Source organism: Lactuca serriola, chromosome 3 (assembly GCF_051521515.1).
Source record: "Lactuca serriola cultivar US96UC23 chromosome 3, Lser_US96UC23_V15, whole genome shotgun sequence".
Taxonomy (NCBI): domain Eukaryota; kingdom Viridiplantae; phylum Streptophyta; class Magnoliopsida; order Asterales; family Asteraceae; genus Lactuca; species Lactuca serriola.
The window spans coordinates 180673837-180818015 of NC_136410.1; positions in this window are offsets into that span (position 1 = coordinate 180673837).

The window sequence follows — 144179 nt, forward strand, 5'->3', positions numbered from 1 at the left end:
ACATAAAGTATATCTCGATTTTTAGGGGCTTATGACTAGATCCAACATCATAATCACACAAAAACACACATATAAGCATAGAAATCATACAAGGCATTCAAATAATGATAGATCTACACATTTGCTTGTATCCCCCCCCCCCACAAAACTTATAAAAACCAAAAATAAGGGGGTATGAATCTCACCTTAGGGTGTGGTTTCGGTTTTTGGAGAAAAGATGGAGAAAATGAAGTGATTTTTGGCCTTACCACCCTTTGATGAAGATTTCGACCTCTAGGATGCAAGATCATAAGAGTGAATGAATTTAGAAGAGATTTTAATGAAGTGGAGGGAGTTAGATCATAAGTTAAACATTAACTTACCTTAGATGATGAATTTCTTTATGATGATCCTTAGGCTTCAAGCCAAATTTTCGAGATTTTTGAATGGAGAGAGGGGATGATTTCTTGAGTAATTTAGAGAGAGTTTTTGAGGTGTGTGTGTGTGGGTTACTCTTGGCCGAAACAAGAAGGGAGAGGGAGAGAGAGAAGAAGAGACCTTGAGGTGATGTTTGCATGGAAGAATGAGATTGTATGGATGTTTGGAGTGTAAAACATGGATATCCCCAATGTAAAAGTGAGGTGTCATGGTAATAGTCAACTTCTTCCTCTTGGGCTTGCCTTTGGGCCGAAATTTGGAAAGAAAAGAGAGTATTGGGCTTTAATGCCCCTAAGCCCAATATTAAAGTTAGGTTGGATGATTTTTGGTCCAACTAAAATATAATATGATTTTTACACTTTGTTGGGCTAGTTTGAGTTAATTATGATTCATAATATTTAATTTATTTCATTCTAGGCCCAATATGGCCCAAACTGTTGAAATGAATGAATGTGGGTCCAATTAGAGCCTGTTTAAAGGTTCTAATCCCATGATAGTCAAATTGGAGGCTTATTGGCCCAATGGGTCCAATAAGGAAGTCCTAGTCCAAAATGGACCTAAACAAGATCTTCTAGGGTTTCCAATTGCTTATTGACTATTTGTAACACTTGTATGGTGCACTTGTTTGAAATTTAGATGTCATGGAGTAAGCATCATACGTGCTCCTTGAGTTTTTGATTTCTACATTTAACTTGGGTGTATAGATTACATGACACAAAATTTGTAGTTATGACAGGTCGACACACTCGGTTCATCATATCCATGAACACCACAGGCGCGTTTGTTAATCAGAATGGCATCACTACAAATTCGTAGTGTCCATAGTGAGTTCTGAATGCCGTCTTGGTGATATCTTCTTCTTGAACTCGCAATTGATGGTAACCTGACCTCAAGTCGATTTTTGAAAAGTAGCTTGCTCCCTGAAGTTGGTCGAAAAGGTAGTCGATCCGGGATAGGGGATATCGATTATTGATGGTAAGTTTGTTTAACTCCTTATAATTGATGCACATGCGAAAGGATCCATCTTTCTTTTTCACAAATAGAACTGGTGCTCCCCAGGGTGAAAAGCTCGGTCTGATGAATCCTTTGCTTAATAGCTCGCTCAATTGGCTAGACAACTCTTGCATTTCTGCCGGTGCAAGGCGGTATGGTGCTTTGCTACGGGGGTAGCACCGGGAACCAAGTCGATTGGGAATTCGACTTGTTGTGCGAGCGGTACACCTGGCAGATCTTCTGGGAATACGTCAGGGAAGTTGCACACTTCCGAAATGTCTTTGATGTCCTTTACCCCTTGATTCTTATCTACGACGTGGGCTAAGAAGGCATGGTATTCCTTTCAGAGATACTTTTGAGCCTTGACGCAAGAAATGATTTGTAGGTTTATACTGGGTTTATCGCCGTAGACGAGAAGAGTTTCGTCATTTGGCAGATTGAGGCAGACGGCCCTTTCGTAACATAAAATGTCGGCACAATTAGGACTTAACCAATCCATACCAATAATGATGTCGAAACTTTTTATTGTGACTGGAATTAGATTGATTTTGAATGAATGGTTGTCTAGAGTGAGAGTACACCCTATGTAAATATCATTAGCGCGCTCAACCTTTCCGTTTGCCATTTCTACGACGTATGAATCTTTTAATGACTGGGGATTTTGCTTAAGTAAATGTTTGAATTGGTGGCTCACGAAACTCCTTTCTGCCCCACAATCGAAAAGTACGCATGCATAAGAGTTATTGAGGAGGAACGTACCGGTAACCACCGTGGGGTCTTTGACTGCTTCTCCATGTCCTAAAGTTAGGACTCTTCCTATACCCCCAGCATTGGCGTTTCGTGCTTTTGGGAAGTTTCTTTTGTAGTGCCCTATCTCTCCGCAACCATAACAGGTTTTGCTTGCTCCGGTGTTGGTGACGGTGGTGGCTTGAGTGGTGTTTTGGGTCGACGCTTTACAGAATCGTGTAGTGTGCCCCTTCTTTTTGCAGTTATTGCAGTGTAATTCCCGACAAGCATTGTTGTGGTAGAAGCCACATTTGTCGCACCTAGGGAGTCTCCCGGCATATTGCTTCCGTGGGGCCGGAGTGGACGGAGTAGTAGCAGCATGAATGGTGACAGTTTTCTGTTTCTTGGCGGATTCTGGTGCCAACTATTTCTTTTTGTTACTCCAGAACTTTCTTTTATTGTTACTTCCTTTTGTTTGACCGGGGGTGGTGATCACGGTACCATGGCTGGCCCTATGGTCCATAAGTTGTTGTGCCAATTCCTTGGCACTCTCAAAGGTAGTGGGTTCCGAGGCCAATACACTATCATGAATCTGGGATGATAGCCCACAAAGGTATGGTTCTACCTTTTTCTCCTCTGGAGTGACCATTGCGGGACAGAGGAGTGCTAGGTCATTGAATCGGGCGATATAAGCTTCGAGATCCGTCCCCAACATCTTGAGGTTCCAGAGTTCCTCTTCCAGTTTTTGCACCTCGCCTCTTGGGCAATATTCCTTCAGCATTAAATCTTTTAAATCTTCCCAGCTTATAGAGTTAGCCACTGCAGGAGTAAGCGACCTAACTCTGTCGTTCCACCAAGTGAGAGCTCTTCTGATGAAAGTGAATGTCGCGTACTTCACTTTGCTCGCTTCGGGGCAAGCACAAATTTCGAAGACTGCTTCGGTTCTCTCGAACCATTGCATTAGTGCGATGACACCCCGCTTCCATTGAAAGAATCGGGTTTTCCATTTGTGAAGTCCTTGTAAGTGCATTCTTTTGTGCGCCCCGAACTATCACGCTGATTAGAGGGTGTAGCACTAGATCCAGAACCACCATTGCCATTAGTGTCGATTTGTGACATAGTTGCCACCACAGCTGCTGTTACTATAGCCTGGAATATTGTTGGGTCAAATTGTGGTGGCAGCGGCGGAGGAGGTGGTGCTGCGCTACTGGAAGGTCTTGGTCTTTTCCTTGGTGGCATAGTTCTGTCATTATTTTAAAATGACAAGTCGGTAAGACTTCAATAGTAATAACGAGTCGAGTGTTACTGGTTTTATTTCAATTGTATTATATCCCGAGTTTATTACTTTAGCAGGTAGTTCATCAAAAAGTTTATGTGATTAAACTTATGAATTAAATAGTGTTGACCCAAGCAGAGTCATGTGTTTGGTTCATGTCAACATCCAAGGAAGTAAAATACATGCCAAATTCATTTATAACTTGTTAGTACATATTGTTTTGAGAAAATTTGACCTCACAAGGGTCTACATTACATCATAGTAAAACATAAAGTTTTGGCAGTACAAAAGCCCCTTTTTTTGACTAGTGTGAACACTTAGTCGTGGGGTCAACCTATTCGCAATAAAGAGTAGCACCAACGCATACTCGAAATCCTAGATTTATAACAAAACATGAGTAGTGCGAACACTACTCGCGACGGGTGGCATCTGGTCCATGGTGGCCCTGAGATGAGGTCGAGGCTCCCTGAAGCTCCGCAACCCGGCGCTCGGCCGCGATCACTCTCTCCTCGAGAGCTGAATGCCTCTCCTGGTACTCCCTTACCTCCGCTCGAGCCGTGGTAAGGTCCTCGATGAGTTGGTCGAAGTCCCTCTCAAAATCCCTGGTGCATGCATCGGTGGCTGCCGTGAAAGCGTTGAGATTTCGAACCTGGTCTGCCATTTCCCTACTCTGGTTCCCCAAGTTCTTGATATGTTGGACCATGACGGGGAGGGCTCTATCAGCCGTCCCCCCGTGGCTAAGGTCATAGTAACCTCGTTGGTCACCATATGGTGACCGTTGGCGTTGTTGCCGGCTCCACCTCTCGATCGTGGTTGCCCAACGGGGCTCAGGCCCGTTGTAGCCAAAGCGGTTCGCAGGCACCCTGGCGATGTAAGGAGGGTTGAAGACTTCCTCCTCTAGTTCTTCTTCACTTTCGTCCTCATCCATGTCTACCTCATCATCTTCCTCTTCTTCTTCTTCGTCTACCTCCTCTTCTTCTTCTTCGGGTTCCTGTTCGGGATCCTCTTTGGGGTCCTCTTCAATCTGCTCTTCAAGCTCTTCTTCAATCCAACCGCCATTTCCCTGATTTGGAAAGTATGGGTCTCCTGGTAAGTGGAATCCTGCCATGTCATCTACACGAGAATAGGGGTGTAAGAAGCAGGTAACGGTTAATAATAATACCATTGCGCTATAGCAATATACAAATAGTCCTATAGTATTTTAAATGTTTACATTTGGTTCTTAGAGCATTCTTTGTAGGGTGAAGTTAGGTTATTAGATTTGTTGCTCCCGATGACTATCCCCCGGTATGAGTAAGTCACTTCTCGGACAAATATAGTTGATCAGGCTATATCCTTCCCAGAACTGATTACTCGTACCAAGGAATACTCGTAGCGTTCAACTCCTCTTCTTTTACTTTATGTTCTTCTAGTTATCACACTACGCGAGTATGTAATGCATGTAGGTATACTTTTAAACGAGAAAAACTATTTATTTTCTAAAAGTGTAACCCGATAAAGTGTTTTAAAATCAGAGACTTTTAGTCCCAAATGTGTTTATAGTTTGTATATCCTATGTTGTTTGATATACTTAATTCACTACAAACCGTGCTCTAATACCAATCTGTCACACCCCCAAACCAAGGATGGCGGAAACGTCTGGGGGTGGAGGACTTCATGTATAGTATCATAACAACAATGGCAATAGTGATGAATGTAAACACAAATCAACATATATATAATTGCAATTGTTACATCATTGTAGGAATTATATGTTTCAAAATCAATTACAATATGTTGACAAAATATGAAATGTTTGATGCCTTAATGTCCCATCCTTAAAATGCACTTGATTTCCTGTTTAGTGATTTCTTGAGAATACAAGTTGTTTGAAAAAGTGTCAACACAAAGGTTGGTGAGTTCATAAGAGATTTGGTTAGAGAAGTAAACCGTTCTCCTTGTAAAAGCGATAGAGTATGTATCCAGAAAATCCAATATTTTCTTTAATATGTATATGTAGTCCTGAATCCCAGGACCGAGAAATAACAAGTATTTGCCATACTTAAAGATATAAAATTGGTTTTAAATCAGCATAAAATCCTTTTTGATTTGAAGGAAAGTCCCGTAACAAATGATGTGTAGTCTTAAATACCAAGACCGAAAGTGTACAGTAATATCCGTACTTATTGATATAAAAAGTGATTTTAAATCGACATAAAACCCCTTTTGATTTATAAAAAGTCCTGTAAACTTTATGTATTGTTAGCTCCCTATGTGAGTCGCTATAACCATACTATGACTAGAGGTAACCTGCACAACGTCTTTCAGACGCCCTGATCCTATGACTCTTGTCACCCGCAGACCTGCCGGTCCGGCTGTAGCTAGCAGCGAGGTGTGGGATGTCAACCCCAATATATATCTATACACAATTATCATGCTCTCCCTACAAGAGATTTTGGTTACAACTTACAGGAATTTGGATCCCGTACACGGACGTACAGGGAGAGAATGTCTCACAACCTGAGTTAACAAGTTTACGTGTAGTGTGCGTGAGTGTAGAACCTTTTTGTATAAATGTAGCCTTTTTGTATGAGTGTGTTATGTGATGTATCATAAACTATACCTATTATAGTTTATCAAAACAAGGGTAAAAGTGGTAATGTACATAAACTATACTTAACATACTTTATTCAAATGTTTGTATGTAATAGATGTACGTTGATTATAACAAATTGTTATTTCTATGCATTGTCTAGAAAAATCCATTTGTTAACTAATGTATGTCTACATACTAAGACAAAATGTCATCTATTTGTAAGAACATATTTTCACATAAAGATATACACCTTGCTCAACATGTTCCAAGGTGAAATGAAATTGATAGCATTTTTCTGTTGTTAACATTTTGATTTGTTGTTCTTAGAAACTTTATAGAAAAATCATCAAAGTTCCAAATCAGAATCCAAAACTTCTGAGAGTTTGGAAAATGAGTCTAGTTTCTCCATAATTTTTCTCATGATTTTTAATGTCCTCTAACTTGTGTGAACAAGTCCATTATCACTGACTGGTCCGGATTGATGTTTGAAATGATAGGCAGTTTTGTAAAAATCACCATAAACTGTAGAAAACTCGTATGGAGATGTGAAAGTAGTCATTTTAAAGGTAAGAACTTGAAATATTTGAACCTAATACAGTTTTAAAAACTAAAATGTTTAAGTTGTCCAAAACAGTCCGTGAATGGAGTCCAACTTTTCTGATGAAGGCTGTTAGAAAAGTTTAGTTATGTTCTTGGTGTTTTAACTTGTATTCCCCCCCCCCCCCCCTAAAAACTTGAGAAAAACATGAAAATGTAGGGGTATGAACTCACCTTGAGTGATTTCAGTAGATGATTATTGAAGAATGAAAGTGTTCAACTCAAGAACAGTTGAAGATGCCTTGAAGATTTTCGAGAATCTAACATTAAAGTGATGGAGTTTGTATAAGCAATCTATGATTGGAGTAGAATGAAGTGTAATAATCTCATGGAGGATGTTAATACTTACCAAAGGTAGAAGAAAAGATTGGAGAATGGCCTTGTATCCCGAATTTTAGAGAGAGAAAATTAGAGAAAATGAAGTTTGATCTTGATGGAAGAATGAGAGAAAATGAGAGAAGTTAGGAGAGAGGATGGATGTTCCTGCCTTATGGACGTGGGGAGGACTGGTAAATGAGTGGAAAGGACATTGAAGTGACCTAGGTAAGGTGGGGAGGTGTGGCTGGTCATAGAGTGGGTTTGGGGGTGGTTGCTTGTGTCATAAGGTAAGGCAAAGTCAACACTCAACCTTTGTACATCACCCACTCATTTCTTGGATAATATTTATATTAAAAACGTGATTAATCAATATTTAGGGGCCTTATACGTTAAAATAAAGTTTTAGGTGAAAATCCCGCGTTAAACGATGAAAAACGAAGCTAAAATGAAGTCGTAGTCGAAAACCGGGAAAAACTTAGTTTTCTGCGAGGCTTCTCGGTCCTGGCCGAGATTCGGTCCTCCTGATGCTAGGCCCGAACGCGAAATGGAGCGAAAGCAGCAAGGAGCGAAATGGAGCGAAGGTGACTTCGGCCTGAAGGCTTCGGGTTCGGTTCCTTATGCGAGGTTCGGTCCGAAGGGGAGGGTTCGGTTCCCTATGCGAGGTTCGGGCCCGAGAGGACTTTCGGTTCAGCAGCATTCGGGTTCGGTCCAAGAGGGTTCGGTCCCTAAGAGGACTTTCGGCGCTAGGAGGGGTTTCGGCTCCTTAAGAGGGATTTCGGCTCCTTAAGGCTGTTTTTCGCGTAGACTTCCATTTTCGAGCAGTTTTTGACTAAATTAAGGGTCGGGATGTCCCGAGTGATTTTAGAGAGATTTGGGAGAGATTTGACATTCTTGGAGAGATTTGACATTCTTGGAGAGATTTGGGAGAGATTTGACATTCTTGTAGAGATTTCATATACAGAGAGAGATTTAGGAGAGATTTGACATTCTTGGAGAGATTTGGGAGAGATTTGACATTCTTGGAGAGAGTTGGCAGATATTTGACATTCTTGGAGAGATTTCACATACAGAGAGAGATTTGGGAGAGATTTGACATTCTTGGAGAGATTTGACCTTCTTGGAGAGATTTCACATACGGAGAGAGATTTGGGAGAGACAGAGTGAATACGATTGAGAGAGGTTTCGTTTGTGACATTTTTGAGTGTCCGGCTTCGCAATGCAAGTTCTGTAAACCTCATTAAGCCATGTTTTAGGATCTTACACACTCAAGATGAGTATGCAACATTGTTTTATCGGTTTGGTTCATTGTTTAGCACTAAGGCTAAGGAAAATTAAACACACGAATTTTCCAAGTGATATTTTCTCATTAAAATAGTGAGTTATACCGTAATTACATAACACAAACCCTAATATACAAGGATTAATTGAGTTGACCGGTTTGACTCGATGACTTTGTTCGACTTTGACTTGACCCGAAATTGACTATTGTCACAAAGGTCAACTGAAGTCAACTCTAGTCAACGGTCAAACTTTGACCAGACTCGGCGAGTCCAAGCGTGTCCTATGGATCCTTCTAAAGCCTCACTCGACTCGGCGTGTGAACCTTCCACTCGACGGGTTACCACTGGTCATGAATCGCAGGGCAACCCGATCCGACTCGCCGAGTTCCCTTATGGACTCGGCGAGTTTCCTCCATAGAAACACTCATTTGACCTTCTAAGGTCAGATCTGTTTCTCTGACCTATAGGTATGGCCATCTAGCACCCAAAAGTCACGTAAAGGTCTGAACTTGAGGCTCGTGCATGGGTCTATTTTTCTCTATACATCATTATGACTCCATTGAAGCTTCATAGCTTCAAAACTCCAAGGTTACTCCTTCATGGACGCCTACTTTCAGGTTCTCTGGACCTCACAAGGTCCAGATCTACAAAATAACTCGAAAAAGGGTTTGGATGCACCCAAAACCCCATCAATAAGGTGATACAAGCCCTAACTTAACCACCAAAGGAAATCTACTCTTACACAAGGGAGACAAGAGCTTTTACCAGATCTGATGCTTGAAATGAGGATGAAACTGATCCACCAACCCTCCTCTGAGATCCTTGCAACACCCTTGACCTTCTTCTCAAAGAAACGACTTCCAATTATCCTATCTTTCCTCTTTAGCTCACAAATAGCTCTAGGGTTTCTCTCAAGGGACAAGGACACTGATGAGAAGGGGCCAAGGAGGATATAAGTGCCTTTAAATAGGCCTAGGCCCGAGAGAATTAGGGTTTCTATTAACAACGCTAAGTCGGTGAGTCAGCTTGCCGACTCGTCGAGTCCATTGATTTTTCACGTTACCAAGTCGCGATCCTACTCGACGAGTTCAGGCGCCAACTCGTCGAGTTACTCCTCATAACTTCGAAAATAAGTACTCATTTTATCATACCTAGAAATCCGGATGTTACAACTCTCCCCACTTAAATTAGATTTCGCCCTCGAAATCGCTCCTCCACATACAGATCGAATCCAATAACCAAATGGCACCATTGATAGGATCTCATGCCACACAGCTTCCATCCTATCTGGACACCTGGATCCCAACATGGATTCCCAATTCCGGAGGAAACCAACGCTTCAGATTCTCTCCAGACATAATCCAACAATCGGCTACTGATCCCTCATACCAAACATAGCAACCATCCTAATCACGACCCATGAAACGGAAGGGCTCACGTCCTAGCAGGGCACATCCACTGAACTGCTATTGGAACCCAACCGAACAAAGAATTCTCAACTCTCTGCCCTCAAACCCAAAAGAATAATCGTACTCGCTCTGAAGTATCCTCAGACATCTAAAAATCATAAGCCTCAGCTCCATTCCTCGTATCCTTTTGTTAACACTGACTACCAGGTCTGATCTCGACCCAACAGTTGAACCTCCAGGGTCATCCATTTCATTATCCCAACCGTCTCCATGCTTTCCTTCTTACTATAACCACATTGGCCCAATGTAACACACAAGTAACGAAGTTCGCTTAACCCTAAGCGAATGCTACGTTCCCAACTAAAGACCAACTCAACCCATACCTATGTCATTTGTTACTCATAGTTCTATGCAACTTGCGATACCTCCCGTACCCGAGTACTGACCCATATAGGTCTAAGACATCGGATGACAAACAATACTCCTCAACATGGAACCCAACTCAGAATCAAGAATCTCATCTCGCCTATCCATCGCACCACTAGAGCCAAACTCGAACTCGAGAGTTTGGTCCGACCCAGAGTTGGAACCATTCGTCCCAACGAAGCACTCAACTCATAACTCATTTTCTGAAACCCATGCGTACCTCACTTATCCCATTCTTTCGGATTGCGATGACCACACCTTACTCAAAACATAATGATTCCCTATCATTGAGAAGACCCCGATCTCGCCCCTGGTCGGACCACCAGGTTCCCAAAAACACATAAATTAGGGCCACCCTATGCCTAAAACTCTTCTGCGCCATGCTCTGATCAAAGAGTACTTATCATAACAACTTCTCGCTGACTAGTGTGTACTACGTCTTCCCGTAGCATCACAACAACCTCTCACTGACTGGTGAGTACTACGGCTTCCCGCAGTATCACCACAACCTCTCACTGACTAGTGAGTGCTACGGCTTCCCGCAGTATCACCACAACCTCTCACTGACTGGTGAGTACTACGGCTTCCTGTAGTATCACCACACCTCTGACTATTGAGTAATACGGCTTCCCGTAGCATCACAACAATCCTCTAACTAGTTAGTACTATGACTTTTCGTAGCATCACAACAACCCTCTGACTAGTGAGTACTATGACTTTTCGTAGCATCACAACAACCCTCTGACTAGTGAGTACTATGGCATCCCGTAGCATCACAACAACCTCTAACTAGTGAGTACTACGGCTTCCCATAGCATCACAACAACCTCTGACTAGTGAGTACTACAACTTCCTGTAGCATCACAACAACCTCTGACTATTGAGTAATACGGCTTCCCGCAGCATCACAACAATCCTCTGACTAGCGAGTACTTCGGCTTCCCGTAGCATCATAACAACCTCTGACTAATGAGTACTACGGCTTCCCGTAGCATCACAACAACCTCTGACTAGTGAGTACTACGGCTTCCCGTAGCATCACAACAACCTCTAACTAATGAGTACCATGGCTTCCCATAGCATCACAACAACCTCTGACTAGTGAGTACTGCGGCTTCCCGTAGCATCACAACAACCTCTGACTAGTGAGTACTACAACTTCCCGTAGCATCGCAACAACCTCTTATTGACTCACATTCCGCGGATCAATCATAGATAGGTGGATGCACTTACCCAAATTATGCATCACTATATCTGGTGCCAGTCACCATAACAAGACACCCTTCCCTGCTGTAATCCATATTCTTGGACAATCTTGTTGGATAAGGTGTCTAAGTCCATAACTATTTCTGGTATGTACTTGACCCGACCCGGCATGGTCCATTTGGGTTGCATGGCACCATGCAATTGGATAGACTAAATGAGAGAAATAACACTTGTGGATTATTAATATATTATAAGTTCTAATATATTAATAATATTATTTAATTAGTTTGATCAAGAATTGATTTAGTGATCAAAAGATAACTAATTAAATATATGGATTGATTATGTAAATCGTCCATAACTTGTATAGTGGGCTACGAGGCTCCATGGATTATCAAGTTGGGTTCCACCCATACGATGCTCCATGGGAGTTACAAACCCATGGGTCATGGAAATGAAGAGTCATGACACATTAGGGTTTACCTGGTGTAACCCTAGATGTGTCAACACTATATAAGGAACGCATTCTCCACCAAAATCGGCTACACATACACATATGAACAAGTGAGGGCTAGGCCGATTTTTGCAAGTGTAAGATTCTTTCAAAGTTTACTCCTTTGCATTTGGTGTTATGTGAAGCATTTGAGGCATCACACTTGGGGTGCAAGGATTAAAAGGTTTCAAGGATCATAAGCAACAAGAAGGTAAGTTATTCTATCTTCCATTCAAGTTAAAAATTGTTCCCCATGTATGCTAGATAGGAATATAACCTTGGAATTTAACTTTCCATGATAATTAGACAAACATAGATCCAATGTTATTAGGGTTGCATGTACACTTAGGAGGTGTTAGAATGCTAAAAACCCATCAATGGTATCAGAGACTAGGCTTGTTTGTTTGTTATTTGTGCAAAATTGTTGAAAAAAATTCGATTTTATGCTGTCTGCCTGCTGAACTCGCCGAGTCCATGGGGGGACACGCCGAGTTCATGTGTAAATTTATCCTACTCGCCGAGTAGGTTCGTGCACTCGACGAGTAGGAGCCTCAGAATTAAGATTTTCGACTTTTGTTGCTGGAAATGGACTAGAAACATTACCCTAAACTGTTTTGGTACTTGAAAATTTGATTTAGATGGTTTAATGTTTATGCAAATCTATTTTCAATGGCAGTTATCAAAATTACAAGTTTTTAAGTGTAATTTTTGATTCTTGAAAGTGTTCATGTTCATGTTCTTGAACTTATGAAGATTAGATGATCATAGGAATTGCTTGTAACCTTCATGGTAGTTTAATTCATGATCATAATGTGTTTTAATGGAGCCCATAACTTGTCCTCAAGTTATGGAAAATCAAAAGTCACACTTTTATTAAAGCCATTAAAAGAACACAAGAGTTATAAAAATGAAGAGTCTTCATTTTTATTACTCAATTAACTCATAAGTTATAAGAAATGAAAAGTTTTGAAAGTCTACAAAACTTGCCATCAAGTTTTGGAACAAGTAAAGTTTTGATTAAAACTTTAGTTCCAACCCCTAAAATTTTAAAAGTTAAAATTCAACCCTTATACTTTATAATATTATAAGTTAATATTATATATATATATATATATATATATATATATATATATATACATATACATATATATATATATATATATGTATGTATAAGATCAAGTCGTCTTACCGCTAGTATGCTTCATTCACAAAGCCGGTCTATAAAGGGGGTATAAGGTTGTTGCCTATAAAATGGCAACTTAATGGGTGTCCACTCTCACCCACCGTTTCCTTGATCGGTAGAGGGTGGTTAGCCGAACGGGTAAGACAAGGACTTATAAATTCTCATTAAAAGTATGATGAATATTATAAAGTAACTAAATGGTTTTATTAAACTCCGAATCTTAGTTACTTTAGAAAAATGTGAATAAGGTGCAAATCCATGAAATTACACTTTACACTTTGTTTATGTCGTTGGTGGATCGTGTGTGGTTAACCGACACACTAACTTGGACTTAACAAGGTAGGTAAAGGGTGACTTAAGGTTTATCATAGTATTGGTGGAGCGTGTGTGGTTTACCAGAACATCGATTGAGTGATAAACTTTAAGGGTACCAAGTGATTTGCATGGTTACTTCACACCTCGTTTTGTGATCCTCGGTATCCCAGTCACAAAACTTGGAGGGCACACTCGAGATTGAAACATGCCTTTGAAAAGTTCATTGAATCTCAAAAGAATATAGGAATTTCTAAGAACCAATCAAAAACCTAATATTTAATATTTCGTTTTTCATGGTGGGAATTGGTGAATTGCCATTGACCTACCTTTCAAATATATTATAGCTTGGATTATGGCATACCTCTTCTAAGTTATAATATATTGTGATTGGATCCTAGCCTTAATATTACATTTGGGTGTTTTATTAAGGACTCTCTTAATATCTAAACTAATCTTGTCCTCTTCCTTCAGATGTCTTCAAACAATGCTGCTTCTGGCTCTAATCCTAATGGCTCCTTTACCCTTATGAACTTGTGTGGGAAAGTCACTTTTGATGGATCCAACTTCAATGAATGGATCAGAAACATCAGGATGATTACCCGCTACGAGGACAAAGAATATGTCCTTGATAAGGAGCTTAAGGAAATTAATGAGACCACTGTAACTCCCAAGGAGATCGCTGACTTCCAGGCACATGAAAGGGATGCTACCAAAGTGGAATGCATCATGTTAGCCACCATGACAGCGGAACTCCAAAAGTCCTATGAGGACTTCTACCCTTTTGAAATGCACCAAGATCTGATGGAAAGATACCATCAAATTGCATGACAAGAGAGGTATGAAATCATCTGCTCCATGATAACAACCATGATGAAGGATGGAGAGTCTGTCACGAGCCACATGCAGAAAATGCAAAGGCCTGTGGATTGGTTACTGAAGCTTAATGTGAACTTCCCCGAGGAGCTTGTAATAGATATCATTTGAACTCCTTACCATCGTGCTATGATCAATTCCGCATGACATATCACATGAATAAGGAAGAGGTCACACTCAGCAAACTTCAGGGACTTCTCAAGACCGCAGAAATAGGTCTTAAAGGGAAGTCGGTTGTTAACACTCCTACCCCCGGTTTTGGCAATCGGGAAAATTCGAGGAAAGAAGAGAAAGAGCTCTTCGAAGGGTACCAAGGCTAGGACCCTTGATGGCTCTTCTTCAAGTGGAACCAAGAAAGGTTTCGTCACTCCTTCTTCTGACCCAAAAGAGGCTGAATGCTTCTATTTCCATGAAAAGTCATATTGGAAGCGGAACTACCCAAAGTACCAGCAAGATGTGAAGGATGGGAAAGTTAAACCCAACCATGCAGTTATTTACAATATCTTATCTAATAACTCACCCCATTCTAACTCTTGGGTCCTTGATACCGGTTGTGGTATTCATATATGTTCTGATTTGTAGGGACTAAGAAGAAGTGAGAATGTGCAGCAAGGAAGAATAATCCTTATCATGGGGAATAGGAAAGCTCTACCTGTCACCAAGATTGGAGTTTATACTTTATCACTAAGTAGTGGGTTTAGTTTAGATTTGAATAAATGTTGTTACTCGCCAGAACTGGAAAGAAACATTATTTCGTTTCATGCATTGTATAAACAAGGTTTTACCTTTTCATTTGATAATGAAGTTGGTTCGATTAATGCTTTCTTTAATAATGTTCTTTATTTTAAAGCATTACCTTGTGATGGTGTGTATGAAATTGTATTTGTAGTTGATAACCTAGGAAATAATGTGGTGTGTATTGACTCTGTTAATGATAATAACTTGGATAAAGCATCAGTATGGCATTCTCGTCTTGGACATATAAGCAAGAAACGCATAGGCCAACTCCAAAAGGATGGAGTCTTGGAGTCATTTGACCTAAAGTCAGATGATAGTTGCGAATCATGCTTACATGGAAAAATGACAAAGTCACCCTTCACAAGTTCTTGTGAGAGGGGTGAATGTTTGTTGGATCTTGTACACACGGATGTGTGTGGGCCCTTCAAACATGCCACAAGGGATGCTAATCATTATTATTTGACTTTTACTGATGATTACACTAGATATGGATATGTGTACTTAATCAAGCATAAGTTAGAGACTTTCGAAAGGTTTAAAGAGTTTAAACAGGAAGTCGAGAATCAATTGGGCAGGAACATTAAGATGCTTCGATCCGATCGAGGTGGTGAGTATCTTAGTTCAGAGTTCCTCGACTATCTTAGGGAATGTGGGATTGTCTCACAATTGACACCTCCCAGGACACCGCAATTGAATGGTGTGGCTGAGAGGCATAATCGAACCTTGTTGAACATGGTTCGTTCCATGATGAGTCAATCTTTGCAACCAATCTCATTTTAGGGGTACTCCTTAGAGACTGCCACCCATATGCTTCATCTGGTCCACACAAAGAAAGTTGCCAAAACTCCTCATGAGATGTGGACTGGTAAAGTAACCAAACCAGACCACATCAAGATTTGGGGTTGCGAGGCTTTCGTGAGACGTGAGACTCATGATACGCTCGAACCTCGAAGCGAGAGGTGTATTTTCATCGGCTACCCACAACAATCCTTTGGTTACCTCTTCTACAGACCTAGTGAAAATGTGGTATTTATAGCTAGGAGGGCGTTCTTTCGAGAGAGAGAGAGAGTTATTAAGCCAAGGAAATAGTGGGAGGCAAGTTGAACTCGAAGAAATTCAAGAGTCAAGCAGTGAAAGAACTTCAAACCTTAGCACTCAACTTGAGGAGGAAACTCCTGTTGAGCCAACTGACAATTCTGTACCTCTGAGGAGTTCCACAAGGGTTAGGAATGCACCTGAGCATTACTATGGATTCCATATTACTGCGGAAGGTGATACACTTATGAGTGATGAGACACTGATAGGTCTAGATGAACCTAACAGTTACGCGGAAGCCATGGCAGGCCCTGAGTCAGCCAAGTGGAAAGAGGCAATGGACAGCGAGATACAGTCCATGTATGACAATCAAGTTTGGAACTTGGTTGAGAATGTTCCGTGTCGTAAGACTGTAGGATGCAAATGGATCTTCAAGAAGAAGACCGACATGGATGGTAATATACACACTTAGAAGGCATGACTGGTTGCAAAGGGTTTCTCACAAACTCCGGGAGTTGATTATGATGAGACCTTTTCTCCGGTGGCCAAGATTAAGTCTATTAGGGTTCTGTTAGCCATAGCCGCATTTCATGACTATGAAATATAGCATATAGATGTCAAAACTGCTTTCCTTAATGGAAAGTTGGCTGAGGATGTTTACATGAGTCAGCCAGAGGGTTTTGTCAATACAGAGTACCCTAATAGAGTGTGTAAGCTTGAGAAATCCATTTATGGATTAAAGCAAGCACCTCGCAGATGGAATCTTTGCTTTGATGAGAAAGTCAAAGAATTTGGCTTTTCTAGGAGTGAAAATGAATCTTGTGTATATATCAAGGCTAGTGGGAGTAGAGTTATCTTTTTGGTATTGTATGTGGACGACATAATACTCATAGGAAATGACATCCCAACTCCGCAGGAAGTTAAGTCCTGGCTTGGGAAGTGTTTCTCTATGAAGGACCTAGGAGAAGCTGCCTATATTCTAGGGATAAGGATCTTGAGAGACAGGAGTAAAAGACTAATTGGACTTAGTCAGAGTACCTACTTGGATAAGGTGCTGAAGAGATTCAGCATGCAGGACTCCAAGAAGGAGAGTTACCCATCCAGAGTAATGCCAGATTGAGTAAGACACAAAGCCCTAGTACTGAGGCTGAGATAGCAGAAATGACTTGAATACCTTATGCTTCGGTTGTAGGATCGATCATGTATGCTATGACGTGTACTCGACCTAATGTAGCCTTTTCCTTGAGCATGGTTAGCAGGTATCAGGGGAACCTTGGCAAGGCACACTGGACTGCGGTAAAAAAATATCCTTAAGTACCTACAGAGGACTAAGGACTGGGTTCTTACCCTCGGTGGGAGTGATGACTTGAGAGTTGTAGGGTATAGTGATGCTAGCTTTCAGACTGATAGGGATTATTTCTTCTCTCAGTCGGGATGGGTCTCTACCCTAAACGGAGGAGCAATTTCTTGGAAGAGTTCCCAACAAGAGACAGTGGTTGATTCAACTTGTGAATCAGAGCATACAGCAGCTAGCAAGGCAGAAAAGGAGGCGATATGGCTGAAGAACTTCATTGGAGACCATAGAGTTGTACCAGCTATTAAGGAGCCACTGGAAATTTTCTGTGATAGTGAAACTGTTGTTGCCTTAGCCAAGGAACCCAGGGATCACGGGAGATCCAGACACATCGATAGAAAATACCATTTCATCAGACATCGAATAGAAGAAGGACTCCTCATGGCAAAGAGGGTATCATCGGATGAGGATCCAGCAGATCCCCTCACGAAGGGACTGACTCGGGTTAAGCATCTCCAGCATGCTCGAAGCATCGGGCTGAAGGATGATATTAGATTTAGTAGTTAGATAACCTTGAAATTTGTAAGGTGTAATTGACATTAGATGATGAATAAAAGGTGTTTTACTTATGAGTAAAGTGTTGCTATCTCTTGTCGATCGTTTACTATATTTCTTTTGCATGTTTTGACTTCCAGAATAATTATGTTTGGTATATCATATTATTCGACCCTCCACAGTCGGTCATATGTCGGAAGTAGGTATGAATCAAGACTGTCATGAGTGGTTGCAGAGGTCTAAGGTGTTGGACATGGCTACAACAATCATGGGTGCTCATAAGTTCTGAGCATTGGACTCAACCCACGCTCACTGGAATCACTTCATGGAATTTATCTCGAGTGATCATAAGTAGGTAATATCCTATAAGTCTTCAAACCTAGAGATATGATTTGTTACTTATGAGTTGGTTATGCATTGATTGTACGAAAACGCATTGGTAACTCGATGTTATAAAACGTGCTCTTGTGTATAATTTAATGAGTGGTAGAACAAACATATGAGTCAAATTTTATTTGTCCCTTCTTGGATTAGAAGCTGATATCTGGGCCCCTCGATGATTTTTTTTGACCTATGTACTGGGCCCGGTCAGAACTAAGTTGATGTGTTCAATTAAGTTCTTTGTTAAACAAATCGGAAATCGGGAAACAAACTGCTGGACAATAAGTAAGACATTGTTCCATGTATTTGTCCGGCTGATATCTAGAACAGAGGATTATATGATCACTTATCTTAAATGGCGTATCATCATCTTCTCAGTTCCAAGAAACCTTGAAAGAGCTAAGATTGTTGATCGGTTCCTGAAGTCATACATGCAGTTACAGTTATTAGACTTATCCAAGTGGGAGACTGTTGGATAAGGTGTCTAAGTCCATAACTATTTATGGTATGTACTTGACCCGACCCGGCATGGTCCATTTGGGTTGCATGGCACCATGCAATTGGATAGACTAAGTGAGAGAAATAACACTTGTGGATTATTAATATATTATAAGTTCTAATATATTAATAATATCATTTAATTATTTTTATCAATAATTAATTTAGAATTAATTAAGTGATCAAAAGATAACTAATTAAATATATGGGTTGATTATGTAAATCGTCCATAACTTGTATAGTGGGCTAAGAGGCTCCATGGATTATCAAGTTGGGTTCCACCCATAGGATGCTCCATGGATGCTCCATGGGAGTTACAAACCCATGGTTCATTAAAATGAAGAGTCATGACACATTAGGATTTACATGGTGTAACCCTAGATGTGTCAACACTATATAAGGAACCCATTCTCCACCAAAATCGGCTACACATACACTTATGAACAAGTGAGGGCTAGGCTGATTTTTGCAAGTTTACGATTCTTTCAAAGTTTACTCCTTTGCATTTGGTGTTGTGTGAAGCATTTGAGGCATCACACTTGGGGTGGTAGGATTACAAGGTTTCAAGGATCATAAGCAACAACAAGGTAAGTTACTCTATCTTCCATTCATGTTAAAAATTGTTGCCCATGTATGCTAGATAGGAATATAACCTTGGAATTCAACTTTGCATGATAATTAGACAAACATAGATCCAAGGTTATTAGGGTTGCATGTACACTTAGGAAGTGTTAGAATGCTCAAAACCCATCAAATCTCACTTGTTGTCATTAACCAAAAGGGCTCCCACTGGAATTATCGATGCTTGACCCACCACTTTCCGTCTCCACTCAAGACTCAAAATTATCTGAAATCCAATGCATTAAATTCGGATACCTCGATACACCACATAGAACCTCACGACGTCTCGTCTCATCCACTGATCTTCCTGTTCCACAACCTGAAATTGGTCGTCTAATCAACTTTTGCCCTTCCCAAGCTGAATAACAGCCCCATCATTGAACCAAAATTTCTCAACCGCCGAACTCACCCTACGAGCCAACCATCTCAAATTCACCATTATGACCTCGAAGAATTCCCGTTCACCCCAAGGTCTCCGACCAATGGCCACTTGCTGTGGAGGCACTCATCCTTTTCAAACATAACACATGCAGTATCTCGCTCTGCACCTCGTCTCAATCACCAATAATCCTTGGCTTATGAATTCGCACCACGCGGTCTCTATATCCAGATCTCAAACCATTGTCGATCGAATCTCTGATCCCCTCAATAAAATACCCGGTTCTCCCCCACTTACGGTTCGAACCATCCCCAATCGACGCACCAGGAATCTATCCCACAGACTATTTCCACCAATAACATCGCACCTACTCTTGGAAGGTGCTACGCAACGCTCGATGATCTCCCGACAGAGATCGAGCAACTCCAAATGCCCCAAAAATCAGATGAAATCCTCAGAACTTCCCACCATGACTGCCTCTAGTCATTTATAATCTCACACCATTCCATCATCGGACCTCCCAATTGTCTAGTATTAACCCTGACTCATAGTCTGGAAGTAATGATCTACCGTACTCCTCATCATCGACTCCTCAACCAACGTTCCATCACGTCACTTATCATAAGAGCAGAAACCATATTTCCACTCTTAATACCCATCAAAGACAATAAGGGCCACCGCCCTGATATACTCCTCTTGATCGTCCGACACTGCAGCTAACACATGCCCTACTATACTCAATTAGGGTGTATCCTAGTCCTTGACCATCTCAGCCCCCAATGACAACCTGTTCAAGCTATATCTTTACCTCGCGGCAGACCTACTGCCATATACTCTAGTTGAATATCACCATCCGTGCGATCCCACATGGCTCATCCCCAAACACGAAAATCGAAATTTCAACACCTCTTATTTCTCCCACAGGAAATAGAAATAGCACTACTCGAATCATAGAAAGTGACCTCTCCACTATCGGCCGGTCGCCCAGCCCAGACCGTATTTGCCCATAACGCACCATCCCTACTCATCCCTGAGTCTTGCGACTCCAACTGGCATGTCACCCACAATCCCTCAGAGCTCACTCGATTTCCCCTTTCAAGGGATGCTCCACTAAAAATTGTTCATCATGGACTTCTGGCCCCATACTCATTCACCTCTGATCTAAGTCTAGACATCCCCACGGAATAACCGGTAAAAACCAGAAACACTAACCGCCACATGTCATGATACTTAAACCGTGTTGCCACCTCTCGATCTTCTATGAATCATGGTACCTGTACCATGTTATCTCCTTTTATTCTACTACGAATCATGGTACTCGAACCATGTTCCCTCTTCTCAATTCACCTCACATCATGGAACTCGAACCATGACATCACCTCTCGACCTACTACAACTCATGGTACTGGAACCATGACGTCACTTCTCAATCTGCTACTTATCATGGTACTCGAACCATGACATCACTTCTCAATCCGCTACTTATCATGGTACTCGAACCATGTTATCACTTCTCAATCCGCTACTTATCATGGTACTCGATCCATGACATCACTTCTCAGTCTGCTACTAATCATGGTACTCGAACCATGACATCACTTCTCAATCTGTTACTTATCATGGTACTCGAACCATGACATAGCTTCTCAATCCGCTACTTATCATGGTAGTCGAACCATGATATCACTTCTCAATCCGCTACTTTAGAATCCTCCGGATTAGCCTTCCGGATCGTCGCAGTCATCTCGTCATGAATCATACGGTGAATCTCATCATTGCTAACATTCTTGCTCTTCGGTGTGTGGTGTACCAACCATGATGTCTCCCAACATAAAAGAAATCAGAGACTCGCTCGAGTACACTTGCACTCGATTGCTCAGCCCTAATTTTTCCTTAGCATCCCAAGGATTCTTACTTGGACTGCTCACTGATCTGGTGCTTCCAGTAGTACGGGCCCTATACTACCTTCCACATCGCATCAGTATTCATTCCATGTCCTCCTCCTAGGATCCCAGATCACAAGTACTCTACATCTCGCTAAGCATAGGCTACCCTTTGGTAGACTTCTCATAAGCTCCTTACTGCTACCCACTCACTCTCGAAGCATCTCATAACAACAGTAATCTCCTAGGCTAAGGCATCACAAATCAGGCCACTCCATTCCTAATACGAATACCTAGCCTACTCTAGCATGCACAACATATCATATCATATCTCATAACACATAATGTAAGGGTATTTTGGGAAATCATTGTTCGGGTGCTGGCTGATCGTACACACTGATTCTTTCCACTTTCCTCAAATTCCTTTACTTTTTAGAAAAATTGTTTCTTTTATGAAAAACATTTCGCAAATCCTTAGTTTGAGTTCAAATACACCCGAAGGTGCATCCGAATCCCTCAAACCAAGGCTCTAATACCAACTTGTAATAACGTGAATTTCCAAAACAATTTTTCATTTTTAATCATAATAAATTTCATAAGAACAATTTCAAAACCCATTGTATCACATATTATCTCAATAAACAACCTCAGAATCTCAAGACATTCCTATGTCGTTAGCTTTGACATCCTCAAATACTCCTTACATGAGTGTGGTCTCGTGTTGGATACTAGTTGACGAATTGCCATTGTATATTATTGAATTGGAAAGAAACATTTATTGCCTCTTACATCCTACTTCATATAAAAATATGAAAATTAATTCTTCACGTCATCAACAATGTGCACATCATCAACAATGTGCTGGAATAATTTTTTTCCTCATATGGAACCGTCGTGTAAATTTGTCAGTGTAGACTGCATCATCATCAATGTAGTCATTAAAAGATGGATACCATCCTCACGATTTCATCGTAATGAAGAATTTCTTGTTTTTGAACGCGAACTTTCAGATTTATTTTCTAGTAGATAAGCGAGTGTTGTTAGCATAATGTCCCTGATACATGTCAATTCCCACAACACTAGCGTGACCAACAAAGTGGATCTGATGAAGACATTTTTGGTTTGTGTGTGTGTGTGTGTGTCTATATATATATATATATATATATAGAGAGAGAGAGAGAGAGAGAATATAAGGTATTTGGTATTTGTTTTTTTTTGTTTGAAATGTGAATTATATTTATGTATTTATAATAGAGAATTAATAATAATAATAATAATAATAATAATAATAATAATAATAATAATAAATTGTAGTATAGCAACAGTCAGAAACAAAGGTGTTACGGAATCTTCAGGCATATTACTTTCACCGCATTACCGCACACCAGACGGTGTAGTGTTCACAACACTATCACGATGACACGTCTCCTGTAACAACGTGAATTTCCAAAACAATTTTTCATTTTTAATCATAATAAATTTCAAAAGAACAATTTTAAAACCCATTGTATCACATATTATCTCAATAAACAACCCCAGAATCTCAAGTACATAAATCTTCATCAATGTGTACAAATCATGTCGGCGCTTTCCCGTGATCCTCGCTAGTACCTGAAACACATATCACATAACACAGTAAGCATACATGCTTAGTGAGTTCCCCAAAATACCACATACAACACATACGCCACTGAAGGCCATAGCTCTATGGGACCTTCCGGCCCATGTGTCTCAGGGGACTTCTGTCCCAACTCTGGTAGACCTTCCGGTCCATACACTGTTGACCTTCCGATCCATAACATGATGACCTTCTGGTCCAAATACATACTACTCATAACACATCATAACACATATATATCGCATATCACCTATAAACATATATGACATACTCTTCATAGCACATAGGACCTTCCGGTCACACATAATTACCACTCTAGGTAACGTATAATGAGACGACTCAACTCGTATAAAGTCGGATAAACTCTCGTGCTTGAATATCCCGACCTAGCCTCCTCCTATCAGCAGGATAACATCTCTAATCAAAATCCTCTCATGTTCTCATTTCTAATAATGGGTAGAAGACCATTCTACCCCTCTCTGACCTCTCTTGAATCATCTTGACCAAAACCCCAAGGTCAACTGAAGTCAACTCTAGTCAACGGTCAAACTTTGACCAGACTCGTCAAGTGCACATGGGTGACTCAGCGAGTCCAAGCGTGTCCTCTGGATCCTTCTAAAGCCTCACTCTACTCGTCGTGTGAACCTTCCACTCGACGGGTTACCACTGGTCGTGAATCGCGGGGCAACCCGATCCAACTCGTCAAGTTCCCTTATGGACTCGGCGAGTTTCCTCCATGGCAACACTCATTCGACCTTCTAAGGTCAGATCTGTTTCTCTAACTTATACATCTGGCCTTCTAGCACCCAAAAGTCATGTAAAGGTCTGAACTTGAGGCTCATGCATGGTGTATTTTGCTCTATACATCATTATGGCTCCATTAAAGCTTCGTAGCTTCAAAGCTCCAAGGTTACTCCTTCATGGCCGCCTACTTTCAGGTTCTCTGGACCTCACAAGGTCCAGATCTACAAAATAACTTGAAAAAGGGTTTGGATGCACCCAAAACCGCATCAATAAGGTGATACAAGCCCTAACTTAACCACTAAAGGAAATCTACTCAAACACAAGGGAGACAAGAGCTTGTACCAGATCTGAAGCTTGAAATGAGGATGAAACTAATCCACCAACCCTCCTCTGAGATCCTTGCAACACCCTTGACCTTCTTCACAAAGAAATGACCTCAAATTAGCCTCTCTCTCCTCTTTAGCTCACAAATAGCTCTAGAGTTCTCTCAAGGGACGAAGACACTGATGGGAAAGGGCCAAGGAGGCTATAAGTGCCTTTAAATAGGCCCAGACCCAAGAGAATTAGGATTTATGTTAACAACGCTGACTTGGCGAGTCAGCTTGCTGACTCGTCGAGTCCATTCATTTTCCACGTCACCAAGCCGCGATCCTACTCGACGAGTTAAGGCGCCAACTGGTCGAGTTACTCCTCATAACGTCGAAAATAAATACTCATTTTATCATACCTGGAAATCCGGATGTTACATCACCCCACCTTGGTGTGTGGTTATCCCACTATGATCGGTGTAAAGGACAGAGTCGTGGTGGTATTTATTGGGAAGGGGTTGACGCATGTGACCGCATCACGTAAGCTTTTACAGACAACCTAAATAATAATTTTTTCATTTATTTTTTTGAATTATTTATTTTGCAACCAAACAAAATTAGAACACGTGTATGCCATTTCATAGATAGTACATTTTTCGTTTGACTAATCCCATATATGAGACATATTTCATCGTGTTACAAGGGGACCATGGTCCCTTACATTATTGTGCCCCTTTAACCTTCTATAATCATACGACCACCTTAAATTAGAGACATGAGAGAGATCACCGGTCTCAAACACCATCGACATTCTCCACATTAAATAAATACAGTTTTATTTATTTATTTATTAGTATTACTATTTTATTTTATTTTGTATTTTCACATTTTGTATACTAGTTAGGTAAAAGTAACAAACATTCATATATACGCATAATACATATCATCGTTTGATGTGGCACTAGTCATTAGATGTTAGATTCATATAATGTGTATATAGACAAACTATATGGTCCCCTTCAGTCGAATAAGACGTGAGTTCATAACTTTCATATAGGAAAAAGACAACTTTCAAAGCAGCTAGCTGGCTACCCTCAAGGCTAAAACTCAACCAAATCTATTATAACTTCGTTTTGATGGAAAATTGTATACGATTATTATTAACTAGTTTATAACCCGTGGGAACCACGACTATAAAATTAATCAAACTTTTATAGTAAAAACTCAAAATTATTAATAAGTTATTTTAAATAAATTATTAATTTAAGAGATATTTTTATTAGTTATGTGAAATTATAATCATTGATTCAAATAAATATATAAAATTAATTTTTAATATATATTAGATATTTTTTATTTGTGAATTAATGAAAACAGTAATTTAAAATTTAAAAATTAAAATAGAATCACATTAATAAGGAGGACTAATAAATTTAAAATGGAAAACTAATAAATTGACAAGTGACAACACATTAATTAAAATGTCTAATATGATGACACATGACAAAGAGTTACTCTTTTATTAGTATAAAGATATAAGGATATGAGCATTGCTAATTAATTTTAATGAAAATCGGCAATTTGGCATAATTCTTTACTACTCGTTCCCATTGAACCCGCCGAACACACTGAACCCACTACCACATCAGCTTTTGTTTTTGATTTTTCTTCATCTTTCCGAACCCACAACACATGAAAATCCTATCTTTTTCAACCCACTCAATTAAAACAAATACTAAACAACTAAGATACAAGTCTTAAAACATATGGTACAAGAGAAAATGAGAGAGAGAAAGAGGATGTAGTGGGTTCGTGAAACCAATTAAACAACCCGCCAAAGAGGGAGTGGTACCGGCGGTAACTCTATTGCTAATTAAGATTTTACCTTGATTATTTTGTATATTTTTTTAATTAAGTGGGTTGAGTGGGTTAAGAAAGATAGGATTTCCGTGTGTTGTGGGTTCGAAAAGATGAAGAAAAATCAAAGAGAAAAGCTGATGTGGCAGAGGGTTCATTGGGTTCGGTGGGTTCAATGGGAACGACTCCCTCCTCCCTAATATGTATAACCGAATTATGTTTTATCACTAACATGTCAAACTAACGAAATAAAAAATAGTTTAAAAGAAGAGGCTTAAATGAATAAAGTCGTCAAAGAGGAATTTTTATTACAAACAACCTCTTAATATCTTACAAATATTAAAAGTTTTTATTTATTTTTTTTTTTTTTGCCATCGTGTTTATATGGAAACATAAGTCCAAATTTATGTTTCAGAGTTCCACCCAAACTCGCAATCACATTAGCCAAGCAACATAAACAAGTGGCACATATCAAAAGCATGGTTGAGTAGGATCTCAACTGAGTCATCAAAATGGTCCATACTCTTCAGGAATCAAAATATCTACCTACTACTTTTTTGATTTTTTCTAGATGATATAAGACAATTTTAATATTTTATTTCGCAGTATAATTTATATTTATTGAGTCAATTGCGGATTTGATCCCTTTGGCAAATTGCCATAATTTCAGTCTAACTTTCAAAATATATAGCATGTGCAGTCTCCACCGTTTCATTTTCTTACAATTTTGGTCTAAATGTATAACGCTAAATTTAGCCGTTAAGTTATACTCCCCTCCCTAGCCTAATGTAACCTTCTTTGGTTTTGTGCACCAATCATCTTCACCGACGAGACCACCAAACGACCTTCGATTATCTTTAATTGCTTAAGTTTTATTTCATGTTAATAATATATGAACGAAACGATATGTGTGTTTTTGTGATCTCCAAAATATTGTTGAATTATTTTGAATGGAAAATACGTAACTTTATAAAAAAAAATGACCACAAGATTCTGACGAATACAAGGTAATTATCTACTCTAATAAATAAATGTTTTTTTTATCATATGTTACACTTTCATTCTATTTGTTAAATGTCATTTTTTGATTATTTTGAATTAATCTTTTTCTACATATCATTTTATGAGTTTTTCTATTTTATTAAATTCTATATAATATTTTAATGTACTAATTGGAATAAATGTAGTAATAATTATAAATAGATATCAATTTCAATAATTAACTTATATTTTAATTTCAAAATTTTCAAATTGAAGCTCGTTAGTTTCTTTTGTTTATATATATCTCACTCATTGTATGATGATAATTAAATGGATTTGGAGTTAAAAACAAATAAATAACTAAATAAATAAATAACGATTTTTATTTATTTAAATTTAAAAGATAAAAACATTTTAGTTATAATAATTCATTATTTTTTTATTATTTTCATATAAATTCAAAGTTCTCAAATATTTAGATATTTATATTTATTATTATTTTTTTTAAATTAACCAATATAATACATTAGTCTCACAACTAATTACATAAAAATAAGCAAAAGTACAATCCAAATCTATCAACGAATAAATAATAGAACCAATTGGGTCCAACAATGAGTAAAAAAAAGTAATAAACAAACAACACCATGATATTGTGTAAGGAAGTGTAGAAATTGGGAGACTCGAAACAAAAAGCCATGCAAAACTACAAACTTTTCAAATATTCAACACACATGTGTATTTATTTTATCATGTGTCATAGACTAAGTTTGGTCAAATAAATAACAGAAGTAGTGTAGCCATATTTTTAGCTTTTAGTTGTATTCTTTTATGTATAAATATCTCATGTACTCTATTGAAAAAATGGCAATCAATACAATACACAATTCAGTACTTACCTATGTGTTTATATGGTATCAAAGCACCTCTAATTTCTTCTTCTCCACTGATCCTCTATAGATAACAACTCTCTTCTCCTTGGCCTTGATACAAACACACATTCTCTCAACTTTCATATTATATCGATAAGCATAAAGCTTAATTATCACAATTACTCCTTATGGAGGTCCACTATTCTATTTGCCCTTATCGGTTTTGACCTTACTGACGTTGTTCTCTCTCCCAACCCAGTTTTTGAAATAGTTTTTGTCACCAATGATGAAGGCATTGTGAAAATCGATCCCAATTAAGTATCAAGTATGGAAAAAGCGTTACAACTTTGTTCTTCTCTGGCTAAAGTCCATGCTTTCGGAAATGGCTCTTGCAATTATTGCTAGGGCTTCATCATCTTAACAGGCCTGGTCCATAACTAACAAGAATTTTCAGGTCCAAACAAGGCTCGTCGTATGTCGATGAAAGATGATATTCAATCCATTACAAAGGGCTCATCATTTATGCTCGAGTATGTCTAGCGCAAACGAGATATTGTAGATTCTCTCGCTAAGAACTTATTGGATATAGTGTCTAAGTCCATAACTATATTTGGTATGTACTTGACCCGACCCGGCATGGTCCATTTGGGTTGCACTTCACCCGAACAATTTATGGATAATCTTTTGAGAATAGTACAAGTTATGATTTATTAATATATTATAAGTTCTAATATATTAATATAAGATCATATTATTTAATTAGTATTGATCTATAACTAATCCAGGATTAATTTAGAGATCAAAGTTATTACTAATTAAATATGGACTTCTATATTTATATAGTGTGGGCTAATGCGTATTTGGAATGGGCTAGGCTTGCATGGAAAGTCCATGGATACTCCATGGAGCTTTAACCCATGGATCTCATGGAAATGAAGAGACATGGGTATTAGGGTTTACATGGATGTAACCCTAATCCACCACACTATATAAAGGAGACTTTGGTTCTTGAAATAATACTAGTTGAGGTGAGTAAAGCAAGAGGGCCGATTTCAAGATAGTAGTGACTATTCTCTCAAAGTTCCAAGTTTGTGGTGATTTGTGATTTCCATTTGAGGCATCCACACTATTGGTGTCAGGCTCTAAAACTCCAAGCAATCAACTAGTACTACAAGGTAAGTATTTCTACTAGCTTTATTTGATTCATGTTCCCCATGCCATGCTAGTTAGGATATGAACCTTGGAAAAATAATTATTTGCATGTATCTTAGACAAACATAGATCCAAGGTTTATTAGGGTTGCATGTACAATTAGGAAGTGTTAGAATGCTCAAAATCCATCAGTGGTATTAGAGCCTAGGCTTGTTTGTTTGATACTTGATGCACAATATTGGAAAAAGTCAAAGAACTTGTTGTCTGCCTGATGAACTCGTCGAGTCCATGGGGGTACTCGCCAAGTTCATGTGTATCTTCAACCTACTCGCCGAGTAGGTTCATGCACTCGGCGAGTAGGAGCCACAGAGTGCAGATTTTCGACTTTTGCTGCTGGAAATGGACTAGAAACATTACCCTAAACTATTTTGGTGTTATAAAACTTGTTTTAGATGGTGTAATGTTTGTTCTAATCCATTTACAATGGCTAATATCAATTTTTCATGATTATATGTGTTCATATGGTCTTGAAACTTTGATATGGATACTCATGTTCTTGATCTTATGGAGTTAGATGATCATAGGAATTACTTGTAACCTACTTGGTAGTTTAATTCTTGATCATAATGTGTTTTAATGGAGTCCATAACTTGTCCTCAAGTTATGGAAAACCAAGAGTCACACTTGAATTAAAAACCATTAAAAGAACACAAGAGTTAGAAAAATGAAGAGTCTTCATTTTATTACTCTATTTAACTCAAAAGTTACAAGAAATGAAAAGTTTTGAAAGTTTACAAAACTTGCCCTCAAGTTTTGGAACAAGTAAAGTCATATTAAAAACTTTAGTTCCAACCCTAAGAATTTTAAAATTTAAAATTCAACCTTTATACTTATAATATTATAAGTTAATAATATATATATATATATATATATATATATATATATATATATATATATACATATATATATATATGCATAAGATTAAAGTCGTCTTATCGCTAGTACGCCTCATTCACGAAGCCGGTCTATAAGGTGGGTATAAGGTTGTTGCCTATAAAATGACAACTTAATGAGTGTCCACTCTCACCCACCGCTTGCTTGACTGGTGGAGGGTCGTTAGCCGAACGGGTAAGACAAGGACTTATAAATTCTCATTAAAAGTATGATGAATATTATAAAGTAACTAAATGTTTTATTAAATTCTCAATCTTAGTTACTTTAGGAAAAATGTGAATAAGGTGCTAATCCATGAAATTACACTTTACACTTTGTCTAAGTCATTAGTGGAGCGTGTGTGGTTAACCGGCACACTAACTTGGACTTAACAAGCTAGGTAAAGGGTGACTTAATATTTATCATAGTATCGATGGAGCGTGTGTGGTTAACCGACACATCGATTGAGGGGTAATTTATTAAGGGTACCAAGTGATTTGCATGGTTACTTCACACCTCGTTTTGTGATCCTCGGTATCCCAGTCACAAAACTTGGAGGGCACACTCGAGATTGAAACATGCCTTTGAAAAGTTCATTGAATCTCAAAAGAATCTAGGAGTTTCTAAATAAACAAATTAAATATTTATTAATATTTCGACTTTGGTGGGAATTGGTGAATCGTCATTCACTTAACTTTCAAATATGTTATTACTTAGATTACGGCATAACTCTTCTAAGTATAATATATTGTGATTGGGTCCTAGCCTTAATACTACATTTGGGTGTTTTATTAAGGACTATCTCTATATCTAAGCTAATCCTTCTATCTTCTCTTATCAGATGTCTGCAAACAACGCTGCTTCTGGCTCTAATCCTAGTGGCTCCTTTTCTCTTATGAACTTGTGTGGGAAAGTCACTTTTGATGGATCCAACATTAATGAATGGATCAGAAACATCATAATGATTACTCGCTACGAGGACAAGGAATCTGTCCTCGATAAGGAGCTTAAGGAGATTGATGAGATAGTTGCTACTCCTCAAGAGATCGCTGAGTTTAGGGCACATGAAAGGGATGCCACCAAAGTGGCCTGCATCATGATAGCCACTATGACCGCGGATCTCCAAAAATCCTATGAAGATTTCTACCCCTATGAGATGCACCAAGATTTGATGGAAAGATACCATCAAAGTGCTCGTCAAGAGAGGTATGAAATCATCTCCTCCATGATAAAAACTCGCATGAAGGATGGTGAACCCATCACGGGGCACATGCAGAAAATGCAAAGATTTGTGGACCGTTTGCTGAAGCTAAATGTGAACTTTCCTGAGGCGCTTGCAATAGATATCATTTTGCACTCCTTACCTTCATGTTATGATCAATTCTGCATGACATACCACATGAACAAGGAAGAGGTCACACTCAGCAAACTTCAAGGACTCTTAAAGACCACGGAAAGTGGTCTTAAGGGTAAGGCGATTGTTACTCCTAATCCTACCAACACCGCCCCTGTCTTGGCAATTGGGAAAGGACGAGGGAAGAAGAGAAAAAGTTCTTCGAAGGGTACCAAGGTTAGGACCTTTGATGGCTCTTCTTCAAGTGGAACCAAGAAAGGTTTCATCACTCCTTCTTCTGACCCAGAAGAGGCTGAATGCTTCTATTGCCATGAAAAGGCACATTGGAAGCGGAACTGCCCAAAGTACCAACAAGATGTGAAGGATGGGAAAGTTAAGCCCAACCATGCAGGTATTTACACTATCATTTCTAATAACTCACCCAATTCTAACTCTTGGGTCCTTGATACCGGTTGTGGTATTCATATTTGTTGTGACTTGCAGGGACTAAGAAGAAGTGAGAATATGGAGCAAGGAAGGATAAACTTAATCATGGGGAATAGGAAAGTTACACCTGTCACCAAGATTGGAGTTTATAATTTGTTGCTAAGTAGTGGATTAAATTTAGATTTGAATAAATGTTGTTACTCACCAGAAATGGCAAGAAATATTATTTCCTTACATGCATTGTATAAACAAGGGCTTACCTTTTCATTTAATAATGAAGTTGGTTCTATTGATGCTTTCTTTAATAATGTTCTTTATTTTAAAGTATTACCTTGTGATGGTGTGTATGAAGTTGTGTCTGTTGTAGATAACTTAGGAAATAATGTGACGTGTATTGATTCTATTAATAATAATAACTTGGATAAAGCATCATTATGGCATTGTCGTCTTGGCCATATAAGCAAGAAACACATAGGCCAACTCCAAAAGGATGGAGTCTTGGAGTCGTTTGACCTAAAGTCAGATGATAGTTGCGAATCATGCTTACATGGAAAAATGACAAAGTCACCATTCACAGGCTCTTGTGAGAGGGGTGAAGGTTTGTTGGACCGTGTACACACGGATGTGTGTGGACCATTCAAACATGCCACAAGGGATGCTAAGCGTTATTATTTGACTTTTACTGATGATTACAGTAGATATGGATATGTCTACTTAATCAAGCATAAGTCAGAGACTTTCAAAAGGTTTAAGGAGTTTAAACAGGAAGTCGAGAATCAATTGGGCAGGAACATTAAGATGCTTCGATCCGATCGAGGTGGTGAGTATCTTAGTTCAGAGTTCCTCGACTATCTTAGGGAATGTGGGATTGTCTCACAATTGACACCTCCCAGGACACCACAGTTGAATGGTGTAGCTGAGAGGCGTAATCAAACCTTGTTGGATATGGTTCGTTCCATGATGAGTCGAGCTTCGTTACCAATCTCATTTTGGGGGTATGCCTTAGAGACGGCCGCCCATATCCTTAATCTAGTCCCTACAAAGAAAGTTGCCAAAACTCCTCACGAGATGTGGATGGGCAAAGTACCTAAACTAGACCACATCAAGATTTGGGGTTGCGAGGCTTTTGTGAGGCGCGAGACTCATGACAAGCTAGAACCCCGAAGTGAGAGGTGTATTTTCATCTGCTACCCACAAAGATCCTTTGGTTACCTCTTCTACAGACCTAGTGATAATGTGGTCTTTGTAGCAAGAAGAGGATTCTTTCAAGAGAGAGAGAGAGTTTATAAGCCAAGGAGACAGTGGGAGGAAAATTGAACTTGAAGAAATTCAAGAGTCAAGTGGTGAAGGAACTTCAAACGCTAGCCCTTAACTTGAGGTGGAAACTCCTGTTGAGCCAATTGACGAGTCTGTACCTCTGAAACATTCCACGAGAGTTAGGAATGCACATGAGCATTACTATGGTTTCCATATTACTGCAGAAGGTGAGACACTTATTAGTGATGAGACACTAGTAGGTCTGGATGAGCCTAACAGCTACACGGAAGCCATGGCAGGCCCTGAGGCTACTAACTGGAAAGAGGCTATGGATAGCGAGATATAGTCCATGTATGACAATCAAGTTTGGAACTTGGTTGACCATGTACCTGATCGTAAGGTATTTGGGTGCAAATGGATCTTCAAGAAGAAGATCGAAATGGATGGTAATGTACACACTTATAAGGCACGACTGGTTGCAAAGGGTTATTCTCAAACTCCGGGAGTTGATTATGATGAAACGTTTTCACCAGTGGCCAAGATAATGTCTATTAGGGTTCTATTAGCCATTGCTTCATTTCATGACTATGAAATATGGCAAATGGATGTCAAAACCGCTTTCCTTAATGGAAAGTTGGTTGAAGATGTTTACATGGTTCAGCCAGAGGGTTTTGTCAGTATAGAGTACCCCAATAGAGTGTGTAAACTCGAGAAATCCATTTATGGATTGAAACAGGCACCTCGCAGATGGAATCTTTGGTTTGATGAGAAAGTCAAGGAATTTGGCTTTTCAAGGAGTGAAGATGAATCTTGTGTCTATATCAAGGCTAGTGGGAGCATAGTCAGTTTTTTGGTACTATATGTGGATGACATACTACTCATAGGAAATGACATCCCAACCCTGCAGGAAGTAAAGTCCTGGCTTGGGAAGTGTTTCGCTATGAAGGACCTTGGTGAAGATGCCTATATCCTAGGGATAAGGATTTTGAGAAACAGGAGTAAAATACTAATTGGACTTAGTCAAAGCACCTATGTGGACAAAGTGTTGAAAAGATTCAACATGCATAACTCCAAGAAAGGTGAGTTACCCATTCAGAATAACGCCAGATTGAGTAAGGCACAAAGCCCTAGTATTGAGGCTGAGATAGCAGAAATGAGTCGACTACCTTATGCTTTAGCTGTAGGTTCGATCATGTATGCTATGACATGTACTCGACCTGATGTAGCTTTCGCTTTGAGCATGGTGAGCAGGTATCAGGGGAACCCTGGCAAGGCACACTGGACTGCGGTAAAGAATATCCTCAAGTACCTACGAAGGAGTAAGGACTGGGTTGTTACCCTTGGTGGGAGTGATAGCTTGAGAGTTCGATCATGTATGCTATGACATGTACTCGACCTGATGTAGCTTTCGCTTTGAGCATGGTGAGCAGGTATCAGGGGAACCCTGGCAAGGCACACTGGACTGCGGTAAAGAATATCCTCAAGTACCTACGAAGGAGTAAGGACTGGGTCGTTACCCTTGGTGGGAGTGATAGCTTGAGAGTTGTAGGGTACAGTGATGCTAGATTTCAGACTAGTAGGGATAATTTCCGCTCTCAGTCGGGCTGGGTCTTTACCCTAAACGGAGGGGCAGTTACTTGGAAAAGTTCCAAGCAAGAGACAGTGGCTGATTCCACTTGTGAATCAGAGTATATAGCAGCAAGCGAGGCAGCAAAGGAGGCTATATGGCTAAAGAACTTCATCGGAGACCTTGGAGTTGTACCAGCTATAAAGGAGCCAATGGAAATTTTCTGTGACAGCAATAGTGCGGTTGCCTTAGCCATGGAACCAAGAGATCATGGGAGATCCAGACACATTGATAGAAAATATCACTTCATCATACACCAAATAGAAGAAGGAATCCTTGTGGCAAAAAGGGTATCATCGGATGAGAACCTAGCAGATCCCCTCACGAAGGGACTGAGTAAGGTTAAGCATCTCCAGCATGCTCGGAGCATAGGGATGAAGGATGATATAAGTTTTAGTAGTTAGATAAATTATGAAATTTGTAAAGTGTAATTGACATTAGATGATGAATAAAAGGTGTTTTATTTATGAGTAAAGTGTTGCTATCTCTTGTCGATCGTTTGCATGTTTTGACTTCCAGAATAATTATGTTTGGTATATCATATTATTCAAACCTCCACAGTCGGTCATATGTCAGAAGTAGGTATGAATCAAGAGTGTCATGATTGGTTGCAGAGGTCTAAGGTGTTGGACATGGCTACAACAATCATGAGTGCTCGTAAGTGTTGGGTTTTGAGCAACCTAACACTTCCTAAGTGTGCATGCAACCCTAATAAACCTTGGATCTATGTTTGTCTAAATACATGCAAAATAATAATTTTCTAAGGTTCATAAACTATCTAACATGGCATGGAGAACATTTAAACATAAAAGAGTTAGATGAGATTACATACCTTTTCGATGAGATTGATTCTTTGGAGTTTGAGAGCCAAGCACCAATAATGTGAATGCCTCAAATGGAATCATAAATCACCACAAACACTTGGAAAACTTTGAGAAAGTGTACACACACTTATATTTTCGGCCACACACAAGCACACACACTAGTGGCTATTTCATGCAACATAAGCATGCTTATATTGTGTACATGGTTAGGGTGAAACCCTAATAAGCCATGACCTTTCCTTTTCCAAGGACCCATGGGTTAAAAGCTCCATGGATCATCCATGGACTTCCATCCAAGCCTAGCCCATTAACAAATGAGTGTTAGCCCACACTATATAAAACCAATAGCCCATAATCTAATTAGTCTTCCTTTTAATCTCTAAATTAATTCATAATTAATTTAAGACTAAGACTAATTAAATAACATAACTTCATATTAATATATTATAACTTATAATATATTAATAAACATATGTGTATAAGTCTCATAAAATTATCCATAAATTGTTCGGGTGAAGTGCAACCCAAATGGACCATGCCGGGTCGGGTCAAGTATATACCAAATAAGTTATGGACTTAAACACCTTATCCAACAGACTCCCACTTGGATAAGTCTAATAACTATATTTGCCTATATAACTTCAGGAACCAACCAGCAATCGCAGCTCTTGAAAACTCTGTTGAACTATGAAGCGCCATTTTAAGACAAGTGATCATATAATCCTCCGTTCTCATGATATCAGCCGGACAAACACATGGAACTATGTCTTGCTTATTGTCTGGCAGTTGTTTCTCGATTTCCGATTTGTTTGACAAAGAAATTTACTGAACACATCTGTTTAGTTCTGACCGGGCCCGGTACATGGGTCAACACAAAATCATCGAGGGGCCCAGATATCGTTTCTATTTCTAGAAGGAACAGATAAACTTCGACTCATATGCTTGTTCTACTACTTGTTAAATTGTACACAAAGGCACGTTTTATAACATCAAGTTACTGATGCGTTTACGTGCAATCAATGCACAACCAACTCATAGGTAACAACTCATATCTCTAGGTTTGAAGACTTATATGATATTATCGTCTCACGATCACTCGAGATAAATTCCATGAAGTGATACAAGTGAGCATGGGTTTATACCAATACTCATAACTTATGAGCACTCATGAACGTTGCAGCAACCATTGCCATGTCTAAACACCTTTAGCCATCTACAAACCCAATTCTTGACAATCTTGATTCATACCTACTTCCGACGTATGACCGATTGTGGAGATTTGAATAAATTAATTATTCTGGAAGTCAAAACATGCAAAACTGAAACAATAGTAAATAATTGACAATGACAGTAACACTTTACTCATAAATAAATCACAAATTTTATTCATCATCAAACGTCGATTACATTTTACAAGTTTCAGGAAAACTATCTAATCTGTAAAACTAATATCGTCCCTCAGCCCGATGCGCCTCGCATGCTGAAAATGCTTAAACCTCGTCAGTCCCTTCGTAAGGGGATCTGCAGGATTCTCATCTGACGATACCCTCTTTGCCACGAGGAGTCCTTCTTCAATCTTGTGTCTTATGAAGTGATATTTTCTGTCAATGTGTCGGGATCTGCCATGATCTCTTCGTTCCTTGGCTAAGGCAACTGCACTATTGCTGTCACATAATATCTCCGTAGGTTCCTTAATAGCTGGTACAACTCCAAGGTCTCCGATGAAGTTCTTCAGCCATATCGCCTCCTTTGCTGCTTCACTCGCTGCTATATACTCTGATTCACAAGTCGAATCAGCCACCGTCTCCTGCTTGGAACTCTTCCAAGAAATTGCCCCTCCATTTAAGGTAAAGACCCAGCCCGACTGAGAGCGGAAGTTATCCCTATCAGTCTGAAAACTAGCATCACTATACCCTAATAATCTCAAGTCATCACTCCCACCAAGGGTAAGGATCCAATCCTTAGTCCTCCGCAGGTACTTGAGAATGTTCTTTACCGCGGTCCAATGAGCCTTGCCAGGGTTCCCCTAATACCTGCTTACCATGCTCAAAGCAAAGGCCACATCAGGGCGGGTACAAGTCATAGCATACATGATCGATCCAACAGCTGAAGCATACGGTAATTGGCTCATCTCAGCTATCTCTGCCTCTGTACTCGGACTCTGAGTCTTACTCAGTTTGGCATTGCTTTGGATCGGTAAATCTCCTTTCTTGGAATTCTGCATGTTGAACCTTTTCAACACCTTATCCAAGTAGGTACTCTGACTAAGTCCAATTAGTCTCTTACTCCTTTCTCTTAATATCCTTATCCCTAGGATATAGGCAGCCTCCCCTTGGTCCTTCATAGCAAAGCACTTCCCATGCCAGGACTTAACCTCCTGCAAGGTTGGGATGTCATTTCCTATAAGTAGTATGTCATCCACATACAGTACCAAGAAGCTAACTATACTCCCACTAGCTCTGACATACACGCAAGACTCATCTTCACTTCTCGAGAAGCCAAACTCTTTGACCTTCTCATCAAAACAAAGATTCCAGCTACGGGATGCTTCTTTTAATCCATAAATGGATTTCTCAAGCTTGCATACTCTATTAGGGTACTCTGCACTGACAAAACCTTCTGGCTGATTCATGTACACATCCTCAGCCAACTTTCCATTAAGGAAAGCGGTTTTGACATCCATTTGCCATATTTCATAATCATGAAATGCTGCAATGGCTAGCATAACCCTAATAGACTTAATCTTTGCTACCGGCGAGAAGGTTTCATCATAATCAATACCCTGAGTCTGAGTAAAACCCTTCGCAACCAGTCGAGCCTTATAAGTATGCACCTTTCCTTCCATGTCGGTTTTCTTCTTGAAGTTCCATTTGCACCCGACTGTTTTACGGCCTGGTACATTGTCAACCAAGTTCCAAACTTGATTGTCATACATGGACTGTATCTCACTGTCCATAGCCTCCTTCCATTTAGCAGACTCTGGGCCTGCCATGGCTTCCTTAACACTGCTAGGTTCATCCAAATTTACCAGTGTACTATCGCTGATAAACGTATCACCTTCCGTAGTAATATGAAAGCCATAATAAAACGAAGGTGTGTTCCTAACCCTTGTGGAACGCCTCGGAGGTATAGACATGTCAGCTTGCTCAACAGGAGTTTCCTCCTCAGGTTGATTGCTAGTGTCTGAGGTTCCTTCACCAATTGCTTCTTGAATTTCTTCAAGACCAATTTGCCTCCCACTGTCTCCTTGGCTTATAAATTCTCTCTCACGAAAGACCCATCTTCTCGCTACAAAGACCACATTCTCACTGGGTCTGTAGAAGAGGTAACCAAAAGATTTCTGTGGGTAGCCGATGAAAATACACCTTTCACTTCGGGGTTCGAGCTTATCATGAGTTTCACGCCTCACGAAAGCCTCGCAACCCCAAATCTTGATGTGGTCTAAATTGGGAACCTTCGCAGTCCACATCTCATGAGGTGTTTTGGTAACCTTCTTTGTAGGGACTAGATTAAGGATATGGGCGGCAGTCTCTAAGGCATACCCCCAAAAAGAAATTGGTAGCGAAACTCGACTCATCATAGAGCGAACCATGTCCAACAAGGTTCGATTACGCCTCTCAGCTACACCATTCAGTTGTGGTGTCCTGGGAGGAGTCAATTGTGCGACAATCCCACACTCCTTAAGATAGTCAAGGAACTCGGTACTAAGATACTCACCACCTCGATCGGATCGAAGCATCTTAATGTTCCTGCCCAATTGATTTTCTACATCCTGTTTGAATTCCTTAAACCTTTCAAAGGTTTCTGACTTATGTTTGATTAAGTAGACATACCCATATCTACTAAAATCATCAATAAAAGTCACATAATACCGATTAGCATCCCTTGTGGCGGTTTTGAATGGCCCACATACATCAGTATGTATTAGGTCCAACAAACCGTCACCCCTTTCACAAGTTCCAGTGAAGGGTGATTTTGTCATCTTTCCAAGTAGACAAGATTCACAACTATCATCCGATTTAAGGTCGAATGACTCCAAGACTCCACTCTTTTGGAGTTGGCCTATGCGTTTCTTGTTTACATGTCCAAGACGACAATGCCACAATGATGCTTTATCTAGGCTAGTAGAAGAATCAATACACAACACATTATTTCCTAAGTTGTCTACAATCGACACAGTTTCATACACACCATCACAAGGTAACGCTTTAAAATAAAACACATTTTTAAAGAAAGCATTAATACCACCACATTCATTATCAAACAAAAAGGTAAAACCTTGTTTGTACAAAGCATGAAAAGAAATAATATTCCTCGCCATTTCAGACGAGTACACACATTTATTCAAATCTAATTTTAACCCATTATTAAGAAACAAAGTATAAACTCCAATCTTGGAAACAGGTGAAGCCTTCCTATTCCCCATGATCAAGTTTATCTTCCCGTGCTCCACATCCTCACTTCTTCTTAGGCCCTGCAAATCAGAACATATGTGAATACCACATCCTGTATCAAGCACCCAAGAGTTAGAATATGATGAGTAATTAGACAATATTATGTAAATACCTGCATGGGTGGGTTTCACTTTCCCATCCTTTAGATCATGCAAGTACTTAGGGCAGTTTCGCTTCCAGTGTGCCTTTTCATGGCAATAGAAGCATTCAGCATCCTTGGGAATGGCAGAAGGAGTGACAGAACCGCTCTTGGTCTTCGATGAGGAGCCTTCAAGAGACTTTCCCTTGGTACCCTTTGAAGGGTGCTTCCTCTTTTTCCCTTTGCCTTGCCCGATAGCCAAAAAAGGGGTAGATGTTGGAGTAGGAGTAGTAGAGGTAACAACCGCCTTGCCCTTAAGACCGATTTCAGCGGTTTTCAAGAGACCTTGAAGCTTGCTGAGGGTAACTTCCTCCTTGTTCATATGATATGTCATACGAAAATGGTCATAACAAGAAGGTAAGGAGTGCAAAATGATGTCAATTGCCAACTCCTCAGGGATGTTCACATTCAGCTTCAGCAAACGGTCCACATACCTTTGCATCTTTTGCATGTGAGCCGTGACAGAATCACCGTCCTTCATGCGGGTAGTTATTATGGAGGAGATTATTTCATACCGCTCCTGACGAGCACTCTGATGGTACCTTTCCATCAGGTCTTGGTGCATCTCAAAAGGGTAGAAATCTTCATATGACTTTTGGAGCTCGGCTGTCATCGTGGCCGTCATGATACATGCCACCTTAGTGGCATCTCTCTCATGTGTCCTGAATTCAGCGATCTCCTCAGGAGTAGCAGTAGACTCATCAAGCTCTTTTAACTCCTTATCGGGGACATATTCCTTGTCCTCATAACGAGTAACCATCTTGATGCTCCTAATCCAATCCATGAAGTTGGAACCATCAAAGATGACCCTCCCACAATGATTCATGAGAGAGAAAGAACCAGTTGGGTTAGAGCCTGAAGCATTGGTGTTGGAAGACATCTGAAAGAAGAAAGCAAGTTTAGATTCGATATATAGAATCCTTAATAAGACACCCAAATGTAATATTAAGGCTAGGACCCAATCACAATATATTACACTTAGAAGAGGGATGCCGTAATCTAAGTAATAATATATTTGAAAGGTAGGTGAATGATGATTCACCAATTTCCACCATGAAAAACAAAATGAATTATTAGGTTTTAATTGGATTTGAAATTCCTAGATTCTTTTGAGATTCATTGAACTTTTTCAATGGCATGTTTCAATCTCGATTGTGCCCTTCAAGTTTTGTGACTGGGATGCCGAGGATCACAAAACAAGGTGTGAATAACCATGCTAATTTACTTGGTACCCTTAATATTATCACCTAATCAATGTGCCAGTTAACCACACACGCTCCATTGATCTATGACAAACATTAAGTCACCCTTCGTGATCTTTACTAGTCAAAGTTAGTGTGCCGGTTAACCACACACGCTCCACCAACGACTTGGTAAGGTACAAAGTGTGAATTCCATGGACTAGCACCATGTTCACATTTTCCTAAAACAACTAAGATTGGGAATTAAAAAGGTTTAGTTACTTTATAATAATCATTATACTTTTAATGAGGATTTAAAGTCATTGTCCTACCCGTTCGACTAACGACCATCTACCAGTCAAGCAAGCGGTGGGTGAGAGTGGACACCCATTAAGTTGCCATTTTATAGGCAACAACCTTATACCCACCTTATAGACCGGCTTCGTGAATGAGGCCTACTAACGGTAGAACGACTTATTCTTATACATATATATAATAATTAACCATTAATGTTATAAATAGTATAAGGGTTGAATTTTAACTATTAAAACTCTAAGGGTTGGTATTAAAGTTTATTAAAGTGTGTGAAACTTTACAAATTCCAAAACTTGAGGGCAAGTTTTGTAACTATCCAAAAACTTTTCATTTCATAACTTATGAATTAAAGGTTCATAAAAATGAAGACTCTTCATTTTCATGCAACTTATGTGTTTAAATGTGTGTTAAAGAAAAGTGACCTTTGGATATCCATAACTTGAGGACAAATTATGGACTCCATTAAAACACATAAATGATCAAGAATTAATTCTAAACAATTCAACAAATAATTCCTACCATCTTCTAAATTCATAAGAACATGAACATGATCATCAAAATTTCAAGAATTATATGAACACATAAAAATTATGGAATTTTGATATGTGCTATTGTAAATGGATTAGAACAACCATTACACCAACTAAAACAAGTTTTAAAACACCAAAACAGTTTAGGGTAATATTTCTAGTCCATTTCCAGCAGCAAAAGTCGAACTTCTGTTTTTTATTTTATTTTATTTTATTTTATTTTGCATCAAGTATCAAACAAGCAAGCCTAGGCTCTGATACCACTGTTGGGTTTTGAGCAATCTAACACTTCCTAAGTGTGCATGCAACCCTAATAAACCTTGGATCTATGTTTGTCTAAATACATGCAAAATAATAATTTTCCAAGGTTCATAACCTATCTAACATGGCATGGAGAACATTTAAACATAAAAGAGTTAGATGAGATTACATACCTTTTCGATGAGATTGATTCTTTGGAGTTTGAGAGCCAAGCACCAATAATGTGAATGCCTCAAATGGAATCACAAATCACCACAAAGACTTGGAAAACTTTGAGAGAGTGTACACACACTTATATTTTCGGCCACACACAAGCGCACACACTAGTGGCTATTTCATGCAACATAAGCATGCTTATATAGTGTACATGGTTAGGGTGAAACCCTAATAACCCATGACCTTTCCTTTTCCAAGGACCCATGGGTTAAAAGCTCCATGGATCATCCATGGACTTCCATCCAAGCCTAGCCCATTAACAAATGAGTGTTAGCCCACACTATATAAAACCAATAGCCCATAATCTAATTAGTCTTCCTTTTAATCTCTAAATTAATTCATAATTAATTTAAGACTAAGACTAATTAAATAACATAACTTCATATTAATATATTATAACTTATAATATATTAATTAACATATGTGTATAACTCTCATAAAATTATCCATAAATTGTTCGGGTGAAGTGCATCCCAAATGGACTATGCCGGGTCGGGTCAAGTATATACCAAATAAGTTATGGACTTAGATACCTTATCCAACAGTAAGTTCTGAGCATTGGACACAACCCACACTCACTGGAATCACTTCATGGAATTTTATCTCGAGTGATTATGAGACGATAATATGATATAAGTCTTCAAACCTAGAGATATGATTTGTTACTTACGAGTTGGTTATGCATTGATTGTATGAAAACGCATTGGTAACTCGATGTTATAAAACTTGCCTTTGTGTATAATTCAATGAGTGGTAGAACAAACATATGAGTCGAATTTTATCTGTTCCTTCTAGGATTATAAGCGATATCTGGGCCTCTTGATGATTTTGTTTTGACCTATGTACCGGGCCCGGTCACAACTAAATTGATGTGTTCAGTTAAGTTCTATGTCAAACAAATCGGAAATCGAGAAACAAATGCTGGACAATAAGTAAGACCATGTTCCATGTATTTGTCCGGCTGATATCAAGAACAGAGGATTATATGATCACTTATCTAAAATGGCGCGTTCTAGTTCAACAGAGTTTAAAGAGCTACGATTGCTGATCGGTTCCTGAAGTGATACTTGCAACTATAGTTATTAGCCTTATCCACGTGGGAGACCGTTGGATATAGTGTCTAAGTCCATAACTATATTTGGTATGTACTTGACCCGACCCGGCATGGTCCATTTGGGTTGCACTTCACCCGAACAATTTATGGATAATCTTTTGAGAATAGTACAAGTTATGATTTATTAATATATTATAAGTTCTAATATATCAATATAAGATCATATTATTTAATTAGTATTGATCTATAATTAATCTAGGATTAATTTAGAGATCAAAGATATTACTAATTAAATATGGACTTCTATATTTATATAGTGTGGGCTAATGCTTATTTGGAATGGGCTAGGCTTGCATGGAAAGTCCATGGATACTCCATGGAGCTTTAACCCATGGATCTCACGGAAATGAAGAGACATGGGTATTAGGGTTTACATAGATGTAACCCTAATCCACCACACTATATAAAGGAGGCTTTGGTTCTTGAAATCATACTAGTTGAGGTGAGTAAATCAAGAGGGCCAATTTCAAGATAGTAGTGACTATTCTCTCAAAGTTCCAAGTTTGTGATGATTTGTGATTTCCATTTGAGGCATCCACACTATTGGTGCGAGGCTCTAAAACTCCAAGCAACCAACTACTACTACAAGGTAAGTTTTTCTACTAGCTTTATTTGATTCATGTTCCCCATGCCATGCTAGTTAGGATATGAACCTTGGAAAAATAATTATTTGCATGTATCTTAGACAAACATAGATCCTAGGTTTATTAGGGTTGCATGTACACTTAGGAACTGTTAGAATGCTCAAAATCCATCAGAACTAACACCCTATATCCGTCAAAGACCTAATTGGTCACATCCTTATGGGCCTCAATTCTTCTTATGGCCCCTTCATCAATGTTAAAAATATTCTTGATAATCATGAATCCATTGATGACCTTGTCGGTATGCTGCTTCAAGAAGAATCAAGATTGGAGCAGGACATCCTTCGCCAGGCTACACAAAACCATTCGCCTCCACTGACTACCACAAGTACTTTGGCTCTTAATGTCATTTGTTCTTCTTAGCGGACTACCTCTAGTGTTGGTTACTCAAATTCTTCAACATATGGTTCTCGATTCAATGACAATCGTTGCCTCTCCCGCCCTCAATATCAGTTGAGCAACAAACTAGGATACGAGGCTCTTGATTGCAGGCAGTGCATAACAAATGAACTACCTATCTAGGAGGACCATTCCTCGGTCCAATCCACCTTCAAGATCACTTGGCTCATCATCTTAACCCATCATTAGTTGTCGATTCATCTTGATATTTCAAATACGGGAGGACTAGTAACTATGACCACCAATGTACAACCAAGAGAGAAGTTTGGTTTAAGTGTGGTGAAGAAGGAAACTTCAAGCAATATTTCCCGAATAGAGAATTCTCTACAAAGCCAAATGTGCCGCCAAAGCCGAAAGCAAGATCATTCCAGATGATCCTTGACGAAGTAGCTACCAATGCAAGGAATCAGGAGTGAGGACTTGATATCCAAAGATCGAGTTATGAAGTAGGCATGTGCCTATTAGAGGCTTAATATAGGTGGAACTTTAACATCTATGTAACCGTTTCGAGAAATAATATAAACTTTGGTTAGTTATCAGATGTGTTAAGTGCTATATGATTTTCTTGAATGGTGACTTGGAGAACTACGGGACAATACTTAGGACGAGTATGAGTAGGTGTGAATGGTAGTAGAGGCCTATACTACAGGAAGCATATGACTCACACTTGGATCAGGGAAAGTCACAAGGTTACCAATGCGCTAGCAATTGATTCTGCTTTGTTCAAGTATGTCGTTACCATCGTTTCGGGAATGACTAAAAAAATGATTGTTATTCCGACCCTAGTGGTCATATTAAACTGAGTCCGACTTAGATAAGTATGTTACGTGGTTTAGAGAACCAAGATTGATGTAGCATATGACTTAAGCCAGAAGATTGAAGTGAAAGATAATCGAAACGATCAATAGAAGTATCACGATCACCGTTAATGTAAGGAAGCTTGTAGCAAGGAGTACTACATGCTAGAACGTGATATTATCACCTTATAATATAAAGGAATGTATATACAATTCTGGAATTTGACTCTAAGAGACCTGAGTCTAAGAATTGCATCATACAATGAGAGGGCATTAGAACATGACCCATAAGTATGATATGATAATAGAAAGAAAGAACCTATCTTAATTTACGTTTGTTAAGAAGGAGAAGGAGTCTCCAATATGGATTGATTTTGTAAATCGAAAGTTACAATTGGAAGTCCAACATAGGATAAAGAGCGAGTGCAAGATTGAGCACTGCCTGCACTCAAGAAGTCCAAGACTTAGATACTCATTCGAAGGAACAAGAATTTATGATTATTACCAGGATGAAGAAATAACGTATGGAGTCATTATACAAGTCCTATTTCATTGATGATTTCGGGACGTAATCATCCTAAGGGGGGGGGGGTAATTGTAACGCCCGCAGATTTAGGCTAGTCAATTTAGAGACAATAAACCTCAAAAATAATTTTTTAATAGAACATTATTTTGAATAAATAATCTTAACCAAGTTATTATATATGTCACAAGGGTACTGTACATATAAAGAACCTTGAAATCTGAGATATAACGAAGAAGTTATGGTCTGTTGAAGTTTTACAGCTAAACCGGCACGACACTGTGTAACGTAAAAAGTGAATTTTAGATAAACTACTTTTTAGCCTTATAGAAATGAAAGTTGTTGTATATGTTAAACCAAGAGCGTGTGTAACGCCCGTAGATCCGGGCTAGTCAATTTAGAGACGATAAGCATCAAAAATGAATTGATGGAAGATTATTCAGAAGGATTGACCTTAACTAAGTTGTCGTATATGTCACAAGGTTTCTGTGCATAAAAAGAACGTCTAAATCTGACTTCGTATGAGGAAGTTATGATTTTTCGAAGTTTCAGTATTAGCAGTATGCAGCCCAAAACTCGAGATTAAGGTCGAGTGATATTTAGCCAAAACTTTCTAAATGATAATTGAAGATCTTATCAATAGTAGTCCAACGATAAAAAGACAGATGAAAACAGAGTTCAGATGAAGGAGTTATGAATTTCGAATGAAGTTTTCTTGTCCCGACCTACTGAAAATAATATATTAAAATTAAAGTCAAAATTAGCCGATGAAGTCTAAATAAAAGTTGTAGATATTGTTTTTACCTACGCGAGGATATAAAGAACGTCAAAAACGGAGTTCGTATGTGAATGTTATGAATTTCTGAAGTATGGGGCGCGAAACCCCAAAACTATCAGAACTCACGAGGTGAATATTAGAAATTCACGAGGTGAACAGATGATGGACGTCTTCCAGGGCAAGTAGCCATGATGAACGCAATGACATATCAACCTCACGAGGTGAATATTAGAAACTCACGAGGTGAGCCAGTTCACGAGGTGAATATTAGAAACTCACGAGGTGAACTTAGAAAATTCACCATATAAATAGAAATTGAGGGTCAGCCGAGTTTGGTTACTCATCTCTTACTCTCCCACTCCCGATACTCTCTCTAAGCCCTATTTTAGACCCCCGAAGTCCCGATATCACTCCCGAGCCGCGAAGAAAGTCCCGAAGCCCGAAGATCTTGAGAAGTGAAATTCCCGAGCTGAAGCTCTACCTGCGAGAAGCTGGTTTTTGTGAAGATCTTCCAGATCTACAGAAGAATATTACTTTTACAATTCGTAGTGTTGTTCGAGCATCGTCTAATCAAGTGAGTGTATAGTCCCTTTCATAAAAACGATTTTAATACAAGTTTTGTTTTAATGTATTAAGTATATGTGTGGTGTGAGTGTGTAGTTACTTTCTTCTAACACATAGATATGAAGTATTTGCTATGAAATACGTGTTATGTGTTTATATATTGTTTGTTTATTTGAGATGGATGTTGCATGAATGATTTATACAGGTTTGTATATAATTTAAACTATATATGTAATTTATATAAACAAATATGTTGGGTAGAACATGGGTAGATGGAATAGTTGGTGTGTGATGAGAGATGGTATGAGTGAACCTTGGTGACTATGGAGTCAGCGTCTGTTAAAGTAAACCTTGGCGACTATGGAGTTAGCGCATGTTGAGTAAACCTTGGCGACTATGGAGTTAGTGTTTGTTAAGTGAACCTTGGCGACTATGGAGTTAGCGCCTATTAAAGTAAACCTTGGCGACTATGGAGTTAGCACATGTTGAGTAAACCTTGGCGACTATGGAGTTAGCGCTTGTTAAGTGAACCTTGGTGACTATAGAGTTAGCGCATGTTAAAGTAAACCTTGGCGACTATGGAGTTAGCGCATATTGAGTAAATCTTGGCGACTATGGAGTTAGCGCTTGTTAATTGAACCTTGGTGACTATGGAGTTAGCGCCTGATAGCTATGGATTTAGTACCTGATAGATAAACTTTGGCAGCAATGGACTTCATGCCAATTCCTTAGGTAAATCCTTAGGAATGAATGAATAAAGGATAGTTGATTCTTAGGGTAAAACCTTAAGAAATAAAGAAGATAATGAGGATGGGTAATTGGGTTGATTGTTTGATGATTAAATATAATAATTATATTATTGTGGGTTGAAAACCCTATATGCTCACCAGGCTCCCAAGCCCGAGCCACTCAGTTTTCTTTGCATTACAAGTAATGGCACAAGAGTATAAGTTGGTGGACTTGACGAGATATCTTGGATTATAGATCAGTAGTTATAAATAACTGTTGTAAGGTCTATTTTATACTGTTTATGCTTTTGGTCAGTATCGGAACATGACATCCAGAGATTTTGTTATTTAATCAAAATACATTTCTTTAAAGAAATGCTTTGATAAATTCTTATCATATTTTGTTTTGGGAACAAATTCCGCAACTGTTTTCTTTAAAAGATTACTCTGATTTTAAAACAAAGCATAAAAAAATTGGTCTTTTCTGGCCGTGAAATTGGGGATGTCACAGTTGGTATCAGAGCATTAGTTTAAGCGAACTAGGAATTTGTAGGATTTCTAGACTTAAACTTAGAATGCTAAGCGATGATTGTGAGATGAGTGTCTAACATATTTTAAGACACGTGCACTAGTATATTTTAGGAAAGTTGCCTAAAATTCTTTTTTGTGCTAAATGTTATATGTTGCCATATATGATATTATTTGTTCAGATCTATGGTCTGCTGCAGACCGCATCGGGAAACCTTATGTGTTTAGGATTCTAAGCGTGCGTCTACGATATTAGAACTAGCATGTAACTTTTCAGAGTAATAAGGAGTATTACACGTCTAAATCTTCTTTATCTATATTTCATCTCGATTCAAGGAATGCATGCTTCTGTGAAAATAACGTCATGGTGGAGACTCGTAGAGAAAGTGAGTAAAAGTTGGAAATGAAGAAGGCTTATGATAGTGGATGACACCTATCATAAGATATCGTATGAGTGGTATCTTGCCTTTAGAATATGTCTGATAAAATAACGGAACGTTTAGAGGAGTAAGGTATGTATGAAGTACACCTTCGATTGGCAGGATGATGGAACGATTGGTGTAATTCTTGAAGTGGTCCCATAATCTGGAATTTCCATCACCAACCGAGTTGAAGTAGAATTAATGAGTGAAGATGCGCATGAAAGAAGTCCTAGTAGAGTATAGGAAAATTTGTATGATTAATTGGACACCTTAGTATGTGTTAAATTGTTTTGTGGTATTAGGACTTGGGGACTACGAGACAATACATGGGACGAGTATGAGTAGGTGTGAATAGTAGTAGATATATATACTATTGGAAGCACAGGACTCACGTTTGGATCGGGGAAAGTCACAAGGTTACCAAGAAGCTTGTAATTGAGTTTGTTTTTATTCAAGTATGTCGTTACCATTGTTTTGGTAATGACTAAAAAGATGATTGATATTCTGACCCTAGCGGTCATTTCAAATTGAGTCCGACTACGATGAGTTTGTTACGTGGTTCACAGAACCAAGTTCGAGGTAGCATCTGACTGAAGTCACAAGATTGAAGTCAATGCGATCGATAGCATCGCGCTCGTTGTTAAGGAAGCTTGTATCTAGAAATTCTACATTTAAAAATGTGATTATATCACATTAGAATATGAAGGAAGGTATATTCCATTCCGAAATTTGACTCTATGAGATTTGAGTCTAAGCGTTGCATCATACGATGAGAGGTCATTAGAACACGACCCATCGGTCTGTTACAATAGATAAAGGAAAGTACTTATTCTAAGAAGAAGAAGGAGTCCTCAGTAAGGATTTATTTTGTAACTCTAAGGTTACAATTGAAAGTCCAACATAGTACGAAGAACAGATGCAGGATTGAGCACTACCTGCTATCGAGAAGTCCAAGAGTTAGATACTCTTTTGAAGAAACATAGAACTTATAGTTATTACCTAGGATGAAGAGATAACGTAGGGAATCATTATACAAGTCCTATTTCGTTGATGATTCCGGGACGTAATCATCTTAAGGGGGAGATAATTGTAACGCCCGTAGATCTAGGCTAGTCAATTTAGAGACGATAAGCTTCAAAAATGACTTTTTTATGGAAGATTATTCATAGGGATTGATCTTACCTAAGTTGTAGTATATGTCACAAGGTTTCCGTGCATAAAAAGAACGTGTAAATCTGACTTCGTATGAGGAAGTTATGATTTTTTGAAGTTTCAGCATTAGTAGTATGCAGGCTGAAACTCGAGATTGAGGTCGAGTGATATTTAGCCAAAACTATCTAAATGAGAATTGAAGATCTCATCAATAGTAGTCCAACGATAAGAAGACAGACGAAAACAGAGTTCAGATGAAAGAGTTATGAATTTCGAGTGGAGTTTTCCTGTCCCGGCCTACTAAAAATAATATATTAATAATATATTAAAACTAAATTCAAAATTAGCCGACGAAGTCTGAATGAAAGTTGTAGATCTTGTTTTTACCGACGCGTGGATATAACGAACGTCGAAAAAAGAGTTCGTATGCGAAAGTGATGAATATCTGAAGTTCGGGGCGCGAAACCCCAAAACTGTCAGAACTCACAAAGTGAATATTAGAAATTCACGAGGTGAACAGATGATGGACGTCTTCCAGGGCAAGTGGCCATGACGAACGCAATGATGTATCGAGCTCACGAGGTGAATATCAGAAACTCACGAGGTGAGCCAATTCACGAGGTGAATATTAGAAAATCACGAGGTGAACTCAGAAAATTCACCCTATAAATAGAAATCGAGGGTCAGCCGAGTTTGGTTGCTCATCTCTTACTTTTCCACTCCCGAAACTCTCTCTAAGCCCTATTTTAACCCCCCGAAGCCCCGATATCATTCCCGAGCCCCAAAGCAAGTCCCGAAGCCCGAAGATCCCGAGAAGTGAAATTCCCGAGCCGAAGCTCTGCTTGCGAGAAGCCGATTTTTGTGAAGATCTTTCAGATCTACCGAAGAATACTACTTTTACAATTTGTAGTGTTGTCCGACTATTGTCTAATCAAGTGAGTGTATAGTCCCTTTCATAAACACGATTTTAATACAAGTATTGTTTGAATGTATTAAGTATATGTTTGGTGTGAGTGTGTAGTTACTTTCTTCTAAAACATAGATATGAAGTATTTGCTATGAAATACGTGTTATGTTTTTATATACTATTTGTTTATTTGAGATAGATGTTTGATGAATGTTTTATATAGGTTTGTATATAATTTAAACTATATATGTAATTTATATCTACAAATATGTTTGGTAGAACATGAGTAGATGGAATAGTTGGCGTGTGATGAGTGATGGTATGAGTGAACCTTGGTAACTATGAAGTTAGCGCCCGTTAAAGTAAACCTTGGCAACTATGGAGTTAGCGCATGTTGAGTAAACCTTGGCGACTATGGAGTTAGCGCTTGTTAAGTGAACCTTGGTGACTATGGAGTTAGCGCCTGTTAAAGTAAACCTTGGCGACTATGGAGTTAGTGCATGTTGAGTAAACCTTGGTGACTATGGAGTTAGCGCTTGTTAAGTGAACCTTGGTGACTATAGAGTTAGCGCTTGTTAAAGTAAACCTTGGAGACTATGGAGTTAGCACATATTGAGTAAACCTTGGTGACTATGGAGTTAGCGCTTGTTAATTGAACCTTGGTGACTATGGAGTTAGCGCCTGATAGCTATGTATTTAGTATCTGATATATAAACTTTGGCAACAATGGACTTCATGCCAATTCCTTAGGTAAATCCTTAGGAACGAATGAATAAAGGATAGTTGATTCTTAGGGTAAAACCTTAAGAGATAAAGAAGATAATGGGGATGGGTAATTGGGTTGATTGTTTGGTGATTAAATATAATAATTTTATTATTGTGGGTTGGAAACCCTATATGCTCACCAGGCTCCCAAGCCTGAGCCACTCAGTTTTCTTTGCATTACAGGTAATGGCACAAGAGTATAAGTTGGTGGACTTGACGAGAGATTTTGGATTATAGATCAGTAGTTATAAATAACTGTTGGAAGGTCTATTTTATACTGTTTATGCTTTTGGTCTGTATCGGAACATGACATCCCGAGATTTTGTTATTTATTGAAAATACATTTCTTTAAAGAAATGCTTTGATAAATTCTTATCATATTTTGTTTTGGGAACAAATTCCAAAAGTGTTTTCTTTAAAAGATTACTCTGATTTTAAAACAAAGCATCAACAAATCGGTCTTTTTGGGCCGTGAAATTGGGGATGTCACAGCGTACATGAAAAGAACGCCCAAATATGACTTCGTATGAGGAAGTTATGATTTTTCTAAGATTTGACATAGCAGTGCACAACTCGGAATTCGAATTTTAGATCGATCGATTTCTAACCGACACAACCTAAATGAGAATTGAAGATCTCATTAATAAGATTTCAACAATAAAAGTAAAGACGCAAACAAAGTTTGTATGTAGAAGTTATGAATTTTACACGGTTATCAAACAATGTAACATTCTCATACTGTTAAATTTAAATTCGGTCGAGAATTAGCTGATGGATTCAAAAGGAGAGTTGTAGATCTTATGAATACCTACGTGTAAAGAACTTCGAAAACGGAGCTTGTATACGAAAGTCACGGGGTTTATAAGTCGGCAAGGTGATGCTGGGAAGGGGGTGACGTGGCTGAATCTGGGCCATTGCTTTCTCCCAAAGCCTTGCCACCAGATAGTAACATGTGACACCACTCACTTCCTTATCTCAAAAACCCTCCTATCTCATGCATGGCTTGATTCCAACGTCCAAGATTGGATTTTTATGACATAACACCACTAAATATACTCAAAGGGACATATATTATGCTTTGGACTTCAAAAACTCATAAAGCTTCAAGATTTGGGACCCAAATCCCTAAAATGGACCCAAAACAAAAACTAGCACAACAACAAGCAAGTTCAAAACTTGATACCTTTGGAAGATACACCAACAAGAGAAGAACATAGATTTAAAAGCTAGGTGATCAAGCTATTCTCTTTCAAAGCTCCTTCTTCTTCACAAGCTAAACACAACATGTGAGCACCCCCACTAGATCCACATGAGAAAGCCACCAAGATTCAAACTTTATGCTTTTTTGAGCTAGATCAACATGATTAGGACTTGGTGATGGGTTTTGAGCATTCTAACACTCCTATGGTGTACATGCAACCCTAAATACCTTGGATCTATGTTTTCTCTATTATACATGCAAATATCAATTTCCAAGGTATTGTTCTAACTAGCATAATATAAAGTGCACATAATATAAATTCTAGTAGAATTACATACCTCATGTTTGGTGCTTGATTCCATGTAGCTTGAGAACCTAGTGCCCCAAGTGTGACACCTCAAATGGTTCACATAACATCAAGTGCATTTGGAATAACTTAGAGAGAAATTAGAACACTTCAAAATCGGCTTGCCCTCATTCCTTCACCTAATCGCTGATTTCTTCAATCATAAGATCATTATATAGTTAGTCACAATTAGGGTAAACCCTAATTGTCATGGCTTTCCATTTCCTTGGATCTATGGGTTCAAATACCCTATGGAGCATCCTATGGGTGTTAGCCCAACTTGATAAATCATGGAGCATTAGCCCAATATATAAGTATGGATGATTTACACAATCAACCCATATATTTAATTAGTCTTCTTTTGATCACTTAATTAATTCTAGATTAATTCTTGATCAATACTAATTAAATAATCTTATTAATATATTAGAACTTAAAATATATTAATAAAACTTAAGTATTATTTCTCTCATTTTAGTCTTTCCAAATGCATGAGGCCATGCAACCCAAATGGACCATGCCGGATCGGGTCAAGTATATACCAATTATAGTTATGGACTTAGACACTAATCCAACAGTCTCCCACTTGGATAAGTCTAAAACTATTATTGCAAGTACTACTTCATAACCCGACTAGAAATCGTAGCTCTCAAAAGCCGCTGTCGAACTCTGAACAAATTAATGATGCGTCCATTAGATAAGTGATCATATATTCCTCCTTTCTAGATATCATATGGACTGAGACATGGATTATAATCATTCTCTTTGTCCATTTGTTGTTTCCCGATTTCCGATTTATGATTAATAACTAATTGAACAAATCAAATCAGTCCTGGCCCGACCGAGCACTTACGTTTTGTCATCACTAAATCATCGAGGAGCCCACATATATCGCTTTTTTCCCTTTGAGGGTAAAATGAATGGATAAACTTTGACTCATATGCTTGTATTGACTACGCGTTGAATCATACAGAAAGGCATGTTTTATAACATCGAGTTACCAATGCATTTTGTGCAATCAATGTATAACCAAGTCATAGTCAACAACTCATATCTCAAGGTTTGAAGAATATAAGATATTATCGTCTCATGATTCACTCGTGATAAAATCCATGAAGTGAATCCAAATGAGCGTGGGTTGAATCCAATACTCAGAACTTATGAGCAATCATGAATATTGTAGCAACCATTGCTGTGTCTAGTGCACATTAGACAAATCATACAAGCCAAATTCATGACAGTCTTGATTCATATCTACTTCCAACATATGACCGACTGAGGATGGTTTGAATAACTTATTCATTCTGGAAGAATAGCCTAGTTATTCTAGAAGTCAAAACAGGCAAAGTGAAATACAAGAATAATACTAATCCTATATGGCCCCAAACTCTTGAGTGTAAATACAAACCCTTTTATCTAAGCACCATATTGATTACTCATTATTCATGTTTCGATTAATCAACTTAATACTTGAATTATAACAGTAGTGATTCCATGCTCCAAGCATGCATACTATGTTTCTCTAAACAATAGCTATGCCATACTCCAAGTATGCACACTATGTTTACATATGGTCATCTCTTTGTGAAATATATATCAATTGAATATAACTTCAATGATTCTCATTTCACAATCCCAATCCTTATTGTAAATGTAAGAATACCAAACTCTTGTCATTTACTATAGTCTGTTAGATTCTAAACTTATATGCAAAGATCCCCTCGAAATGACTATGCATAGAAGTCACAAAGACTTGACAACAGACATCACATAGTATTCCAATGGAAAGCAATTCCATGAAGTCTCAATTTCAAAGTGCATTCCTTTGAACATCCTTCTTGTATTAAGTTTTCTAATCTTATGCAGATTCAAAGAGCAACTTCCACCTATGGAAACAATTCCATATTCCCATTTTGACCATCATTTGGAACAAGAGTTGCCTCTTTTCAAAATATGTCAATATGGTCCTAGCTCTATACTTCCAATTGTCCATGAGTAACCAATCTTTGGTAAACCTCAAATTGTCCTCGACAATTTCTTAATCATTTTAGTCATATCCAGTTCTAATCCATTTTCCCTTCTTAATGAGCATTAGGAAATTTTGGAATGGATAATAGCACATGTAATCGAACCGATACTCGAAGCATATGGGACACGATTCATGCTATACAAATTTTACTTGCCATATTCTCACAATTAGAACTATGAAGAGGTATGCCGTAATCATATTCGAATTTTGAGAACGCAACATATATAGAATTTCCTTATGTTGAACCATTCCAACATAACATTATTACATATCCTTGACTAAAGTAGATTAAAATCTCAATCTAAGCTTGTAGAATTGGAATGAAGTATAAAATTCTCTCCCTTAATTATATCAAAACAACTTTTTCAAGGCGAATTGAAACTTTTGTTCTCTATAATTAACATTGCCTACTTGCAACACTTAATATAATAATCATGCTCCCACTAGCATAGTGATTATTATCTTACTAGCATAACACTTTATGATCCTACTAGCATTGACATGTACCCAGAAATCAGCTGGACTTCTAGAAATCAATACTTTATTAACTTTCTTACCAAAGTTCAGATTTTTGATACGAGATGCGTTGATAATACTTTATCAAAAACATACACCTTTCCTTAGATAGCTCACATGTTTGTCTAGACCTTTTGCAATTCTCATTAGTTAGTGTGCCGGTTAACCACACACGCTCCACTAATTATATGAGAATGCAAATATCACAACTGCTATCTACTTAAAATCTTCTTAGTGAAAGCGTTTCCTCCCCATCATTTTCATGAATCGAAGAGAAACCTTATGGAACTTAGATTTTATGGTGTATGAGTTCCTATCCATGTAAATTTGTCAAAACCATAATCACAAGACAAGGTTAGTGACAAATCCAAACTCATATGGACTGAACTTGTTCAATCTTAATTTATTGCCACCTAGTAGCACAATGCCCACCATTGCTTCCAGGTTGTTATGCAAACAATTGAGAACTCATAGAACTCACAATCATAGTCAACTTTTACTAGAATAGACATAGAAATAAGAATATGTCAACACGATAGGTTACAGACCTCAAGTCGTGGGCTAGTGATTAACGAAACTCTTGATTAGTTCTTGAAACTATCTCATTACTCCCACTGTCCTCTTGACATATAAGATTCTCTTTGTCAAGAATCATTCCTTGACAAAACAAATATTCAAGAGTTAGTGCGGATTCTTATCAAGTTAAACACTTCCCACAATTGGTCTTCGTTGGTCTTTGTTTTATCCAAAACATCACAACTTACCAATCTCAAATGTACAAGAATAGGAAACATCTTACTCTACATTTGACAAGTGTTATGAGCTTTCTAAAGATTATGTCACTCAAGTTACAATCTTGGAGTATGAATCTAAGACTTGATTTTGGAACGAAGTATGATTTATCTTTTGATTTTACCATTTCCACAATTCACGATTCCTCTCCTTAGCCAACAAATACACTAAGGTGTCCTTTGAGGATCAATTGTAGGGGTGTAAACGAGCCGAGCCAAGCCCGAGCCTGACCAAGCTCGAGCTCAGCTCGTTTAATTTGAGGAAGCTCGAGCTCGATTCGAGCCTTAAAATGAAGCTCGAGCTCGGCTCATGAACAATTTAGTGGGCTCGCGAGCCTAATCGAGCCTAAACGAGCCTCTATGTATATATATATATATATATATATATGTGTGTGTGTGTGTATGTGTATGTGTGTGTGTGTGTATATATATATATATATATATATATATATATAGAGGCTCGTTTAAGCTCGCGAGCCCCATTAATTGAAGCTCGGCTCGAGCTCGTTTAGTAAACGAGCCTCAAATCTAGGCTCGAGCTCGGCTCGGGCTCGTTTAATTCGATCTTGAGTCGAGCTTTTAACGAGTCGATCCCGAGTAGCTCACGAGTAGCTCAGCTCACTTACACCCCTAATCAATTGTGATATGGTTCCATAATCACTAAGATAATCATAAAACAAGATACACAAGTACTCTTCCATCTCTTCTGATTGGAGAAACTTTTTTCTTTCTGCCTTATTTGATTCTTCTTATTTATTCTGCCATACATTGAAACTTTTTCAATGTTTTAGAATTACACTTAAGCTTTTAAGCATAATCATATTTACTAAAATTTAGTAAATCATAAGGAATAATCTTATCAACCTTTGTGGTGGACCTGACTAGTGCACAACCTAATGTACCCGATCCTTTAGTCTTTCTCTTGACTCATATGCGAATGTGAACAAGGAATTAGTCTTAATTTACCAAAGATGAAAATTCTCATTCATCACACAACACAACTTGCATGATTCCAAGTTTCTATCCAACTGAAACTTGGGTGATGAGAATCTTTCCTTATTTGATAAATTATGACACTACCACGAACGAAAGAATCAAGTTCATTTTCCAATATCGCTTATCAATGGAAACATATAAGAAACAATTCTTCACAAATGCCTTTGTAAGGATATTTAAAATAAATAAAAAACAAAATTTTCTTTTATTTTAAAAACTGCGGAAAAACTTATCCTTACAATGCAAATTCATATGAAAACTTTGTTGTTATCTATTCCTAAGCAATATCTCATAACTCTTATGCAATGGCTCAAAATTCTGGTCATCGAACCATGCGATCAGAATCAGCACACGTTTTCTTTAGACTTCCTTTGATTCTTCACAAACATCAAAATGTAATCACATTACATCATGTATTAAGAATCTCCAAAAGAGACTTAATAGAGTTAGATAACGGACTTTACCTGAAGTAGAGTCAAACGTTTGACTTTACCATCCTTTTGAGGTTTCAGGTAAATTCGGCAGCTTCGCAACCAATGCCCCTCATATTGGCAAGAGGAAACATATGGACTCTTTGGAAATGACACATGGGACTATCACAGACTTAGCCTTTCTCTTTACCATTAGGTCAAATGACTTGACCATGGCCGATCCCTTTCAATTGGGATGAGAAAGTTTTTCTAGACTTCCAATGTCACCAATGTCAATATCCAAATAGGTTTGGGAAGTAGATCTTCCAATCTAATTTGCTTTACCAATGCTCCAAATCATTGTTGACTCAACATCATCGAGCAAACACGTAAGATCATTAAGGGTCATGTCATAGTATGTTATCAGGAAGTGACTAAAGAACCCAATCAATAGCCTACTTTCCTCAAGACTTTGACACCCTACTCTCCCGACTTGTCAATATGTGGCTTAACGTCTAAGATGTAATCTTATACAGACTTTGATTACCAATAGGGATTGAGTGACTTAGAAGTATTCAAGTCTTGAAACTTGTGGGATATGGAGAATTATTGACGGAGGTGGAGAAATGAAGTATGATTTCCAGTCCCATTAGTGCTCAATAAAGGGATTAGTCTTTCACCTTAGTTGCCTTTTGGGATATCATCTTCATTAGGAAGCTTGTTCCTAAAGATTTGGGAAGACCATAGTTGTCTAAACCAGACATCTATAAGGGAGAAATTCAAGTTAGTTGATTTAAAGTCCTTAATATAACACCCAACATGAAATATTAAGGCTAGGACCCAACAACCTATTTATAACTTGAAGAGGGATGCCATAATCCAAGTTATAAAATATTTGAAGGTAGGTAAATTACGATTTACCAATTTCCACCATAAAAACGAAATATAATTAAGTTTTAATTGGGTTTGAAACTCCTAGATCTTTTGAGATACATTGAACATTCAATGGCATGTTTGAATCTCGATTGTGCCCTCTCAAGTTTGTGACTGGGATGTCGAGGATCACAAACAAGGTGTGAATAACCATGCAAATTGACTTGGTACCCTTAACTTTATCACCTAATCGATGTGCTGGTTAACCACACACGCTCCACCGATCTATAACAAAGCCAAGTTACCCTTTGCCACTCTTACTAGTCCTTATTAGTGTGCCGGTTAACCACACATGCTCCACTAACGACTTGGTAAGGTACAAAGTGTAATTTCATGGGTTAGCACCTTTTTCACATTTTCCTAAGTAACTAAGACTGGGAATTAACAAGTGTTTAGTTACTTAGTATTTATCATTATACTTTTAATGAAGGGAGAATTACAGTCATTTCCTAGCCATTCGGCTAACGACCCTCCACCAGTCAAGGAAGCGGTGGGTGAGAGTGGACACCCGTTAAACTGCCATTTTATAAGCAGTAACCTTATACCCCCCCCCCCCCTTATAGACCGGTTTCATGAATGAGGCCTACTAACGGTATGATTGACTTTATCTTATACATATCTATACAATTGAAATTATAATAATAGTATAAGGGTGTATTTTAAACATTTAAAATACTTTGTGGTTTAATCTATTAATTAAACTATACTATTAATTTAATTAAACTTAACCCATGCCTTTATGGAATTATTAATTCTTTTAATTAAACACTTTAATTAGTTTAATGAAGTCCATAAAGTTTGAATTTTAACTATTAAAATTGTAGAGTTCGGAATTAAAGCATTAATGTGTGTGAGACTTTACAAATTCCAAAACTTGAGGGCAAGTTTTGAAACTATTCAAAACTTTTTATTTCATAACTTATGAGTTTAATGGTTCATTAAAATGAAGACCCTTCACTCTAATGTAACCCCTTATTCTTTAATAACACGTTTAAAGAAGTGGCTTTTCAACATCCATAACTTGAAGACAAGTTATGGAGTCATTAAACAATTTAATGGAAAAACTCTTCATTTTTATGTAACCTACAACACTTTTAAGAGTTTTTAAGATTCATGAATACAAATTTTCACATAACTTGAAAACAAGTTACAAAAACATATTTTATTAACTTCTATTAGATTAATATGGATCGAAATCAACAAAAACACATTTTTTTCATCAATCTAAACAAAGTCATAAATCAAGGAAACATAAAACTCTTGAAAATTCATAACTTGAGGACAAGTTATGAACTCCATACAATTTTCATCAAGATCATGAATTATACTAACAAACAATTTGCACAGAACTCCTATGATATAACAAAACTCATAAGAATGAACATTCATAATCAACAATTTTCAAGAATAACATAAACACATATAAACTTGAAACTTTGATTATAGCATTGAAATTGGTTGAACATAATCATTACCACATTAAAAACAGGTTTTATAGGTCTAAAACAATCATAGGTAATGATTCTAGACCAATTCTAGCACCAAAACTTGAAGATCTGTTGTTTGGGGTTCCAACTCGTCGAGTGCATGAACAAACTCGGCGAGTTGGATGCATTTTGTCTTGGACTCGTCGAGTCCCCTGTCCAGATAGCACAAAACTTCGATTATTAAGCATTTTGCATCTAGTATAAGTGAAAACAATCCTAGGCCCTGATACCACTGATGGGTTTTGAGCATTCTAACACTCCTATGGTGTACATGCAACCCTAAATACCTTGGATATATGTTTTCTCTATTATACTTGCAAATATCAATTTCCAAGGTATTGTTCTAACTAGCATAATATAAAGTGCACATAATATAAATTCTAGTAGAATTACATACCTCTTGTTTGGTGCTTGATTCCATGTAGCTTGAGAACCTAGTGCCCCAAGTGTGACACCTCAAATCGTTCACACAACATCAAGTGCATTTGGAATAACTTCAAGAGAAATTAGAATACTTCAAAATTGGCTTGCCCTCATTCCTTCACCTGTTCGCCGATTTCTTCAATCATAAGATCATTATATAGTTAGTCACAATTAGGATAAACCCTAATTGTCATGGCTTTCCATTTCCTTGGATCCATGGGTTCAAATACCCATGGAGCATCCTATGGGTTTTAGCCCAACTTGATAATCCATGGAGCATTAGCCCACTATATAAGTATGGATGATTTACACAATCAACCAATATATTTAATTAGTCTTCTTTTGATCACTTAATTGATTCTAGATTAATTATTGATCAATACTAATTAAATAATCTTATTAATATATTAGAACTTATAATATATTAATAAACCTTAAGTATTATTTCTCTCATTTTAGTCTATCCAAATTCATGATGCCATGCAACCCAAATGGACCATGCCGGGTCGGGTCAAGTATATACCAATTATAGTTATGGAGTTAGATACTAATCCATCACTTGGATCCACAAGCTCCAAGCCAAGCAATGCTTCCTCAAGGAACTCCTTCTGCCACAATATGCACCAAAACTCCTCAAATCACCAAAATGCTCAAGAATCACTCAAATGGAGGCTTAGGGTTGATTTCTAGGGTTTAGAGGGATGGAGGCTGAAGATATTAGGGTTAGGTTATAAGATAAGGAGCTTAAATAGGGCCCAAGACCCTAAAATAGCGTTAAGGTCTGATTGGTGTATGCCCAACGTTCATATCTTACGCCCAACATACTCTGAAGAACATTCGCGACCACCCCTCGTCAGTACGCCTAACATAGTCCAAAGTTACGCCCATCATACTAGTATGCACAGCGTACACTTTGTGTACGCTCAATGTACTCAACTAAGCCTGAAAACCTAAAAACTTTTGAAGGCCATAACTTCTTTGTTATAAATCCATTTTCGATGGTCCTTATAGCCACGAAAAGGTAACGAGAAGCCCTACACTTCTATAGAATTTATTCCTCCTAAAGCCCAATCGAAGTCAAATCCAAAATTCATGAAAAGTCCACACCAGCTCCTTTAACAATACATTTTGGCTCTAAAGCACAAACCAAACTCTTTTATTACACAACCTACCTTACATATATCCTAAAAAGGCCTAAACCTTTCTCCTTCAAAGCCTCAAAACCTTCTTATACTCGGATTAAGGCCCACAGGCCTTAAATCACAAAACAATCTGGAATAGGATGTTACAAATGTAATACATTCCATGTCCAGGTGATTCTAAGCTACTCCAATGCTCCAAATAGTAGATCTAGCCTCCTAGGGCACATTTGCCACATAAAGTTGCAAACTTTACGTGCATGCAAGACCTTACTCTTCAAAACCAAGGTAGATAAGGGGTTCAAGGGATGGAGAAAGGCCAAAGCTTGCCAACTTTAATGCCTTTATGACAATAGAGGCCTAGGGAAAATTAGATCTGAAGTTACAACTTTAGATCTTGCCACAACACCCGAAATAATCCCGAAACATGCTAAAGATGCCCTTAATTCCAACAAGGAGAATATCTGGCTAATGAAAAGCCAATGTAACCACTTTTTACCTCTAATACGTTGCCTAAGATGAAGTAGGACTCGAATCCACAGCCTCTTCTTGTTCCAAACTCTAGTACTTCAAGCTTTTCTCACCATAATCCACCTTCAAAGCTTAATATCATACAAAAAGAAGAGTAAACAGTGATTTTTGGGTTTCTGGACTCAAAAGAGGTCTGTAAGCTAGGGAGGCTAAGGGGGAAAATGACCCTTAAATAGGGTGTAAAACTCGGGGATTATATTTTTCTCGTTCCAGTTCCAACTCGCCGAGTTGGGTCCACCAAGTTGTCGAGTTGGGTCCACCAAGTCGTTGAGTTAGGTCCACCAACTCGTCGAGTCGGGTCCACCAACTCGTCGAGTCGGGTCCACCAACTCGTCGAGTCGGGTCCACCAACTCGTTGAGTTGGTCACTTAAACCACTTGGCCAAACCCGTCCCTACACGACGAGTCAAAGCATAAAAATTGTAAAATTACATACCTAGGATTCGGGGTGTTACAATTCTCCCCCACTTGAACTAGACTTTGTCCACAAAGTCTGTTGTGGCGAACAATTCAGCCTAATGCTCCCGCATCTCAGCCTACGGCTCCCATGTCCACTCGTATCTGCTCATGTGCTCCCACTGTACTTTTTCTAGAGGTACTTCCTTATTCCTCAAAAGCATTACCTTCCTCTCAAGAACGGCTATCAGCCTCTCCACGTAATTCAGGCGCTCGTCGACCTATATGTCATTATTAGGATTAAAATCCTTAAGGATCGATCAAATTCAGAACAATTAAAATAAATAACACAATGATGAATCAAGAATGTCAAATGATTAAACGTCACACCTCAGAAGAACTCGATGAAGAATTTCAGCTCTAGAGGCATGATTAGGGTTACAACATAATAATCAAAGTTAACAAAAATAGGATGCACGCATGCACCATAAATACTCTAACACTAGAATAAAATATGAGAGGACAGGCCCAACCCGTTTACAAAATAGACATATACAAAAGGGCCCAATGACGCAACATATAATCTTCAACAATCTCCGCCCTTCGTGTCAGTTGAGGCAGAAGTCCATTAACCTTGAATTCGCTTCTGTAATTCATAAATTTTTGGAATGAAGCTCACCAGTAGCTTGCGAATGCGAATGTACCATAAGGTCATGTCATAGAAGCACTTGAGATCCTCCTTACTGTTTCCCTTGAACGTTGTCACCAAGTCCAAAATAAATTCAAGTAAATAAGTAATGTACAGATGTTTGTTAGAAAGTAAGAAGCAAAACTTGCAAAAGTCAACTCCACCTGGTTCCCTAGACTGATACACCACAAATCATCCTTCTTTATAAATCTTTCTTCGCTTCAGCTTTTCAAAATCCTCCGGAGCTTCTTTAGGAATAGCAGAAGGTTTCTTTCGCAGGACCACAACTGTCTCGACATCCATCTCGCTAACCTCTTGAATGTAGGATTGTAACATGATTTGGAGATGGTACATGACAGGTTCGTACTTCTCCTTTGTCACAACTAGCAAAATTAGGTTAAAATGTGAATTCCTGTACAATATAACCTCCTTGGGTAACCTTACAACATCTCATCTAGCGAACTTCAAAACTTCAGCGTCATTAAAAATTCTACTTTTATACATTGACATTTAGGTCGAAACAATCTCATATAAACCCGAAATTCGATCCATAAAGCTAAGCTCAATCATTTTTGGGCCTTAACCCATAAATTCTCAATCTAAAACCCTTATTGGATCAAGACTCTCTTAGTGGACATTATTGGGCCGTAACCAACCTTATTGGGTCATAAACCCAATAAAGATGGCCCAATGGGTCGAAAACCTTCATATTGGGCCTCATAATTTCAAAAATACTCAATAATGGCCAAAACTTTTCTTCTCTCTCCTTTCATTCTCGAATTTGATTATATATATATATATATATATATATGTAAGAAAAATAATAATAATAATAATAAGGGGTTAATGGGAGGATGACACCTCACTAAAATTCACCATACATCTAAGTCTAATACACCTCATGTAGCTATGTAATCTCATTCTTCCAAGCTTCACTTCCCCCTCTCTTCTCCTTCCAAAAAAATCGTCTAAATATATTACCACCATCCTTACTTTTCATTTCAAACACTCTCGCATTACCTCACTCTCTCTTAAACTCAAAGAAACTCCCTCATTCTTTCCTTTGAATTTCGTTATTGGTTTGTGTGGTTTCAAGAAGTTCTCTTCAAGCCTTCATAATTTGGTAAGTTCTAGACTAAAACTCAAATGTTTTACTTCAAGATATGCTAATATCTTTCTTCTTACAACTCCATTTTCATGAATATGGAGCTTAGATCCACCACCATTTTGAGATCTCTCAAAGAACTCAAGCTAGGATTCAAAAATTCTTCATCTTCTTCAACTACATATAGAAAACCCCAAGGTGAGTTCATACCCCCTTGTTTTTGGTTTTATAATGTTTTTGGGGGAGGATAAAAGTGTTTTTGTGTTAGATCTATGTATATGTGTATGTTTATGTGTTTAACTTTTAGATCTTTACGTGAACATGAAGTTTATCACTTGGATGTTCATAAAAACCTTGAGAAAAGTATGTGGTATCACATATAATACATGTAAACTTGTAGATCTGCGATTTATACACTTAAAATAGCAAAAACAAGTGTTGTGAACAAACTTGGATAACTTAAACTCAAGAATCAACCTTTGACAGAAAAGTTTTAGTCTAAAATGACTACTCTCACGTTTTCATACGATTTTTCTACAAATTTTGGTGAATTCTACAAAACTGCCTATCATATTTGAAATAATCTCGGACCAGCCTGTGAAGGTGAGCAATTTCACACTTGTTTGAGGCCATTAAAAATTATGAGAAAATTTTTGAACAAATTAGGCTAAATTTCGAAACTTCCAGAGTTTACGGATCCATATTTCGACTTATGATGATTTTTCTACAAATTTTCCAACAACCGGGTCAGAAAAGTCAAAAGACCAGAAAAATGTGTATTTTCACAAAAATCAAGCCAAAAATGATATTTTTGATAAAAATGGGTTAAAAATGTTATCTTTACCAAAAACTAGCCATAAATACAAGTTGTGAACAAACGGGGGACTGAAGTGTTATTTTTACTAAAAATTGGGCCTTAATTGAAAATTTGTGGCTTATTAGGCCAAAAACGTCATTTCTACGAAAAGTGGGCTTTTTATATTAATTTTGTAAATAATCGAGCCAACACTATCAATATAATAACAAACGGACTAATTAGGTTATTTTCATGTTTATTGGGCATTGGTAACCCATTAATATGTTTGATTGGTCCTGAATACTATTTATATGTTTGTTCGACCTCATTAACCCATTAACATGTGCGACGAACCATGGATTCTATTTGCGTGTTATTTGGGCCGGTAAATACCTTACATGTGAAATGGGCCTTAGTGGTGCTTTTACATATATTTTGGGCCCATGTTATATAATCTCATTCCTATCGGGCCTTCAAATGACTTACATGTTTAATGATGCCTTAGTGGTTCACTTACATGGTTCATTGGGCCTGGGAATGAGTTTTATATGTTATTCTTCTTTTTCCGCGTAAACTTTGATTAGGGATCTAGTGAGACGTTTCGTTGGGCACCAAATGAGTGTACAAACATAGCCTGTAGTTATAACTAGAGCCTCTCGGAGCGAGAGCATGAGTTTGTTTATAGATCTATATGGGGATGACACCCCACACTTGAGCTGTACGCTGTAGTTACACTAGGCCAGTCTAGGGTGACAAACCATACCTTAAGCAAGTTGGCGTCTAATAGACGTCATGACAGGCGAAATTGTCAGTATCAAGTATGTTTATAACGACTCACTTAGAGGAATTAACATTATAAGATTAATGGGAGACCATTCTATTTTCTTTTTGGGATAAAACGAGAAAACTTCTTTTTGATAAAACGCCAATCTATGCGCACTGGTACTCAACCACGAGGGTTGAGATTCCAGCATTATCTCTCGCAGACAACATCAGGTTGTCTGGAATCATTCTCTTTCTATTTTCGCAAACATTAACACACATGCATTAATATAAGATCGGACACAAATATTTCAAACCATTTCGTTTTAGAAAATATCGGATTTTTGAAAAGCACTATGAAAACTATTCTAAACAAGTACAAAAACCATTTTTATTCAAAACTTCTTATAAACTCACCAAATTTTTTGTTGATGCTTTTCAAAACAACTTGTATTCTCAGGAATTCCAGTAGCATGTAATAAGCTTGACTATGAGATCAAGTGGTGCGATTTCAAGAAATTTTACTTTTTTACTTTTGTGTAATTGATGAACAAGTTCAATATGTAAACTATGTCAGTGTGTATTTCCAATGTATGATGTTTGTTTGCCATGTTTCATTCATATTCAATTCTTATGATACTGTACAATTACGTCAACTGCCCCCGGACGTTTCCGTCGTCTGGTTCGGGGGTGTGACATCCTTCTCCTTCAACAACAGGTTATAGAGTACAACCCAGCCATAAGGATTTAGACAAGGCAAGTCTGCAAGTGTGAATTCATAGACCTGACTCGTCGATCCTCTCACAACTTTAAACTTTGCATTGTGAAAGCTATCAATCTCGATCTGCCCTATAACTTTTACACCAATTATTTTGCTAGCACTCCAAGTTTCATATTGAGGCTTCATGTACTTCAGGTAGAAAGAAAACAACATATGGTCTGGTCCGCTATCTGTAATTAGAGCTTTCGCAATTTTCACAAAAGCACGAAACCTGAAAGCCTTGGGAGTGATTCGTAGTTCCAGTGGCGAATCTTGTGTGTTTTGAAGATCAAACGACACAACTGCCTCTAACCAATACTGGCTGGGAAGATCAACAGCATCATGTTGGATACACTTCAAGGTCCACTTGGGAAATAAAAGCTTTCTTCTCTGAAGTGTGGCCTGAGCTTCTTTATCAGCCCTTTATTTTTCATTAGCCTCACGGATGATTCTGTTGTTCTTATCCAATTCGGCATCGCGAACCTTTCATCTTTTGAGCTCATCTTCATATCGCTCCTCTTCATCTTCACTATTGTCAATGATGGGCTCATCTTCAAACAATTTTCCTTGCCCTTAGGTTCTTGTTTGACAACTAGCTTGGTTGGAGCTTTAGGGACTTCTTTTCTTGTCATAACAGTTGACCCACCTCCTCCCCCTTGTTTTGGAACAAAGGTTTGATCCAAAACACCCTGCAATTTGTGAAGCATTGCGAAGACCGGCCTCAATTTCTCATTTAGATGCTTCCGGATAGAGATGGTGATCATGGTGTCTCTTGTTTCAATGACATCTGAGAGAAAGCTTGTAATATCAGATATACAACTTTTTGTTATTGTTTTGTCAGTGAGCAAATATTGAACCTTTTTCTCAGCATTTTCGATCTTAACTGAGAGAACCTACACTCGTTTAGTTTTGGTGACAAGAGAGTCCATAATTTTACTCTCCATTTCTAGTTCTTTTTGAAGGTTGGAAATCTGAGAAGAGATGGAAGTTTGAAATGCTTTGTGATCAGCCCGGAGACCTGTGCAAATCTCTTGTAACTTATCCTTCTCATTTTTGAAGAGAGAGCCCAGATTCTGCAGAGACTCATTGGCATTCTTTGTATTGTTGGTGAAGGTTGTCTGAATGTTCTCCGTGAATGAAGTGATCTCAGAAATTAGTTTATCAACTTTTTCGGTCGTCAGCTTGCAAACTTCAGCAGAATCACCAATAGCCTTATTCATCTTTTCTGCATTGGCCGCATGCTCTTTCGTTACACATTCAAATAGCGACCCAACTGCTTCTTTAGAATAAGCATCAGAAAATGATGCTTTGGAAGAAAGAAGTAGTTGGCCTATCTTTTCATAAAGGGACTTCAGTTGCTCTTTCGTAGCAGATGGCTCATCCTCATTTTCAGACCTAATTTGGAAGGAAATGTAAGTGAATCCTCCTAGAGCTTCATCAATATCATCATCATCCCTAAAGACTAGAGGTGAGACATGGGTTAAGAAACCTGATGTTTTAGCCCCTGTATCAGATATGTTGACCGAAATAGGAGGTTTGGTGTAGGTAGTTGGTGGGACAGTAGAATCTGTGAACAAAGGAGTAGAAAGTGGAATACTTGTTTATGGTTGTGAGGAAACTAGTGGAGGGAATGGTGCAATAGTAATTAGGGTTAAAGTGGTTTTAGGTGAAGGAGGAGGAGAAGGAACAAATTCATTGAAAGTTTGAGTTACCTCAGGATTGGGATTTGGTTCCTCAGTGCGAGTGTTGTCACCCTCCTCATTACGAACATCCTCATTTCAAACTTCCTCATTATGAATGGGATGATCCTCCTTTATGTGAATATCTGACTGAGTATCATACTCATATTCGCTTTCACTTGGTTTGAGGGTCTTTCTCTTGCGAGTAGGCTGCTTTCACCTTTTAGGTGTAGCAGTAGAAGAAGTAGTTTTTGCTTTTCGCTTCTTTGGTATGTTCACATGCCCAAAAGGTCCTTCTTTATCAACAGATTTCTCTTCTCCCCTCTTCGCACCCTTTTCTCCTTTCTTAGGTTTATTTGCTGTACCGATTATTGTTTTCGTTTTCAGGTTTAAAGGATGAGCTCCAGATGGAGTCAATTTCTTGTAGCCCTCCAGGATTTTGCTAGAGGATGGAACATCATGAAACATGGCTTCTAGAATTGAGCCAATAAAGGAAGACTTCGAAATGTCAAGGATGATGATGCCAGGGGTGTGAAACGTTGAGATAGATGCCATCATTGCATCCTGCATCAGTGGGATTTGGAGCTGGTCAATGGCCCTTTGGACAATGATAGCCCAAAAACGTGCATAGGAGATTTCATTGTGACGTGTAGTAGAAAGTGTGCTCTGAATTAATTGAGCCCAAAGAATAGATCCATAAGATTAGAGCCTATGTAGAGGCTATAGAGAATTTCCTTGAATAGCTTGCTTGCACAATCTGACCCTATCACCCTTTCAGAAAAACCGTTGAAAAGCAAAGTGAATAGACCATTCCACTGTGGAGGCATGTTGGGTTTCTTGAACTTCAAGATGCCGGTTAGGGTTTCCTTGTAACCCATCGGGTAGAACATCTCAATGGGAGCAACACTAGCAACTGTTTCTGGGTTGATCATATCTTCTGTTTGAGGAAGCCCTAGAAGAGAACAGAAGCAAGCTTTGGTGATGGAGGTGGTATGGTTGTGGATTTCAAACTTGATTCTTTGTTCTTCCTTGACACAAAGAGCTGATGAGTAAGCTTTAGAGAGAAGCGATAATGGGACATTCTCTATCTTGGAGAGCGTAATAGTCAAAGGATAGTATTTCAAACACTCGACTATAGGAAGCATGAAGGCGTCGTACTTGCAGTGATCGAGATAAATCACCAAGTTCTGATTTTGTTTGACGACCAGCAGTGATCAATGAACTGTTTGATCTTGAGTGGAAAGATTTTCTAAAGAACCTACTATTTTTGATGCTTGAGAGTGAAGAAGATGAACAGTAGAAGTTTGAATCGCTAGAAATCTCTTGAGAAGATTTTGTAAGTGATAGTGAGACAATATTCGTCAAAATCTTTATATACGATTCGATTTGTGAAAGAAATCTGGAGAGAGAATGCATCGATTACTGAAACGTCGCCTAAAATAGCGCAAGTTGATAACTGTAGATGTCAAACCCGTGTGTCATATGGCGGAAAAGTAGCTGGCCATTCAAATTTTCACGCGCCTTTTTGAATTCTTATCATTAGGAATTTCCGCGTCAACATCCCCCTTTCGCAGTTAAACATTTTTTGACCCATATATCACGAACATTCATTTTAGGGAACATGGGTTAAACCGTGAACCTAAAAGTAACATTAAGAACCACGAACAAGACTTTTGGAAGATCTCAAGGATCTTCGTGAAATCGTGTCAAAGATAAAGAAACAAATCAAAACATATCTGAGGAATTTCGTGATGTCTATATCAAGACACAAAACTATTGATCCCAGGCATAAATTGCTTCCTTCGAAGTCAAGAGAGACTAAGAAGTGTCTGTGTGGTTTCCCGTTGAAGTAGGATAAGATGTTTAATAAGAAACATTGAAAGGCATCTTTTAATTTGGTTAAATAGGAGGCTAAATATCTAACCAAACAACGAACTTAATATAAGTATGAATTTCGGATGAAGTACTCATGTGACCAGTGTAGTCAGCTGAATGAATATGCTTGGAATTATTTCAGTGGCTAGACGTGTCACACCCCCAAACCAAGGATGGCGGAAACGTCCGGGGGTGGCGGACTTCATGTATAGTATCATAACAACGAGTATAATAGTGACTAAAGCAAATACAACCATCATAAATATAATTGAAAAAGTTACACCATAGTATGTATTTACATGTTTCAAAATCAATTACATTATGATGACAAAATGAAATGTTTGACGCCTTAGCGTCCCATCCTCAAAAGTTGTTGATTTCTTGTTTCATTGATTTCCTGAGAATACTAGTAGTTTTGAGAAAGTGTCAACAAGTAAGTTGGTGAGTTCATAAGCTTTTGGATGTGAAGTTTGAAAACCTTTGTTTGTAATGTAATGTATACCCAAGAAAATCCAATATTTTCCATATAAACATTATGTAGTCTTAAATCCCAAGAACGAATGTATGTGCGTGTTTTTTACTTGTAATGATGTATGCAGTTTTAAATAAATAAAAACCCCTTTTAAAGTAGAACTTCCCGTAAACTTTAAGTGTTGTCAACCCCCTATGTGAGTCGCTATTACCATACTATGACTAAATGAACCTGCTACAACGTTTTTCAGACGTCTGAATGTTATGACATTTGTCACCCGTAGACCTGTCCGTCTCATTGTAGCTAACAACAAGGTGTGGGGTGTCTATCCCAATATAGATTTATATACAACATTCACTCTTTCCTTACAAGAGACTATGGTTATAACTTATAGGAATTTTAACCCGTACTCTAAGAGTACAATCAATTAATGTGTCACAATTTATATTAACGAGTTTACATGTTGTGTGAATGTAAAACCTTTTTTTTGGGGTGGAAATGAATCCCCTATATGTAGTGTATTTGTAATGAAAAATCCTTAAACTATACTTATTATAGTTTATTATACGTGTTTGAAGTGAATGAAAACCCTTATCAAGAATGGCTAAATTCTGTTTATGATGTTAAACAAACAAAATACATTCAACATTTACAAACTTACTGTTATACACTTTGCTCAACATGTTACAAAGTGTTATTAATATTGTAAGTTGTTTAACTAGTTTCTAACTTTTCTGCACTCTTTTAGAAAAATAATAGAAAAATCATACGGAGTCGAAATCTAAATCCGTAAACTCTAACAGTTTAGAAATTGTGTCTAGTTTGTTCATAATTTTTATTATGATTTTTAGTAAACTCTTACTTGTGTGAAAATGTCTATAATCACAGATTGGTCCGAAATGTTTCTGAAATGATAAGCAGTTTTGTAAAAATCTCCATAAATTGTAGAAAAATCGTATGGATATGTGCAAGTCGTCATTTTAATGGTATGAAGCTGAACTATTTTCACCATGAATAGTTTTGAAAAATAAAAAGTTTAAAACGTTTAAAACTGTCTGTGAATGAGACCCAACGTTTCTGTGAAAAGCTGAAGAATGAGTTTAAGTTATGTTAAGATGATTTAACTTGTATCCCTCCCCCCCCCCCCCTGAAAACTTGAAGAAAACATGAAAATGTAGGGGTATGAACTCACCTTGACTGATTTCTTGGGATGGATGAGGAAGAAAAGAAGTTTCCAAGTCAAGAACACTTGGAAGATGTTTGAAGATTTGAAGATCTAGGAACAAATATGACGATATTTGTATAAGAAATCCATGATTTGGATGAAAGATCTTAGATTATTCAAGTGTAGGAGGAGGATACTTACCAAATGTGGAGGAAAAGCTCAAGATCAGCTTTGAAATCTCGAATTTCGAGAGAGAGATATGTTTGATTTTGGTGAAAGAGTGAATATCTTGGAGGAGAAGCTTGAAAAGAAGAAAATGAATAATCGAAAAGACCATTTTCGCCGTGAATTAGAAGGAAAGGGGGAAAGAGGTTGGGTGGGGTGGGTGGAATGAGTTATGAGGGGTGGTAATGGGGGAACATTCGATTTAATTAAAGGTGTTCTACTTTTAGGTTTTGGGTAAGTGCATAAATGTGTCTTGTTTATGTTGGGGAACATCGTATTAACTAGTGACTTTCTATGAAAAAAAGCTCAATCCTTTATAATTTCTTGATATTTTTATAAAAATGGTTGTGTTTTATAAAATAAATATGGTATAAAGGATGTATAAAATATTTAATTTGAATTATAAATATTCCAATTTTGATAACAAGCATTATCATCAAAATAATAATATATTATATGAAAGTTAGGTTAAATTTCCAATTTCGGTTCGTTAAACATTTGTGTTTAGTCGAGTATAAACTTTGTCGTATTTGGTGATGAATTTACCAAAAGTTTGTGTTTGTAGCCTTTGCTATTATTTTTGCCCCATAGTGTTAGGTTTATGAACTCTACTATATTGTGTTGCGAGTATTATTTATTCCTAAATAATAAATAGCTAAATTATCAAGTTTTTACGTTACTAACCCTAACTAGGCTTTATATTTGATAATTGGTAAAAAGATAGATACTTTGTATTCTAATTGCAAGTTGTACATTAGGAACATTAAGAAAACATAGTGCTTATCCTAAAATCTTAATACTACTCGTCTTGACTTTGTTGACTTGTTGACTTTGTTTGACCTAAAGTTGACAGTTGTAACTGATGGGTTTTAGCCATAAGAACATCCTATGTGCTCATGCAACCCTAATGCTTGGATCTAAGTTTCTCTAATGTACATGCAATTCATCCAAGACTTTCAACCCTAGTTCTAGCGTACAATTAATCATATTAACATGTGAAAGGGTTTTTACATCTTACCTTGATTGTTATGTAGTAACAACAATCTCAAATCCTCCTCGTGATGACTTTAGAAAGCTTAGAGTCACAAGTGTCACTCCTCTAATGGTTCACAAACACCAAGAGCAAGAGGATGAAGATTAAGGAGGGAGGAGGCTGCCCAAAACGTGTGGAAACCCTAGTGGAACTCTTATCCACGTTTTTGGGGCTTTAAGGTTACTATATATATACATGTAGGCTATTAGGTTTTTCAACTAGGAAACCCTAATTTCACTGCTTAAGCCCTAAGCAGCCCATGGACCCTTTTAGAATATCCGTTGGACGATTTCTAATGGGTTTCACCATAAAATTCGTCCAACATATTATTCCAAGGTGATCCATAGCCCAAATCCAATTATCTTATAATTACAGTTCCAGTCCTTTAAGTTTAATTAATCTCTTTTAGTCACAAAACTAATTATCAATTAATTCTTGACCAATATTAATTAAACAATATGATTTCTTCTTTAATATATTATTCTTATAATATATTAATAAATCATAATTAATCTTCTCTCTCCATAATTCATCCTATCATGTTGCTTTGGTGAAAGCAACCCAAAAGGACCATGCACCATCGGGTCAAGTACATACCAAAATAGTTATGGACTTAGACACTAATCCAACAGTCTCCCACTTGGATAAGTCTAATAACTATTCTGCGTATGACTTCAGATCCTGATCTGCAATCGTAGCTTTCAAAAGCCACTGTCAACTATGATCTTATTAGATATGTGTCCTTTAGATAAGGGATCATATATTCCTCCATTCTAGATATCGTATAGACTGAGACATGGATTTAAATCATTGTCCCTCTCTATGTGTTGTTTCTCGATTTCCGATTTATGACTACTGGCAACAGACTATAATTGAACACATCAAATTAGTCTCGGCTTGGCCAAGCACTTAGTGTCATCACTAAATCATCGAGGGGCATCCAGATATCGCTTTCATCCCACTTTGGATAAAAGGAACGAATAAACTTTAATTCAATGCTTGCTTGCACTCACTCACCGAATCACACACAACAATATGTATTATAACACCAAGTTACTGGTGCGTTTACATATTATCAATGTGTAACCGACTCGCAAGATACAACTCACACATCTCGGTTTCAAGAATATAAGATATTATCGTCTCACCAATCACTAGTGATAAAATCCATGAAGTGATCCAAGTGAGCGTGGGTTTAATCCAATACTCAAACTCATATTCATAAGCACTCATGAACGTTGCAGCAAACATTTGCTTATGTCTAATACACTTTAGACAATCCACACACCAATTCATGACAGTCTTCATTCATACCTACTTCCAACATATGAACGACTGTGGTCCGTTCGAATAATTTGATTGTTCTGAACCAATTTAATTATTCAGGAAGTCAAAAACATGCAAAGTGAAACACAAATAATAATACTAATCCTATATGGCCCCAAACTCTAGATACAAATAAAACATTTTATTTAATCACCATATTGATTACTCATTATTTGTTGTTTCAGGTAATCAACTTTTTACTTGAATTATTACTACACTTGTCCTATGCTCTCAGCATGCACACAATGTTTACCTACGGTTCTTACTTTGTGAAATAGATCAAATGAACACATTTCCAATCATACTCATTTCACAACTCCCAATCCTTATCATAAGTATAAGAATATCAAATTCTTGTTACTTATGCTAGATTCTAACATTTTATGCAATGATTCTTTCGTAAAGTCATAGCTCAAAATTATCAAGACTTGGGTAATCTCTATCAGAAACAATTCTATAGACGTGATGTCTCTCACTCAAAGTATATTCCTTTGAACATCCTTCTTGCATAATAGTTTCTAATCTAGATATAGATTCTCAATATCCAACTCCCAATATGGAAACATTTCCATATTTTCCATATGACAATTCATTCTTAATACAATCTTATCTATTGATAATAATGTCGATATAGTCCATCCAATACCATACTTCCAACTACTCATAAGAGACCAATCCTCAGCGAGCTTTGGATTGTCCTTAGATATTTGTTTAATTATCTTAGTCAAAACTGATTCTAATCCTTTTTCCCTCTTAATGTGCTAGACATTTGGAAAATTTTAGAATGGTCAAATATTATAGCACTTGCAATTGATCATTTACCCGAAGCGTATGGGAAACGATGCATAATTTCTTACATAAAGATCTGATACTTTATCAATCTTTTGCCATAATATTTTATGTGTCACATTCTCACCATTCGAATTATGAAGAAGGATGCCATAATCATAATCGAAATTTTGAGAACACACTATGTATTCTTGACTAAATTTATTAAAGCCTTTAGATTTGAAATGAAGCATAATATTCTCTCCCTTAATTATAGGAAAACAACTATTCAACCCTTACGACTTTGCAAAGTATAACTCTTGTTTTCTATAATTAATATTGCTAACTTGCACTACTTGCCTTAATAATCATACAAGCACAACAATTATGCTCCCACTATCATGATGATTATTATCATATAAGCATAACACTTTTGCTCCCTTTAGCTTTGATATGATAATCCTTTATCTAAGCTTCTTAAACTTATACACCTTTGCCTTAGATAGCTCATATGTGTCTCTAAACAATTCAGACTAATTGCCAAATCTCACAATTCGAATTATGGAAAGGGATACAGTAACCATAATCGAATTCGAGAATACAATTTTCACAATCACTATCTTCTTAAAATCTCTCTTAGTGAAAGTATTTCCTCATAGTCATTTTCATGAAGGAGGGAATCTTATGACACTTAGATTTTAACGGTGTATGTGTTCCTATCCATGCGAATTTGTCCAAAACCAAAGTTTGCGACAAATCCAAACTCTTATGGACCGAACTTTCTAAATCTTGATTTCTTGCCTTATGGTAACACGAGTACCCACCATGTCTTCCAAGTAGTTAAGCAGCTCATCCTTTCTTATCAATGTACTTTTCATTGATCAAGGTCCTTGCCTTTTATGCCTTCAAATGAGAACTCATAGAACTCACATGCATAATTAACTCAACTGGAACGGCACAGAAACAAGATAGTGTCAACACGATAGGTTGTAAACCTCAAGTCGTGTGCTAGTGATGATCGATAAGGTTTATTCTTGATTTGTACTTAAAACGTTTCAAGACCTTTGAGACTCCCACTGACTCCTTGACATATAATATTCTCTTGTCGAGAAACATTCCTTGACAAAACAAATATTCAAGAGTTAGTGTAGTTCTTATCAAAACACTTCACATAATTGGTCCTAGTTGGTCTTTCTCTTATCTAGGACATCACAACTTTCCACATTTGATGAATGTTATAAACCTTCTTAAGACTTGTCACTCAATGTCACAATCTTAACTCTAAGACTTGTTTTTGGAATGAAGTATGATTGACTTCTTGGTTTAACCATTTCTTCAATTCTTGATTCCTCTTCTCAGACATACAATTGTACTAAGACTCATTTAGAGGATCAATTGAGATATGGTTCTTAATCATTAAGACCTATCATAAAACATAATAAAGGTACTCTCCCTTGTTCTTAGAATAGATAAACTTTTATCTTTCTGCCTACTTGATTCTTCTTATTCGTTCTGCTATTGATTTAAACTCTTTCAAATCAACTCGGAATTACACTTATTCTTATAAGTATAACAATATCCACTAAACCTTTAGTAAATCATGACGAATATCTTTGTCACTCTTGTGGTGGACTTGATCTACATACAACGTTGTGTACTTGATCTCCTAGTCCTTCACTTGACACTTTGTCAACGAATTAGTCTAATTTCCAAATATGAAACTTCTCATTCATCATGCAATACTTGTTGTATGATTCCAAGTTTCTATCCAATTGAAACTTGGGCGATGAGAAACTTTCCCTATTTGGTAAATTCTTGACTTTTCCACAACTAACGTAATTAGGAATCAAATCCATTATTGCTAATAATAGAAACTTTCAAACATCAATTTTTCATACACGCCATTGCAAGGATAAATAAATAATATAAAAAATCAAAATTTATTTTATTGCGGAAAAAATTTGTCCTTACAATGCAATTCAATTGAAAAACTATGTTAATACATATTTCTTAGCAATCTTATTCTAACTCCAAGTAGTAGCTCAAGATTCAAATCTTCAAGTAATGCGATCGAAATCCATTTCTTCACGATTAGATTCTGCTCACTTCTTCCCATAAGCTTCCTCTCTTTTCTTCGATCCTACAAGACATCGAAATGTAATCTTATCACATCATGTATTAAGAATCTAGAATAGGAACTTAAGAGCGTTAGTGAATGAATTTTACCTAAATTAGAGCCATACGTTTTGACTCTCCCATCTCTTAGATCTCTTAGGTAAATAGGGCAGCTTCGTTTCCAATGCCCCTTCTCTTGGCAATAGAAGCAAATTGACTCTTTTGGAACAACACACAAAACTACTTCTGACTTTGTCTTTCTCTTATGATCAAACTTTTTGATCATGGCATGCCTTTCGTTGCCATTGCCTATATCCATAGAGGCTTGGAAGGCCGATCCACCAATCAACTTTGCTTTTCTAGTTCGCCAAATCATTGCTGATTCAGCAGCAATAAGCATATAGGTAAGATCAATGAGGGTTACGTCGTGGTTCATCATATATTACTCTCTTACGAACTCACTATATGAGTTAGGAAGTGACTGAAGAACACAGTCAACAGCCAGCTCCTCACAGACAACAGATCCCAACATTCTCAATCTATCAATGTGTGACTTCATCTCTAGGATGTGTGCACACATTGACTTTCCTTCTTCATGTTTACTTCCCAAAAGGGCATGAGTGAGTTTGCAATTTTCAATCTTTTGAACTTGTAGCTTAGGGGGAATAATAGGAGGAGGTGGAGGAAGTGAACCATGATCTCGTGTTCCTCGATCGAATCGTGAAATATCATCTTCATGTGAAAAGCTTGTTCCACGGGATTTGGGAAGACCATAGTTGTCATACTTTGACATCTACAAAATGGGAGAAAAATTAAATTCAAGTTAATTGATTGATTGAGTCCTTAATAAGTCACCCAAATGAGATATTAAGGCTAGGACCCAACACAATAGTCTACAACCTAGAAAAGGGATGCCGTAATCTAGGTGCAGAATATTTGAAGGTAAGTGAATGACGATTCACTAATTTCCACCATGAAAAATGAAAAAAGATATTTATGTTTTAAATCTATTGAAAATTCCTAGATCTTTTGAGATTCATTGAACTTTTCAATGGCATGTTTAAATCTCGATATGCCCGTCTAGTTTGTGACTGGGTTACCAAGGATCACAAAGCGGGTGTGAATAACCATACAAACTTACATGGTGCCCCCACATGTTACAGTCACCTATTCGATGTGCCGGTTAACCACACACGCTCCATCGAACTATGACAAACATTGAGTCACCTGTTGCTACTTTTTCTTAGAACCATTTAGTGTGTCGGTTAACCACACACGCTCCACTAACGTCTTCGCAAGGGCACAAAGTGTAATTTCATGGAATTGCATCAATTCACTTTTGCCTAAAGTAACTAAGATTGGGAATTTTATTAAAGCATGTAGTTACTTTTGTACTTCATTATACTTATAATTGAAGGTTTATGTCCTATCCTACCCGTTCGGCTAACAACCATCCACTAGTCAAGAGTGCGGTGGGTAAGAGTGGATACCCATTCAATTGCCATTTTATAGGCAATTTCCTTAAACACCCTTTATAGACCAACGTCGTGAATGAGGTCTACTAACGGTAAGACTGACTGTTTACTCATATATATATATATATATATATATATATATATATATATAATACTAGACTTTTAATGTTATATATACTATAGGGTGTATTTTATACTTTTAAAATACTAGATGGTCAAATTTAATAATTATACTTTTAATTTAATTAAATTGTAAACCAAAACCTTATGGATTTATTAAATCTCTTTTAATTATACACTTTAATTAATTAATAAAACCATAAGGGTGTGAATTGAACTTTTCAAAACAATAATAGGGTTTTAGAATTAAACATCTAATCAACTTTTAAATTCCAAAACTTGAGGGCAAGTTTTGAAACATTTCAAAACATTAGGGTTTTAACTATTTAATTTTCAAAACAATACCTTTAAGTTCAAATTTAAACCATAAAACTTACATGGGCACAATTGAAACTTTTTTCAGAATAAAAGGATCAAATAACAAATAATAGAAATTAAACAATTAATTTTTTCATTATCTATATTTGATCTAATTTCAATTTCTTGCAAGATAAGTTACCCAATTAATACAAATAATCAATCTTTAATCATATAAGGAAGTTATTATCTAATTAATTGGTAATTATCTTGTGTTTTGGCAAGGATAATCTTTTAGAAACATTAAAAATCGTATTTTATAAGTTTAAAACGAATATGGTAGTTATCCATAAGCAAAACAACAATAAAATCCGAAATTCCCTCTGTCTGACGCTTCGACTCGCCGAGTCACAGATTGGAACTCACCGAGTAGGGCAGACTCGCCGAGTCCATGTAGTGACTCGCCGAGTCAGTTCGAACAGAAGGCCATAATTTGATTTTCAGTTAATAATTCAACATAGCATCACATACAACAGAAACCAATCAAGGCTCTGATACCACTGATGGGTTTTAGCCATAAGAACATCCTATGTGCTCATGCAACCCTAATGCTTGGATCTAGGTTTCTCTATTATACATGAAATTCATCCAAGACTTTAAACCCTAGTTCTAGCGTACAATTAATCATATTAACATGTGAAAGGGTTTTTAGATCTTACCTTGATTGTTATGTAGTAACAACAATCTCAAATCCTCCTTGTGATGACTTTAGAAAGCTTAGAGTCACAAGTGTCACTCCTCTAATGGTTCACAAACACCAAGAGCAAGAGGATGAAGAATAAGGAGGGAGGAGGCTGCCCAGAACGTGTGGAAATGCTAGTGGACCTCTTATCCACATTTTTGGGGCTTTAAGGGTACTATATATACATGAAGGCTATTAGGTTTTTCAACTAGGAAACCCTAATTTCACTGCTTAAGCCGTAAGTAGCCCATGGACCCTTTTAGAATATCACTTGGATGATTTCTAATGGGTTTTACCATAGAATTCGTCCAACCTATTATTCCAAGGTGATCCATAGCCCAAATCCAATTATCTTATAATTACAGTTCCAGTCCCTTAAGTTTAATTAATCTCTTTTAGTCACAAAATTAATTATCAATTAATTCATGACCAATATTAATTTAACATAATGATTTCTTCTTTAATATATTATTCTTATAATATATTAATAAATCATAATTAATCTCCTCTCTCCATAATTCATCCTATCAAGTTGCTTTGGTGAAGGCAACCCAAAAGGACCATGCACCATCGGGTCAGGTACATACCAAAATAGTTATGGACTTAGACACTAATCCAACAGTCACAACATCCCCGCGTTAGAAGGAATTTTTTCTCAAAATTAGCATTTCAACTGCGACTTCATGCATTGAGGACAAGACGTGGGTATTTTTTTTATATGGCCTTCGCGTTCCCAGAGGTACTTGGGTCCTTGTTTAACGTTCCAATGGACCTTCACGATGGGAATGCGACTTTGTTTCGTTCTATTGATCTCTCGATCCATGATTTCAACCGGTTCTTCTACGAAGTGGAGGCTCTTGTTGATTTCGATTTCGTCGAGTGGTATCACAAAAGTCTCGTCAGATAGACACCTGTTTAAATTTGACACAAGGAAGGTCGGATGTGCATTATTAGATTCTTGTGGTAGTCGAAGTTTGTATGCCACTGGGTCAATCTTGGCAATGATTTCGAATGGCCCAATGTACCTTGTATTTAGTTTCCCACGTTTATTGCGATGCATCATTATTTTCCATGGTGTAACCTTTAGTAGAAATCGGTCCCCAATCCTGAAATTCCGAGGGTTTGCGTCGCTTATCTATGTTGCTCTTTTGTCGATCTCGAGATGCTTTCAGTCCTTCTCGAATTTGTACGATCTTCTCTGTAGTCTCCCTTATGATTTCAAGGCCAATGAGGGTACTATTAGGGAATTTCCCCTTTGCTAACTGTGTATTTCCCATTTCAGCCCAACGTAGCGGTGATCTGCATTTGCGGCTATAGAGAGGTTCGAATGGAGCGACCTTGATGTTAGGGTGATAGTTGTTGTTGTGTCAAAATTCAATGAGTGGTAAGTGGGCATCCCACGCATTACTGAAGTCAATCACCCATGCTCTTAGCATATCATCCAAGGTTTGAATAGTTCTTTTTCCCTGGCCGTCGGTTTGTAGGTGGTAGGTCGTACTCATGTCTAGCCTAGTCCTTATAAGGGCTGCCAGAATCATGAAATGAATCTACTATCTCTGTCAGAGATAATAGATATTGAGTTACTGACACATCATGCAGTCGTATAATCTCTTTGATGTATGTTCTAGTCAATTTCTCCCTCTTGTCGGTTTCTCTGATTGGTAGGAAGTGTGCAGATTTGGTCAACCCATCAATGATTACCCAAAAGGTATCGAGACCACCCGTTGTCTTGGGTAACATGGTCATGAAGTCCATGGTTATCCGCTCCCACTTCCTTTTGGGTATCACTGGTTGTTGTAGGAAAGCCAAAGGCTTCTGTTATTCTACCTTGACCTTGGCACAAGTCAGATGTTTGCCTACATATGTAGCGATGACAGCTTTCCTATTCGGCCACCGATATCACTTTTTGAGGCGCAGATACATCTTGTGTGATCCTGGATGAATGGATTAGTGAGTTTTATGTCCTTCGTTCGTGACGATGTCTCTGAATCTACCAACTTTGGTGTCCAGATCCGGTTCATGGGAAAACGCGCCCCACCGCTCTTGTCTTTTAGGTTCTTATGATTGGTGAAGATTGTACATTTCGTGTCATAGAGATATTGCCTCAAGATCTCTAGGGCGAATACTATTGCTCCTAGTTCGAGGTCATACGTGACCTAGCCGACCCCGTATGTCTTTAGTTGTCTTGAGGCATAAGTAATTGTTGGGTTTTGAGCATTCTAACACTCCTAAGTGTACATGCAACCCTAAATACCTTGGATCTATGTTTTCTCTATTATACATACAAATAAGAACATCCAAGGTATAATCCTAATCTAGCATACAAAACAATGAGTGTAACAAGATAGAATACATACCTCTTTGATGTAGAAAGTCTTCATGAAGCTTGAGTGCCTAGCCCCAATAGTGTGGAAGCCTCAAATGGAATCACAATCACCAAAACACTTAGAATAACTTGAGAGAATTCTACAACTCATGAAATCGGCTAGCCCTTTCATTATACACATTAGTGGCAGATTTTGGTCAAGAATAAGATGCTTATATAGTTAGGGTTACACCATGTAAACCCTAATTGACATGGCCTTTCATTTCCATGATCCATGGGTACAAATACACCATGGAGCATCCATGGACCATCCTATGGGTTTTAGCCCAACTTGATTATCCATGGAGCATTAGCCCACTATACAAGTATGGATGATTTACACAATCAACCCATATATTTAATTAGTCTTCTTTTGATCACTTAATTAATCCTAGATTAATTCTTGATCAATACTAATTAAATAATCTTATTATTCTTATTATTAATATACTAGAACTTATAATATATTAATAACCATAAGTGTCTTATTTCTCTCATTATAGTCTATCCAAGTGCATGATGGTATGCAACCCAAATGGACCATGCCGGGTCGGGTCAAGTCTTACCGATTATAGTTATGGACTTAGACATTAATCCAACAGTCTCCCACTTGGATAAGTCTAAAACTATTATTGCGTATGACTTCAGGAACCAACCGGCAATCGTAGCTCTCAAAAGCTTCTGTCGAACTCTGAGACATGGATTATAATCATTCTCTCTGTCCATTTGTTGTTTCTCGATTTTCGATTTATGACGACTGACTAATTGAACAAATCAAATCAGTCCTGGCCCGGCTGAGCACTTCCATTTGTCATCATCAAATCATCGAGGGGCCCACAGATATCACTTTTATCCCGAAGGTAAAAGGAACGGATAAACTTCGACTCATATGGCTTGTTCTACTACTTGTTGAATCATACACAAAAGCACGTTTTATAACACCGAGTTACCGTATGCATTTTCGTGCAATCAATGTACAACCAACTCATAGTAACAACTCATATCTCTAGGTTTGAAGAATATAAGATATTATCGTCTCATGATCACTCGTGATAAAATCCATGAAGTGATTCCAATGAGCGCGGGCTGAATCCAATACTCAGAACTTATGAGCACTCATGAGTGTTGTAGCCCTTTGTCCAACACCTTAGACCTCTACAAGCCAACCCATGACAGTCTTAATTCATATCTACTTCCAACATATGACCGACTGTGGATGGTTTGAATAACTTAGTCATTCCGGAAGAATAACCCAGTTTATTCGGGAAGTCAAAACATGCAAAATGAAACACAATAATAATTGAATCCAATATGGTATCAACCCTTTGAACATAAATAAAACACCTTTTATTTATCACCATATGATTACACATTATTCATTGTATACTGTTTCAGCTATCAACTTTATTCTTGAATTTAAAACAATAGTTGTCCCATGCTCCAAGCATGTACACTATGTTTTTTCTAAACACTAGTCATGCCACACACGAAGTATGCATACTATGTTTGTCTATGATCTTTACTTTGTGAACTAGATCAATTGAACATAACTTCAATGATTCTCTTTTCACACTCCCAAATCCTTACCGCAAATACAAGAATTCCAAATTCATGCCATTTACTAAAATCTGTTAGATTCTAAACTTATATGCATTGATCCTCTTGTAATGATTATGCACAAAGTCATAAAGACTTGGCAACAATCATTACAGAGTATTCCAAAGGAGATCAGCTCCTTGGAAACTTCCTTCTTGCATTAAGTTTCCTAATCTTAAACAGATTGAAAATTCTAACTTTGAAACATTTCCATATTCCATTTTGACTATCACTTCTGACCAAGAGTTGCCTCCTTACAGATTATGTCAATATGGTCCTTCCAGAATTATCACTATACTTCCAACTGTCCTTGAGCAACCAATCTTTGGTAAACCTTAGATTGTCCTCGACAATTGTTTAATCCTTTTAGTCATATCCAGTTCTAAACCTCTTCCCTTCTTAATGCCCCAGGCATTTGGAAAATTTTAGAATGGATGAATATAGCACAAGTAATCGATCCTATATCCGAAGCATATGGGAATCGATTCATGATGTCTCACATAAAGACTAAACCAGTCTTTTGCTATAACATTTCCATTCAATTTGCCAAGTTCTCATAATTCAGATTATGAAAAGGGATGCCGTAATCATAATCGAATTTTAGAATGCAAATAATGGACCCATATACAGAATTTCCTTATGTTGAGCCATTCCAACATGAAATTCATATATATCCTTGACTAAATGATTAAAACCTCATGATCTAAGCTTATAGATTTGAGATGAAGTATAATTTTCTCTCCCTTAATTATAGCAAAACAACTTTTTCCCAATTGAAACTTTTGTTTTCTATAATTAACATTGCTAACTTGCAATACTTATCATAATTATCATGCTCCCACTAACATGATGATTATTTAGCATAACACTTATGCTCCCACTAGCTTTGACATGTACTCAGAAATCAGTTGGACTTCTAGAAATCAATACTTCATTGACTTTCTTACCAAAGTTCACATTTCTGATACTAGATTGTTTTGATAAGACTTTATCAAAATCATACACCTTCCCTTAGATAGCACATGGGTGTGTCTAAACAATTTCAAGAACTATGAAAAGGGATGCCGTAATCATAGTCTTGATTGTTTTGACCTTTGCCATTTCTCACAAGTCCAGGTTAGTGTGCCGGTAAACCACACACGCTCCACTAACGACTTTGAGAATGCAAATGTCACAGTTGCTATCTAGCTAAAATCTACTTAGTGAAAGTGTTTCCTCACCATCATTTTCATGAATCGGAGAGAAACCTTATGACACTTAGATTTACTGGTATATGTGTTCTTATCCATGTGAATTGTCAAAATCATAGTCACAAGACAAGGATAATGACAAATCTGAACTCATATGGACTGAACTCAATCTTAACTTCTTGCCACCTGGCAGCTCAAGGGCCTGCCATTGCTTCCAAGTTGTTGTGCAACAAATTGAGAACTCTAAGAACTCATATGCAAAACCAACTTTAACTGAAATGGGCACAAAATATGTCAACACGATAGGTTATAAACCTCAAGTCGTGTGCTAGTGAAGAACTTCAGGTTTTATTCTTGATTATTTCTTGAGACTTTCAAGACCTTTAAGACTCCCACTGTCCTCTTGATCTATAAGATTCCTTGTCAAACATCCAAGAGACAGTGTGGATTCTAATCAAGACAAACACTTCACACAATTGGCCTAAGTTGGTCTTTGTTTTATCCAAAACATCACAACTTACCAATTTCAAATGTACAAGAGTAGAAAACTTTTACTCTTACATTTGACAAGTGTTTTAAACCTTCTTTAAGACATGTCACTCAAATTACAATCTTGGAGTATGACTCTAAGGCTTGTAGTATGACTCATCTTCTTGATTTAACCATTTCAATAATTCAAGATCCCTCTTCTTAGTCATAAGAATGCACTAAGACTTCCTTAGAGAACTAATTGTGCTATGGTTTCTTAATCATTAAGATGATCACAAAACTGATACTAAAGTACTCTCCCATCTTTTCAGATTTGAGAAACTTTTATCCTTCTGCCTAATTTGATTCTTCTTATTCGCTCTGCCTTACATTGGAACCCTTTTTTTTCAATGTCTCAGAATTACACTTAAGCTTGTAAGTATAATCATATTTACTATGCTTTAGTAAACTATGATGAATAATCTTATCGATCTTTTGTGGTGGACTTAATCAGTGCACAAGACTATGTACTCGATCCTTTAGTCCTTCACTTGACTCACACATCCATGTGAACAAGTAATTAGTCTTAATTTTTCCAATACTTGAAAGTTCTCATTCATCATGCTATACAACTTGCATGATTCCAAGTTCCGGTCCCATTGAAACTTGGGTGATGAGAATCTTTCCTTATTTGGTAAATCTAGACATTACCACAAATGAAAGAATCAATTTCATATTTCCACTCTTGCTCTTAATGGAATCATATAAGCAACAATTTTTCCTCAAAAATCAAAAAATTTCCTTTATTTTAAAACTTTGCGGGAAAAACTTGTCCTTACAATTCATATGAAAACTTGTTGTTATCTATCCCTAAGCAATATCTCATAACTCCTGAGAAGTAGCTCAAGAATCCGATCTTCAAACTATGCGATAGAAATCCATATATGCGATCAGATTCAGCATATTCCTTCTTTAAGTTTCTTCACTTTTCTTTGATTCTTAAAACATCACCATGTGACCCAGACACATCATGTATCAAGAATCTCAGAATAGAAACTTAGCAGAGTTAGATAGTGGACTTTACCTGAAGTAGAGTCAAACTTATTGACTTTAACATCCTTAGGTAAATTTGGCAGCTTCGTGACCAATGCCCCTTCCTTTGGCAATATAAACATATGGACCCTTTGATAATGGTACACGGGACTATCACAGACTTAGCTTTTCTCTTTACCATTTGGTCAACCGAGTTGACTATGGCCGATCCCTTTCCATTGGGAAGAGAATGCTTTTCGGGATTTCCTGTGTCACTATTGTCAATGTCCATCAAGTTTTAAGGAAGTTGATCTTAACAAATAGATAAGATCATTAAGGGTCCTGTCATAGTCTGTTTCATAGGTGTCCCAAAGGAACTCACTATGTGACTTAGAAAGTGATTGAACCACCGACTTTCTCAAGACTTTGACACCCAACTCTCCCGGCTTGTCAATATGTGACTACATCTCCAAGATGTGATCACACCCAGACCTTGCCTTGCCAATAGGGCTTGAGTGACCTTAAATTTTTTTCTTTAACTTGTGGGTTAGGGAGAATAATTGGAGGAGATGAATGAAGTATGATTTCCATGGGACATCATCTTCATTTAGGAAAGCTTGTTTCAAGAGATTTAGGAAGATCATAAATGTCTAAACCAGACATCTTTTGGGAGATATTCAAGATAGTTGATCTTAAGTCCTTAATATAACACCCAATATGAAATATTAAGGCTAGGACCCAACAAACTATTTTATAACTTAGAAGAGGTATGCCGTAATCCAAGCTATAAAATATTTGAAGGTAGGTGAATGACGATTCACCAATTTCCACCAAGATAAACGAAATGTATTATTAGGTTTTAATTGGATTTGAAACTCCTAGATCTTTAAGATTCATTGAACTGTTCAATGGCATGTTTCAATCTCGAGTGTGCCCTTCAGGTTTTGTGACTGGGATGCCGAGGATCACAAAACAAGGTGTGAAGTAACCATGCAAATCACTTGGTACCCTTAATAAATTACCCCTCAATCGATGTGCCGGTTAACCACACACGCTCCATCGATACTATGATAAACATTAAGTCACCCTTTACCTACCTTGTTAAGTCCAAGTTAGTGTGCCAGTTAACCACACACGCTCCACTAACGACTTAGACAAAGTGTAAAGTGTAATTTCATGGGTTAGCACCTTATTCACATTTTTCCTAAGTAACTAAGATTGGGTATTATTAAGAGTTTAGTTACTTAGTATTATCATTAATACTTTTAATGAAGGGAGAATTCTAGTACTGTCAAACCCGTTCGGCTAACGACCCTCCACCAGTCAAGCAAGCGGTGGGTGAGAGTGGACACCCATTAAGTTGTCATTTTATAGGCAACAACCTTATACCCACCTTATAGACCGGCTTCGTGAATGAGGCGTACTAGCGGTAAGACTGACTTTACTCTTATACATATATATATTATTAACTTATAATATTATAAAGTATAAGGGTTGAATTTTAACTTTTAAAATTCTAAGGGCTAACTTGGAATTAAAATATTCATAAGGAAAACTTTTCAAATTCCAAAACTTGAGGGCAAGTGTCACACTCCCGAACCAGACGGCGGAAACGTCCGGGGGCTGTCGTGACTCAATTGAATACCATAACATTGAATATATATGAAACATAACAACATTCGTCACCATTCATCAACATAGTACAACCAGTAGTGTTTACATATCATACATTGTTTAAACATTACATTCCCCCAAAAATTAATTTGTTCAATTCATACAAAAATAAACTGCAACCGTCACTGGATATGATTTCTCTTGATTCACTGGTTCCCTGAGAATACAAGTATTTTGAAAAACGTCAACATATGAAATGTTGGTGAGTTCATAAGTTGTATTTGAAAACAATGCTTCGTATCGTTTGAAAACCACCAGAAAATCCGATATTTTCTGAAAATAGTATAGTCAAAAAGGTGTGAAGATCCATAAGTATGCCTGTTTGTTTTCTATACTTGTAAAATATTGTTTATTGAAATCGTATGTATTCTGAATTTGTATGTATTGAAAACCCTAGGAAAACCCGATGTCTTCCTAGTTCCTTGAATTCCATGAAATTACTTGAAACCATTGCAACGCATGAAGTTGTTATTCCAGACGACATTGGATCATTGATGAGCATGACTATCCGCCACAGACACGTGTTACACAAACGACTAGTCTATAGCAATACCAACGATCCCGAAGGCGTCGTCCGTACTAGTCACGCTATCCAACCGTCCTGTTGTCCCACATCCGAAGAGAAGGAGGACACGAAGGCCTCGACGACTCCATTAGTCGGTTGGGGATAAAAGGTACGAGGGGTCCCAGACCCGCCTCGCAAAAAGGCAGACTTTACTAGCGACACTAAAGGACCCTTGGGGACCAGTAGTCTACAGCCATTGAAAGTCCGGTTACGTTGTGTCGGGATGGTAAAACCCAACACCTCGTAAGATGAAGTCTTTGGGCCTTAAGATCAGGTCGTCGGGCTAGCTAGGCTCAACGAACAAGATTTTACACTTGTGGGGCCCAAAGATAGTGCGTAGACGTCTGTGCACATGTATAATGTATTCCGAATCGTTATTTGTATGAATCATAGTATTGTAGTATCATAGTATCGTTGTGTTTGTGGTTTCGGATTTTTATTGGTTCGAGACCGAACCAATTCATTTGACAACGACTTTTGGTATTGTAGTGTATTGTATTTTGTCGATAGTAGTAGTACCATTATTTGATCATATTGCATGTATAGAATTAGTCTTGGAAATTTTCTGTTTTCAGCCCCTCCTCGTTTGTAAAATTTACCTTTTCAACCCTTTATTTAAAATGTTTTCCGGTTTGGTATTTAAATCAATTTTCTTGACATTTTAACACCAAAAATTATTGAAATAACCATTTTCCAGCATTTTTTTCATAGAAAACAGCTTAAGACCCTGAAAATACAGTTTTCTCGGTTTCAATCCCCTTTTTCGCAAATTTGACAATTTTGGCCCAAATGGAAAAATTTTTGCAACTTTGGTCCTTTTTAAATTTAAAAAGCATTTTAAACCTTTGAAAAGGAATTGGAACATTTATAGTCCACTGTTTTACAGAAAGTTACAGTTTTGGCCCTCCAAAACAGAAAAATTCGCATAATGGGCCTCATTGGGCCGAAATTTTCATTTTTAGCCCATTAAGCTTGAAATTCATGTTTTTAGTCCTCTAATTAAGTGTAATTCCAGAAATAGTTTTATGGAAACTGTTTTGGCACACTTCATCCATCAGAATCTGTGAAATATCAATTTGGGCCCTTATTTTTGTATTTTTCACATTTTAGGCCCAAAATTTGTGTTTTTAACCCAAAGGAAATTATTACTAAACCACTTAGCCATTTTTCTTGAAACACTTTGTGTTTAGAAATATATTTAAAGCTAAAATCATTTAACACAAGATAGTTCTCGGTTTTGATGGGTTTTAAGGCTAGATCCAACATTAAACACATAAAAGCATACATATAAGCATGGAAATCATACAAGGCATACAAACACATATAGATCTACACTTTCACTTGTATTCCCCCCCCCCCCCCCCCCACAAAACTCATAAAAACAGAAAATAGGGGGTATGAAGCTCACCTTGGGGTGTTGATTCGGTTTTGCAAGGAAAAATGGAAGGAAAAATGAAGTGTTTTTGGCCTTGGCTCCCTTTGATGAAGATCTCGAGTTTTGAGATGGTTCTAGGGTGCAAGATCACGATTTTTGCATAGATTAGGAAAGGATTTTGATAACAAAAGAATTTAAACCATAGATCTATGCATAATCTTACCTTAGATGAAGAATTTTGTGGAGATTTCTTCTTGAATGCTTCCTAGAACTCGAGATTTTTGAGTGGAGAGGGAGAGTTGTTCTTGAGTGATCTAGAGAGTGTTTGAGAGATTTTTGGGGTGTGTAGGTGTGTATGGCCGAGAGTGAGAGAAAGGAAGAGAAAGAAGTGATTTTTGAAGTGATGCTTGCATGGAGGCATGAGATGTTGCATGGATATCCTATGGGTAATAATGATATGTCACTTGAAAGTCAACTATCTTCAAATCCTCTTGGGCTTGGGTATTGGGCCGAAAACATGGAGGAAAAAAAAGAAATTTGGGCCTTTTGCTCCTAAGCCCAATATTTGAGTTAGCCTTGGGTATGTTTTTAGTCTAAAAGAATGTAGTAGGATTTTTATTGGACTAGTTTAGGTTATTCATGTATCAAGGCTTTTAATTCATTTAATTCTAGGCCCAATATGGCCCAAAATGTTAAAATAAATAAGTTTGGTTCCAATTAGAGCCCAATTAGGGTTCTAAGCCCATGATAGTCCAATTGGAAGCTTATTGGTCCATTTGGATCCAATAAGGAAGTTCTAGCCTAAAATAGACTTAACAAGAACTTCTAGGGTCTCCAATTGTTTGATGACTATTTGTAGTACTAGCATGTTGTGTTTGATTGAAGTTTTTGATTCACATTAACTTGAATGTATAGATTACATAGCTCAAAATTTTCAGTTGTGACATCATCCCCCCGTTAGAGGGAATTTCGTCCTGAAATTCTGTTTGAAAGCTAGATTTGAGGATGCTAAAATAGGTGAGGGTACTTTTGCTTCATTTGATCTTCGCGTTCCCACGTGAATTCTGGCCCACGCTTTGCGTTCCACCGTACCTTCACGATCGGGATGCGACTCTGCTTAGTACGCTTCACCTCCCTGTCCATGATTTCGATTGGCTCTTCGACGAACAGGAGATTCTCATTGATTTCGATTTCGTCAAGAGGAATGACAAGGGTTTCATCTGATAGGCACTTTTTCAGATTAGAGACATGAAACACGGGGTGTACACCGTTTAGCTCCGTGGGTAGTTGTAGTCTGTATGCTACTGGACCTATTCGGGCGACGATTTCGAAAGGTCCAATGTATCGCGGGTTCAGCTTTCCCCGTTTTCCGAAACGTATAACCCCTTTCCAGGGTGAGACCTTCAACAATACTCGATCGCCGACCTGGAATTCTAAGGGCTTTCGCCGTTTATCAGCGTAGCTCTTTTGCCGGTCACGCGATGCCTGTAATCGAGCTTTGATCTGGACAATCTTTTCTGTGGTCTCGCGAATGATTTCCGGTCCTGTCATTGCCCTATCCGACGTATGTGTTCTTGCTAGCTGGGTGTCACCTACTTCAGCCCAACATAACGGTGATCTACATTTACGCCCGTACAGTGCTTCGAAAGGGGCCACCTTAATGCTCGAATGATAGCTATTGTTATATGAAAACTCGATCAACGGTAGGTGGGTATCCCATGACTTTCCGAAGTCTATCACACATGCACGAAGCATGTCTTCAAGCGTCTGAATGGTTCGTTCGCTTTGACCGTCCGTTTGTGGGTGATATGCGGTGCTCATATCAAGATGAGTTCCCATGGCCTTGTGGAGCGACTGCCAAAAGCGTGACGTGAACCTACTGTCCCTATCCGAGATTATAGATTTTGGCACTCCATGAAGTCTTACAATCTCTCGTAGGTACAAACGCGTCAGCCTCTCCATCTTGTAGGACTCTTTGATTGGCAGGAAATGGGCAGATTTCGTCAGCCGGTCGATTATTACCCATATGGTGTCCAATCTGTCTGACGTCTTGGGCAGCTTGGTCACGAAGTCCATAGAAATCCCCTCCCATTTCCACTCAGGGATTGCCAGTTGCTGTAACAATCCGGAAGGTTTCTGGTATTCCACTTTTACTTTGGCACACGTAAGGCACTTACTAACATAAGTTGCGATTTCCGCCTTCATGTTAGGCCACCAATAGTGCTGCTTAATGTCCAAATACATCTTGTCCGAACCAGGATGAATGGAGTATCGTGTCTTGTGGGCTTCCTTCATAACGGTTTCCCTGAATCCTCCGATTTTTGGAACCCAAATACGGTTCATGAAGTAGTATACCCCATTCTCTTTGACTTCCAGGTTCTTCTCCATTCCACGTAATGCCTTGCTAGTTCTATTTTCCGCTTTCATAGCCTCTGCCTGGACTGATGCAATTTGAGCGGTCAGATGAGACTGAATGGTTATCGAGTGCGTTTTCGTACGGCGATTTGTGTACTCCTTCCGACTTAATGCGTCAGCTACCACGTTGGCCTTGCCGGGATGGTACTTGATCTCGCATTCGTAGTCGTTTAACAACTCCACCCATCTTCGTTGTCTCATGTTCAGCTCCTTCTGATTCATGATGTGCTGGAGGCTCTTGTGGTCTGTGAAGATGGTGCACTTTGTACCGTACAGGTAGTGCCTCCAAATTTTTAGGGCGAAGACCACGGCTCCCAGTTCTAGGTCATGGGTTGTGTAATTTACTTCGTGCGTCTTTAGTTGATGGGACGCATATGCTATCACTCTTCCACGTTGCATGAGAACGCAACCTAGGCCTTGATTTGACGCGTCACAGTAAACTACAAAATCTTCCGTTCCTTCAGGTAGAGATAGTACATGAGCGCTACAAAGAGCTTGCTTCAAGGCTCGAAACGCAATCTCTTGTCGGTCTGTCCACTTGAATGGCACACTATTTTGCGTAAGCAAGGTAAGTGGCTTGGCGATTTTAGAGAAGTTTTGGATGAATCTCCTATAGTAGCCTGTTAGGCCTAAGAACTGACGAATTTCTGTGGGCGTAGTCGGAGTTGCCCATCCTTCCACAGCTTTGACCTTAGAGGGATCCACATGAATTCCATCTTGGCTAACTACGTGACCTAGAAAATTCATGCTCCGTAGCCAAAACTCACACTTAGAGAGTTTGGTGTAAAGCCTTTCCGATCGCAGCGTTTCTAGGACTTGTCGGAGATGTTGGCCTAGCTCCTCATTGCTTCGAGAATAGACGAGGATGTCATCGATAAACACAATGACGAAGTTGTCCAAGAACGGTCGACAGATTCGGTTCATTAGGTCCATAAATGCGGCGGGTGCATTTGTTAGACCGAAGGGCATTACGACGAATTCATAATGTCCATAGCGGGTTCGGAAAGCGGTTTTAGGAATATCTTCTTCTCGGACCTTGAGTTGATGGTACCCGGACCGTAAATCTATTTTAGAAAAATGGCTAGCTCCTTGGAGCTGGTCGAATATATCATCGATTCGTGGGAGTGGGTAGCGGTTTTTAACAGTGAGTTTATTCAACTCTCTGTAATCGATGCACATTCTGAAAGATCCGTCCTTCTTTTTGACAAAGAGCACCGGAGCTCCCCATGGCGAGTAGCTAGGTCGGATAAATCCCTTGTCCAGAAGCTCACTGAGTTGGCTGGACAATTCCTGCATTTCAGCAGGTGCCAATCGATATGGTGATTTAGCGAGAGGAGTTGCTCCCGGGACAAGGTCGATTCGGAACTCAACCTGTCTCTCTGGGGGTACTCCTGGAAGATCTTCAGGAAACACGTCCGGGAATTCACACGCTACCGGAATGTCTTGGATGTTAATTTCTTCTTTGGCCTTGTCCACTATGTGGGCCAAGAACGCTAAGTTGTTCTTTCGCAGATGTTTTTGTGCTTTGATGCACGAGATAAGACGAAGATTCGTGCTAGGTTTGTCTCCGTAAATTACTAGGGTTTCGTGATTCGGGAGACGAAGGCGAACGGCCTTCTCGTGGCACATAATCTCAGCATGGTGGGGGCTTAACCAATCCATGCCGATAATCACATCGAAACTCCTAATTGACACTGGCATCAGATCTATTCGTAAGACGTGTTGGTTAAGGGTTAGGGTACATCCGATGTAGATCTCCCTAGTGGATTCGGTTTTCCCATTGGCCATTTCCACCGTATAGGTTTCATTTAGCTTCTGGGGTTGTTGTTTTAGTAAATGTTTAAACTTCTCACTTACGAAACTTCGCTCCGCTCCAGTATCAAATAAGATGCATGCATAAGTGTGGTTTAGGAGGAACGTACCGGTCACAACTGCGGGGTCCTGAACTGCATCACTCTGACCCATAGTCAGCATTCTCCCTGCTCCTCTGTTTCCTGAGTTGTTGTTGTTAGGGCAATCTCGACGGAAATGTCCCGTCCTTCCACACCCAAAACAGGTGTGGCTAGGCCCTGCATTGTTGTTGCCGGCATTGGTGTTGTTGGTATTGCGGTGGTTATTGTTGTTGTTCTGGTTGTTTCCCTGACTCTGGTTCTGAGAAGGATAAGTCCTGCAGAACCTTGCAGTGTGTCCTCTTCGGTTGCAACTGGTGCAATGGTGTTCTCTGCATTCGCCGTGATGGTGGAGGCCGCACTTATTGCAACTAGGAAGAGTACCGGAGTAGGGTCTTGAAGCATTTGAAGCAGCTGAGGCTGGAGCATGTGATGTGACTGGTACCGGCGCAGTGACAGCGTGAACTGCCACCGTTTGCTGCTTTTTAGAGGTCTCGGGACCCTGACGCCCCTTCCTCTTGTTGTTCCATCCTTTCTTACCATCACCCTCCTTCTTCTTCTCAGTCTCTACCGGTTTCTCGCCCTTTTTGTGGTTATGATCATATAGCCTCTTTGCCAATCTCTTCGCACTGTCAAAAGTTTCAGGGTTCGCAGCTATCACATTCCCTTGAATGGGGGATGTCAGTCCCCAGATGAATCGTTCAATCTTCTTTCCCTCTGATGTGATCATACCCGGGCACAACAGAGATAGTTCGCTGAATCTCGATATGTAAGCATCGATGTTCCCATTCTGCACCGTGAGATTCCATAGTTCCTGCTCCATCTTCTGTATTTCGCCTCGGGGGCAGTACTCAGCCGTCAACATCTCTTTCATTTCTGCCCAGGGAATAGAGTTGGCGACAGGGAGTGTCATAGCTTCTACATGACCATTCCACCAAGTGAGTGCTTGGTCCACAAAAGTGCAGGCCGCGAACTTCACTTTCATCTGCTCGGGGCACTCGCATATCTCGAATACCGACTCTACCTTCTCGATCCATCGCTTTAGGGCGATCACTCCTCCGGTACCGTTGAAAGTTCGGGGTTTAGCGTTTGCAAAATCCTTGTAGGTGCACGTTTTAGTGAGTCCTTGGTTCGTCCCGTTGTTCGAACTTCCGGATCCTTGCCCGTTACCTCCTCCGTTGTTCCCTCGGTGAAGTTGTGCCATAGCCGCTGTGACTGCAGCAGACACGGCTGCCTGGAAAGCAGTGGAGTCAACTTCCGGCGGGGTTGGTTCGGGATTTCCGCGAGTAGCTGGGCGAGGCATCTTTCTGTCATAAAACGGAAAGATGTTGAGTGTACGTGGTTTCTGTGAGGTGGCGACTCTACTAACTAGGTGTATGGTACGAACCTAAACGTTACTATCATCAAGCATACAATCATAACGTCTCAACACATAACAACTGAGAATATTATAGCAAAACACACAAAAGTTTATTAATATTATCCGCATTTAGTACAAGAAAATTTTGCTCGTAAGAGCATACATAAGTAACACTAATCCGACAGCATAACGGCTCCATGAGTAGTGTAGTCACTTAAACATAGAGCCGGAGTACATAACATAGTTCCTAATAACCTACTATGATAAGTCTATCCCTAACCGCGTTGAGCTGCGTCAGGAGGTGGTGCCGAAGATGTGGATGCTCCCTGAAGACGAGCCACTAGGCGTTCTGCGTCCTGAAGTCGAGATTCCCACCTTACCTGCCTCATGTGAAACTCCCGGAAGACGTCACGCGTCTCCTGTTCCGCACGCTCGACTCTAGTCCACAACTGGCGTACTTGATCAGCAGTGCCCTGAGCAAGGTCGCCGGTGTCCCGTAGTCGTCTCACCATGACTGGTAGGGCTCGGTCGGCCGGTCCTCCGTCCCTCAAGTCAAAGAACTCACGTGACATGCCAAACGGGGGTCGCTGTCCCTGATGTCTGCTCCATCTCCAAAGATCAATGCCCCAAGGAGGGGTAGGTCCAGTGGGTCCCACACGATAAGCAGGCACCCTGATCGGGTAAGGGGGGTCGATGACCTCGGACTCTGCGTCCGAATCACCCCCTTCGCTGTCATCGAGCTCCTCTTCGAAAGGTTCTTCGTCTTCTTCGGGTTCGACAGGCTCGCCCTCGACTTCCGCTTCCGGTTCCCCGTCAGATTCCTCTTCGGGGTCCTCCTCAGGTTCTTCTTCAGGCTCTTCCTCAGGCTCCTCCTCCTCCTCTAGCCAGCCGTTGTTTCCCTGATTAGGGAAGTAGGGGTCTCCCGGGTGATGAAAGCCAGCCATGTTGTCTGCGCGAGTACGTAAATATGCTACATTATCCTAGGATGCTATGTCTATCATACATACTAAGCAAACATTCTCTTTTTGGGTGATAAAAGGTATAGTGTTAGGTTCCCTGGCTATCCCGATCTCATCAAGACGTGTGTTAATTTTACCTTGGAGAGAATGTAGTTGATCAGGCTACATTCACTCCTTGGTATCACTAAGAACAGTCCCGAATTAACCGAGATACCAGTGTTATTGTGTTTGATTCAGCGTTGGATCTTTATTCCTAATGCAAGCAAGTGTGTTTTATTTACTTGTTCTGTTCAGAGTTATGTTAGTCCCTCTTTTTGGTTTATAGTTTCATATCAATGTATGACTCGACATGCTAGTTCACTATAAACAAAGCTCTGATACCAACCTGTCACACCCCCGAACCAGACGGCGGAAACGTCCGGGGGCTGTCGTGACTCAATTGAATACCATAACATTGAATATATATGAAACATAACAACATTCGTCACCATTCATCAACATAGTACAACCAGTAGTGTTTACATATCATACATTGTTTAAACATTACATTCCCCCAAAAATTAATTTGTTCAATTCATACAAAAATAAACTGCAACCGTCACTGGATATGATTTCTCTTGATTCACTGGTTCCCTGAGAATACAAGTATTTTGAAAAACGTCAACATATGAAATGTTGGTGAGTTCATAAGTTGTATTTGAAAACAATGCTTCGTATCGTTTGAAAACCACCAGAAAATCCGATATTTTCTGAAAATAGTATAGTCAAAAAGGTGTGAAGATCCATAAGTATGCCTGTTTGTTTTCTATACTTGTAAAATATTGTTTATTGAAATCGTATGTATTCTGAATTTGTATGTATTGAAAACCCTAGGAAAACCCGATGTCTTCCTAGTTCCTTGAATTCCATGAAATTACTTGAAACCATTGCAACGCATGAAGTTGTTATTCCAGACGACATTGGATCATTGATGAGCATGACTATCCGCCACAGACACGTGTTACACAAACGACTAGTCTATAGCAATACCAACGATCCCGAAGGCGTCGTCCGTACTAGTCACGCTATCCAACCGTCCTGTTGTCCCACATCCGAAGAGAAGGAGGACACGAAGGCCTCGACGACTCCATTAGTCGGTTGGGGATAAAAGGTACGAGGGGTCCCAGACCCGCCTCGCAAAAAGGCAGACTTTACTAGCGACACTAAAGGACCCTTGGGGACCAGTAGTCTACAGCCATTGAAAGTCCGGTTACGTTGTGTCGGGATGGTAAAACCCAACACCTCGTAAGATGAAGTCTTTGGGCCTTAAGATCAGGTCGTCGGGCTAGCTAGGCTCAACGAACAAGATTTTACACTTGTGGGGCCCAAAGATAGTGCATAGACGTCTGTGCACATGTATAATGTATTCCGAATCGTTATTTGTATGAATCATAGTATTGTAGTATCATAGTATCGTTGTGTTTGTGGTTTCGGATTTTTATTGGTTCGAGACCGAACCAATTCGTTTGACAACGACTTTTGGTATTGTAGTGTATTGTATTTTGTCGATAGTAGTAGTACCATTATTTGATCATATTGCATGTATAGAATTAGTCTTGGAAATTTTCTGTTTTCAGCCCCTCCTCGTTTGTAAAATTTACCTTTTCAACCCTTTATTTAAAATGTTTTCCGGTTTGGTATTTAAATCAATTTTCTTGACATTTTAACACCAAAAATTATTGAAATAACCATTTTCCAGCATTTTTTTCATAGAAAACAGCTTAAGACCCTGAAAATACAGTTTTCTCGGTTTCAATCCCCTTTTTCGCAAATTTGACAATTTTGGCCCAAATGGAAAAATTTTTGCAACTTTGGTCCTTTTTAAATTTAAAAAGCATTTTAAACCTTTGAAAAGGAATTGGAACATTTATAGTCCACTGTTTTACAGAAAGTTACAGTTTTGGCCCTCCAAAACAGAAAAATTCGCATAATGGGCCTCATTGGGCCGAAATTTTCATTTTTAGCCCATTAAGCTTGAAATTCATGTTTTTAGTCCTCTAATTAAGTGTAATTCCAGAAATAGTTTTATGGAAACTGTTTTGGCACACTTCATCCATCAGAATCTGTGAAATATCAATTTGGGCCCTTATTTTTGTATTTTTCACATTTTAGGCCCAAAATTTGTGTTTTTAACCCAAAGGAAATTATTACTAAACCACTTAGCCATTTTTCTTGAAACACTTTGTGTTTAGAAATATATTTAAAGCTAAAATCATTTAACACAAGATAGTTCTCGGTTTTGATGGGTTTTAAGGCTAGATCCAACATTAAACACATAAAAGCATACATATAAGCATGGAAATCATACAAGGCATACAAACACATATAGATCTACACTTTCACTTGTATTCCCCCCCCCCCCCCCACAAAACTCATAAAAACAGAAAATAGGGGGTATGAAGCTCACCTTGGGGTGTTGATTCGGTTTTGCAAGGAAAAATGGAAGGAAAAATGAAGTGTTTTTGGCCTTGGCTCCCTTTGATGAAGATCTCGAGTTTTGAGATGGTTCTAGGGTGCAAGATCACGATTTTTGCATAGATTAGGAAAGGATTTTGATAACAAAAGAATTTAAACCATAGATCTATGCATAATCTTACCTTAGATGAAGAATTTTGTGGAGATTTCTTCTTGAATGCTTCCTAGAACTCGAGATTTTTGAGTGGAGAGGGAGAGTTGTTCTTGAGTGATCTAGAGAGTGTTTGAGAGATTTTTGGGGTGTGTAGGTGTGTATGGCCGAGAGTGAGAGAGAGGAAGAGAAAGAAGTGATTTTTGAAGTGATGCTTGCATGGAGGCATGAGATGTTGCATGGATATCCTATGGGTAATAATGATGTGTCACTTGAAAGTCAACTATCTTCAAATCCTCTTGGGCTTGGGTATTGGGCCGAAAACATGGAGGAAAAAAAAGAAATTTGGGCCTTTTGCTCCTAAGCCCAATATTTGAGTTAGCCTTGGGTATGTTTTTAGTCTAAAAGAATGTAGTAGGATTTTTATTGGACTAGTTTAGGTTATTCATGTATCAAGGCTTTTAATTCATTTAATTCTAGGCCCAATATGGCCCAAAATGTTAAAATAAATAAGTTTGGTTCCAATTAGAGCCCAATTAGGGTTCTAAGCCCATGATAGTCCAATTGGAAGCTTATTGGTCCATTTGGATCCAATAAGGAAGTTCTAGCCTAAAATAGACTTAACAAGAACTTCTAGGGTCTCCAATTGTTTGATGACTATTTGTAGTACTAGCATGTTGTGTTTGATTGAAGTTTTTGATTCACATTAACTTGAATGTATAGATTACATAGCTCAAAATTTTCAGTTGTGACAGCAAGTTTTGAAACTATTCAAAACTAATTAGTTCCATAACTTATGAGTTTAAAGTAGTTTTAATCCAAAAACTCTTCAAGTTCCATAACTTGAGGACAAGTTATGGAAGACTTTAAACTAATAAAAGAACTAACTTTTTCTTTATTTTATAACTTATGGATTTAATTATGGTTACATATTTTTCTTTTAATGAAGTGACTCTTGAACTTCCATAACTTGAGGACAAGTTATGGAGTCATAAAAATTATTCAATGACACAAGACTCTTCATTTTGTAACCATTGCCAACTCTTATGAATTTTATGAGTCTTTAATGTGACTCTTCATGTAACTTGAGGACAAGTTACACAAACACATTTTATACTCAACTCTTAGATTAAAATGGATTGAAAACAACTATTTCAATTAACTTTTCTATTAATCTAAGCAACTCATAAGAACAAGATAATTCAAATCAATGTTTTTCATGTAATTAGTCTAAACCTTAAACTAATACAAAACATGAATCTATTGACAATTATCTTTGAAAATGGATTAGCATGAACATTACCACATCAAAAAACAAGTTTATAAGTTCAAAAACAACTTAGGGTAATGTTCCTAGTCCATTTCTAGCCAAAAACCTCGAAAATATGCTGTCTGGGGGTCCAACTCGTCGAGTGCATGAACCAACTCGGCGAGTTGGATCGAATTGATCACATTTTAGGCATGGACTCGCCGAGTCCTCTGATGGACTCGCCGAGTCAGATGATCAGACATCACCAAATTCGTTTTTTCAGCTTCTATTGCAGGTATAACAAGAAAACAAGTCTAGGCTCTGATACCACTGTTGGGTTTTGAGCATTCTAACACTCCTAAGTGTACATGCAACCCTAAATACCTTGGATCTATGTTTTCTCTATTATACATACAAATAAGAACATCCAAGGTATAATCCTAATCTAGCATACAAAACAATGAGTGTAACAAGATAGAATACATACCTCTTTGATGTAGAAAGTCTTCATGAAGCTTGAGTGCCTAGCCCCAATAGTGTGGAAGCCTCAAATGGAATCACAATCACCAAAACACTTAGAATAACTTGAGAGAATTCTACAACTCATGAAATCGGCTAGCCCTTTCACTACACACACTAGTGGCCGATTTTGGTCAAGAATAAGATGCTTATATAGTTAGGGTTACACCATGTAAACCCTAATTGACATGGCCTTTCATTTCCATGATCCATGGGTACAAATACACCATGGAGCATCCATGGACCATCCTATGGGTTTTAGCCCAACTTGATTATCCATGGAGCATTAGCCCACTATACAAGTATGGATGATTTACACAATCAACCCATATATTTAATTAGTCTTCTTTTGATCACTTAATTAATCCTAGATTAATTCTTGATCAATACTAATTAAATAATCTTATTATTCTTATTATTAATATACTAGAACTTATAATATATTAATAACCATAAGTGTCTTATTTCTCTCATTATAGTCTATCCAAGTGCATGATGGTATGCAACCCAAATGGACCATGCCGGGTCGGGTCAGGTCTTACCAATTATAGTTATGGACTTAGACATTAATCCAACAGTAATGACTTCTCCTCGAAGCGCTGCATAGGGCCTACTTTACTATTTGGAGGGTTGTTTGTTGCTTCTCGCTCTAAGTGATTTTTGATTCTCATTTGTCGTTCTAGCGGATTTTCACCATCTCGACTGTTGTTTAAATCAGTAGGGAACGTATGGGTTCGGTTTACGCGACTACACTAATTCGAATGGTAAAACGTCCACTCGCACTCCTGGATAGCGTTATCCCGAAGTTCATGTTAGGACTCATATATGGTCCATCTATCATTAACTCGTACATATAGGTCGTATATAATTGATATTAGTAAGACAATCGGATTTGTGTTTATAAGAGATGAGGGTTTCGATATTCAGTGGGTTAGGTGAAGGGTCTTTCCGTAGCACAATCAATTGGGAAGGTGAGGACTAAACTAATCCAAATCGAATGACGTCATCGAACCTTCAGAGTAAAACATGTGTTAAGTTGTATTTATACGAAATATTTGTTAGGGAGATAGAGCATCTTGTGCTTCTTGTTAGTACGTTATGTGTTGATCGGTGTTAATATTACTGTAGATGATTCGCATTGCAGCAACTAGTACTGATAGTAAATGTGTTCTGATAGTTAGCGATGATACTTCATATTATGATCCCTAACAGGTCTCTCTATGATCGCTCGATGCATATAAGTGTTTTGATTTGATTGAATGAGAGACAATTTTAACTACTCTTTTAAACACGGTAATCTTAGCAACATACCACGTACATTACAAACATATGTTACTTAAATGTTATTGTTTTTGAAACAATCCTAAATGTCCTAATAAGGTTCCTTGTTGCGTCTGGTTGTTCGGTTGTTACGCTCCTCCTGCCCATCCGTCATTACTCTTGGTTGGACAGTCCCTCTTGAAGTGTCCTGTTTCACCGCATCGGTGGCCTACTGGACTTACACTGGAATTGCCGTACGAGGTGATGTGTCGGGTCGGTGTCCTACAGGAACGGGCAGTGTGCCCCTTCTTGTTGCAGTTTCGGCAAACCCCCTTGTGATGGTAGTTACACTTGTTACACTTTGGAAGCATTCTAATATATTGTATGGCCGGTGCTTGAGTGACAGATATTGTGGCTAATGTTGAGGCACGTGTCGTGACTGTTGTTGTAATTGCAGGGGTAGACTCGGATTGTTGTCTTTTAGAACGTTCTTGAGATAGGTTGTGCTCCTTTTTGTCCCAAAACTTTCATTTCTTTCTCTTAGGTTTGTGGTCTGAGGCATCTTCATTGCTATACACCCGCTGGTGTTCTTGATTGTTACTGCGGTTAGTATTGCCGACACCGCCTCTGTCTTCGTTGGCGTTGTTAGCATTGAGTTGCGTCATGACGGCTGTCATGGATTCCGTGACCACAACTTGAAAAGTAGCAGAGTCTATCTGTAGGATTTGTGCCTTGCTAGTTGGCTGGTTATCTCCTTGTGAAGATATAACTCTGTTGCATGGTGATAAATGATTTCTTGAGTAGGGATGATCATCTCTAGTTATATCCTTACAATTTATATAAATATATATAAACTTCGCAATTTACTGAACTATTCTCGATGTTCCTGCTAAAAATTATTGCGATGGATTTATGTTAATGGGTAGAAGCAGGTGTTGTACGAATGTTAAATTTACCCATCCTAGTTACTATCTTTGCCCAAACACACTTAGCTGAGGAGTTCTGATGGGATCCGGGGCATTAGTACTGGTATTATCGCACCCTATAGGTCTACGAAAAAGGCACCTTTCAACCATAATGTTTAAAGGTGAGATTATAATGAGTCTTTAGAAAGGGCTATACATCATGAGTTATCTAACTAAGTTTATCATAGTTCTAAGTGTATCGTATTCTGATTTTTATGGTGTTTTGAAAACAATTCATAATGAAAGTCTATATATAATAAACCTATGAATTTTTAGTAGTATTGTATCCAAATGAAACCTTGTAATTTGATCAAAACTAGGTCCTTCCTACCACCAATTGATGTATGCTTAGTTATATATAATTAAGAGTCAATAGACCTTCGAATTCAATGGGTCTGCCCTAAGCCCATTTTGTTAATATGATTCTAGTAATTATAGTTCCAGAGAAAATTTTGACCTTCATGCAGGTCTACACCACATCATTGTAAGGAAAAGTTTGGACAACAAATAAATCCCTCAACTAATGTAATCACTAAATCGTAGGGTCGAGTCTATACATAGAAAAGAGTAGCACCAACGCATACTCACGAACCTAATCTATAAGCTCTTTTGAGTAGCATGAACTCTACTCATGACGATCCGTCCCCGATGGTGCTTGAGGCGAAGTCGATGCGCCCTGTAGTTCTGCCAACCTACGCTCTGCCGAGTGTGTATTCTGATACTCCTTTGCCTCTGCTTGAGCGGCTACACGGTCCTTAAGAAGTTGTTCCCTAAATAGCAGTATCTTTCCATGTCTTGGTTATGTGAAATGGTAGCGTCTGTAGCAGCAAACAGCTCCCAAAGTCGATTCGCAGTCTCCCTATTTTGGTCCCCGATGTTCCTAATCAGCTGGGTCATCACCAGGAGCGCTCCGTCAGCCAGTCCCCCATGGTTGATGTCATTGCAACCTCGTTGGTCTCCAAATGGTGATTTCTGTCGCTGATGGTGACTCCACCCCTCGATCAATGTTGCCCAACGGGGCACATGTCCGATGTAGTCGAAACGGTTTGCGAGAACTCTAGCTATGTACGTAGAGTTGATGACCTTTGGCTCCACTTTTGAATCATCCCCTTCGTCTTCTTTGGGATCTTTCCTCGAACACCTCTTTGAGATCCTCTTCTGATTCTTCTCCTAACCATCCATCCTTTCTCGGGTTCGGAAAGTAGGGGTTGTCTGGTAAGTAGAATCTTGCCATGATATGTGTGTGAGAATAGGAGGGGTAAAAGGCATATAATAGTCATATTCCTAGAAATACTTATAGGGGTTTGATCCTTATTAGTTACTTCTATAATGACATAGTGCATATTAGTTACATATAAAAAAAGATATGATAGACCTTTGAATAAGTAATCCTACCCTAAGACCACATCTAAACAGGGAAAAGGGAGTAAAGGAATGATCACAGATTCTAAGTCTATGACCTCTAAGTTATATATAACTTTAGCGTATCCACTTAGTGATTATAGACCTACTAATAAGGATCTGTTTAGTTTTCACATAAGTTAGAATATTACAAAATACTCCTATAGTATTTTAAATGTTATGTTTGGCTGTTAGTAACTTTCTTGTATGGGAGGTTTTTAGTCTTCTTGCTCACTACAACAATCCCCCGACATACATTAGTCACACCTCGGATAAATATAGTTGATCAGACTATATTCATCCCACGCCTGATTACACATCCCAAGGTCTACTTGTAGTGTCCAACTCCTCATTTTACTTTTGTATTGTCCTAGATATGACACTAAACTAGCATGTATGCATGTGCTCATACTTTTTAACAAGAAACTATTTCATTTCTAGAAGTATAGTTGTTTGAAAATGTTTAATCAGAGACTTTTAGTCCCAATGTATTTATAGTTGTATATCTTATGTGGTTCGATATACTTAGTTCACTATAAACAATGTTCTGATACCAATCTATCACACTGTTAGGGTGCAAAGTCATGCTTGGATGTAATGTTTTAGGCTTTCCTATTTGTATGTGTAAATGGGTTGAGTCTTTTCCTATAAATAGGAAGTGAGTGACTCCCATTATGTAAGAGTCCATTTTGGAGTGTTAGACTAGAGAGAGAAATTGTATACAAACCCATTTGTATAATCTTTCTAGATCTAATAAGAGCTTACAAAGATTTATTTACTCCTTATGTTCTTGAATATGTATGATTAATCACTAGATCTTTCTAATTCCGCATATTCCATCAAAATCAACACAACTACAATTGGTATCAAAGCAGGATTCAAACTGCTTCGATCTGATTTTCGTGTTAGAATCATTTGCTTTTTGAGTTGCAACTTTACTCAAAATTTTCCGCGCATTTTGGTTTTGAAAATCACATTTGATCTTCAGATTTGAATTGATTCTATCTTTAAATTTTTAAGTCGAGTAATCGATTAGTGATTTGTGATCAATTCAATTGATCAAATTCTCTATTTCATCAAGTTTTTCAAGCTTTCTGAAAATTTCTGTGTTCATCAATGGCGAACTTCAACATGAATACAATGACTTCCTTCTCTCACTTGCTTGGTTCTTCAACCAAAATTCCGATGTTAATTCTAGAATACTATGATCAGTGGGCTGATGGAATGGAAGATTACTTAAATGGAATTGATGAAGAACTTTGGAATTGTATCGATGGAATAGTGCTAGCTCCTGTTAATGTTCAACCAATTGGTCCATCTACTACTTCTACTGAAGTTGCGGATCAAGAAAAACGGTTGAAGAATAATGAAAAGAGGTGCATGAGGGAACTAAGAGGTGCTCTACCTCCTGTGGTTTACAATTACATCCGTAGTTGTAAAACAGCCAAGGAGATCTGGAACATTCTAAAAGAGAAGTATCAAGGTAGCGAAAAGACAAAGATCAACTCTGTGAAGCAATGTCTAGTTGAACTGAAGGAATTCAGACAAAAGGATGCAGAAACTCTTGAAAATTACTATGATCGTCTGAATGAGCTTATGTTTCGCTGCAATATGTATGGAATCACTAGGTCTCTCATGGAGTTCAATTTAACTTTCATTATGGGTCTTCGCAAGGAATGGCGAAGTGTGAGCATGATGATTAAGAATCAACAGAGTTTTGATACAACTAAATTGAATGATCTCTACAATCAACTGAAAACACATGAATGTGAGGTTTCAGAAATGTATGAAGAAGCGAAACAAAGTATTGGAGGTCCTTTGGCTCTTGTTTCAAAGGTATCAGAAACTGATGTTAATGAAAAAGATGGTTCAGATGAAGAAGGATTTTTGATGAACTCTGATGATGAAGCTGTGGCATTCTATTCAAACAACAGAGTTAAGAAGTTTTTCAAAAAGCCTTTTAATCCAAAAGGAAAGGTTAGTGATGTGAAAAATGCAGTCACAAGAACTGGAGGGGAGGAGAGGAAGAAATTGGAGAAATCTGATCAGAAACAAAAAGATGCGAAAGAAGAGAAGCTGAAAGGTGATTCAGGAATTTACTGTCACTACTGCAATGGTGCGAATCATTTTGCAGCTGATGGCATGTTGCGAAAGAAAGAAGAGAAGAAGGAAAAAGTTAAAGATGAAGCATACTACTCTGAAAAGATTGAACAGATACGTGCTAAGACCAAAGGAGTGACTTTGGTTGCGAAAGGTGAAACTGACAATGAAGAAAGTGGTACGTATCAGATCTGGTCTTCAGGATCTGTTGACGAGGAAATGAGGCATCCCAGACATGGAGCAATGTTCGCAAGTTTTGAAGATTGTGAAGAGGAAATTTCAGGAAGGTGCTTCGTATGCAAATCCCCAGACAAATCACCCATGACAACCAAGGTACGTGCAATACTTGAATCTTTTAATATTCCTTTATCTGCTTATGATGCTGAAATTGTTTCATTTGATGAAACTGTGGCTTATTTTGATTCTGTTATTGTGTCTGCTAGTACTGAAGCTCAAAAATTAAGTATGCAACTAGGTGAGACAAGGAGAGAATTAGAAATAAAGAGGAGCCGAGTAGAAAAACTTGAAATGTAGATCAAAAATATAGATTGTGATAGGAATAATCCTAGAAATGATGTTAGGTTGTTGCTAGCACAAAGGAACATATATTGTAATTCTGCCAAACGGCTATATGCAAAATTAACTGTTTTACATCATTCTTCTGACAATAGCAAAGAACAACATAGAAAACTATTACCTTTTCTTGAATATGAACGTGAAAAAGTTGATGTTGTTTCTTATGATTGTGAAAGTACAATTGCTCAATTTGACAAAATACCTGATGATAGATATAGATATGGTATTGTCAAAATTGATGAATTTCTGAATGCTGATGAGTTAGTTAACATTGTCAATGAAAGTTTGACAAAGAGTGAACAAGTGAAAATCTTAAAGAAAACAGAAAATTCAACTCTTACCTCACAATTCAATTATGCTGATATTGATGAAAATTCAGATAATATGAGTGAAATCAGTGAGATAGAAGAGGAAGAAGAGGTAGATTGTTCTCAATTCTCAATAGTTAATATCACATCTAAGATTAAAGGTAAAGAAATTATTGTTGATTCGATAGTAGAGGATGAAATTGATAAACCTTTAACTTCACAACATTGTAAGTTTGATAATGTGGAAGTTGAAAGCTGGAAATCTGATGATAATGAAGAAAACAGAGAAGAAAAGAAAGATTCAAATGAAACACCTCAACGAGTTGTGGTTGATCAAGTGTTTGAAAATACAAAAGAATTTGACAAAATTTTAAATGACAAAGGCGCACATTATTTGGAAACCAACATAGTGGTATATCCAAATTTTGTATGTACTGATAAAACCATTTTTCCAAATCAAGTTTTTGTCACTACTGGAAATGCTGAGAAAGTTCATCCTGAATTCAACAAAATGATTGAAAAAGATAATCTAAATTCAACCACAGAAGGTTTTTTCGCAAATCAAAACACAGAAGAAAACAATTTAACTCAAAATTCTTATGTGTTTCAAAAACAAAAATCATTACAAAAATGGGTGGTTAAAGGTGAAAAACCAAACAAAATTTTTGAAAAAGTTGAAAAATCAAAGGCTGAAGTGAAATTAAATTCTCATGAATTCAAATTGATGGTTGGAAATTATTCAACAGAAAATAATGTTTCAAAAAGAAAAGCAAGAACAACAGTTTTCTGGCAAGTTGTGTCAAATGACAAACCAAGAGATGAAAAAGAACAAATTTCAAAAACAAAATCATCTAAATTTCAGAGCAATAACAAACAAACAAATTTTGTTGATAAGAGTCCGTTTTGGAGTGTTAGACTAGAGAGAGAAATTGTATACAAACCCATTTGTATAATCTTTCTAGATCTAATAAGAGCTTACAAAGATTTATTTACCTCTTATGTTCTTGAATTTGTATGATTAATCACTAGATCTTTCTAATTCCGCACATGCCATCAAAATCAACACAACTACAATTGGTATCAGAGCGGGTGTTCTTGATTTCATCAAGAATTGATCCTTGATGGCGATTTTTGATTTGGTGATTCTTCATGTTCTTATGGATCTTCGTGATGAGAGTATTTTTGTGTTCTTGAAGTTGATTTTTTCCTTGATTCGATCCATAATCTCTCTCTAGAATACTTGTTTGTACCACTTTCTCTCACTAGAATTTGGTTCATATTCACTTTCTCTCTCTAGAAATCTACTTGATTTACACTTTCTCTCTCTAGAAAACTCAAGTTCATAACATTTGATTCAAAAGAAAAGAAGCAATTATGGAGCAATGGTTGGTTCAGAATGAAAGTTTTCTATACGTATACACTTCTTTTGAATGCATTCTTTATCAACTGACTGTTGGATCGCAAAGTGAAGATGCACTTATGTCAAATGGAGAAAGGGATAGAAAGGGAGATTACATTGGTTATCCAATTTATCAAAACAAAGATTTGTTTGATCGATTGATTACAACATATCAAGAAAGACGAAGAAATAAGAGGAATGGTGAATTCATAAAAGGAATTCCTCTTGCTAATTGTAAACCGGGAAGAAATAGACTTGAATATTATGCAAATTGTCGTGAAGCTCAAGAACATGTTCTTGATGATGTTCATCGTGTTTATGATGTTCAACGAAAAGAAGTTCAAAACAATGGAGTTCAATGTAATGTTCTTGACATTCAAGAAAAAGGAGTTCAAGTTGATTCTCAAGATGAAAAAGTTTTTTGCTCAATTGGAGTTCAAACTGATGATATTTTGTGTTCTTGTGATTCGTTTGAAGGAATGATTCCTTATCGAAAGCCGGTGATCCAAGAAAATCACAAGTATCAAACTCCAAAAGATTTGATTCAAACTCAAAATGTTCATGTTGTTGAAAGTGGGTTTGTTCATGAAGTCAAGTCTTCAAGATTCAAAAAGATGAGAAACAAAAAGAAGAAGAAGATGAATCGGAAGAAGAAGCGGGTTTACTCACAAAAATCGTCATATGTTGTGAAGCCAAAATCCGTGAAGCAAATTTGGGTTCCAAAGCAACAATCTATAAAGGTTGCATTGAATTTGAAGTCAAAACCCAAAAGTGTTGGTGGTTCTTTTGAAGATGTTCTTGGTTTGATGAAGAACACGAAGAACACGAAGAACGAGTTGTACATCTCGCATGGTGGGTGGTACAATGTTCAATTTGGAGATTTTCTCATTCCGAAAAAAGAACCAAGATCTTCCAAATTTGATTTGGTCGTTGAAAACGGAACTCGATTCGTCAATAAGGTAACTCAAATTCTCAAATGGATTCCAAAACATCCATGATTTCGATTTGTATTTTGCGTTTTTCATTTTTTGATTGATTTGCCTCATTGGATCTAATTCGTTTCCACCCCATTGTTGATCCAATTAATTTTGTTTAGATCAAACATCAAAACCAGAGTTATTTTCTTCGAAATCCAATTGCCCACTGTTCATCAAATTTTAGAGCACAATATACAAATTAAATAACTCGTTACCGTTCACGAGTTTTTAAGCCCAAATGAGAATAGTCCGATATTGTTCATCAATCCTATATTCCAACCCAAATTGAATCTTGTCAATGTTCACACGTTATTATTTGAGCCCAATGATCATTAAACCCATTTGATACAAGTACGTTGAAACTCGTCTTTTTCATATGAATACTCAGTTGTACGCAATTGCTTTTGACTCGAATTTTATCATGATTTTCATGCGTTTTCTGTTTCGCATAAGTTGATAATCGATCATTGATTTGTGATTCTGAACTTGTGAATTGACTGAATATGATTTGGTTATTATCAGTCGATTATGATCAAGACTGTAGAAATAAGTCGATATGTGAATCCATGATTTTATTGAAATTGGTCAAGATCTTCGAGCTTTTTGTGAAGAGCATGAGAAGAACAGTTGGATAATCACTTTTTGATCCAAACTTGGCCATTTGAATCATCAATTTGGTGTTTATATTTTTTTTTTGACTTTGAAAAGTCAAACTGTGAATAAGTCAATGACGATGGCTTAACGTGTACTGGTTTTGATTTGGATTTGAAGTTGATTTTAATGATTGATGTTGAAATATGGTATTAAGTTTAAAGGATGCCAAGAATCGACTGGAAAGGCTTTGATATCAGGCTCAAAAAGCGAAGAAACGAGCAAGTTTTGGGTTCATGTCAAAAATTCGCATTTTAACGAATTTTGTAAATGTGAAGACTTGGATTGAAGAGTCGATTGCAAAATCGTTATTTGAAGGTTTTATTGTCCATGTTGATGTAGATTGGTATAAGGATTGAATGCGAAGGTATGTTGATCGATGGTTGATAAATCGACTATGTATCTGATTGATTTTGAATCAATAGTTTTGGAACGAAGTGAATGGATTTGAATTTCGTAAATCGATATGATGATTTCGTTTTTGATTGGGAATATGAAAATGAAGGCTGAATGAAGTGTGTTGTTGATTCGATTTTGAGTCTTTACAGTGAAAACAAAGGAAATATGATGAAATCGGTAACTGATAACGAAAGGAATTATATTTTGATGTGTCGGTGTCTATATTGGAGTTCATTGTGTGATTTATGGAGTCGACTTTCGCATATGAAATCAATTTAGTTCGCATATAAGGATTTGACGTGGAGTTCACATCTAGATCTTCATTGAGTTCGCATATGAGATCAAAACAATTGTGTTCGCATCTGGTTAATTGATTTTGATTTTGCAAGCTTGGAGTTCAAGAACTGGATTGTGTTTGCATTTATGGATTGGTTTCGCATTTGGTGTTTTGTTCAATTTTGAAGTCAAAATGCAAAGTCATCTCATTCATGATTCGCATTCATGAAATTGACGGAACGTGCGAAGTATTAAGATGCGAAGTCTTTTTCTATATAAGTGACTTGGGGAAGAAGAAAACACACAAGTTTCAAAATTAGTCCCCGAAAGTTCAAAAACACGGCAAAATTGACCCAACTTCGCAAATGGGAAATAAAAGCTGAGAAATTGCAGAATTTTCAGTTCTGGTCCCTGCAATTTATGTGAATTTACACTTTATGCCCGGTTTCGCAAATGGGCTAGAGTTTCGCATATTTGATTGTTTTAGGCGCAACGGGTCCCTGCAAGTTTTAGAAAGTGACAATTTCTACCCGGATTTTGAAAAATCTTGCAACTTTCACCCAAAAAGTCAAAAATTTTCATAAATTGGAAATTTTTTGTGGCTTTTTCGTGATTGTTTTTCCGTGCAAGATTTTTGGTAATTCATTTTTGGTACACATCAAGGGGGAGTATTGTGAAGTTTATTCCTCGGGCGCTTCTCATCCTTAGTGGGTTTTATAATCATTTTTTGATTATAAAAAGGGGGAGAAATGATGGGTATTCGAAGCTTCTCGGGTTTGTCGAATATTCATTTGCGGATTTGAAGACCGGTGTTACTTCGAGGGGGAGTTTGGTCTTGATCGCGCTAGCTCGTTGGAGATTAAAGTCGGACATCCAATCCTAACTTTGAGGGGGAGAATGTTAGGGTGCAAAGTCATGCTTGGATGTAATGTTTTAGGCTTTCCTCTTTGCATGTGTAAATGGGTTGAGTCTTTTCCTATAAATAGGAAGTGAGTGACTCCCATTATGTAAGAGTCCATTTTGGAGTGCTAGACTAGAGAGAAATTGTATACAAACCCATTTGTATAATCTTTCTAGATCTAATAAGAGCTTACAAAGATTTATTTACTCCTTATGTTCTTAAATTTGTATGATTAATCACTAGATCTTTCTAATTCCGCACATGCCATCAAAATCAACACAACTACACACACCCCCAAACCAAGGATGGCGGAAACGTCAGGAGGTGGCAGACTTCATGTACAATATAATAACAACGAGTATAATAGTGACCAAAGCAAATACAACCATCATAAATATAAGTGAAAGAGTTACACCATAGTATGTATTTACATGTTTCAAAATCAATTACATTATGATCACAAAATGAAATGTTTGACGCCTTAGCGTCCCATCCTCAAAAGCTGTTAATTTCCTATTTCATTGATTTCCATAGAATACAAGTAGTTTTGAACCCCCTGTGTGAGTCACTATAACCATACTATGACTCAATGAACCTGCTACAACGTTTTTCAGACGTCTGAATGTTATGACATTTGTCACCCGTAGACCTGCCAGTGGGGTGTCAATCCCAATATAGATTTATATACAACTATCACGCTCTCCCTACAAGAGACTCTGGTTATAACTTTTAGGAGATTTAACCCGTAGTCTAAGAATACAATGAAGTATTGTCTCACAATTTACGTTAACTAGTTTACGTGTTGTGTGAATGTAAAACCTTTTATTTTTGGGGTGGAAATGAATCCCCTTTATGTAGTGTGTTTGTAATGAAAAAACCTTAAACTATACCTATTATAGTTTATGGTATGTGTTTAAAGTGAATGAAAACCCTTATCAAGAATCGCTAAATTCTGTTTATGATGCTAAAATAACTAGAAATACATTCAACATTTAGAAACTTATTGTTATACACTTTGCTCAACATGTTACAAAGTGTTATTAATATTGTAAGTTGTTTAACTAGTTTTTAACATTTCTGCATTGTTTTAGAAAAATAATAGAAACATCATACGGAATAAAAAACTAAATCTGTAAACTCTGAGAGTTTACAAATTGTGTCTAGTTTGTTCATAATTTTTATTATAATTTTTAGTAATCTCTAACTTGTTTGAAAATGTCTATAATCACAGACTCGTCCGAAATGTTTCTGAAATGAAGCTAAGGTATGAGCACCTTGAACAGTTTTGAAAAATAAAAATTTTAACATGTTCAAAACAGTCTGTGAATAAGACCCAACTTTTCTGTGAAAAGTTGAAGAATGAGTTTAAGCTATGTTAAGGTGATATAACTTGTATTCCCCCCTTAAAACTTGAAGAAAACATGAAAATGTAGGGGTATAAACTCACCTTGACTGATTTCTTGGGTGGATGATGAAGACAAGAAGTTTCCAAGTCAAGAGCACTTTGAAGATTTTTAAAGATTTGAAGATCTAGGAACAAATGTGACAATATTTGTATAAGAAATCCATGATTTTGATGAAAGATTGTAGAATATTCATGTGTAGGAGGAAGATACTTACCAAATGTGGAGGAAAAGCTCAAGATCAGCCTTGAAATCTTGAGTTTTGAGAGAGAGGAAATGAGAGGGAGATATGTTTGCATTTGGTGAAAGAGTGAATATCTTGGAGGAGAAGCTTGAAATGAAGAAAATGAATAAGGGAAAAGACCATTTTTGACGTGAATTAGAAGGAAAGGGGGAAAGAGGTTGGGTGGGGTGGGTGGAATGAGTTATGAGGGGTGGTAATGGGGGAACATTGGATTTAATTAAAGGTGTTCTACTTTTAGGGTTTGTATAAGTGCATATATGTGTCTTGTTTATGTTGGGGAACATCGTATTAACTAGTGACTTTTTATGAAAAAGGTCAACCCTTTATAATTTCTTGATATTTTTATAAAAATTGTGGTGTTTTATAAAATAAATATGGTATAAATGATGTATACAATATTTAATTTGAATTATAAATATTCAAATTATTATAACAAGCATTATCATCAAAATAATAATACATTATATGAAAGTTAGGTGAAATTTCCAATTTCGGTTCGTTAAAAATTTGTGGTTAGCCGAGTATAAACTTTGACGTATTTGGTGACGAATTTACCAAAAGTTTGTGTTTGTAGCCTTTGCTAAGATTTTTTCCCCGTAGTGTTAGGTTTATGAACCCTACTACATTGTGTTGCGAGTATTATTTATTCCTAAATAATATATAGCTGAATTATCAAGTTTTTGTGTTACTAACCCTAACTAGGGTTTATATTTGATAATTGGTAAAAGGATAGATACTTTGTATTATAATTGCTAGTTGTACATTAGGAACATTAAGAGAACATAATGCTTATCCTTAAATCTTAATACTAATCGTGTTGACTTGGTTGACTTGTTTACTGTCACACCCCAAAACCAAGAACGCCAGAAACGTTCTGGTGCGGAGGACGTCATGTACAGTATCACAACAATGAAAAGTAGTAAACAAGCAACAACATCATCCATTGCATTAATAATATAATTTTAATACAAGTGTTCTGTCAAATTATAATAGACACTAAAGTATAAAAAAAATGAAAGATAAGTCTTGAACGAGCTCCATCTTCTCTGAACCTTGCATCGGTTCCTGGCTATTGTTGACCTGAGGATAAAAGTTATTTTGAAAGAGAGTATCAGCTTTAAAGCTGGTGAGATCATAAGTATTTTAGTGTCTTAATTGGTATGTAAGTATTTGTATGTATATGAACTGTAAGTATAGAAATGTTTTGTAAAACAACTGTAAACGTTTGAAAAACCCTAGAAATCCCTATGATTCCTACTACTATATAAGGGTGTCTTCTATAAAGACCTAACTGCTCTGAATGTAGCCTTCTACCAAGACCTAACTACTCTGAATGTAGTCTTCTACCAAGAACTGACTGTTTTGAGTGTAGTCTTCTACCAAGACTTAACTGTTCTAAATGTTTGTTTCTTGTAAAAGTAAGTAATTTTCCCAAGTGTAACTATCATTAACAAAATATATTTTATACATTTAATGTTTAAGTGAAAAGATCACTAAATGTATGTAAAGGGAAAATTAATGTAATAATGTATTCTAGAGCTATAGGAAGTACTGCTGTACTAACTACCTTAAACCAGATTTATATTAAGGCATGATGTGATTAATTGTACCATACTATCGACTGGGTAACAGCAACAAATGTAGGTCGTAAAAAGGTATGACATTTGGCACCTGCAGACCTGCAGGTCCGGCTGTAGCTAGCAACAAGGTGTAGGATAGTCAATCCAGTGTAGATCTATACGCAAACTCCCGCTCTCCCTCCAAGAGACTCTGGCTACAACTCGGGCCACGACATTGAAGGCATGCTCCGATACAGTGGATCACAATTATTTCAACGTATTTATGTATATGTAATGTACTGAAATGTTCTACGTGTGCTAGCTATTGTAACAATCCGAAATTGTCCACTGTCGAAAACCCGTTCTACCCGTAAAAATTCGTCGTTTATCAATTCGTTCCGATTTCGTTTTGGGTTAAATTATTTAAACTTATATGTTTATTATAATCTAATGAGTGTCCAAACCCCTTAGGAACTCATGAAATTAGCCCAAAATGTTTATTTCAAAAATTTTAGAAACATCCTCGCCGGGTTACGGAAACTTAATCGGGTGCGACCAAAAGCCCCGTTTAATTCGGTATCAGGTAGAATTCCACCGTGTCCAAGTTTTGGGACCAATTTAAACGTGTTCAAACTTAATCGCGTGCGACCAAAAGCCCCGCTTCCTCTCTCTACTCTCTGTCTAACCTCTCTCCTCAAACCAAGTTTAAGGGTCCAAAATCATCAAATTTAAGCTCCAAATCACCAAGGTAACTACCCTAACTCCTAGTATAACATCTTAGGCCTTCAAATTCGAGTTCAAATCATGGGATAGGACCATATTCATGAGTTTACGTCCCTAGAACAGTCCTAGTCCGTGAACTCAGATAAATTGGGTTTTAGAGCCCAAAACCCTTCCAATCGACCTTTGGAGCTTAGATATGGCTTAATGGCTTAATAGAATGGACTTAGAATACCTTAAACATGGATTTTGAAGAATAAACATGAGTTTACTGCCCAAGAACATGCTTGGGCCGTAAACTCATATAAATGGGGTTTTAATGCCCTTAAACCCTTCCAAAACTCCATTGAAGCTTAGATATGAATTGTAGAATATTGGATTTGGCCTTGGAACACCTTGAACATTAAATTAGAGGAGTAAACATGAGTTTACTGCCCAAGAACATGCTTGGGCTGTAAACTCATTAACATGGGGAGTACTCTCCTTTTTAGTGTGTTAAAATGCCATTTACACACACCATAAGCCTTGGGATAAATTCTAGAAGTGACCACAAACAAGATTTGGACCTTAAAACATATTAAATCCCCCATCTAAGGAGTTCACGGCCATGAGGGAGTTCATGGGCCGTAAACTCCAAAATTCATGCTAAAAGTCCCCTAAAAATCCATACAAGGCTTGGGAAAAATCATTGGAATCACATGTGATTGTTTAAGGACCAAAACATTAAGGATTCTATGTGTGGGGGAGTTTACGGCTGTAAACTCCAAGTTTACTGCCGTAAACTCCAATAAATGGTCCTTAAGTGAGTTAAAATTCATCCCAATGCCCTAGATGCAATCCTAGCTAAATTATCCATGAGTTATGAAGCCATTTAGCACCGAAAAACACCTTCCATGAGTTCACGGCCGTGAACTCATGTGGATGGGGTGTTTAAGGCCGAAAACTCTTCCATGAGTTTACTCTTGAAGAGTAAACTCCGTATCCAAGCCTTATGTGACTTCAAACGCCACCCGGGTCCTTCCAAACACTTGTAAGGGAGTGTTTCCACAACTAGAAGTGTTTGTCTCTACCAAATAAATAATCTAAGTTCTAATTCGATACAAATATGTATCTTTTCATAATTCATAGGAACCTCGTGCGTTTGCAAACCCAGAAACGACGTTTAGGATCCGAGCAGATACGTTCCTTGTCCGGTGAGTTCCTAAGGGATGATTTATCAACTACAAATATATGAATGAGTTATGCTGAGCATAAAGGATGATTTATCAACTACAAATATATGAGTTTCGGCTAAGGAAATAACCTAACTAATCAAATTATTATGGGAATAATTTGGGGTTCTTTAGTTCTCGTTTAATCACATACTGATATATATAAAGTTATTAGATAAACAATGTATGATTTAGTTTATCTCCGTTTCATTTGAATGTATTGCCAGATAGTTTCTTTGTATATATATATATATATATATATATATATATATAGCTGTATTCACTGTATTATGTTTCATAACATTTTGTATGTTCGATATCGTATGAGAACCCTGTGAATAATTTAGTACTAGCTTGTGAGTTTTGTCATTACCCTTCGGGTTATCAGTAAATCCTCCCCGGAAGTGTAACCAGAGTCTCCTGGAGGGAGAGCGTGGAATTTGTGAATAGATCTATTCGGGACTGACAATCCCACACCTTAACTGCTAGCTACAGTTAGGCAGGCACGCCTGGGGTGACAAATTCTGGATATCGTCCGACAAGCGTCAAGGAGGTCTCGTTGTCGTATCAGCATGGTTATCCGACTCACAATATATATTAATATATGTTATTCACGGTATTGCTTTGGGTTTGGTTTTGGATTTGATTCGATTTCATATCTACTTTCTGTTATAGTTTTTATATCTAGTACGGGAGGTTAGTACCATGGTTTTCAGTCTATTGATCTATATCTAGTCCGGGATGATAGTCCCATGATTTCAATATATATCTTGTACGGGATGGTAATCCCATGGTTTTGAAACTATATCTAATATGGGGTGAAAATCCCATGATTTTGAATCTATATCTAGTCCGGGATAGTAGTCCCATGGTTTTCAATCTATATTTTCTTATATGTCAAACTATTTTGTATCTAGTCCGGGATGGTAGTCCTATGGTATTTAATCTATATTTTCATGTATATCAAACTATCTTGTATCTAGTACGGGATGTTAGTCCCATGGTTTTCAAACTACTTTCCATCTACAGTTCACGTATATGAAAGTATTTTATATCTAATTTGGGATAGTAATCCCATGATTCTCAATATATAGTTTTGTGTATTAAACTATACTCTGTGATATTCAATCGGTCTTCTCTTTAGGAAAATATGGGATTTTCCTGGGGTAACATATAATGCGTAATTAAAGTGGTAATGAAGGATAACTAAACTGTTTTACATAAGAAAATATGGGATTTTCTTGGATAACAAACCTTTTCAGAAAACTAAAGGAAACTGGTACATTTTTCAGAAAACAAACATCTTATGAACTCACCAGCTTTATGCTGATTTTCAAACCGCTTGTATTCTCAGGTCCGCATTAGACAGGTACCCGGAGATCTCTTTTGGTGAAGATGGAGTGCGCAGAAGACTCGTCTCATTTTGTTCATATCTATATTATGTATCACACTTGTACAATTTACTTTTGAAACAAATGTAAACTTTCAAATATATGTAATGTAATGGTTGTTTACTTTGATTACTATGTGCATTGGATTTGATACTCAACGTGGAGTCAACCCCGGAAATGTTTCCGCCTTTGGTTTTCGGGGTGTGACAGATTGGTATCAGTGCCCTTGTTTATAGTGAACGGAGTATACCAAACCTTACATGGTATAAAACTATAAACACTAAAGGGCCTAAGCGCTCTGAACTAAAAGTATCCTTCAAAATATAAGTATTTTCAAAAGTATACAAGTATACCGAGTCGTCGAGATCCGTAACTACAAGTAGAACAAAACATAAGTAAATGGGTGTCGTACACTGCGGTTAAACCTGGGCAGTTATGTAGTCGTGTCTAGGGTCAATATAGCCTGGCCTACTATATTCATTCGAACACACGGCCAACATGTGCTTTGGAGTGACTGTGGTATGCGGCATACCTAAAACTTACCCAATACCCCAAACAACGAGTCTTCGTTGTAGTGAATCATGAAATACTATGGGAGTATTTCTCGAGTCAATCCCTTGTACAAAATCATCGTATACGCGTTGTTCCTTGATCATTCCTCTAACGATAAAATTTTCTGCCTTGATAACTCTTTCCTGCTTTATCGCTTAATATGATGCTATATATGTCTTGATGAGATATCCCATGTTCCATATCTCTTGATTCAATTCAGATGACTTATGATCCTCTCTTTCCTGGTCGTTTTAGATCACGATGCCTCCAAGAAGGAGACCCAGCTCGAAGAACACCAACAACCCTCCGCCGCCACCTCCTCCTGAAATCAACCCCATGGTATTTCAGGCAGCTGTTATCGCCGCGGTGGCAGCTGCTATGTCTCAATTGAACACCGGTGGTTCCGGTGGTTTGGGAGGTGATACCCAAACCCAAAACCAAGAGAACAGTCAGGGACACCGAAAAGAGGGTTCCTATGAAGTCTTCATGAACGCGAAACCCACATCCTTTGATGGCACTGGAGGTGTCATTTCCCTCACCCGATGGTTCGAGAAAATCGAATCAATCTTTAAAATATGCGCCTGTTCACAGTCTAAGAAAGTAAAGTTCGCCGCCTGCACCTTCCTTGACAAAGCCCTGACTTGGTGGAACGGCCGAGTCAAATCCTTAACTCTACTTGTAGCAAATGCTATGGGTTGGGAAGCTATGAAGGAGCTTCTGCTCGCAGAGTATTGCCCTCCGGGCGAAATACAGAAGCTAGAACACGAACTCTGCAACCTTAAGATGAAGGGTTCCGATATAGCTGCTTATACTTCAAGATTCGATGACCTGGCATTACTCTGCCCGGGAATGGTTACCCCGGAGAGTAAAAAGATTGAGAAATTCATCTGGGGGTTGACCCAGCCTACAAAAGGGAATGTCTTGGCTGCGAAGCCAGACACCTATGATAGCGCTAAATGTCTTGCGCAAATCCTGATCGATCACGAAGATAACTCTGATGAGGAGGCTACCACTCCCGAGCCAGTCGCAAGTAGAGGTGGAAGTAAAAAGAAATTTTGGAACAAGCGGAAGGCCCAAAGTACGCAAGGGTCTTCTAAGCAACAGCAAACAGTAGCAGTCCATGCTGCTACTGCCCATGTTGCCGTTTCTGCTGTCGGATCCACGACCCAAACTCCCACCAGTGGATACACCGGTACCCTTCCTTGGTGCGGTAAGTGCAGCTACCATCACCGTACTCCTGGTCCATGTCGCGAAAGAATCTGTGACAACTGTGGCAAGAAGGGCCACCTTGCTCGAACCTGCAGAAAACCAGTCAAATCAACAAACCAATCATCTGGAGCGGGAATCAGTCCGGCCTGATACAGTTGTGGCGAAGTAGGGCACTTCAAAAGAAATTGCCCCAAAGCAGCAACAACTTGCAACACCGGAAGAGTCCTAGCAATAGGACGAGAGGAGACAACCGCTGATCCTACCGTCGCCGCAGGTATACTCCTCTTTGACACCTATTATACCCGCAACTCTTTTCGATTCCAGTACTAAAAGGGAAACATGTTATCTATCTATTCGAGCCCCTTTCTCGACTTAACCCTTCGTTTGTAACCGAAAATGTGTACCGTCGAGACGGCTAACCAGTGAGATAGAGAACGCTAACTTCGTACCTCTAGATTGTATTCTCAGTCCGGAGGATTATTCTGTTCCATTCGATTTAATGGAAAAACTTTTCACGAAATTATTTGATGCTATGTTTGACATGAAATGACCAATTCTCATTCATGTCGTTATTCTTGGTTTCGAAAAGGTCGCCGTCTAGATCTTTTCCCCGACCCGACTCTCGTGATCTTCGACATCAAACCTTCGCATCATTTCATGCTTTATAGCTCAAAAAAATTTCCCTATAGGAATTGCCGCGCATCCCTCGTTCCTGTGATCATCGGGAAACGGGAAATCTGCAGGTCTTTTCCCTAAATTTCTTTCCCGAAGGACTCTCGAGAACTCTTTCCGAACGTCTAGTCTAGTCTCGAACCGGCCTAATCCCCCGAACTACCTCGTAACCAAACTTCAGTAAGAATGACGTGTCCAAGACGGTGACCAAGAATTGATATGATCACTACGGGTTAGTAGTGGTACCTTTCGGTCAAATCATTTTCCTTGATCATGTAGCTAAGCAAAGCAGTCATACCCGTGAACCATTCCAACAACTAAGGCGATAGGGAATTAGTCGACATCAGAAATATCCATAGAAATCTGTCGATTCTTGGGTCCCATCGACTATTATCGCATACATACCCATAAATTTCTTCTAGAACCATCAGACCCTTAGCTATTCGACTCCACGAAGATGTGCCATCCTGTTGGAGCGTGTGTCCTATTCAAGGATTTATCCTAGAAAAGAATGATATGCTTTGAGAATTGTAACATACTTCCCTCGTGATACATTAGACCCTTCGTGATCCTCATAGAATTGATTTCGTAACCTTCAAACCTCGGCTGCCCTTAGAACTTAGTAACATCCATCCGGTACTTCACGTCTCAAATCTTTAGAAGTATCTACCCAACGAAACCCTAGTGATTCCTTTTAGGAGAACGAAGTCATCGAGGGTTGGAACTTCCATGGAAGAACCAATTGAGATCATGGATTGAAAGAGTCAATGTATGAAACAAAGTCGCGTCCCGATATTGAGGGTTCGCTGGAACGCCAAGCGGAGACCCTATTTCCACTTGTGAGAGTGAAGATCCGAGGCAACAAATCCATTCGTATCTCATTCCAATTCATGATTTGTATTTTAATCTTCGAATTTTGGGATGAAATTCCCTCTAACGGGGGGATAATGTAACAACCTGAAATTGTCCATCGCCGAAAACCCGTTCTACCCTTAAAAATTCGTCGTTTATCAATTCATTCCGATTTCGTTTTTGGTTAAATTTTTTAAACTTATATGTTTATTATAATCTAATGAGTGTCCAAACCCCTTAGGAACTCATGAAATTAGCCCAAAATGTTTATTTCAAAAATTTTAGAAACATCCTCGCCGGGTTACGGAAACTTAATCGGGTGCGACCAAAAACCCCGTTTAATGCCAGTATCGGGTAGAATTCCACTGTGTCCAAGTTTTGAGACCTATTTAAACGTGTTCAAACTTTCATTTGAAGCTTTTGCTTCCTCTCTCTACTCTCTCTCTACCCTCTCTCCTCAAACCAAGTTTAAGGGTCCAAAATAATCAAATTTAAGCTCCAAATCACCAAGGTAACTACCGTAACTCCTAGTATAACATCTTAGGCCTTCAAATTCGATTTCAAATCATGGAATAGGACCATATTCATGAGTTTACAGTCCTAGAACAGTCCTAGGCCGTGAACTCACATAAATTGGGTTTTAGAGCCCAAAACCCTTCCAATCGACCTTTGGAGGTTACATATGGCTTAATGGCTTAATGGAATGGACTTAGAATGCCTTAAACATGGATTTTGAAGAGTAAACATGAGTTTACTGGCCAAGAACATGATTGGGCCGTAAACTCATATAAATGGGGTTTTTATGCCCCTAAACCCTTCCAAAACTCCATTGAAGCTTAGATATGAATTCTAGAATATTGAATTTGGCCTTGGAACACCTTGAACATTAAATTAGAGGAGTAAACATGAGTTTACTGCCCAAGAACATGCTTGGGCCGTAAACTCATTAACATGGGGAGTAAACTCCTTTTTAGTGTGTTAAAATGCCATTTACACACACCATAAGCCTTGGGATAAATTCTAGAAGTGACCACAAACAAGATTTGGACCTTAAACATATTAAATCCCCCATCTAAGGAGTTCATGGCCATGAGGGAGTTCATGGTCCGTAAACTCCAAAATTCATGCTAAAAGTCCCCTAAAAATCCATACAAGGCTTGGGAAAAATCATTAGAATCACATGTGATTGTTTAAGGACCAAAACATTAAGGATTCTATGTGTGGGGGAGTTTACGGCAGTAAACGCCAAGTTTACTGCCGTAAACTCCAATAAATGGTCCTTAAGTGAGTTAAAATTTATCCCAATGCCCTAGATGCAATCCTAGCTAAATTATCCATGAGTTATGAAGCCATTTAGCACCGAAAAACACCTTCCATGAGTTCACGGCCGTGAACTCATGTGGATGGGGTGTTTAAGGCCGAAAAATCTTCCATGAGTTTACTCTTGAATAGTAAACTCCATATCCAAGCCTTATGTGACTTCAAACGCCACCCGGGTCCTTCCAAACACTTGTAAGGGAGTGTTTCTGCAACTAGAAGTGTTTGTCTCTACCAAATAAATAATCTAAGTTCTAATTAGATACAAATATGTATCTTTTCATAATTCATAGGAACCTCATGCGTTTGCAAACCGAGAAACGACGTTTAGGATCCGAGCAGATACGTTCCTCGTCCGGTGAGTTCATACCCCTACCCTTTTTTAATGGTTTTTCAATGTTTTCAGGGGGGGGGGGGGGTGAATACAAGCAAAGTACAAATGTTTTCAAAACATAACATTGATGTATTTCAATAAATATGTGGAAAATTTATAAATATCTTTACCCCTTATGTATTATGCTGAGCATAAAGGATGATTTATCAACTACAAATATATATGAATTTCAGCTAAGGAAATAACCTAACTAATCAAATTATTATGGGAATAGTTTGAGGTTCTTTAGTTCTCATTTATCACATACTGATATATATAAAGTTATTAGATAAACAATGTCTGATTTAGTTTATCTACATTTCATTTGAATGTATTGCCAGATAGTTTCTTTGTATATATATATATATATATATATATATATATATATATATATATATATATATAGTTGTATTCACTGTATTATGTTTCATAACATTTTGTATGTTTGATATCGTATGAGAACCATGTGAATAATTTAGTACTAGCTTGTGAGTTTTGTCATTACCCTTCGGGTTATCAGTAAATCCTCCCCGGAAGTGTAACCAGAGTCTCCTAGAGGGAGAGCGTGGAATTTGTGAATAGATCTATTCGGGACTGACAATCCCACACCTTAATTGCTAGCTACAGTTAGGCGGGCACGCCTGGGGTGACCAATTCTGGATATCGTCCGACGTCTGACAAGTGCCAAGGAGGTCTCGTTGTCGTATAAGCATGGTTACCCGACTCACAATATGTATTAATATAAGTTTATTCACGGTATCGCTTTGGGTTTGGTTTTGGATTTGATTCGATTTCATATCTACTTTCTATTATAGTTTTTATATCTAGTACGGGAGGTTAGTCCCATGGTTTTCAGTCTATTGATCTATATCTAGTCCCGGATGATAGTCCCATGATTTTAATATATATCTTGTACGGGATGGCAATCCCATGGTTTTGAAACTATATCTAATACGGGGTGACAATCCCATTGTTTTGAATCTATATCTAGTCCGGTATAGTAGTCCCATGGTTTTCAATCTATGTTTTCTTGTATATCAAACTATCTTGTATCTAGTCCGGGATGGTAGTCCCATGGTATTTAATCTATATTTTCATGTATATCAAACTATCTTGTATCTAGTACGGGATGTTAGTCCCATGGTTTTCAAACTACTTTCCATCTACAGTTCACGTATATGAAAGTATTTTATATCTAATTTGGGATAGTACCCCATGATTCTCAATATATAGTTTTGTGTATTAAACTATACTCTGTGATATTCAATCGGTCTTGTATTTAGGAAAATATGGGATTTTCCTGGGGTAACATATAATGCGTAATTGAACTGGTAATGAAGGATAACTAAACTGTTTTACATAAGAAAATATGGGATTTTCTTGGATAACAAACCTTTTCGGAAAACTAGAGGAAACTAGTACATTTTTCAGAAAACAAACATCTTATGAACTCACCAGCTTTATGCTGATTTTCAAACCGCTTGTATTCTCAGGTCCGCATTAGACAGGTACCCAGAGATCTCTTTTGGTGAAGACGGAGTGCGCAGAAGACTCGTCTCATTTTGTTCATATCTATATTATGTATCACACTTGTCCAATTCACTTTTGAAACAAATGTAAACTTTCAAATATATGTAATGTAATGGTTCTTTACTTTGATTACTATGTGCATTGGATTTGCTACTCAATGTGGAGTCAACCCCGGAAATGTTTCCGCCTTTGGTTTTCGGGGTGTGACAGTTGTAATGTGTGTTCTCTCTCTGTCTAGCATGAATAGTAATGTTCTCTAATGTTCTAGCTGTAATGTATGTTCTCTCTATCTAGCAAGTATAGTAATGTACTGTAATGTTCTAGCTGTAATGTATGTTCTCTCTATCTAGCAAGTATTGAATCATGAATGAACTGACTCATTGTATGATATCGCGTTCTAGTAATAGTTCTAGTATCTTCCTAAACTACCCATATGGTAGTTTACTAGTAATCTAATTGGTATGTATGGACATGGATGTATACCCTTGCTACCCAAGGGCATTGGATGAATTGGAAGGACCTTTATGACTATATATGTACATATGATATATAACTAATATTTAAACAACCTTCGGAAGGATCCCCGATGTCCCAGCAGACCACATCTCAAGCGCGAAAAGGAAATAGGGTGGATAGCCTTTCTAAGTCATTTAAACATTTCTTATATATATATATATATATATATATATATATATATATATATATATATATAGGCATGCAATTGATAATATAAAAGCATAAAATAAGTTTTGTAAAACCTTTGAACATAATTATTATCTAAGAAAAGATCAACTCGATGTCAATCTATAAAGCGGTTTTGAAGGCATGGGTTTGATAAAATAGTTTAGTATAAAGAAACATTTGTTTGAAACAAAATTGTAAATAAGTTTGAAATGTAACATACAAAGTAATATGTACAGTGTAATAAAGAGTTTTAAACACATAAAGTGTTTATGAAAAACATTTGAAGGAAATTGTTTGGAAAAACGGCTAATGAGTAGCCAATCATTTAAATGCTACTTATTAATCACAAGTGATTGGTATAATAACTAGCATGATTCTACTCGTATCCCCCCCTATAAAACATTTAAAAATAGTTAAAACGTTGATTAAGGGGTATGAACTCACCTGTTGTGGGTGATACGGACTAACTGAAGAGGTAGGACTGCTAGGTGTCACGTGAAGACTTTAGACACACACAATGGTCCTAATTACATATGAAGACATATGTATATAAACAATTAGTGATTAAAACACTAATTAAACTTGTATAAACATCCTAATGCGAGGAAAACACTTTGGTCAAGTGCTAGGAGGCTAATGGGTTGCAACAAAGGAGTGCAAGACCTCATACGGAAGTTTATGGTCTAAAGAACATGTGTGTTGGAGTTTACGGCCCAGGGGAGTAAACTCATGGCCGTAAACTCTCTATAGGATCACTAAATGAAGCTTAAAGTTATTACAACTTAAGTGGTGAAGAGCTTCTAGGCTTAAACAAGTGTTTGGGCTTCTATTTAACTCCTTTGAGGAGTTCACGACCCATGGACCAAATCCCATGGATATTACGGCCGTAATCTCCCTTGGGAGGTTGTTTGTGGTGTTTTCAAGTCCCTAATTTAACTAGGAACTAAACTATGCTAGTGTACAAGGCTTTAGAAGAGTCTATAGCACCATTTGGCACTATTGTTTGGAGTTCACGGCCCAAGAACTTCTTGGGCCGTGACCACCTTACTCTTGGTGTTCTAATGGTGTTTTCTAGTCCCAAACTCATTAGGGTACATGTCTAAATTAGTCTCTAGGCTTAAGGAAGGCTTTTAGGGTGTTTTGGCACCTAAACATGGAGTTCACGGCCCAGGAACATCCTTGGCCGTGAACTCACTTGTAGCCTTTGATTCTTAATTGTTTTGTGGTCTAAACATGTAATGGTAGCTTCTAGGTTGAGTTCTAAGGCTTTGAGGGACATTGGGCACACTTTGGCCCTTATAAAGGAGTTTACTCCCCAAGGTGTTCTTGGGCGGTAAACTCACATATCTTAGTGTTTTCCTATGATTTCTAGTGTATTAAGCATATATGAAGCTTTAAAACAATACTAAATAGAAGTACTCACTTTCCGGAATGAATGTCCGAAGATCCTTGAGAGAGAACTCGACTTTTCTCTAGTTGGAATTGGAAATAATGAATAAATATGGTTCAGAATCCTATATATAGTCCTGGGATTTTTGGCAGAAAATAATTTTATTTCGAGATTGAACCCTAATATCCTAGAGTTTTGGAATAGCAGTGTTGCACAAAACCCTAGTGCATCCACTCTCCTGATATCTCCTTAAGTGAAAATCCTGAAATACTCAAACTTATACCCGAAGTCTGGAATTTCACTGTAACTGTTTTAACTTCTATTGATTTGATATGGTTTGTATATAATGGAAATTTCGGGTTGTCACATCATCCCCCTGTTAAAGGGAATTTCGTCCCGAAATTAGAATTTACGTAAGGAAGTAGGTATGAATGATCGAGTCATTTGGAGGAAACTTCCTAATCGATTGGTTCTCGCGCTCTTAAGTGAAATCGGGTCCTCGGTTGGTATCCCAATGAAACTTCACTAATTGGCGATGGTGTTGCTTCGTCCGCTTGACCTCTCGGTCGAGGGTCACTATGGTTCTAATACAAAGGCGAGGATCTCGTTAATCTCGACCTCGTCGAGTGGGCTTACAAGAGTCCTAATGGAAAGGTACGGTTTCACGATCAAGACGCGAAGAGTAAAATGTACGTTACTAAGTTCGCGGAGTAGGTCTAGTTTGTGAGGTACAGGACCGATCCTGGTAAGAATCTCGGAGGTCCTAACCATCTTGGATTTAGCTTTCCACGCGATACGAAGTGTATTAAGCCATTCCCAGAGTGAGTTTTTCCTAAAGAACTTGGTCTCTCACTTGGAATTTCCAAGGTTTCTTTTTCTTGCTTATCTTCCCCACCAAGGGCCACCCCTTGCTGGGTAAAAGTCGTACGAGTTCCTGTGATTTGCAAGGAGTTATGGACGAACTATGACAGTAGGTCTGTAGGACCTAGAATTTAGCGAATGTCTATCGGCGTCTCTGGTGTCGACAATTCTCAACGGTTTTGACAAATTGAAAGAGTACTCAAAAATTCCCACATCACTAACAGTGTGTCATGGGAACCTGACTCTTCGATTTCAAAACTTGTGCTTAGAGAACTTCGCGAAAGTTCCTCTGAAGGTAATGTTTCCAGGGGTTCCTTCTTACCACGAGGATAGATAAGTAAGTCATTACATGGAGAAATCACGAACTGGTCCAAGTAAGAAAGACGTACCCTACTCATTTAGCTCGTGAATACTATGGGTGTATTGGTCCTATCCGAAGGGTATCACTACGGACTCGAAGTGTCCGCGTCGAGTTCGAAAGATAGTCTTCCGGACATCCTTCCTAATTATTTCCTTGCGTTTGCTTAACCAATTCATCTATACGAGGCAAAGACAACGATTTCTAACATAAAAATATGGGCGGAGCCCTCGATAGCCGAGGCACATATGATGCAATCAATCGATCTCTGGAAGAATAAGACTGGAACTCTCCAAGGTGAGAAGCTTAGTCTTCCAATTCTATTTCTGTGTAGTTCGCTAATGTTCCCCGGACTATTCTTGTATCTATGTAGTTCTTTAGACTGTAGGGCGATCGGTTTACAGGAGTCGTATTGGGTTCTAAGTTTGTTCACATGACGATGCGATTACTCGTAGGCTTGGGCAGTTCTCCGTCCTGAAGTTCATATTAGAATTCATACATGGTTTCACAATCACAATCTCGTGTATACGAGTCCTATATAATTAAGATTGAAAAGGTATTCGAATAATTGATTCTTCTTTAAGCTCACATCCCATCGAGGAAAAAGAAGTTAAAGTGGAATCATCAATTCTAAACATGTAGAACCTTGATTATATATCACTCTTATTTATACATTCCTCAGTGATAGATCAACCGCATGAATCCTAGGATTAAACTTGACGTACTACACGAGTGGTACTTCGGGGATTTCTTCGGAAAAGAGAAGAACTAAGAGGTACTCCACGCATGAGTACTTTAGTGTTCTGAAATGACGGTTTCGCTAAAAAGACGTTTACTGATAAAGAGATGTACTTAAGAAGTTGGTATGGTGTGGATCAAATTGAATCTAGTTGTATGATAATGTCGGAATCATACTGAAACTTAAATACATTAGATTTGAACATAAGACGTTTACAGACAAAAGACAACCGTGCAACCATCAACAGAGTTACAATACTTTAGACATACAACAAGACCATTGCTGCGAATGAGGTATACTACAAAAGACAAGTATACGCAACACGAGCATCCTTATACCGACAGGATCTCGCAAAAAGGTAAGACTCTAGTTGCACTAGTTCTGGTTAGTTTATAAGTCTGTTACAACAACCCGCCTAAGTTACATTAACGCGCGTCTGACGTAGTTTCTCCTGCAGCTGTGATCCTGAGAATGTTCCCATCAGCACCCGAGTTCTTCACTATCGGGCAATCCTTCTTGAGGTGTCCAATTTCACCGCAATGGTGACATATCTGGATAGCACCAACGTTGGTGGTGGAAGTGAGGTGTTTAGCCAGTGTTATGTGGACACGAGTGCCTTCCTCATTACTCCACCTTGGAAATTGCTTCCTAAAGCGTTCAGCTTTATCACTACTTTTATGGGTAGGGTTGGTCCCGATGAAAGGCACTTGAGTGATGGGCCGTGCCGGTGCTCCACAGCTACGAGCATGGTGCCCTAATTTTAGGCAATTGCAACATTGCATCTTATGGCAAGCCCCATGATGATGGAAACTACACTTATCACACTTCGGGAGTTTTCCCTCATATGTCCTGCTCGGTACGGGGATGGCAGGGGTTTCCACTTGTTGTTGTTGCATGGCAAGTTTTTGGGATTTCTTGCGTTCTTTCTGGGCTTGACGCTTTCGTTTCTTGTTCTCTGTCTTTCGGCTTTGCGAGCCTATGACTGTTACCGTTTGACGACTTCCTGGATGGATACCACGATTGGAAACTTCAATCCCATCATCAGCATTGATTATGCTGATAGTGCTACGGTGTGAAAGGACAGCTGTCACAGCAGCCATCACGGCAATTGTAACTGCGGTTTGAAAGGTAGCGGCGTCCATGGGAAAAGCGGAGGTTTTGTTGTTCGACTGATTGCTTCCGGATGACGACATGATTCTGTAACACGAAAGATAAGGATTTTGTGAGCGATTATGGTTGACCTTAGATGTACTTCGATTGTTCAACAAAAGAGTAAGACTATGTTTTCAACACTTTGACCTACATCCCTATGATGCAGTCCTAGTACGGATTGGAAGTATGTTTACGGAGGTTTGACCTACATCCCTATGATGCAGTCCTAGTACGGAATGGAAGTAAGTTTGTAGAATGGTCTCAAGATGTTTTTCGTTCAAGCCGAGGTATCGATGGTTGGTGAATAACATGATCCAACCACTAAAAGAGACTTGGAAATTTCTCCGGAGTTAAATTACTACAGTCCAATGACTTGACTAAAGCATGTTTCAGATAGAATCCGATGAAAGAATGATAAGAGTACTTGAATAAAGAATGACACAGAAGTTAGCCGACTGTCAATATCTTTGATATTCATGACGTAAAAGTTCGGGAAAATGACCTTGCAAAAGGTCTTACATCATATCTAGAGAAGATAGTTCTTGACAGCATAAAGACCTGACCAAAAGTACTTACAGTACAAGATAGTTTCATAGAAAATGCCACTTCGGGCATAGACAGAAAAATGATTACTTTCTAAAAAGGAAATGAAGTAAATCATCTACTACTGGCGACGGTCATCCCTCAGGTGAACTCTCAGTTCAGCCAGTTGACGTTCCACATCAAGTAGGTGTCTTTCGTACACCCTCTGGCGTATGCGGAGCTCTATGACTTCGGCTCGTGATTCAGCCAGTGCTTGCAGTAGGGTTTCATGGTTTGTCTCTGATCTCTCGCGAGCATCTTCTAGATGAATGGTGCGGAGGGTATGCATTCTCGCATCGGAGACGACTTCGGTGATCTGATGTAGGGTTGTCCTGCCTTGAATCTCATTTCGGGCCACTCTGCGGACCAAGATTGGCAAGATTCTGTCTGCTAAGCCCCCATTGTTTAGGTCGGAGAAGTTTCGGTCACCATTAAATGGCATGGGCTGATCTTGTCCTTGGCTCCATGTTTCCAAGCATTCCACCCACTCAGGTGTCGGGCCATGAAAAGCCGGACGAGGGTTAGGAATTGGAAAGGGAGCTGCTTGGGGTCGGTTCTTAACCTCTGGTTCAAAGTTAGCATCATCTGAAAGGTCTTCATCATGGTGATCATTCACAGGGATAGGATGATCATTCTCTGGTTCTTCTTCAAACCATCCAACAATGACCTCATTTTGAAGGTACTGGTTGCCGTGGGGATGGAGTCCAGCCATATTATCTATGCGAGAATTGGGGTAAGAAAATAATCATTAGACGAACTATCTAGATAATTATTTAGAAAATCTTCATTAGTTACACCACTATTTATGAAGTGCATATCAGTTATATGTAATTGAAGCAGGATAGGCCTTCGAATAAGTGATCTTAACTCCAAATTCACACAGAATAGGGGTAAAGTAAAATTTTCACAGATTCTAAGTCTATAACATCCTAATTACATATAGCCTTAGTGTATCCACTTAGAAACTATTATCTTAGTAATCAAGATCCCGTTTTAGTTCACAAGTATAAAGTACTTATAGTAACACCAAATACCCCTATAGTATTTTAAGTTTAATGTTGTGTTCTACTGTTCTCATTATGGTAGGGTTGGTAAGATTTTAGACTTGTTGCAACCACACAATTAAACTTAGGCACATGCTAGTCAACCCTCGGATAATATAGGTGATCAGGCTATACCTTCCCAGTTTTTACCATATGTCTCTAAGCCGACCTGTGTTGCCCAACAATCGTAATTCTTTTGTACTGTCCTAGTGACACTGATTTTAGTATGAATGCAGCACGTATACTTAATTAAATATTTTATTATTTAAAGTATAAACTCTTGGTCAGAGTCTTTTTAATCCCATTGTATTTATAGTCTGTATATCTTTTATGGGTTGATATACTTAATCCACTATAAACAATGCTCTGATACCAATCTGTCACACCCCAAAACCAAGGACGGCGGAAACGTTCTGGGGCGGAGGGCGTCATGTACAGTATCACAACAATGAAAAGTAGTAAACAAGCAACAACATCATCCATTACATTAATAATATAATTTTAATACAAGTGTTCTGTCAAATTATAATAGACACTAAAGTATAAACAAAATGAAAGATAAGTCTTGAACGAGCTCCATCTTCTCTTAACCTTGCGTCGGTACATGCCTATGGTTGACCTGAGGATACAAGTTATTTTGAAAGAAAGTATCAGCTTTAAAGCTGGTGAGATCATAAGTATTATAGTGTCTTAATTTGTATGTAAGTATTTGTATGTATATGAACTATAAGTGTAAAAAAGTTTTGTAAAAAAACTGTAAACGTTTGAAAAAACCCTAGAAATCCCTATGATTCCTACTACTATATAAGGATGTCTTCTATTAAGAAGTAACTGCTCTGAATGTAGCCTTCTACCAAGACCTAACTGCTCTGAATGTAGTCTTCTACCAAGACCCGACTGTTCTGAATGTAGTCTTCTACCAAGACTTAACTGTTCTAAATGTTCGTTTCTTGTAAAAGTTAGTAATTTTCCCAAGTATAACTATCATTAACAAAATATAGTTTTTACATTTAATGTTTAAGTGAAAAGATCACTAAATATATGTAAAGGGAAATTAATGTAGTACTGTAGTGTAGTGCTATAGGAACTACTGCTATACTAACTACCTTAAACCGGATTTATATTAAGGCATCATGTGATTAATTGTACCATACTATCGACTGGCTAACAACGACAAATGTAGGTCATAAAAAGGTATGACGTTTGGCATCCACAGACCTGCAGGTCCGGTTGTAGCTAGCAACAAGGTGTAGGATAGTGAATCCAGTATAGATCTATATGCAAACTCATGCTCTCCCTCCAAGAGACTCTGGCTACAACTCGGTCCATGACATTGAAGGCACGCTCCGATACAGTGGATCACAATTATGTCAACGTATTTATGTATATGTAATGTACTGAAATGTTCCACGTGTGCTAGTTGTAATCTGTGTTCTCTCTCTATCTAGCATGAATAGTAATGTACTATAATGTTCTAGCTATAATGTATGTTCTCTCTATCTAGCAAGTATAGTAATGTACTGTAATGTTCTAGTTGTAATGTATGTTCTCTCTATCTAGCAAGTATAGTAATGTACTGTAATGTTCTAGTTGTAATGTATGTTCTCTCTATCTAGCAAGTATCGACTCATGGATGAACTGACTCATTGTATGATATCGCATTCTAGTAATAGTTCTAGTATCTTCCTAAACTACCCATATGGTAGTTTACTAGTAATCTCACTGGTATGGATGGACATGGATGTATACCCTTGCTACCCAAGGGCATTGGATGAATTGGAAGGACCTTTATGACTATATATGTACATATGATATATAACTAATATTTAAACAACCTTCGGAAGGATCCCCGATGTCCCAGCAGACCACATCTCAAGCGCGAAAAGGAAATAGGGTGGATAGCCTTCCTAAGTCTTTTAAACATTTCTTGTATATCTATACATATATAGGCATGCAATTGATAATATAAAAGCACAAAATAAGTTTTGTAAAACCTTTGAACATAATTATTATCTAAGAAAAGATCGACTTGATGTCAATCTATAAAGCGGTTTTGAAGGCATGGGTTTGATAAAATAGTTTAGTATAAAGAAACATTTGTTTGAAACAAAATTGTAAATAAGTTTGAAATGTAACATACAAAGTAATATGTACAGTGTAATAAAGAGTTTTAAACACATAAAGTGTTTATGAAAAACATTTGAAGGAAATTGTTTGGAAAAACGGCTAATGAGTAGCCAATCATTTAAATGCTACTTATTAATCACAAGTGATTGATATAATAACTAGCATGATTCTACTTGTATCCCCCCCCCCTATAAAACATTTAAAAATAGTTAAAACGTTGATTAAGGGGTATGAACTCACCTGTTGTGGGTGATACGGACTAACTGAAGAGGTAGGACTGCTAGGTGTCAAGTGAAGACTTTAGACACACACAATGGTCCTAATTACATATGAAGACATATGTATATAAAAAATTAGTGATTAAAACACTAATTAAACTTGTATAAACATCCTAATGCGAGGAAAACACTTTGGTCAAGTGCTAGGAGGCTAATGGGTTGCAACAAAGGAGTGCAAGACCTCATACGAAAGTTTATGGTCTAAAGACCATGTGTGTTGGAGTTTACGGCCCAGGGGAGTAAACTCCTTGCCGTAAACTCTCTATAGGGTCACTAAATGAAGCTTAAAGTTATTACAACTTAAGTGGTGAAGTGCTTCTACGCTTAAACAAGTGTTTGGGCTTCTTTTTAACTCCTTTGAGAAGTTCACGGCCCATCGACCAAATCCCATGGAGATTACGGTCGTAATCTCCCTTGGGAGGTTGTTTGTGGTGTTTTCAAGTCCCTAATTTAACTAGGAACTCAACTATGCTAGTGTACAAGGCTTTAGAAGAGTCTATAGCACCATTCGACACTATTGTTTGGAGTTCACGGCCCAGGAACTTCTTGGGCCGTGACCACCTTACTCTTGGTGTTCTAATGGTGTTTGCTAGTCCTAAACTCATTAGGGTACATGTCTAAATTAGTCTCTTGGCTTAAGGAAGGCTTTTAGGGTGTTTTGGCACCTAAACATGGAGTTCACAACCCAAGAACGTCCTTGGCCGTGAACTCACTTCTAGCCTTTGATTCTTAATTGTTTTGTGGTCTAAACATGTAATGGTAGCTTCTAGGTTGAGTTCCAAGGCTTTAAGGGACATTAGGCACACTTTGGCCCTTATAAAGGAGTTTACTCCCCAAGGTGTTCTTGGGCGGTAAACTCAAAAATCTTAGTGTTTTCCTATGATTTCTAGTGTATTAAGCATATATGAAGCTTTAAAACAACACTAGATAGAAGTACTCACTTTCCAGAATGAAAGTCCGAAGATCCTTGAGAGAGAATTCGGCTTTTCTCTAGATGGAATTGGAAATAATGAATAAATATGGTTCAGAATCCTATATATTGTCCTGGGATTTTTGGCAGAAAATAATTTTATTCCGGGATTGAACCCTAAAATCCTAGAGTTTTGGAATAATAGTGTTGCACAAAACGCTAATGCATCCACTCTCCTGATATCTCCTTAAGTGCAAATCCTGAAATACTGAAACTTATACCCAAAGTCTGGAATTTCACTGTAACTGTTTTAACTTCTATTGATTTGATATGGTTTGTACAAAATGGAAATTTCGGGTTGTCACATTGACTTTTTTGACCCAAAGTTGATAGTTGTCACAAGACGAAACTTTGAAATCTAAAAAAAATAATAAAATAATGAAAAAAAACTGGATCTTGTGCTTAGAAGTGACTTGGTACAGGAACACTCCATAAAGATCTCGTAACATAAAAGAGATTCCTTGCTACAGACCACGAAAGTGGCTTTCGTTAATTCCATGGTGAAAATTTAGAACATTTAATTGTTCAATGTCTATTTATGTAAGTGCGTTGGATTTTGTGTTTCACTCAGTTCTTGGTGAACGGAGATAAGATCATGAACTTAGAAGTTGTGTAACCATAAACCTCAGTGGTATTGATGAGAGTCTCAAGGGTTACATTTATGAGTGCAAAGGCAAATTGAGAAGTGAGAAGGTGGTTCTAGAGAAGCGAATGTACCTTTGCTATATGAGAGTGTTGAAGCAAATAAGTCTTAACACATGGTGAGAAGAGTGAGGTAGCTAATGACTAACGTGATTGTAACAACCTGTTTGGGAAGAAACGAATGGTAGACTCGATTCATTAAGGCTTCACATAGAGTCTATTGAGGTTTTAGACAACACGCAGCAACACGCTTCCAGGGACACCTAACTAATACAGAGATGGAGAAATTAATACCTGCCCCATCACATGAATTGAGATTAGATAGGAATCTATGCCTCCATGATCATCTTAAGGTATTTTTTATGTTTCGATAATTGTGAAAATAAAAAATAAAAATAGACACAAATAAATATTTTTGTCTTTTGTGATTTTCTAAAACATAATCAAAACAGAAAATATTGAAAAACTAAGTAATAACATGCATAAAGTACAAAAAAATATTTGAAAAATCTGAACCACGAATGAACGGTAGACTATGAACTACTATGAACGCTCGCACCGATTCGCGATGTTAAAGTGGACTGCGAATGAACAGTGGACTACGAGCTACTACGGACGTTCGCACCGATTCACAATTCAATCACTATGAGTGTGAAAGTGGATTTGGAACATAATCAACTTCCATCATTCCTAGGCCTTGAAAGATTATATCGAAGGTTGTTTTAGGCAAGGCCTTTGTGAATGTCACACCCCAAAACCACGAACGGCGGAAACGTTCTAGGGCAGAGGACGTCATGTAATATATCACAACAATGTAAAGTAGTAAACAAGCAACAACATCATCCATTGCATTAATAGTATAATTTTAATTACAAGTGTTCTTTCATAGCATAAGACAACATAATGAATAATCAAAATTAAAAGAGGAGTCCTGACTGCTCCGTCTTCACAAAACCTGGTCGTCGTACCTGTCTATTTGTGACCTGATAATACAAGTTATTTTGAAAGCGAGTATCAGCCAAAAAGCTGGTGAATTCATATGTATTAATGTGTCTTTGTTTTGTAAAAACTTGTAATGAAAGACTTGAAATTGTTTTGAAAGAAAGTTCGTATAAGTATGAAAATGTTTGTAAGTAGTTGAAAGCGTTTGAAAAACCCTAGAAATCCCTATAATTCCTATTAGTATAGATGAAATCTTCTACCAAGACCTAATGGTTTTGAAAGTAGCCTTCTACCAAGACCCGACTATTTTGAAAGTAGCCTTCTACCAAGACCCGACGGTTTTGAAAGTAGCCTTCTACCAACACCTGACTGTTTCGAAAGTAGCCTTCTACCAAGACGCGACTGTACGTCTATTATTATAAATATATGAAATTGTATCCTTTGATACTAGGACACAAAAATATAATTCACCTCATTGGTTATGTGAATGACTCACAAGATAAAGTTAATAATATAAATAATTTAAGTATTATCCTTTTGTACTAGGATAACTAACAGTGTTAAGTGAAGACATCCGTAGATGTATATTTACCTCTGTAGCTAACAACTGGGTGTAGGAATAGTTAGTCCCTTAAAGTATACCTATAATGGTATCAACCGAAGACATCCGTAGACGTGCATTTACCTCTGTAGCTAACAGAGGTTCTAGGAATGGTTAGTCCTGCAAAGTATCCTTTGGAACGAGGATATAAAGTCCAATCTATCTCTTCAATTATGTGATTGTATCACAAAATAAAGATAAGAAGGAGAATTATATAATAGTATCTACACATATAATATGTAATAGTAACTCATCATATAATATCTACGTAAAAGTATTCATGTAAACGTACTCACGTAAGCATATCTAGGTAAACGTACTCATGTAAGCGTATCTATGTAAAGACTCATGAATGAACTGACCCTTGTGTGATTCCTTGTACTTGGAATGGTAAGTAGTATCTCCTAACTATACCTATAATAGTTACTAATGGGGTACATGTATAAGTGAAAGTATGCCTCTGGTACCCAAAGGTACTGAACTAACTGGAGGACTTTTATGTCTATATGTGTATACATAATATATAACTAATAGATAGTCGACTTTCAGATGGATAGTCGATGCCCTAAAGCCACATCCCAACAAGGAAAAGGAGATAAATCGAGCTAGCCTTCCTAAGCCCTTTACACATTGCTTATATAAAAATACATACATAGGCATGCATTTGATAATAAGTATAAAAGAGTTTAAGTAAAAGTATTTGATAAGTATAAGAGTTTGTAAAACTGTTTGAAGTTAAACAGTTTAGTAAATACTTTGAACAGTTAGAAAACTACTGGTTTGGTAGTTATTAATCACATCTGATTGATATAATAACTATAAGTATTCAAATTCTACTCCCCCTCCCCCCATAAAATTATTTAAAAACATTTAAACCAATGATTAAGGGGTATGAACTCACATGTAGTGAGTGGTATGGATGAACTGATGAAACCGGTTGCTAGGTGTCAAGTGAAGACTTGAACACACTCTATGATCCTAGTTAACATATAATATCACATATATGTGTCCAATTAGTCTTTAAACAACTAATAAACAAAGTTAAGACACCTTAGGACATGCTAAACGCCTTATACAAGTGGTATAAGTCCCAAGGATTGCATCTAAGTGTTGTAGAGAAAGGCTAGTGTGTTTGGGGTTCAAGGAACACTCCATTATGGAGTTTACGGTTCTATGGTCACTAACAAAAGAGTTTACGGTCGTAAACCCTTGAGTTTACGTCCGTAAGCTCATACACTTCTGACCATTTGATTGTTTGAAGCCTTAAAAGTCCCTAGAAGCTTTTCTACTTGATGTATGTGTCTAAGGAAGGAACTGGGGCACCATTTCACTCCTATTTGGATTTTACGGTTCCTAAACCATTTCCCTTTGAGTTTACTATCGTAAACTCATAAGTTTTATGGTATTTTGGGGTTTTCAAGTCTTAAACACTTTAAGGTAAAAGTCTAGGCTTTATTCTAGACATAAGGAAGGAATATGGGTCACCATAACTCATTTTGGGGTATTTACAATTTTAGGAGATCCCAAACTGTAAACACATATAAATGAGCTATTTTGGCGATTTTGGTGTGCTAAACACATCAAGGAAGGGGTCTAAACTAGCTACCAAGGCTTAGGATAAACTAGGTCACACATTAGCACCCTAAATAGGGTTTACGGTCCAAGGTGTTCTTGAACCGTAAAAACCTTTTATCTTGGTGTTCTTGGATGATTTCTTGAGGTATAGAAGTGTAACAAAGCTTGTAAGACTCTAGGATAGAAGCACTTAAGAGGTAGAAGCTCGAAAAGGTCCAAAAGGCCAAGAACACAAGTGTGTGTTCTTGGTGTTCTTGGTGTAAATTGAAGATTGACCCTTTTGGAATGATTTCACGGTTAGAAGCGTGTTAAAACACTAGATTAAGTCATATAACAAGTTAAGAAGGCTAGAAACACTTACTAGATTGAAGATCTTGAAAAACTTTTGGAAGATACTTGAGAGAGAAATGGGTTTGGATCTTGAGATTTGGAAAAAAGTGAAAATAATGACTAATTCATATATATATATATATATATATATATATGTATATATATATATATATATATGTATATATATATATACATATATATATATATATGTATATATATATATATATATGTATATATATATATATATACTCCCAAATTTAGGGTTTTTTGGCTGAAAATATTTTATTCATGCAGTAAACTCTAATTTCTTAGAGTTTTGGAATAACAGTGTTGCACTATAACCCTGGTGCATCCTCTCTCATGATATCTCTTAAAGTGTAAATCCTGAAATACTCAAACTTATTCTAAAAAGTCTGAAAATTAACAGTAACTGTTCTGACTTCTATTGACTTGATATGTTTGTACAGAAATAGAAATTTTAGGTTGTCACATCATACCCTCCTTAGAAGGAATTTCGTCCCAAAATTAGAATTTAGGTAAGGAAGTAGGCATGAATAAACGAGCCAAGAAGTGGGGATACTTCCTAATTGATTGATTCTCGCGCTCCCAAGTGAATTCGGGTCCTTGGTTGGCATCCCAGCGAACCTTCACTAAAGGGGAACGACTATGAATCGTTCACATGACCTCTCGGTCCATGGTCACTATGGTTCTACCATGAAGGTGAGGCTCTTGTGGGACTCGATCCCTTCGAGTGGGATTTCAAGAATCTCGTCGGATCGATACTTTTTCCAAGTTCGAGACGTGAAGGGTAGAATGTACGTTACCGAGTTCGCGATGTAGGTTGGGTTTATGAGTTACAGGTCTGATTCGGGTAAGAATCTCAGAGGTACTAACTATCTTGAATTTAGCTCTCCACGCTTTCCGAAGCGTATCAAGACATTCACAGAGTGAGATTTCCTAAAGAATTTGGTCTCTCACTTGGAATTTCCAGGTTTCTTTTTCTTGCTTATCTTCCGAGTCAAGGGCCACTCCCTGCTGGGTCAAAATCGTAAGGGTTTCTGTAATTAGCGAGGAGTTCTAAACGAACTATGATAGTAGGTCTGCAAGACCTAGAATTTGATGAATTTCTGTCGGCGTCTTCGGTGCTGACAAATCCTCAACGGTTTTGATAGATTGAAAGAGTACTCAAGGATTTCCACGTCACTAATAGTGTGTCTTAGGAATTTGACTCTTCAATTCCAAAACTCGCGTTTAGAGGACTTCGTGCAAAACTTCTCTGATCGCCTTGTTGCATGTCTTGTTGTAGATGCTCTTTATGATTCCCTTCTTACTACGGGAGTAGATAAGTGAGTTATTTACAAAGAATGGTCCTATCCAAGTAAGAATGGCTTACTCTATTCATTAAGCTCATGAATACTACGGGCGTATTGGTCCTATCCGAGGGGTATCACTACGGACTCGAAGTGTCCGCATCGAGTTCGGAAGGTAGTCTTCGGGACATCCTTCGCTAACACTCAAAACTGGTGATATTCGGATCTCAGGTTTATTTCTGAAAGGTAATTTGTTCCTCGTGTTTGCTTAGCCCACACATTCATGTGAGGCAGAGATAATGATTTCCCATTGAAATCTTGACGAGTCCCCGATAGTCGAGGTACATAAGATACAATCTGTCTATTTCTGGAAGAATAAGACCGGAGCTCTCCAGGATGAGAAGCCTGGCCTTCCAATTCTATTGTTGAGTAGTTCGCTATGTTGTCTGGACTGTTCTTGTCTCTCTGTGGGTGTTTAAACTGTAGGGCAATCTAGTTACATGAGTCGTATTGAGTTCTAAGTTTGTACGTATGACGATGCGATCACTCGCAGTCTTAGGCAATCTCCATCCTAAAGTTCATATTAGAAGTCATACATGGTTCATCAATCGCAGTCTCGTGTATACTAGTCGTATATAATTAAGATTGAAAAGGTATTCGAATAATTGATTCCTATTCAAGCTCACATCCCAACGAGGAAAAGAAGTTAAAGTGGAATCATTAATTCTAAACCTGTAGAACCTTGATTATATACCATCCCTATGTATACATTCTTCAGCGATAGATCAACTGTATGGATCTTTGGATTGAACTTGGCGTATTGTATGAGTGGTACTTCGGGGAGGTTTGCTGAGGTACTCTAAGCAGGAGTACTTCCAAGTTTTGAAATGACGGCTTCATTAAAAAGACGTTTTTAGAGAAGGAGATGTACTTATGAAGCTGGTATTGTGCGGCTCAAATTGAATCTAGTTGTATGATAATTTCGGAATCATAAGGGAATTTAAGACATTAGCTTTGAACATAAGGCGTTACAGACAAAAAACAACAGTGCAATCTTTAACGGAGTTACAGTACTTTAGATTTACAACAAGACTACTGCTGCGAACAAGGTATACTACAAAAGGCAAGTATACGCAGCATGAGGGTCCCTTAACTGACGGGATCTCACAAAAGATAAGACTCAATTTGCACTAGTTCTAACAAATTTATAAGTCTGTTACAACGAAACGCCTTAATTACTTTAACGTGGGTTCCGAGTAGTCTCTCCTGCGGTGGTGATCGTTAGCATCCTTCCGCCTGTGCCAGTATTCGCTGCCTTTAGGCAGTTTCTTTTATAGTGACCCACCTTGCCACAACCGTAGCAAGCTTGGCTCATACCAGCGCTGGATACTTGGTTGATCGGTATTGTTGGACTCTTGCAGTAACATATGGTGTGTCCCTTTTTGTTGCAGTTTAAGCACTGCATCACTCGACAAGGTCCATGGTGGTGATAATTGCATTTGTTGCACTTTGGGAGATTACCCGCATATGGCTTTGCTGGTAATGGGTTAGTAGAGACTATTGTAGGTACTGTAGCAGCATTGATTGTAACTTGTTGTTTTTTCCTTGAGGATTCTTGTGAGGACTCGTCTTTCCTCTAGTTCTTGTTGTTGTTTCCTCCTTGTTGATCTTGTACATAAATTTTTGAGTTTCGATGGTTTCCATGGTCAATCAGAGATTGTGCTAGTTCTTTGGCACTATCGAAAGTATCGGGCCTTGATGCTAACACACTTGACTAAATTTGGGGAGACAATCCCCAAATATACCTCTCTAATTTCTAGCTCTCAGGAGCAACCATATCCGGGCACAGGTTTGCCAGATCACCGAATCTATCCGTATAGGTTGATATATCAGTACCAACCATTTCCGGAATCCAAAGTTCTTGTTCGAGCTTTTGAACGTCACCTCGAGGACAGTACTCTCTCATCAGCATGATCTTCAAGTTTTCACAACTTATCAAATTTGCCACTACTATAGTAAGGGACTTAACATGCCCATTCCACCAAGTTAACACTCTGTCAGAAAAGGTACAAGTAGCAAACTTGACCTTGTTGCCCTCCGGGCAGGCATAGATCTGAAAGACTGCTTTTGTCTTTTCAATCCACTGCCTTAGGACCATAACCCCACCAGTTCCATTGAAGTTTCAGAGTTTATCATTTGTAAAGTCCTTGTAGGTGCATTCCCTGGGATGCCCATGGCTCTCGCCATGGTGAGAAGGAGTTGCACCCGTTCCCGATCCACTAGGGACAGGAGCATTGACGGCTGATACGGCAACTGCTACTGCAGTCGTGAAAGCTGCTTGGAACATGGCGGCGTCGAAAGGAGGAGGTGGTGGTATTGGCGTTTCGTTAATAGGGTTACGCCTTGGATTCCTGCAAGGCGGCATATTTTGGCTATACGATTAAAAGATGACAATAAGGTAAGAATAAATGAATAAGGAGAGTGACTCGTGGACTAACTCTCCATAGTCCAACAGCACAATTCAATAACTCGTTTGAATGAGGATCTAGTATCGAAAGGTGAAAGTACTTGGACAATAATGTCCATACGATTTGGTATTTGTCAAAAATACTGAAATTGTAGATGTAATATGTTCTGGAAGAATGGC